Genomic DNA, 130,022 nt, shown 5'->3' with positions numbered 1-130,022 from the left:
ATATCATTCGATGCCTTATGCTTTCCGAAGTTGGGGAATATCCATCCATTTTTTCACACTGAATACCACTGGGCCCAGTTTCACGAACATTCCTTAACTTCAATTTCCACATAGAAAAAAAATATATAAAAAATTAAGGAGCCTTCCTTAAAATCTGTATCTGTATTTTAAGTTAAGGAATTCCTTAACTTTAAGGAATGTTCATTAAACTGGGCCAAGAGCAATTTCGAATACTTTATCGGTTACACACGCAATCAGCCTACATTACGTTGCGGTCTGAAAACGGAGCATAGTTAAGAATGGGTTTCCGAGGGGGTTAGAATACGGCGACTGATACATTTTTCACGGAAAATACATATTTTGACATAATTTGTTCGGGACGGACAAATCACTTTGCTTTAAGCCAAGTTTTCAGTTTGCCTCGTTCATATAAACGGAGTTCCTTCAAATTTGGCTCTGTGCACGTAGTAGCCAAAAGAAGTTTATTGTATATAGGTAAAAATTATTTTCCGGAGTATACATCGCGACTTTTTGCTTGAAAATCGGGAGTGCGACCTATACGCCAGTGCGACTTATACTTATACAACAAGAGGCCCAGAGGGCCTGTATCGCTCACCTGGTTTGTAATGCCAAATAATTTTCTGAATACAGGTTCATTGTTTCTTTTCTGAAGGAATTTCAATATTAACCTCTAAATCCCCTATTGGGCCCCACCCCTCCTGCATCCGGGGGGCCAGAGCCAAAATTTATACAGGTTCTGTTCCCCTTCCCCCAAGGATGTTTCTGGCCAAATTTGGTCACAATCCACGCAGAACTCTACGACTAGTAGCAATTTATAGGATTTACCTCTATTTCCCCTATTGGGCCCCGCCCCTCCTGCCCCCGGGGGGTCAGAGCCAAAATTTATACAAGTTCTGTTCCCCTTCCCCCAAGGATATGTTTGTGGCCAAATTTGGTTACAATCCATGTAGAACTCTATGACAAGTAGCGATTTAAAAGATTTACCTCTATTTCCCCTATTGGGCCCCGCCCCTCCTGCCCCCGGGGGGGGTCAGAGCCAAAATTTATACAAGTTCTGTTCCCCTTCCCCCAAGGATGTTTGTGGCAAAATTTAGTTACAATCCATGTAGAACTCTATGACTAGTAGCGATTTAAAGGATTTACCTCTATTTCCCCTATTGGGCCCCGCCCCTCCTGCCCCCGGGGGGTCAGAGCCAAAATTTATACAAGTTCTGTTCCCCTTCCCCCAAGGATGTTTGTGGCAAAATTTAGTTACAATCCATGTAGAACTCTATGACTAGTAGCGATTTAAAGGATTTACCTCTATTTCCCCTATTGGGCCCCGCCCCTCCTGCCCCCGGGGGGTCAGAGCCAAAATTTATACAAGTTCTGTTCCCCTTCCCCCAAGGATGTTTCTGGCCAAATTTGGTTACAATCCATGCAGAACTCTACGTTTAGTAGCAATTTATAGGATTTACCTCTATTTCCCCTATTGGGCCCGCCCCTCCTGCCCCTGGGGGGTCAGAGCCAAAATTTATACAAGTTCTGTTCCCCTTCCCCCAAGGATGTTTGTGGCCAAATTTGGTTACAATCCATGCAGAACTCTATGACAAGTAGCGATTTAAAGGATTTACCTCTATTTCCCCTATTGGGCCCCGCCCCTCCTGCCCCCGGGGGGTCAGAGCCAAAATTTATACAAGTTCTGTTCCCCTTCCCCCAAGGATGTTTCTGGCCAAATTTGGTTACAATCCATGCAGAACTCTACGACTAGTAGCAATTTATAGGATTTACCTCTATTTCCCCTATTGGGCCCCGCCCCTCCTGCCCCCGGGGGGGTCAGAGCCAAAATTTATACAAGTTCTGTTCCCCTTCCCCCAAGGATGTTTGTGGCAAAATTTAGTTACAATCCATGTAGAACTCTATGACTAGTAGCGATTTAAAGGATTTACCTCTATTTCCCCTATTGGGCCCCGCCCCTCCTGCCCCCGGGGGGTCAGAGCCAAAATTTATACAAGTTCTGTTCCCCTTCCCCCAAGGATGTTTCTGGCCAAATTTGGTTACAATCCATGCAGAACTCTACGTTTAGTAGCAATTTATAGGATTTACCTCTATTTCCCCTATTTGGGCCCGCCCCTCCTGCCCCTGGGGGGTCAGAGCCAAAATTTATACAAGTTCTGTTCCCCTTCCCCCAAGGATGTTTGTGGCCAAATTTGGTTACAATCCATGTAGAACTCTATGACAAGTAGCGATTTAAAGGATTTACCTCTATTTCCCCTATTGGGCCCCGCCCCTCCTGCCCCCGGGGGGGTCAGAGCCAAAATTTATACAAGTTCTGTTCCCCTTCCCCCAAGGATGTTTCTGGCCAAATTTGGTTACAATCCATGCAGAACTCTACGACTAGTAGCAATTTATAGGATTTACCTCTATTTCCCCTATTGGGCCCCGCCCCTCCTGCCCCCGGGGGGTCAGAGCCAAAATTTATACAAGTTCTGTTCCCCTTCCCCCAAGGATGTTTGTGGCAAAATTTAGTTACAATCCATGTAGAACTCTATGACTAGTAGCGATTTAAAGGATTTACCTCTATTTCCCCTATTGGGCCCCGCCCCTCCTGCCCCCGGGGGGTCAGAGCCAAAATTTATACAAGTTCTGTTCCCCTTCCCCCAAGGATGTTTGTGGCCAAATTTGGTTACAATCCATGCAGAACTCTATGACTAGTAGCGATTTAAAGGAAATGTTGACGGACAGACGGACGGACGGACGACGGACGGCACGGACGGACGACGGACGGACGACGGACGACGGACGCCGCGCCATGGACATAAGCTCACCGGCCCTTCGGGCCAGGTGAGCTAAAAATCAAACTATGTTTTTGCATAATTACGTCGTGATTCACAAGTGTTTAAGTCAGGTCTATAAAGTTTAAAGAATTATCATACCCGATACCCGAGACCTCTTCTTAAATGTCAATGAATTTCTGGTGCGCATTGTAGAGAGAGAGAGAGAATTTTCGGTGATGGAGTTACACAGCCAACATCCGACAAATTGTCCCAAAACTGTTTCTGAGTTGCATCGCAATATCACAGCCCATTAAAAATAAACAAGAAAACACTGAGGAGTTGATTATAAGAATTTTTACTTTCTTTATAAACTAGGTCCAGGAGAAGCCTTCAGATGCTATTCTGCAATAAATCATTAACTATAACTTGGTTTAAAATATGTACATCATTGGTTGCGATCCAGGGAGACAACAGGGCGATAAGGGCTTCTCAAACAGTCTCGCCTTAGTGCATAAAATGTGAACATGTTCACAAACATTTGTGATGCCTTTGTTTTAAAAAAAAGAAACATGATACATACAAGCAATATATAAATATTCATAAGGCTCTCAAATCGTCACAGACACACCAAAGTCACAAAGGTCACATGATCTAGTCACATGACACCGACATTTCACCACATACACACATCACATGATTAAAAGTTTTATCACATCTGCGCGTATAACAACATTACCGGTTCATCATAACACGACACAGTGTAGAATGTGATATGTAGGATTCCTGTAAGGAAATTCACATCTTTGTGTAAGTTTTACGGCAATCAAATTAAACTATAACTGATTACAATCTGTAGATTAACAAACATGGTGCCATTTTAATATTTTTATGACAGCATAAAATCAATAATATTGTTTGGGTATCAATGTTTCATAACTGAATCTGTAATTTACATTTACAGAAATCAAAATGAATTTGACAGTATTTCATATGCAAACTTAATGAATTACATATAAGTGTAGGCTTTTTTTCCTTTTCCATTTCATTTGATATCTAAATTTCATTACCTTAAATTTACTTAAATGAATCATTGATTCATTAAATGACTAATTACGATCCAATAAATTTTCTTTTCCATTTCATACCTCAACAAGTCAAGAAATAAATGTTCTCCATGTACGAGTCTAGTTATGAACAAACAATTTTCTGTATGTAGTAATGGTCTTAGAAAATGTTTCAAATGGCAACATGAATATCCAATATAATATGTGCTGTACAGTAGAAGTACCCGCTTCAACATGTGGCACTTATGTACATACCCTTATATCTATGTACAGTAAAAAAGTTAGCGATGTTATAAAATGTATCATTCCTCCATAAAACAAGAAGGTCTGAAAAATATTCAAAATATCACTTGTCAAATATACTGCAAGTGTGCAAGATTGTAATTATTGACAATTCAACAATTTACATTAGGTAAGAACAACCTATATGCCCTGAATTTATTTCCATGAAACATTTGAACTTGCACACTTGAAGGAATTCAAAATTCTTGAATAAGTTACAATGGATTTTTTGAAATAGAGAAAATGCTAAATAAATAATGCATTTCACTCGACAAAACATAGTAAATAAAATTGTATTTCCACATGCACTTTTAATTCTGCATGAACCATAAAAGTTTCAGATCAGATCACTATGGAATGAAAATATTTGCACAAGTAAAAACTGCAAATCTGTAAATGATTTTTTCCTCATTTAAACCTTTTCTTGAAAAAATCAATTTTATCTTAAATATGAATTCTTATTACACTCATCAACAGGATTAAATATACAATTTTTCTCATATTTCCTCATCAAAATAAATACCTCTAGAGCTATGTTAATTGCACATGCCGGGCATTACAGGTAAAAGAAAACACAAAAAAGACTTGTCTTTGACGAAATGTAAATATAACATGATGGCAAAAATTATGGAAACTGAATGCTTGAGAAACAACAATATCATTGCAATTTTCTTCCAATTATATTAGGTCTGAAATAAGTGTTTTAGTTAACTCCCTTCATACTTTCAACAATAGCATCATAAGAGTTGATCAATTTCATCAGTTCTAGCACTTCATTTCTGTGAAAGTGGAAAATTTTGAGTGTCAAATTTCTGCTAAGTTTGCCTAGCAATTTGCACTACCACCTTCTACAATTGGAATTTGTTTTATAGTCAGAGCTTACAATTACACTTAGTAATACATGTATTAGTTCAGCTCTTATACATATTGTATATCTACATAGGGTTACCAGGTCATTGGGTTCTGTAGTGTTTCTCTACTAATTATACAACTGTTGTTGAACATTTCCCACAAGCACCATTTTAATAATCTTCGTTCTAATGGAATGAAAATTCCCCAACAAAGATTCCACGTTTGAAACAGTTTCCTGAAGGTTTCCCACCATAAGTTTCTCATTTCACTACAGGGAAAAAAATATTGAATTTTGCTTATTATTCGCTTTTTTACTGATTGAAGTTTTAATCAATTGTTTATTAAGTATCTAACACTATGTAATGGTCTTTAGGAAATTTGTGACAAGTGGTCGCTTTATATGTCTTCATTCTCATTCTCTCTATAAGACAGCGACTTTGCGTCATATCTGGTAAAAGAAGAAGATGAAAATTATAAAGTGTATAATTGTCTTTTTTTTTTTAAATTTACATTGACGTGCCCAGCTTTGTTTTTTAATGATTCAATTATTCACAAGAATTGCATACCAATATAACAATGTAATCATTGTCCATTTTTTACCCCAAAATAACGCAAAATGAACACAAATAGAAACCCATAATTATAATACCTGTAGGCCGAAGATACAATTCATGATTTCATCTCAAAATTAATTTTTTAATTTTACAAAAGCATGTTGTTTACTTTCATTGACATTAATTGCTTCTTTGGTAGATTTTTAAAGAATCCCAAGGAACCTTCCTATACACATAAATTTCTGATAAAAAAAGAATTTCCATTGCATGTATAATCTTTAATTGTAAAAGTACTGTATACAAATCTTTGGTGACTACTCACCTACCTATACAACTACTTGTGGTACAAACTACAGGATTTCTATTCAAGTACAAGGATTTCAACCTTAATTTAGTCATTCTGGTTGATTCATTATGAACTGTTTCAACCTTTGAATTAGAAGAATTCAAATGTATCTGAAGGGTTGGGAAATGCTAGTCAAGGGTACATAACTCTGACTTAATTTACACCTACCAACTACTAAGCAATTTAGTTACATATATATAAATGAGAAGTTCTACAAATTTTGGGACATGCTAATGTGCTCAAAATTTTCTCTGTTTAAAATCAATATAACACTATACTAATTTATACTATATATGTAAATATATTATGGAATATTCGATGCTGAGGTAGCACAATTATTTCGATAACTTTACTTCTGAAGAATGACTAGTCATCTACAAAATATGAAGTCTTTTCCTCTTGATAGTCAAATATAATATCCTTCCCTAAGCCATAGAAGAAAAGCCTACAAATAGGCTTTACTTTTTTTTCAAAATATTTACGAAGAAAGCACTACATCTTCACCAACATTGGTACCAACAATACACAGCATTCAATCAGTAAAAAACAATTTTTTCATAACTTTGTGTGTGATTCTTGAGAAGTGATTAATTAAATATCTAAATATAGAAAAATCTTAACAGAATCCTTCTTAACAAGTCAAAAATGAAAGTATGAATTAATAGTAATTACATAAATGAAATAATTTCAATGATATGATTATTGTGTCAGGTGTCGAGATGAGGAAATATTAATCGGACCTGGTTGTATACAAAAACAACATATTGCTAGTGGAGGAAGCCACCAAAAAAAACATTCAACACAATTAGCACTAGATATATACACCACATACATGCCTTTATCAACAATATAACAATAACTTATTACACATTACTAATTCACTGACTTACCACTCGGTCACTAAAAAAATTAACAACCACACATTATTCTTCATTCGTTACAATAAAAATCACAGTAAAATGACAGGGTATTTAACACATTATACCACATCTTAGCTGTACAAAAACGAGGGAGATCTTCGGCGAAGGTCTCTGTAATTGCATCTGATCAGAGCAAACTATCACAGACACTGTTAAAAACACTGTTGTTGTTGATCAATTATTTTATACTTGTTGCTTGTGAAGAGTTACCTCCCCCTGGGAGAAATCTTTTGATCATGTTGGCCATTAAATGAAATTAAAGGCAGCAACACAAAACACATTACAATAATTGTCATAAATGCCACTGATAGAGTTACTTCCCCTTCTTATCTAGAAGTGAACCACTTCGGAGAAAGAAGCAAGTGCTTTCAAGCTTAATTTATCATTGGCTGAAACATGATAAAATAATTTATACCATTATCACAAGATTATAAAATGACCAAAGACTGATCAATAATCATGCATCTGCATGAAGTTGATTCTCCATTGCAAAACTAAGAATTTAAAAATTACCCTACATCAATTTAATGACTTTGATGATATTGATGAATTATATAAAGACTAAATATAAATACATTGCAGATCTTTTTCTTGTTTAAACTGTAGCCCCTTTTACAATTTTTTTAAATAATTATGTTACTTAAAAATTATTATGGGAAAGATACTTTCAACTGGAGAATTTCTAAAATCTCCCAATACTGGTAATGCTTTAGGATGGAAATGAAAATGTATTTGTAATTCTTTACATGTTACTCTAATTAAAGTTACCCACGGCAATACCTAAAGATTAAATGTTTTTAATTGATCAAACCTTTAATCTGTCTTCACAGAATCCTCAATTTGTGATATTTTGAAGAATATATTAATCAGGTGCTTAAATCTGTGCTTTTTTTATAACCTATTTTTTCAGATTTAGGTGTAAAGTATATAGATCTTGATCATTTATAAAATTGAACAACAATATGTCTAGAATTGTCTTTAAACAGAAACTAGAAGAATGTTTGTCATTTACACTATAAATCTTAAAGGTTATTGTCTCTATTGTTACATCATATTGTCAAAGTTAAAAAAAAAGTTTTAAAAAACCAGTTTTAATAATTCTTTGGCCAAATTTGGAACTACATCTGTATTGAACTGAAATAAACAGATAAATCAAAGAACGAGCGAGGAGTAAATGTCAGTCATTTATTCGTTATTTTCCCCATTGTCTGTTCGTTTATTTGTTTGTTTATTCATTCGTCAATTAATATCGATTAATTGATCCAATTATTTGACTTCGTTCGTTATTCCTCCGTCCGTTAGTTTGTCACTAGTTGATCTATTTGTACATTATTATACAATTAAAAGTACAGTCAAAGCTGTACATATGAATAATAAGTGAATGATGCAGCTATAATCTAATACACCCATCGCAAGTTTGATATTGTACATGTTATTGATTGATTGACTTAAAAAAGGAAAAAAAACATTATATTTTCCCATTTAATTCATTTTTTTTGTTGATATTTTGCATATACCCATTATTTCGTATTCGTTGTAAGCCTAGATATTGTCTGACGTAATTTTCGTCTCATTTTAGTCAAACTAATTTGGCTTCTATAATTAGTCAGCTACATACATCGGTAGATCATGAAACTATAAACAACATCACTTTGTCATTTTCCCTAGTGTAAAGTCCATCTGTGTAATATTGCTATCATTTGTACTTTATAATTACTTTATCCAAATGTGGGCGGAGCGTCAAGTGTTAAGTGAGTGACGTCATAACGCCGCATACACTTGTATTATACTCAATGTCAGTGTTATTTATAGACGCTGTATAATACGGGCCTGTGACACTACTGATTCACATTGTACTAGAAGCAGACGACATCGACGGACGTACTTGTAAATTTTACGAAAAGCATAAAAATGGTGACTAAACGTGGAGAAGAGATCGACAGTTTTACTGCAAGAGATGGGGAGGTGAAATGTGTGGTTGTCGGTGACGGAGGGGTCGGGAAAACCAGTATGGTTCTTAGTTATAGTACCGGGAAAATTCTTACGGAATATCAACCAACCTGCTTTGATAGTTATACAGGTAAGTTTTTTTAAACATGTAATTTCTTAATTGATGGTTTACTATCTTTCATGGGAAAAAAGAAGAAAGAAAAATATACCGCGGAATATGTATATAATCACAGATATTATTTTTCTAAGTCATATTTTTATTCAATAATCTTTATGGAAAGATAGATGAAACAATAATCTAAAATGTTCAAATTAGATTGACGATTGTATTCAAGACTGAAAAAAATAGAAATACAAAAACTAAAGATACTTTGTTTCCTGGCGAGGAGTTTGATTTCCGTATTAGTGATGTTTCATTATTAATTGTTCGTGGCGCCATATAAAAAATAACAAAGAGAACGGTAAACCATTCGGTACTAAAACTACTGCCGAGGGTAGGTCCTAACTGGTAAACATATAATGTAAATCGTTGTAATGCAACATTCATTTACACCGAAAAACTGCCGAGGTGTTTGTCCTATGCTGTAGTAAACAATAGTGACAAATTTCATGTAATGATTATGCATTTAAAATCGTTGTATACATGCAAATTCAGTACCCTTACGACCGAAAACGCAAAATTCTAGATGAAAATAAGACAATTATCTTTATACAGAGTAAGGGTTCGGCTCCAAGAGGAACATTTCACATACATTTTCAATGGGTCGACATTCAAAGAAAAGAAAAGTACAATTTCATTAGAACGTTTGTTTTTACTGCGTTTTAATGTTTCGTCCCTTTAATTCAAAGGGCTCAAGACTACAAGTACAAAAATCTAATACCATTACACTACAGCCATAAAGATATATTTGAAACCGGCATATATATTGCCCGAAATAAAGTATTGGTGGGATTTCTTTTCTCTTGGCAGAATTAGTGATTTGGTTCTTTAAATATGCACCTTACTCACTTCTATGCCACAGGTGGAGTCCTACAATCAATTAAAAAATGGATGTTGTACATATCATTTTTTTTTGTATTATGGTTTGATGGACTGATGAGTAATATTTGGGGGATCAGCGGGGCCAGGTGGGTGTTTTATTTGTGGTATTTTCGAGGTAGTGTACTCTCAGAGTACGAGATTTAGATCAAGATTATTACGAAAAACGTGATCATTTACTTCATTATAAGTTTTAACAAGGAAAATACTCCCGATTTCATTAATAATACTGAATTCCCAAATCTCGTATTTTTTTTGGCTCGAAAAATAATCGTACAATAGTCTACTGTCTTATGTTACACTCATTAGTCGCATCCATCAAATACAACTAAATAATGTATTACAACATCCTTTTTCATTGAGTTGTGGTCCCTCTGTGCCGCCACATCCCTTACACGATTTTTCCGCCATAAAAAAAGATTTGAACAGTCGATGCTTATATAACTTCGCCTTTGATGTGACTCTGTCTATGGCGAATTATTTTGTAAGTGTACCTAAAAATCAAAATACTTATGATCTCTCTCGATCTCTATAACTAGAAAATAACAAATGCATTTTCTTCTAACAGCTTTGCTTATGTTAAGTCGTTGTCCATTGTTTGATCAGATAGTCAGAAAATCTATTTAATATTAAGCCTCCCCATCCTACGATCCTTTAGCACACTGTAACAAGATATAGGAAATTTACTGGTAACCTCACCCGCCCCCCGCTCTAAATCATCCTCTATCCCCCCAGTCGATTTTTCTAACCCGTTTCCTCCCTAGCTCCCCCACCATCACGAATCCTTTTTCACATTATGGGATAATTAAAGCTAATTGCTTTTTCAATCAAATACGGTATCACTCGTATATACCACCACTTCGATCATAATTCACCACCCAAGTTGTATCCCTTCTCCACTTCACTACCTATGAAGCTGCCTACTTCCATGGTCTTATTATATTTTTTCTCAAGATTTCTTGCTGCTCAGCACAAGGAAAAATTTCTTGACTCCTTATCTAACTAATTACTCCTATGCAATATATATTAGCAATCATAATCTCAAAGGGCGGTGTTCGTTTCGCTCCGTCAATACTTGCACCCGGGCTTCTTGTCGAGAAGTTTGGCATCTTGGGGCCCATTGCCGATTCTTCGTGCTTATATCACGTGCATCTTTGATTAATTCCCTCACACTCGTGTTCACGCGACCTTTTTCCTTTTTTATCTGTAGGGATTTTACTAGGCAACTAATCACAGAACTTAGGTACAACCAATCTCTACTCTCAGAGCTTCCATTTTTCATAATCCTCGCCATCAATGGTCTTCGGGGATCATTATTGTACAGACAGATTCGCAAGATCACGTCCTTGATCAACTTAGAGTATTTATTTTATACTAATCTAAGCAAAATAATTAACAGAAATTCTCCACAAACAAATAACCACATTAGGAAGTATTCTCCGAATCTCATTACATAAAACCTACGGGATAGTACCTCGAGGTTTTTTAGAGGACTTCACGATATACGCGCATACTAAGCTCAACCGTTAATAGTTTATGTTGAATGACTAGTAACGTATTCATTGTACGATTCATCTGCCTCCATGAATAATAAAGACTGAAATTGCATTACGGAGCGCATGTTTGATTTAGTTACTTTTAATTTATATAATTAATCAAGTTTCCAATCAATTACGAATTTTGTTATTTATTATTTATCTAATTAAATTAGCATATGTCATTTTATTAATCATACTTATATTATCCATGCAACAATTGACACAGGTATTTAAAACTATTATCTCTCTCCACTCACCACAAAGACAGATACCTGTTTCGTAATATCATTATCTGTGTGAGCATATTCTATATGACTATTTGCCCATCCAGTCTGTTGACAACCGCAGACGACATAGCTTTTAGACGGTGCACAGTGACTACTGAATTAGTTTGTAGGCGGGCAGGGTAGACAGACCGTAAAATGACTACCCGAATTCGGACACCATCATAACTTATGTGTCCACTAGCTACGTTATACAGTCTGAAAAAAACTACATAAATACAGAATGTAGAAACATATCAAAAGAAAACTAAAGATCGTGGTCTCGCGTTCATCGATCAGTAAGGCGATTCCTCCATTAGGACAGTCGAGTAGAGATAGCGCGAAAATGTCAAAACGTTGAAGTTGTTTTATCGGGACTAACTTACAGTAAAATGAAAAAAAATCCCATCTGATATATTATACAATTGCACGAAATAGGATGGTTCTCTGTTCATGGTGATAACGGATCGGATAGGCCTATTGCGACATGTATATTATCAGGTTTCCCAACACCACCGTAACCAACTCCCCGCCCAAATCAAAACAATCATTATTTCCTTGTACCGAAAGATAATAGAATATGATTGCTTTCTTATTAGAGAATTTATGAAACTTAAACATCAGTTTTAATATCTTACAATAACTAGATAATAAACACAATTGGGACTCGACACATCAGTATACACAACATATCTAGACTTATGCCGAATCATTCTGCTGATCTATCACCACTTTGAACATTCCTCTCAATGTGGACAGGATCGCTCAAAGAGGAAGGCGATGGTGGCCCGTCATAGAGATAATGGACTACTTAACGGCCGTCAACTGGAAGGTTTGTTTTATTTATCTTAATCATTATTAGCGATATATCTATACTATACACGTCAGATTATCAAATCTGATAATAATAAATAGAATAGAGTCAAAATTTAAAAGAAAAAAACAACTCCATTTAATTTACAAAAATGGGTAACTCTCGTTCTTAAATCGAGAAAAAGTCTAATTCAAATTCATGATTTGAAGTGAGCAAATAAAATATTTTAGAAATTTTCCTTTTTTAGGCCAATCTAGTCGTTTTAAAAACCGATCCTACCAGAGAAGTAATTTCATTGCTTAAACACACATGTTTTCAGGATACTCTATACGACCTGTTTGAGGAACGGGACTGTCTTACTTCGACACAACAAACATATTTCCCTCGTCTGTATTGCCGAGTAGGATAAGACAAGCGATTCCACTGGATAATCGTTCCGGACCAAGTGGGTATTGCCGGAGATCTTCGATGAGTACCGGCACCCAACACACTCCCCCATTTAATCGTGGTCGGTACCCAGTAAACCGATTTAGCGAGGTCCTCGTCATTTCGACATCTATCCGATTCCTGTGGTGTCTACACAACACAGAGCCGTAAATGATGGCTAAAACAGTCTAGTGCGGACTGTCAAGTATAATGGAAATTAGCTCATTGGATCCGAGTCGGATTAGAGGAAATATTACTCGAATCTGGCTATACGGACAGGGTAAACAACGGATCCCTTGATTTTCAAAAAGATAAAGGAAAATGGAGACATTTCCAGAAGGCCTATTCCGTAGGTTGAAAAGTACTCTTGTTATGAAGAACAAAAAGGGTGTTTACTTTACTCGAAACAAGACCTTTAAACGACTCTCTTCGCGTAAACCAAATTACTGAAACTGGTGACGCTGGTTCCACTCCCATATAATGGACACGCGACTCTGAGAGTTTAGTTCCCTTAGCCCTTACATGTGATCCAGTTGAATAGATTCGCGCCAAGCGAACTGGTACTCGGCAGTACACCAACCATCCTCTGCGTTAAGTCATTGATTACTTCCTTGTGGTTTTTGGATATTTTTTATTTCTAATCTCCCTCAATGGGAAGGCATTCGTATTCAGCAAAATCGGATCATCCATATCCAAAAAAAAATGATCCTATTTTTGACATCTAGGTTTTCGTTCCCTAAGAATACATCTGTTTCATTAAAATACAAACCATCTGTCCTTCGAGTGTTAGTCACCCCAATACAACAATCGCGTGTGTCGAACTTTTGAGAGGTTTAGCACTGGATAACATCTTCCATAATTATTGAGCTGGTAATTAACACTTTATCGGGCGTTGATTAAAATGGACTAGTATGGTGCTCTCTCTAAGTATATACCGGCACTCCGCGCTGAATGCACAACTCAGGCGACTGAGATGGCTTAGTGGTTGTGATTGTAGAGAGTATGAATTAACTTCGTTATATATATGACCTAAGTTAGTTTTTGTTACTCGATAAAACATTCCTTATCATGGTGATAGTTATTTTTTTCCTACTGTTTTTGTGTTTACCATATATGTATTTTGGGGGGGGGTTTATTTATATTAAAAATAGTTTAGTTCTAAAAAACATTGTTATGATTATATCATGTTCAATGCTTAGCTCAAATTGGGAGACCTTGGCCAACGACCGGTCATTCTAGTGACAGTGTATTGGTCTGGGTTTGAACTCTTCATATAGCGACATAATATTCGGTTTCGAATGTGCGATAACTGGCCGATTTTTGTTGAGTAACATTTGATGCCGAATAATATACTCGGTCTTAAAACAACGGCACATATACCAGTGGAGTACTGTTAGTCAATCCACAGGCGTTTGATACATATAGAAATGTATATAGAGCCAAACGGTCCGTGATCAATATTTCCATTGTGGAAGGTTATTAGCGCTTTAGCACTAAAAACTAAAACATTGTAGCTGCAAATTAATGAGAAGTTTGAGGATATAACCCCAGTTGTTATCTATTTATCTTTTGCATGTTGTTAAGTTTCTACATCCATTTGAACATACTGGTATCACATTTCCAGTTTTCCATTAATAGGTCTGTTCTCTGTGGGACTATTGTAGTTCTATATTCTAGAAGCTGCTTCTTCATAGGTTCTCGATTCTCGATCTACAACCCTTTACTTCGACTCCCATAATAAGGCTTCAGATGACTTTCGGGATATTTAACAGCACTGTAGTCAATTTTCTATTTTCACACATGGACAGAGAACTTATCAATAAAAGGCAAAGAAACACATGAACTCTTAATACAAAGCTTGCCAACATTTTATCCAATGAGAAATCGCAATCTTATTAACCGAGAACTTCTGATTTACAGCTACTGTTAGTAAAGATGCTCCACGACTGACAGAACATAAACTTTTCAATGGTGATAATAGAGTAAAGTAAGTAACTTTGTAACTGAAGAAAATACTACATTTTCATCTGCTTAAATAGATAAAATGTTACTATTCATCGACGCTTTAGTCACTAAGTATCTGACTGGGAGTCAAATATTGATGAAGCTTTCAAGAACTTTGCAGTGACAATTAGGCGTAAGATACACACTAAATGAATGTTTACTCCAGCTTCTCAATTTACTATAAGCGTGGACCAAAAGTCTTAATTCTTAAAATAATTGGGTCAATGCTTGTCCACTTGTTGCATTTGTGGCATACTGGGATAAAGTGCTTACAAGTTTGTTCAAACAAATGACACCTTGGCCTTCAATCAAGTTCACAGCTGTCAAATATAACGGAAACTTACGGCTACTGGAAAAATTCGAGTATACAATGCTTTAATAGCAAGTTGAAGAGAAGGTGAACATTTTGCGTCTATTTGAATCTTTTGTATTGATGTAAAATTGTTTTGCCCTACTGTGCTTTATTTTGACAAATATTTAGATCCGTTTAGGCTCATGCTCTTTTTTATTCATATACATGTAGATCTAGTACAATTTCGGAAAACAAATTATCTTTTACATTATAGACATTTATAGATACCATGTCAAATACACTGTGCTTCAATAACGTACACGATAAAGTCATTATTTCGTTAATATCTCTTTAATTATTAAAAATCTTTAAAATTCCATATCCACGAGGATATATTACTGGAGGTAATGATGCTATCAATATTGTTCGGTAGATGTAATAAATTAACGATATGACGCAGAGAAAACGACGTATTATTTAATCTCGACAGGTTTATTAAGAACTAAAGAACGTAAACCGTTGATCCCCGTCTGACACTGACCCCAGCGTCGTTTGTCAGTGCCAAGGTTTATATGTTGATTATTAAAAGTTATAAATACACAATAGAAGTTGTATAACTAGTTACGATGGTGTCGAAATCTCTCTTATGTTAACAATCTAAGCGTTATAATGCAATTTATTAGATCATAAACGATACGCACCCACATTTATTATGTTACATGTATATATGTCATGCGGTGTTAGTTTCTTTTGAAATGCAAAAGGGCATTTGGGTACTGTATTAGGAATATACGGAATACATTTTTGCTATTCTCCAATTGTATGTATCATATGAATTTAAAGCGGATAACGTTAGTCAAATGATGTTTTGACCTTTTAGTTAGAAACCATGATGTAGCTTTCATACTTGTTTATCATGCACAGAAATATCATTCGATGCCTTATGCTTTCCGAAGTTGGGGAATATCCATCCATTTTTTCACACTGAATACCACTGGGCCCAGTTTCACGAACATTCCTTAACTTCAATTTCCACATAGAAAAAAAATATATAAAAAATTAAGGAGCCTTCCTTAAAATCTGTATCTGTATTTTAAGTTAAGGAATTCCTTAACTTTAAGGAATGTTCATTAAACTGGGCCAAGAGCAATTTCGAATACTTTATCGGTTACACACGCAATCAGCCTACATTACGTTGCGGTCTGAAAACGGAGCATAGTTAAGAATGGGTTTCCGAGGGGGTTAGAATACGGCGACTGATACATTTTTCACGGAAAATACATATTTTGACATAATTTGTTCGGGACGGACAAATCACTTTGCTTTAAGCCAAGTTTTCAGTTTGCCTCGTTCATATAAACGGAGTTCCTTCAAATTTGGCTCTGTGCACGTAGTAGCCAAAAGAAGTTTATTGTATATAGGTAAAAATTATTTTCCGGAGTATACATCGCGACTTTTTGCTTGAAAATCGGGAGTGCGACCTATACGCCAGTGCGACTTATACTTATACAACAAGAGGCCCAGAGGGCCTGTATCGCTCACCTGGTTTGTAATGCCAAATAATTTTCTGAATACAGGTTCATTGTTTCTTTTCTGAAGGAATTTCAATATTAACCTCTAAATCCCCTATTGGGCCCCACCCCTCCTGCATCCGGGGGGCCAGAGCCAAAATTTATACAGGTTCTGTTCCCCTTCCCCCAAGGATGTTTCTGGCCAAATTTGGTCACAATCCACGCAGAACTCTACGACTAGTAGCAATTTATAGGATTTACCTCTATTTCCCCTATTGGGCCCCGCCCCTCCAGCCCCCGGGGGTCAGAGCCAAAATTTATACAAGTTCTGTTCCCCTTCCCCCAAGGATATGTTTGTGGCCAAATTTGGTTACAATCCATGTAGAACTCTATGACAAGTAGCGATTTAAAAAGATTTACCTCTATTTCCCCTATTGGGCCCCGCCCCTCCTGCCCCCGTGGGGGGGTCAGAGCCAAAATTTATACAAGTTCTGTTCCCCTTCCCCCAAGGATGTTTGTGGCAAAATTTAGTTACAATCCATGTAGAACTCTATGACTAGTAGCGATTTATAGGATTTACCTCTATTTCCCCTATTGGGCCCCGCCCCTCCTGCCACCGGGGGTCAGAGCCAAAATTTATACAAGTTCTGTTCCCCTTCCCCCAAGGATGTTTGTGGCAAAATTTGGTTACAATCCATGTAGAACTCTATGACTAGTAGCGATTTAAAGGATTTACCTCTATTTCCCCTATTGGGCCCCGCCCCTCCTGCCCCCGGGGGGTCAGAGCCAAAATTTATACAAGTTCTGTTCCCCTTCCCCCAAGGATGTTTCTGGCCAAATTTGGTTACAATCCATGCAGAACTCTACGTTTAGTAGCAATTTATAGGATTTACCTCTATTTCCCCTATTGGGCCCGCCCCTCCTGCCCCTGGGGGGTCAGAGCCAAAATTTATACAAGTTCTGTTCCCCTTCCCCCAAGGATGTTTGTGGCCAAATTTGGTTACAATCCATGCAGAACTCTATGACAAGTAGCGATTTAAAGGATTTACCTCTATTTCCCCTATTGGGCCCCGCCCCTCCTGCCCCCGGGGGGGTCAGAGCCAAAATTTATACAAGTTCTGTTCCCCTTCCCCCAAGGATGTTTCTGGCCAAATTTGGTTACAATCCATGCAGAACTCTACGACTAGTAGCAATTTATAGGATTTACCTCTATTTCCCCTATTGGGCCCCGCCCCTCCTGCCCCCGGGGGGGTCAGAGCCAAAATTTATACAAGTTCTGTTCCCCTTCCCCCAAGGATGTTTGTGGCAAAATTTAGTTACAATCCATGTAGAACTCTATGACTAGTAGCGATTTAAAGGATTTACCTCTATTTCCCCTATTGGGCCCCGCCCCTCCTGCCCCCGGGGGGTCAGAGCCAAAATTTATACAAGTTCTGTTCCCCTTCCCCCAAGGATGTTTCTGGCCAAATTTGGTTACAATCCATGCAGAACTCTACGTTTAGTAGCAATTTAAAGGATTTACCTCTATTTCCCCTATTGGGCCCCGCCCCTCCTGCCCTCGGGGGGTCAGAGCCAAAATTTATACAAGTTCTGTTCCCCTTCCCCCAAGGATGTTTGTGGCCAAATTTGGTTACAATCCATGCAGAACTCTATGACAAGTAGCGATTTAAAGGATTTACCTCTATTTCCCCTATTGGGCCCCGCCCCTCCTGCCCCCGGGGGGGTCAGAGCCAAAATTTATACAAGTTCTGTTCCCCTTCCCCCAAGGATGTTTCTGGCCAAATTTGGTTACAATCCATGCAGAACTCTACGACTAGTAGCAATTTATAGGATTTACCTCTATTTCCCCTATTGGGCCCCGCCCCTCCTGCCCCCGGGGGGGTCAGAGCCAAAATTTATACAAGTTCTGTTCCCCTTCCCCCAAGGATGTTTGTGGCAAAATTTAGTTACAATCCATGTAGAACTCTATGACTAGTAGCGATTTAAAGGATTTACCTCTATTTCCCCTATTGGGCCCCGCCCCTCCTGCCCCCGGGGGGTCAGAGCCAAAATTTATACAAGTTCTGTTCCCCTTCCCCCAAGGATGTTTGTGGCAAAATTTGGTTACAATCCATGCAGAACTCTATGACTAGTAGCGATTTAAAGGAAATGTTGACGGACAGACGGACGGACGGACGGACGACGGACGGACGGACGACGGACGGACGACGGACGACGGACGCCGCGCCATGACATAAGCTCACCGGCCCTTCGGGCCAGGTGAGCTTATACAAAAATCAAACTATGTTTTTGCATAATTACGTCGTGATTCACAAGTGTTTAAGTCAGGTCTATAAAGTTTAAAGAATTATCATACCCGATACCCGAGACCTCTTCTTAAATGTCAATGAATTCTGGTGCGCATTGTAGAGAGAGAGAGAATTTTCGGTGATGGAGTCACACAGCCAACATCCGACAATTGTCCCAAAACTGTTTCTGAGTTGCATCGCAATATCACAGCCCATTAAAATAAACAAGAAAACACTGAGGAGTTGATTATAAGAATTTTTACTTTCTTTATAAACTAGGTCCAGGAGAAGCCTTCAGATGCTATTCTGCAATAAATCATTAACTATAACTTGGTTTAAAATATGTACATCATTGGTTGCGATCCAGGGAGACAACAGGGCGATAAGGGCTTCTCAAACAGTCTCGCCTTAGTGCATAAAATGTGAACATGTTCACAAACATTTGTGATGCCTTTGTTTTAAAAAAAGAAACATGATACATACAAGCAATATATAAATATTCATAAGGCTCTCAAATCGTCACAGACACACCAAAGTCACAAAGGTCACATGATCTAGTCACATGACACCGACATTTCACCACATACACACATCACATGATTAAAAGTTTTATCACATCTGCGCGTATAACAACATTACCGGTTCATCATAACACGACACAGTGTAGAATGTGATATGTAGGATTCCTGTAAGGAAATTCACATCTTTGTGTAAGTTTTACGGCAATCAAATTAAACTATAACTGATTACAATCTGTAGATTAACAAACATGGTGCCATTTTAATATTTTTATGACAGCATAAAATCAATAATATTGTTTGGGTATCAATGTTTCATAACTGAATCTGTAATTTACATTTACAGAAATCAAAATGAATTTGACAGTATTTCATATGCAAACTTAATGAATTACATATAAGTGTAGGCTTTTTTTCCTTTTTCCATTTCATTTGATATCTAAATTTCATTACCTTAAATTTACTTAAATGAATCATTGATTCATTAAATGACTAATTACGATCCAATAAATTTTCTTTTCCATTTCATACCTCAACAAGTCAAGAAATAAATGTTCTCCATGTACGAGTCTAGTTATGAACAAACAATTTTCTGTATGTAGTAATGGTCTTAGAAAATGTTTCAAATGGCAACATGAATATCCAATATAATATGTGCTGTACAGTAGAAGTACCCGCTTCAACATGTGGCACTTATGTACATACCCTTATATCTATGTACAGTAAAAAAGTTAGCGATGTTATAAAATGTATCATTCCTCCATAAAACAAGAAGGTCTGAAAAATATTCAAAATATCACTTGTCAAATATACTGCAAGTGTGCAAGATTGTAATTATTGACAATTCAACAATTTACATTAGGTAAGAACAACCTATATGCCCTGAATTTATTTCCATGAAACATTTGAACTTGCACACTTGAAGGAATTCAAAATTCTTGAATAAGTTACAATGGATTTTTTGAAATAGAGAAAATGCTAAATAAATAATGCATTTCACTTGACAAAACATAGTAAATAAAATTGTATTTCCACATGCACTTTTAATTCTGCATGAACCATAAAAGTTTCAGATCAGATCACTATGGAATGAAAATATTTGCACAAGTAAAAACTGCAAATCTGTAAATGATTTTTTCCTCATTTAAACCTTTTCTTGAAAAAATCAATTTTATCTTAAATATGAATTCTTATTACACTCATCAACAGGATTAAATATACAATTTTTCTCATATTTCCTCATCAAAATAAATACCTCTAGAGCTATGTTAATTGCACATGCCGGGCATTACAGGTAAAAGAAAACACAAAAAAGACTTGTCTTTGACGAAATGTAAATATAACATGATGGCAAAAATTATGGAAACTGAATGCTTGAGAAACAACAATATCATTGCAATTTTCTTCCAATTATATTAGGTCTGAAATAAGTGTTTTAGTTAACTCCCTTCATACTTTCAACAATAGCATCATAAGAGTTGATCAATATCATCAGTTCTAGCACTTCATTTCTGTGAAAGTGGAAAATTTTGAGTGTCAAATTTCTGCTAAGTTTGCCTAGCAATTTGCACTACCACCTTCTACAATTGGAATTTGTTTTATAGTCAGAGCTTACAATTACACTTAGTAATACATGTATTAGTTCAGCTCTTATACATATTGTATATCTACATAGGGTACCAGTCATTGGGTTTGTAGTGTTTCTCTACTAATTATACAACTGTTGTAGACATTTCCAAAGTTTTAATAATTTCGTAATGAATGAAAATTCCCCAACAAATTCCACTTGAACAGTACCTAAGGTTCCCCATATGTTTCATTTCACTACAGGAAAAATATTGAATTTTGCTTATTATTCTTTTTTACTGATGAAGTATAATCATTGTTATAAGTATCCTACAGTAATGGTCTTTAGGAATTGTTCACAAGTGTCTTAATATGTCATATTTCATTCTCTATAAGACAGCGACTTTGTCATATCTGGTAAAGAAAGAGAAAATATAAAGTGATTCTTTTTTAAAAATTTACATTGACGTGCCCAGCTTTGTTTTTTAATGATTCAATTATTCACAAGAATTGCATACCAATATAACAATGTAATCATTGTCCATTTTTACCCCAAAATAACGCAAAATGAACACAAATAGAAACCATAATTATAATACCTGTAGGCCGAAGATACAATTCATGATTTCATCTCAAAATTAATTTTTTAATTTTACAAAAGCATGTTGTTTACTTTCATTGACATTAATTGCTTCTTTGGTAGATTTTTAAAGAATCCCAAGGAACCTTCCTATACACATAAATTTCTGATAAAAAAGAATTTCCATTGCATGTATAATCTTTAATTGTAAAAGTACTGTATACAAATCTTTGGTGACTACTCACTACCTATACAACTACTTGTGGTACAAACTACAGGATTTCTATTCAAGTACAAGGATTTCAACCTTAATTTAGTCATTCTGGTTGATTCATTATGAACTGTTTCAACCTTTGAATTAGAAGAATTCAAATGTATCTGAAGGGTTGGGAAATGCTAGTCAAGGGTACATAACTCTGACTTAATTTACACCTACCAACTACTAAGCAATTTAGTTACATATATAAATGAGAAGTTCTACAAATTTTGGACATGCTAATGTGCTCAAAATTTTCTCTGTTTAAAATCAATATAACACTATACTAATTTATACTATATATGTAAATATATTATGGAATATTCGATGCTGAGGTAGCACAATTATTTCGATAACTTTACTTCTGAAGAATGACTAGTCATCTACAAAATATGAAGTCTTTTCCTCTTGATAGTCAAATATAATATCCTTCCCTAAGCCATAGAAGAAAAGCCTACAAATAGGCTTTACTTTTTTTCAAAATATTTACGAAGAAAGCACTACATCTTCACCAACATTGGTACCAACAATACACAGCATTCAATCAGTAAAAAACAATTTTTTCATAACTTTGTGTGTGATTCTTGAGAAGTGATTAATTAAATATCTAAATATAGAAAAATCTTAACAGAATCCTTCTTAACAAGTCAAAAATGAAAGTATGAATTAATAGTAATTACATAAATGAAATAATTTCAATGATATGATTATTGTGTCAGGTGTCGAGATGAGGAAATATTAATCGGACCTGGTTGTATACAAAAACAACATATTGCTAGTGGAGGAAGCCACCAAAAAAAACATTCAACACAATTAGCACTAGATATATACACCACATACATGCCTTTATCAACAATATAACAATAACTTATTACACATTACTAATTCACTGACTTACCACTCGGTCACTAAAAAAATTAACAACCACACATTATTCTTCATTCGTTACAATAAAAATCACAGTAAAATGACAGGGTATTTAACACATTATACCACATCTTAGCTGTACAAAAACGAGGGAGATCTTCGGCGAAGGTCTCTGTAATTGCATCTGATCAGAGCAAACTATCACAGACACTGTTAAAAACACTGTTGTTGTTGATCAATTATTTTATACTTGTTGCTTGTGAAGAGTTACCTCCCCCTGGGAGAAATCTTTTGATCATGTTGGCCATTAAATGAAATTAAAGGCAGCAACACAAAACACATTACAATAATTGTCATAAATGCCACTGATAGAGTTACTTCCCCTTCTTATCTAGAAGTGAACCACTTCGGAGAAAGAAGCAAGTGCTTTCAAGCTTAATTTATCATTGGCTGAAACATGATAAAATAATTTATACCATTATCACAAGATTATAAAATGACCAAAGACTGATCAATAATCATGCATCTGCATGAAGTTGATTCTCCATTGCAAAACTAAGAATTTAAAAATTACCCTACATCAATTTAATGACTTTGATGATATTGATGAATTATATAAAGACTAAATATAAATACATTGCAGATCTTTTTCTTGTTTAAACTGTAGCCCCTTTTACAATTTTTTTAAATAATTATGTTACTTAAAAATTATTATGGGAAAGATACTTTCAACTGGAGAATTTCTAAAATCTCCCAATACTGGTAATGCTTTAGGATGGAAATGAAAATGTATTTGTAATTCTTTACATGTTACTCTAATTAAAGTTACCCACGGCAATACCTAAAGATTAAATGTTTTTAATTGATCAAACCTTTAATCTGTCTTCACAGAATCCTCAATTTGTGATATTTTGAAGAATATATTAATCAGGTGCTTAAATCTGTGCTTTTTTTATAACCTATTTTTTCAGATTTAGGTGTAAAGTATATAGATCTTGATCATTTATAAAATTGAACAACAATATGTCTAGGATTGTCTTTAAACAGAAACTAGAAGAATGTTTGTCATTTACACTATAAATCTTAAAGGTTATTGTCTCTATTGTTACATCATATTGTCAAAGTTAAAAAAAAGTTTTAATAATTCTTTGGCCACAACATAAGAGTTTTGCCAAATTTTCATCGAACTAGACACTGTGAATTTCAAACAAAGACAACTTTTAAATTGATGATAATTTTTGTATCATGTATTGTTTTTAACTTTGCAAGAGAAAATAACTTTTCAAAACCGATATTCTTGGGTATCAGTACAGATCCTATGAGTTGAATGTTTCATAAGAATAAGTGTTCTTTTTTAACACTATTATTCTAGTTATATAATTAAATATTGTTTATTTAAATAAAAAATATACCATTTATGAATATGAGCAAATGACCCAAAGATACCACACCACAACTTGGCCTTATGAAGTTTGTGAGCAAAAAACTAGTAAGTAAACAAAAGCAGGTCTATATTGATACCCACCAAGATTTTTGTTATAGCATTTGTAGCATTTTCTAACAATTAAATGCCCAATTAATTACAACAAAGGTATATACTGGTTCTGTGAACAGTTGCTTTACTGTCACAGCATTTCGGTGTTAAGTTCAGGGGAGGTAATGCATTGTTTCATTAAGGGTACTCATTAAATTGCCGTCACTGGTAGCCATGTCGGGGATCTTGAGCAGATGATCTAGTTCTTAAGGATTTGTATGTAGCATGGCAGAAATTAGCATGGAAAGACAGTCATCGGTCCGCTCTGCAGAAATTGTCCACTTCATCATAAAGAACCTTCACCTACAATTGACTTCAATGACCTTTACAAAATCCTCATTAAGGCAAGGCTGCAGTGTTTATTAACATTCTTCCAGACTCCAGAGGACGATTGATGAAAATGACCGTTGAACTTTTTCAAGGATATAGTGGCATCAAAGCCACCCAGGTCTCCAACACCAGTGTAGAGTTTATGTGTATCTGGGTGTCTTTTTGTTTCCAAAGGTTGACACATGGAAGTGGCCTGTTTACATGCTAAGCCCTCACCTGTGACAAGTGTATGGATACTTCTTCACTACATTGGATACATTTCTGCAAAATAAATTTAAAAAAAAATGTTATGAATTTCATTTCGAAAAATCTCAAATATTTTGTTAACAATAGATGTAATTACAGGATATATGTAAAGTAAGAAAAGTATATTCTATTTTGCTGTATAAAACAAAATCTAATTATTGAAAGCCTAAAAGTTGAACACGTCCTTAGCAGAGATGTTTGATAAATTAGAGTTCCTCCAGTAAAACCATCAATCTATGAATGAACACAACTATACTTGGACAACCTTACCTCAACTTTTTATATAGCAGGCTCTTTTTTACCATGTGTGTCTTTGTAAGCTTTATATAATGTGTGTACTTAATCACAATTATGTGTGCTATGTAGCTATGACATTAAAATCTTATGTAACAGGTGTACACGTATTCTAGTATGCATATTTTAATAGTTATCACATTTTAATGACTTTTAAGCCAGAAGTTTGCTGAAATATGGTTGTGCTTGATTTTATAAGCATTTTCTGCATGTTGTTATTCATGCATGTGTAGCAATTATTGTGAATGTGTGAATTGGTCACTAAACTGGAATCTACAGGTAGGTGCAAAATGACAGAAATAACTCCAAAATACTCTAAAAGTAGGTGAACAACATTTAAAATTTCACATGATTTTAACAATTAAATATTCATACTTTTACAAGTATGCTACATGTACCAATACCAAAACATTTTATTGACCTGCTTTTGTTTCATGTTAATTTTAAATTGATAAAAGAAACATTGAGCATGCAATTTTATCATGGCAGTTTTTTTTACAGTTGTGAGAGATTTAGCTGTAGGGACGTAACACTATACCTCACAAATCAATATCTACACTATCTAGCTACAGAGGTAACCAAGTCCAGCCCTCAGGGTATCTAGTCGGAATTCAATGAGAAAACTGGCCACATCATGAAAACGACATTAACTGAAGAGGAGAGAACTGACTTTCTCATTTACCCATAAATGAAACATTGTGAGCTTTTAGCCATGGAGTGTCATTTTAGTGTGTGTTATTTTACAGAAGTAATCACTCCCTATTCCCATACAAGATAATATGACAATGATAAAATTATCAATACATGTATGGGTCTCCGTTATGATCCACATTGTAACATTTAATCAGTTGCGATGGAAACGTGGATGTCTCTCAAACTACCTGATTCAATTATGTAATTTTACACTGAGGGAATGAAACGGTACAGACTCCAGGTCTGTTGAGGATATAACTTGCCAGCACCTAGTCCATATTAGCTAGCTTGTTACCCAGGGCCACTTGATCCATGTGTAACACATCAACTGGATATACACAGAATCAGAAGATCAACCACGATTTTTTATTACATTTACAAGTATATCACAATTACATTTTACTCATTAAATGTAAATTAACATGCTCAAATGTAGTATTTTTTTTTTTAACATGGAGAGAATTATACCTACACTTTTACAAAAGAATTTTAATTTCAACACTCCATCCCACTCCCACCCACCAACAAGTTTTTGTGATATTGTTGAACCTTTTACAGCACAGTCAATATTACCATATTGCATTAATCTACACATTGGTTAATGTAAAAATTAGCTTTTGTACCTTCTTAAAACATATTATGTTGCATCTGAATAGAAAACACAGTATTACAAGGACATTAATCTACACATTGGTTAATGTAAAGGTCTATATAGAGTTTGACAATCAGTGGCCAACACAAGCAAAGTTTACTTTGTTGCATAATGTAGTTCACAATTTTAGCAGTTCAGTTTAAATTGTGATAAAAGTCATTGCTGCTGTAATTACATTATTTTGCTAAATGGTTTGCGATTATAATCTGAATGTGTCTATTATAATATAATGATTGAACTGGCCAGCTTACCCTGACTTCTCTACTAAAGGTCACAGGGCATAAATGAAAACTCCGATAGTATTTTTATAGCAGACAGTATTATAGTCAACAATGTGGAATCTCTAAGAGACTTATAGAGTAATTGTACCTACCTCCAACTGATGCCTGGGGGCTCATCACAGTATGCTGAGCTAGACCCTGTGTATTAAAACATATATTAATACATTAACATAATGTATATAGGTATAGATGAAATATGTCATTCAAATCTTAATTAAACTATTTAAGTGATTTAAAACTTTCATTTAATAACGGAAGAACCAATGTTGCTTTAATGTATACATGTACCTGATTTTTAAGACAGTACAGGTATATATAGAATGAAGCCACCAGACGCACAAGAAAAGTTTTAACACAAATTTCTATACATATAAACACTCACAGTATTAAGCATTTAAAACTGCCATATAAGAAAGATTTGTTTGCAATCACAAATTAACTATCCGATAAAATACTGGTACCATTTTCTAGCAACATTAATGAGTATTAAATTGCAAATCATTTTCAGTTATTTTTGGTAAATTGGTCCTATATTTTAATAGAAACTGTAAATTCTTTAATAGTTATGGCACATGCAAGCGTACACGTTGTTTATGATGTCTAAATGGGGTCAGCTCAACCATTCGTTCAGTACAAAATTTAATATAAGCAATACATTCATTCATAACTTCAAGAGAAGTCCTTTACAGCAATATGACCAAATTGATGAATCAAACCTGGCAATAATTCTCTTAAAAGTTTGAATCCCTAATCCCCACATGAAGATGTTACATAGAACAAGAGGCCCATGGGCCTTAACGATCACCTGAGTTTAGATATAGAATGAAACAAAGATATGTAAATTTAAACACTACATACTGGCCCTTGAAGTTGGTCAGTGATTTTATAAATTTGACTTTTTAATCTATGAAGAGTATTTGCTTCTATCAAACCTGAAAACTGAGAAGAAGATTTTTTTTTATATTTAGTCATTTTGACCCTATTTGGCCCCGCCCCTCTGGTCCCCCAAGCAGTCAGAGAGAACCGATATAAAGTTAAACAAGAGATCCCAGAGGGATCTTGGCGCCCACCTAAGAACAATCTTTGTCTGACAAAGGAAAGAGGGATCTTTTCTCTGCTTTTCAAGCTTTTACTACATATTACTACACATGAAATTTCAAAAAGATCCTTTGACTGCTTTCTGAGATATATAACAGTAACAAACTTCAATTATCAAAATCCAAGATGGCGTCCTGTCGGCCATCTTGTTCACTGATCGGTACCAAAATGTAATATGCATAACCAGGGACCTAGGGGAACCTGCACATGAAATTTGAGACAGATCCCTTCAGTACTTTCTAATAAATAGTGGTAACAAGCTTCAACTATCAAAATCCAAGATGGCGTCCTGTCGGCCATCTTGTTCACCGATGGGTCTGAAAATGCAATATGCACAACTAGACCCCTAGGGGAACTTGCACATACAATTTGATACAGATCCCTTGAGTACTTTCTGAGAAATAGTGGTAACAAGCTCTAACTATCAAAATCCAAGATGGCGGCCTGTCGGCCATCTTGTTAATCAATCGGTCCCAAAATGCAATATGCACAACTAGACCACTAGGGGAATCTGCACATGCAATTTGAGACAGATCCCTTCAGCACTTTCTGAGAAATAGCTGTAACAATGTTCAATTGTCAAAATCCAAGATGGCGGCCTGTCGGCCATCTTGTTCATTGATTGGTCCCAAAATGCAATATGCACAACAAGGTCCCTAGGGGAACCTGCACATGCAATTTGAAACAGATCCCTTCAGTACTTTCTGAGAAATAGCGGTAACAAACTTCAATTGTCAAAATCCAAGATGGCTGCCTGTCGGCCATCTTGTTAACCGATTGGTCCCAAAATGCAATATGCACAACTAGGCCCCTGGGGAACTTACATGTGAAATTTGAGAAAGATCCCTTTAATACATTCTGAAAAATAGCGGTAACAAACTTTAACAATCAAAATCCAAGATGGCTGCCTGGCGGCCATTTTGTTGACCGATTGGTCCCAAAATACGATATGCACAACTAGGGCCCTAGGGGAACCTACATATAAATTTTGAGAAACATCCCTTCAGTACTTTTTGAAAAATAGCGGTAACAAGAATTGTTAACGGATGGAAGGACGGAAGGATGGAAGGACGGACGGATGGACGGAAGGACGGACGACGGACCACGGACAAAAAGCGATTTGAATAGCCCACCATCTGTAGATGGTGGGCTAAAAGCTATCTCAGGCTAATAATTAAAAAATGAAGGACATAAAAATAGCACTTTGTACTCTAGTCTCTCTTCTATCAGAATCCAATAAAGTATGATATATGCAGTTCTTATTTAAGACTAAGATTTAGTTTTATTTTTTCTACCAAAAACCAACTTTTTACCAACCATCAAACTGTATAAACATACTAACCACTTTGCCAGGTCTCGCCCATGTATTCACCACACCTTCTTGGCACGCTGTTACAATACAATCGTCCCTAAACTCCAGTGCAGTTAAACGATCCGACGCCACCTTTTTACACACTAGTGGCTCCAGTATAGGCACTTCATCCAACCGAGGGCATGAGCAAGTGCCTAAAAGTTTCATGGCATCATCAACAGGCCGAACATGATTGGATTTCAGTATACTAGATTTATCACTGCGACTAGCTAGACTGAAGTTTCTTTTGTGCTCTTTTTTATCCTGGGACTCCTTCCGACTATCACTCACTGATAACGTTGCAAACTTTGTTGTAGCATTAACTGTTGAATTTGCGAACAGATGTGCATGGCCATCAGCAGCCACATCATTACTTCCTACGGAGTTCATTTTTTGAGAATGTTGTAGGCTAGTACACCTGGGTAACGTATTGGCTGACAATGGGGTGGAGTTACTTGTAATTAGTACACTTGTCCGTGATCTACCTATTGGTTGTTTAACTACGTCCTCTGTTAGGTCCCACAGACAGAGCATCGTGTCCTGACCTATAGAGCCAAACCGATACGTTGTTATAGACGAGCTCGGGCTATTAGGTAATGATGGTGCCTTACTAGAGTCTAAAGAGTTCCGATTAGAACCCTGCGTACCCCCATTAGCCACTCCTTCATGCAAGTCCCATTTAGGATTGTGGCTTGTTACATTATGAATATCTTCATCCATGGATGTGAATTCACTGCCTTCTACACCACACACAACTGATGTGTGAGGATCAAAGGCCACAACACTTACCCATGACCTATGGCCTTGACCCCTACATATGACCCTTTTCTCTTGAAATGACCATACCGTCACTAAGTCATCTTCTCCACCAATCACAATGAACTTGCTGTCTGGAGACCAACACACACACAGGAGTCCACCAAAGTAACTCTTCATCGAGCCTAACAACTCCATGGAATCAAAATTAAACACTCGGAGGTAGCCATCCTGGCTAACTACAGCCAGGTATTTACAACATGGTGAGAAGGCGAATTCGTTGATCGCTCCTTGTCCTACTACCCACCGATACAGAGGGTTACGGGTGCTTTTTGTTTTACATGTATACACAGCAAATCCATCACCCTGCTTGAAGAGTTGATAGTGTGGCGGCGTTGGACCACACGGTAACTCTTCGTTATAAACGTACATTTGACCACTTGCGTGTGACACTAAAAACTGATTTGGGGATCCAGGGATCCATCGAATAGAGGTCACTTTAGTTTTGTCAATCAACCGCTGAAAAATAGGGAAATTAAACTGAGAAATCATGGAAATAGAAACACACTGAGAATAATATGGATAGTGTTTGTTTTTCTTAACTTTTAGAATTACAGGTAAAATATGTAGTAATATTAAGAGTATATTTAATCCAAATTATTACTTAAAAGAAAACAACAATCAAAAATCAAATCAATAATTAATACCCAATATTTTAGAGTTTTTGAACAAACTAATTTTAAGGAAAAATTGAAAGGCTAGCTAGGGGGAGCTAGAATATTAGATAAAGTCTGAATCTGAAGCCAGTGCTGTATCATTAACAAAATAATAGAAAATGGAGGGGATATCTATATTCTGTCAATTACCTTTCCCTGTCTTTCCGTCTATCAGCAGTACAAAAATAGATATACAACATTCATATCAACATGAATATAGAAATATAACTATACTACTCTATACATGTCATAATTCTCTCTAATATACTATACATGTCATAATTATTGCCAAGGTTTGTGTGAAAGGTTTGGGGGTGCAGAACCAAAGTAAGGGAAAGCACTGATGTTTGGAGATAACCCTCAACCCTTTTAACCTTTTACTTTGATACCCAATAACAAAAGAGAATTACTTGAACCAATATCCCTTTACCAAACCAGAAAATCGTACCTCAAAATCTGTACTGGAAACCTAGGCAAATCAATAGATTTGTTTTTATTATAATTCACGAAATCACTTTTCCAACAGGTAGTAATGTGAAAGGTCGATTCCTAACAGACAATTTATCTTGGTCAAAATGAAGGTCACAGATGATAGAATCAACTGAATTAGCCGTAATTGTCCGGTCTACTGGGTTCTCCAGTACAAGACACAGAAGTAGCCTAGTTATACACCAGCTCAAGTCTTCAATGACTTATTTCTATTAACTCTATTGAATATCCTTCATAGGACATCACTTTGTAAAAGATTCTAGCTATCTACTCCTGGGAGAATGTGTTGGTATACGTATATATGTCATTGCATTAGGAGAGAAATTTATGTTACCTGAAAAATTTAAGACCTTTTCCTCACATGCAAATGATTTTATATTAAGTCATAAATTTGGTTAACAAGCAAATTCGTGGAATTTCCATCGACTGCTTTCAGGTCATATTGTAGGTAAACATTATTGAGGTTAGGTTTAACCTTTGTTGAAACATCAAAAATGAACTGAAGTCTTATTCGGAAGTAAGACATGTAAAATAATGTCTGCTGAAAGTGACTATTAATTATAAACTTGGCTGAGCACTTAAGGCATTTAACTTTGATACTAACTTTTAAGAAGATCGGTTTACATATGTTACATTTATTGCACAGGGAATGGCATAAAATGACGCTTTTAGTACATCAAAGGACCATAACTCCACTACATGATCGATGTCAGCCAAAATTGGCAATAGAACTTGGTCAAGCCCTTAAGGCATTTGACCTTGTTACCAAGTTTGAAAAAAATCGGTTAATATTTATTACAGTTATTGCAGGGGAATGGCAGGAAGTCATAAATTTGGTTAACAATCACTACCTACCACAGGGGCAAATAACTCTTCAAGATGGATATGTCACCTATGGAATCTGTACATAAGCTACACTGGCATACGTAACTAATTTTAACCATCTAATCATAGTACATAATTTCCTAAACCTTTCAATGAACGTATTTTTTTTTTACTCCTTATTACATCTTCAAATAATTTTCAAAGCTACTTACCACCTTCTTATGTTATTACTTACCTCTTCATTATATAATTTTCCTAACTCCTTTTTGATGGGGTCAATCAGCTGGACTTGACCAGCTGTAAATCCGACCAGTAGTCGAACACTGTCCGGTGATACCAACAGACTGTTAAAGTCGTGACACGTGGGGAATGTTCCCTTATATATCCTTTTATCTATAGGTTTTGTTAAATCAGCAGCCTGCAACACAAATATGTACACATGTTATAGTAATTACTGGATACCAAACAAAACAAACATGTATTAATGTGTGAATATGAATGCTTATATATGATGGTTCAGATCCATAAAAGCATCAATATACAATTGACATAGTGGCAATTGTGTCATGAAGTATCACACGTTTTGAAAGAACCACCACAGTGAACACCATGTTTTAAACTTATCAGAAAACCAAGTTGTATCACATGACCAACATCGACAATACTATTATAGATCAAACCCTCACGAGTCGTATCACATGACCAACATTGGCAATACCAGTACCGATCGGAATTGATCGGAACAGTTTCCGAGCTATTTTAAACATGTACATGTGGAAAATCAATCTTTAGATTGAATTCTTCAATAACTTTGCAAATACAAAACTTTACAAACTGGGTAAATATGGGAAGTTTTAAAACTTAAAGAGGCAAAGAAAAATATGAAGAACATTTTAGATGCTTTTTCTATGACTAAATGGGAAAAAGTTATAGACTATACAACTTTAAAGGAGAGGATTCTCTGACATAGCCTGATAATCACACAGTTGCAGTCTGTGGTGATGATGCTGATATTTTTCTAACAAAAATCTTGGTAATATACATGTTGTACACAAATCAATCTCAATACAGAAATGTTTACTGTATAGCCAGTATTAGCCACTGGTAATCTGTAAATCTGATAAATATTGATCCCAGAGAGCAAGTAGTCAGTAGGCTATGGTCATTTTAACATACTATAGATAATGCATTACATAATGCATGTACCCATTTCCGTAGGTGTCTAGCTATGGTTCAGATATGAAGTCTACAACTATTAGCACCAGACGGGAAGTTCTCAGGTGCACTAATAGCATGGCCAATGCATAGCATGATCGATTGTTCTTTTGGACTATTTGTTAGAATCAAAGAGCAATTAGGCTAAAGTGCATGTAATAAATATTTGATTTACTAAGTCATTACATAAGTGTATTTACATTATTTTACACTTCTATGTTAGCCTAATAGGAACCCAATAATTCACTGAGCTATTGCATTTACATTGATCAGATAGATTACCTTGAGAAAATATTTGATTGACCCTCTTTGTATTTACAGTCTGAAATTTTAACTCCCAAACATGTCTCTAGTTCGAGGATAATAATATTTCAACCTGCTCCTATTCAATGGAAACAGCTGAAACTCTAATTTTACCAATATACATGTACATGTATATCTAAGTTTGTTCATATGTGAAAATCTTTCTGAGTCACATTTGTGGACAACGGACTTGTTTGTGCAAAGCTGGCTTGTATAAACTTTGAGTGAAGACAGATTCTAATGTCAAAATTTATATGAGAACTTGATTGAGGTACGCATAAAAATCAACAAATTTTACTCATAGATTTACAAATGTTTTAAATAAGAGTTGGATTAATACATGTAATTATTTTTAGTGCAGTTTCAGCCCTGGCTGGTTTGTTAATTAAAACACAATAGTATAATCAGTTTACACTTATTGCAATGAAATATCTGAAAATGATATTTTGAGTTTTTTCAGGCGCTTTAACTCTATCAAACAAGAGGCCCATGGGTCTTAACGGTCATCTGACTCATGGCACAAAACAACAAAGTCACAGTATAAAGAAGTGGTTAACAATTAATATAAACAATACAAGGAACTCCTTAGTTGAATATGTAAGTTTCTGAAATAGGTAAAGGTCATTTGTTGAACAAACTTGGTAGCCCTTCATCCATATATGGTTGTAACCCATTCAAGGATGAAGGAGGAGTCAGATTGTAAAGTCAAATTTCAGCAAAGCTCCCATTTTGGACCTCTGCCATTCTATCCCCATGGGTCTTACCTCGTCCTTTATAAAATATGTTCCCCCTTCTGAGCCACGCCCCTCTGTCCCCTAGGGTCTGACCTAACTCGTTTATATTAAATATGATTGTCCTTTCCCAGTGATGTCTCACACAAAATATGGATGCATTAATCCACTCAAAATTCCCCCTTCTGAGCCCCATCCCTCTGTCCCCAGGGGTCGGACCTAATTTGTTTAAATAAAATATGACAGCCCTTCCTCTACAATGTTTCACACAAAATATGGATGAAATCCACTTAAGGGTTAAGGAGGAGTAGGATTTTAAAGCTAAAACAAGTACATGTACTCATTGTAATGGACACTAATACATAATCCCCCAAATGACCCTCTCCCTCCCCCTCCCCATCTCCACCTGCAACAAATTAAGAATGCAGTTGCACAGTGTATGAACATTTGGTTAAGATGTCCCGACATATTACCACAAGCCCCCCTCTGGGATGCGGGTTCAAATCCGAAAGTACTGACCACTGTTGAGGTACTTTTTCCTCCACCAACAAACCTGGCACGTCCTTACATGAAATAGGACGTAAAAATAAACAAACCAAAAGCAGTGTACGAAAATTTGAGGTACTTTTACATTCAATGAATTGCATACGAAAATTTGAAAACCCAGCAAAAATCTTTCAAAATTTAAGCATCCCTTTATAACCCTTTATACTAAATTTCATTGAAATCAGAGACCGAAATATAAAAACAGGAAGTTGGCCCAGCAGCCATCTTGGAATACCAAAATCTTTACCAAAATGTTTGCATGTTGTTCGCCATCCCTTAAAACCTCTACAGACTAATTTTTGTTGAGATCAGAGACCGAAACCTGAAAACAGGACGTGGGCTCGCAGCCATCTTGGAATACCAAAACCTTTTCAAAAATGTTTGTATGTTGTTTGTGCCATTCCTTAAAACCCCTATAGACCAATTTTCATTTGAGTTCGAGAACTGAAACCTGAAAACAGGACGTGGGCTCCCAGCCATCTTGGAATACCAAAATATTTATGAAAATGTTTGCATGTTGTTCGCCATCCCTTAAAACCCCTATAGACCAATTTTCATTTGAGATCAGGAACCGAAACCTGAAAACAGGAAGTTGGCCAGCGGCCACCTTGGAATACCCAAATCTTTATATAAAATATGATTGTCCTTCCCTAATGATGTTTCACACCAAATATGGATGAAATCCACTCAAGAGTTGAGGAGGAGTAAGATTTAAAAGCTAAAATTAAGAAAATTTGCCCATTTGGGGCCCCACCCCTCAGCCCCTAGGGGTCGGACCTTTCTCATTTATATAAAATTTGATTGTCGTTCCCCAATGATGTTTCACACCAAATATGGATGTAATCCACTCAAGGGTTAAGGAGGAGTAGGCTTTTGTATAAATATCTTACGCACGACCCATGGCGGACGGCGCACGACGACGGACGAAACACAATGACAATAGGTCATCTGACAAGAGTAAATGGAAGTCAAGATGAGCGATAATTATAATGATAATTTTTATAAGAATCAAATAAATATTGAACGTTGCTATGTGGGTCCCATATTAGTCCTACAAATCGAAGTTAGCCAGCATTGTAAAGTCGTTGCTGAGAACGTCATGTGACTACCGTAACGTCTGTCCAAACTGTTTGAGATCAAGTCATGAACTTTCCGAATTCCGTTCGGCAATAATCGTAACTTCTATTGCGACCAGTTTAAAATGTTTTATAAATTAAGATCAAAGAAAGAGTTACAATTCCAGAAATTTTGTGCAACATCATTCTAAAATTCTAAAATTTCTAAAACCAGGCCTTGTACATTTGATACTTGTAATTCAAACAACATCTTGATGCTCATCTTCGATACTCCAGGATTTACTATCACTGTCATTTTATCTACCCGTGGACTATGTCATAGTTAACCTGAAGTCAGTTCAGAAGAAAAAACTGACCAATCACAGGCCTGGAAAGACTTAAGCTTCCTTTGAAGATTTACAGAGATTGAGAATGTGATTCATCAAAGCACCAAACTACATTGGTCATCTGCTGTCACCGACAGAGCCTTCAGATTTGCTATGGCATATTCCAGGGACATATAACTACATTTAAAGGTCGATTTAGCAAGGGTGAGGCCTTAACAACAGACTTCAGTTTTTTAGTTGGAGTGGGAGTAGTACAAAGCTAACCCCATATATCACCCTAAACACCTACATTGTACTTACATTTAGGTATATGAAGATTATAGAAGTCTGAGATGAGTACCTGACTAAAGTTTATTGGAAAGATTTATTTTTATATTGTACTACTTTACATCCAATTAACTATAAAATATATTATAAAGAAACATGGAATTAAACTTCATTTTCAGTTTATGAACTACATTAAATTGTGCATTAAGAAGTTTGAAATTTCAGCCTAAATAAAAATAATTTGACACAGACTTTAATTATTTCTGTGAAAACTGCCTTCCACAGTTGCCATCACATACAACTTGAGATGACAGTGACCTGACATTTGGAGTGTATTTACCTTAGCTAGGTCAACGTTCTAACATGTACATATACACCTTAACACAGATCCTCCTCCACATAACTACCTTTAATAACTCAGAGTTCAGTTACTGATTAATGCAAGTTGACTCCCAGTACTTGACTTCAGAAATTATATAGGTTTATAATGATGAGTAAGCTGTAGTTCTAGAGTCTAGCAAATTGTCCAGAAGACCATATTTACTGAGAGACGAGAGATTTGGAATTGTGACCTAAGTACATGTAATTCTTTCTATAAGTACTTTTCCAACATATTTTTGATTAAACATTCTTGTTTTTTTTTTCCAAGCTTTGAAAACCAGCAGATAAATAACAAAAACACAGATCATATATGCGTTGCTTTACGATGAGTGTATCTACAGCGCATTGCTTTACATCGAGTGAATCCATAAGGATTTTCTTACAAATGTTACAGCAGTTGTATTTTGAAAAGGATTTGAATCTTTAAGATTAAAGGACCCTCAAAAATTGAGTGACAGGTTAATGTAATTATACAGGTCCTTTCACTCAACTAACTGTACTCTAGAGATCAGAAATGTACTCCGAATATATGTACACATAATCCTTGACACGATGACATAGTTTACTTTCACAGCAGACAAGCAATGTGCTCTATATATTGGTTTGTTATACAATATGGAAAAACATAATCATGATCAACACAAAATCTCTACAACCAGCTAAGAAAGTTATCTATTTGTCAATGGGGTGGGCTTATTCCTTAACACTTCTTTCAATCATTTGAATGGAATTTCATACTGTTAAATATATACACTAGCTACCAGATACATGCTAAATGTATATTTACTAATTAACCCAAATCTGTATTTAATTTGTATCCAAACAAACTAAAACTAAACAATAAGTAGAAAGAAGTTAACTGTTAATTTCAAGTACATGTAACTTCAGCAACAGATATGGGAAACACTAAAAGTAACTGTTTGAATAATAACTTTACCGTAGATATGCATGTAACTAGATTCTGTCCAGGGTCTAATTGTAAAAGGTGCTAGTGATTTTATAAATTCTTATTTCTGTATGATTGTCAAATGCAAGGTTTAGGTCTTGCCAAAGAACCAAACTATGTTAGTAATAGAGCAGAAGTTCTATCTAACTTGCTACATTCAGGTTTAGATAAAAATGAATACAAAGAGGGAACATAACTATAACTTGAACTTATAATTATGCCTAAACTTGACTAGGAATAAAATCTGTAACATCATATAGTTCCCCAATACACAAAACAGAGCCATATATAAACTCTGTTTATCGTCCTATATAATATATAGGATGTTTTACCAGTACACTGAAGCTCGGCTGTTTTGCTGTGCAACCTACCAGAGACTGAGTACAGTCAATTACTGAGCATAAAACAATGATTATATAATTACAGGTATCAAACTCACACCATGCTCCCTAGTAAACAGACACACAGAATGTCACAGGGGAATCAAATTCTACCACTAGCCTCAACACAACCAAGGTCAGGGCCATAACAGACAGAACAAAATGAGGACAGATCCTCACAACAACCAGGCTCATATGAGGACAGATCTTCTCAACAGCCAAGGTCATATATGAGATCATAGAAGAGATCCTCACAACAGCCAGGCTCATTATTAGGACAGATCTTCACCATAGCCAGGTTCATATGAGGACAGATCTTCACAACAGTCAAGATCACATGAGGACAGAACTTCACCATAGTCAGGGTCATATGAGGACAGATCTTCACATCAGTCAAGGTCACATGAGGACAATCTTCACCATAGCCAGGGTCAACCTCACAACAGCCAAGGTAATATGAGGAGACAGTTCTTCACAACAGTCAAGGTCATATGTATGAGGACAGATCTTCACAACAGCCAAGGACAGATCTTATATGAGGACAGATCTTCATAACAGCAAAGGTCATATGACGACAGATCTTCATATAGCTAAGGTCATATGATGAAGACAGATCTTCACACAGCCAAGGTAATGTTAGGACATATCTTCACAACAGACAAGGTAATATGAGGACATATCTTCACAACAGCCAAGGTAATATGTCAGGACAGATCTTCACAACAGCAAGGTAATGTCAGGGTATGTCAGGACAGATCTTCACAACAGCCAAGGTAATGTCAGGACAGATCTTCACAACAGCCAAGGTAATGTCAGGGACAGATCTTCACAACAGCCAAGGTATGTTAACAACTCAAGGTAATGAATTTCACAACAGCAGGTACAAATCTTCACAACAGACAAGGTAATTTCACAACAGACAAGGTATATAGGACATATCTTCACAACACAAGCCAAGGTATGTCAGGACAATCTTCACAACAGCCAAGGTAGGAAATGTCAGGACAGATCTTCACAACAGCCAAGGTAATATGAGGACAGATCTCCACAACAGCAAGGTAATAAGAGGACAGATCTTCACAATAGCTTAGGTCATATGAGGACAGATCTTCATAATAGCCAAGGTCATAAGAGGACATCCTCACAACAGTCATGGTAATATGAGGAGAGATCCTCACAACAGTTAAGGTCATATGAGGACAGATCATCACATCAACTAAGGTCATATGAGGACATCCTCACAACAGTCAAGATCATATAACGACAGATATATACAACAAGAGATCCCAGAGGGATCTTGGCGCCCACCAAAGAATGATCTATATCTGACAATGGAAAGATGGATCTTTTCTCTACTTTTTAAACTTTTTCAAACATACTACTCATAAAATTTGAGACAGATCGCTTCAGTACCTGTTGAGAAATAGCAGTAACAAACTTCAGCTATCAAAATCCAAGATGGCTCCTTGGTGGCCATCTTGTTGATCAATCGGTCCCAAATCACAATATGCACAACTAGGGCCCTAGGGGAACCTACATGTGAAATTTGAGAAAGATCCATTCAATACTTTCTGAGAAATAGCAATAACAAAACTTTGAATATCAAAATCCAAGATGGCTGCCTGGCAGCAATCTTGTTGACCGATCGGTTCCAAATCATGATATGCAAAACTAGGGCCCTAGGGGAACCTGCATATGAAATTTGAGACAGATCCCTTCTGTACTATCTGAGAAATAGAGATAACAAACTTTAACTATCAAAATCCAAGATGGCGGCCATCTTGTTCACCGATTGGTCCAAAAATGCAATATGCACAACTAGGGCCCTACAGGAACCTACATATTAAATTATAGAAAGATCCCTTCAGCACTTTTTGAGAAATAGTTATATCAAACCTTAACTATCAAAATCAAAAAAAATGTTTTTCCGATCAGCCTCAAAATCTGTATGGCACAACTAGGGACTAAGGGTACCCTCCATGTGAAGTTTGAACAAAATCCCTTCAGTAGTTCTCAAGAAATATCGATAACAAACTTCAACTGCCAAAATCAAAGATGGCTGCCTGGCGGCCATCTTGTTTTTCCGATCAGCCACAAAATCTGTATGGCACAACTATGGACCAAGGGGACCCTCCATGTGAAGTTTGACCAAAATCCCTGAAGTAGTTTTTAAGAAATAGTGATAACAAGTATTCTTTACGGACAGACGCCGGACACCGGACGACGGACGACTGATGACGGACCACGGACGCAGGGCGATTTGAATAGCCCACCATCTGATGATGGTGGGCTAAAAACCAAGGTCATATAAGGACATCCTCACAACAGTCAAGGTTATATGAGGAGAGATTCTTACAACAGTCAAGGTCATATGAGGACATCCTCACAACAGTCAAGATCATATAATGACAGATATATACAAAAACCAAGGTCATATAAGGACATCCTCACAACAGTCAAGATCATATAATGACAGATATATACAAAAACCAAGGTCATATAAGGACATCCTCACAACAGTCAAGGTCATAAAATGATATATCTTACAAAAGCCAGGCTCATTACATGAGGAGAGATCCTTACAACAACTAGGATTATATCAGGACAGATTGGGAATCATCCATACAACAACCATGCCCGTATGTGGAAAGAGTAAAATAATAGCTAGAGGCATTTGAGGACAGATCCTCACAAAAACAAAGGTCATTATGAGAACAGATCCTCTGACCTGTATACGTCTTAGCCATGTCACAATGATGTAAGACTTGATAATGCCGGGTGTTACTCTTGATATTTTCATGTTTTGGCATATATAAATATCAATATATTGAACCGAAAAACCTGAACACTGTACCCCATAAAATACGAATATGTGATGAAAGTGTACTGTTTCACTCCTGCAGTAATCCAGATAATTGTTAAAGAGGTGGGTAATTGTACATGGTTTTTTTTAAAGGGAGGGTACAACAGTGACTTCTGTGCAAACCCAAAACTTTAACAGAGACATAAGTCATAAAAAGTTACATAACTTTATACTATAAAATAATCGATGACAAGCTAGCAAATAATTGCAACTGTGCAAATATCTAATTGAAACATATATAGTATGATTGAATGAATCGATACAGACTCTTGAGCTTGACTATAATTCCTCTGATTTCCTTCAACTTATTCTGATTTTATTTCTGAATGGCTCATTATCATTGGATTGTGTAATACATTGTAGGCTTGGTAATAGGTACGCCTTCATAGATAGTTCATACAATTTTTTAGGGTAATTGACATATTTCAATGAGTATTTTACTTGTGTATGCATCTTAAGTGGAATACGGAAGGGTTTATATAGGGTTATATATAGGGTTTGCAGCATTTTTCCTGTTAGGGTTCTTTGGACAGACTGGGCCCAGTTTCATGAACATAGTAAAGGGTGAGCAGTGTATCCTTGAGGACAGGTGGCCTGTCAAAGGAATAAGGATGTATCTTGTGATCTAGTTAGGCATCTTTAGTAGGACAGAATAAAGGTATTCCTCATGAGGGCATGGGTGATCATGATCAAGTATACACAGGTCTCCTACAGGTATAGAAGGGGGATAAATCAAGGAGTGTTATGAAAGGCTTGTAAATTCCTGCATGAAATGAAGATGAAATTGTTTTCCGTATTACAAATTAGGGGATGCATCCCTTTTAGGATAGAGTTGAGTATATGTCTCACCTAGGACCTACTAAACAGCCCACATCTAACCCCAATTGAACAGGTGGACAAATACTTATATCCTGTAGAACATGGTAAGGTGCATTTATACAATCACAGTTTCATATCTGTAAAATTCAACAGAGGGTTTCCTGAAGGACAGGCCGGGCAAGTGCTAAACATCCTTATTCACCCAGTATTAAACTATTTCTGAGAAAGACACAATATTTTCTAGTATTACAGGAAATATTATATGTTTAAATGTACAATAACTTGGAAGAGTAATAAATTATGTACCAAACCAGACAAGTTCATAATGCTATAATTAGCTACAATAATACACATGCATATTTATAATTAACATCAGTCTGACTCACAAAATATGGAAGACGATTGAGTAACATTGGAGATATGTGTATTTAAATACAACAATTTAGATAAAAGATGCCTTTACATACGAAATTCATTAAAGTAAACGTATATGAATATGATGTCATGGAAATTTAGATGCACATGTGTAAAGTACAGGTGCGAGATGTTTGTTTACATATCGGGTTTGGACTAAATTTGCGGAATTCGTTGTATCTAAGAGTAGATAAGCATTTCGTGTTGTAATGTATATGATAGTTTATACGTGAATATAAATACAATTTAATGAAAGACGACGTTTAGTTTACTTAGACCGGTGACAAGACAGTAGATACACACGTGTGTACACGGTATGTAACTGACGTTTTACGGTGACGACCTTGACAGTTCTATGTACTAGAAGATGCCTTGGGTTCGTACTATCAGATTTGTGGCAGGGGAAGTGGATGGACCGGGATATCATACCTTTTTGACATCCTTGTAAACATAAAAATATAACTCCCTGCCAACATTGAAACAAATCCGATCAGGAGATCCACTTCCGTCGTTTACATTTATGAAAGACACTTTGACAGGAGTATTTGCTTGTCCATTGTACGGCACCCTTGTCGGCTTAGAATACTCAGATAGTGGCATTAATTTATAAGTCCCTTCTCGCGTTACGAAGTGTGTTTTTATCTCATCCTTTCCTCCACCCTCGCCCTGAGACGCCATGTTGGTTTTGGAGAGTTGACAGATGCCCGGATATGTTGTCCAGTGCGCATGCCTACAGGATATTTTCCGCTGTAAACCAAAACAAACACACGTGGTTCAAAGTGGTCACGATGACATTGATCAAGTTTGTTGTCATTTCATTCATAAATATGCGCTTTTATATGAACTGATACATGTATCTTTTTATCACTAGTACTTCTGAAAGAGGTCTGCATTATTTTCGTCAATTAAGATAAAAAGCCACTACAAAAATTTCGCAATAACGCGTATGTAAACAAACAGGCCTAGTCATAATCTCGTGAGGTGTTAGGCCTTAAGTTGGTGATGACAATTAAACGTATCGAGCGACAACATCTTTATCATAGGACTATAGTTTGGTATCTAAATCGACTTATTATTTAGAAAATGTGATTCCTCATGAAAGAAATCAATATTAAATCATTCATTCATTCTTTATCTTAGAGAGATACAATAAATGGTTTATAAAATTCAAAGAGAGGCTGAAAAAGGTTAAGTTAACACGTCCCGTTGTCATGAAAGAAAAACGGAACCATTTACTTATGTACATAGTCATCTTCATCAGATGCCAGGGATTTATAAGGCAGATCTACGTCTTGTCTGATGCATTATCTAGCATTAGAAAGGGACCAATACCACAGGTGTCAAGTGTTTCCACCATTTGCATGATAATGTCAAAAAGAAATCGATGTATACCTTTGTAAAGTTGAACCCTGTCAAACAAGCATTCCTTGTACCATGCAGCTATACTATAGAAAACAGTGACACGTGGACTTGGTTCGCTAAAATGTACATGTTTCGCATATTTGCCAAAATTGAAAAGCTACACAAAAGCAATTTACGAATCAATAGAAATAACTAACGTTAGCATTGATGCATACACTCTTTATCAACTTAGTTATGTTCAAGTACACAAGAAATACTATATAGGCATACGAAATATCACTAGTTTAATAGAGTCTAAAAACCACTGAAAGATAGGGGGTATCAGTGTAAATAATTTGAAAAGAATTACAGTAACAAAGGCATTTCGTATTGCAAAATTTTAATTGGAGAAACAAATAGAATAACAAGATATGATATGTTGAAAAAAACATACAATGTACTGATGAAATTCGATATCCTCTATATTTCAAGGGTTACTGTCACTAGCTGTCGTGATATAACGACTTTGATAGTAAACCCAGACTATTGAAGGTGTCACTGTTTACATATTCATGAACGGATTATACATGTGCCATACGATATTCGAGTAACACTTCAGCATCAACACCGACAGGCCATTAATACTATAGCAAACCTCTAAATCTACGTGAAGGAAGACCGTGATCGTGACCACCAATATTGATCCTGAACTACTTTGTCACATATTATAATAGGTGCTACTACAGGTATTCATTCACGAATCATAATTAGGCCATATGCGTTATACTGTTATCTACATCGATACATTTTATATTAATTGCACGACTCTAGTGTTCAGAGGTCCTGAATTAGATCCTACACTGGTCGTGCATCTTTCAGGTTTCAGATATTTTTCTTCAGATAAAAAAAAATTAATACATATACACTCAGACATACTACAAAAAAGGGGGGGGGGGGGGCAAAGGTCCTCAACATTTCGTAACACTCCCCCCCTTCGCGCGCCACAGGAGATACTTGATTTTTTCATATATCATTACATATAATCCTTGTACACATCAATTCTATATAGAAAGTGGCGTCGCTAACAGGAAATTAATGAATACGCAAATTAGCGTGGGAATTTGGGGGGTCCGCGGTATCCCCTGGAAACATATTACGATTTAGAATTTTGATGATTTTGCGAGCGCCGAAGGCGCGAGATTTTGGTGTTTTGGGGGGTGCGGGGGTCTACTCCCGGAATTTTTTTTTATGATTTTGAATGGGAGAGATGAGTTTTACAATGCATTTTGTTGAATTTGCGAGCGCCGCAGGCACGTGATTTTGGTGTTTGGGGGGTCCGGGGGTCTCCCCCTGAAAAAAAATACGATTTATAATGGCTGAGATTAGTTTTGATAAATTTGGGAGCGATGAAGGCGCAATGTTTTGTTGTTTGGTGGTCCGTGGATCTCCCCCGAAAAAAAATATTACGATTTTGAATGGCTGAGATTAGTTTTATAATGTATTTTGATGATTTTAAAGCGTTCTTAGCAAGGTAAATTTTCGATTTAAAGGCCCACTACCTTTCCGGAGCAAAATTTAAAGGTTTCTTAAAAACATTAATAACAAAAGAAAATATATATCGATGGCTTAAGATGAGGTTACAACACCAAACATATGCAAGATTTCTGTCTAATGTACTATAAAAAATTACGATTTAGAATTTTGATGATTTTGCGAGCGCCGAAGGCGCGAGATTTTGGTGTTTTGGGGGGTGCGGGGGTCTACTCCCGGAATTTTTTTTTATGATTTTGAATGGGAGAGATGAGTTTTACAATGCATTTTGTTGAATTTGCAAGCGCCGCAGGCACGTGATTTTGGTGTTTGGGGGGTCCGGGGGTCTCCCCCTGAAAAAAAATACGATTTATAATGGCTGAGATTAGTTTAACGATGTATTTTGATGAATTTGGGAGCGATGAAGGCGCAATGTTTTGTTGTTTGGTGGTCCGTGGATCTCCCCCGAAAAAAATATTACGATTTTGAATGGCTGAGATTAGTTTTATAATGTATTTTGATGATTTTAAAGCGTTCTTAGCAAGGTAAATTTTCGATTTAAAGTTACCTGCATTTAGAAATGATAATTGTGAGTGTCGTCATACCATTATGCAACTGAACATACCGGATTCACACCATCGGCAAATTGTTGTGTAACTCAAAATAATAATGAATTGATTGTCTTCCCAAGACATATAAACAAATTAATCTTTTAAGAAGCATTTTTTGAAATAGTATAATCCTTTGATGGACATCTTTAGTCTAGTTCTTGTGTATTGAATTATCATTATCAAAGATTTGAATATTACGTGCTTTAAATTTTTAGGAAACGCGCCGCGCAGCGGAAAATTGTATAAAATGAAGTACAAAAATGAACAGGAGGACCCTTTTTTCATTCAAATGTGCATTTTTAGAACATTTCACTGGGCGAAAATGGGGGGGGGGGGGGGGGGAGCAAAAAGACATGTTTGCCCCCCGTCCTGGGGAACGGGGCAATTGCCCCCCTGCCCCCCCCCCCGCTTCCTACGCCCCTGGATATACATGTATGTAGAATACTTTGTCGAAACACATTAATATCATCATTCGATCACATCATAAACGTGAAATATTCATTAATCTAAGTGATGCACAAAATAATTATTTCCTCTGCGTTTCCCCCTTTTTATCTTTCTTACTGCACAGCCACTGCCATGAGATAAAACGCTACCCTTGTCACATGGAATTTGGTGCAGCTCATGAGACCGCCATCCAATTGATAATTGAATGAATGGTATATGGCAAATAATTGATCCCTGTTGTATACTCGAAAATATGTTTGTATAGGGCAAACCTTCGACGATTCTCTTCAGTTTCTGCACAGGCGAACGCATTTTTATTTTATTATAGATGTCTTGGTTATATTCTCCGAAGTCAGTATTTCACCAAGACATGCTGTCAGATTATTTTCAGTCTGTAGATGCCATTGGTTTCTGTTGGTATTTGAAGTTGTTTTACACAAAGTTATGGTTTAATACACTACTTAACATGTAAAAATACATATCGGTTTATGATAAAAGGGGAAAAATAATGAATTTTATGTCATTTATTATTTATATTAAGTAGCGTCCAGAATTGGATTTCGTTTATGCAATAACGGAAAAGGAATCGTATCTATGTATATAGAGAGTTTGAAATTACAATAAATATAACAATGGGATGTTTAGAAGCCGTTTTTATAAAATTGAATGTCATATTTCAACTTCTTAGATTCACAATGGTGCCACAAGTCAGTGTGAACGTGTTACAATGTAGCTGCAATATTACTAATACTATAGATGTTCCATTATTCTTTTGAATTACCGTGAATTTGACCGTCTTAGGGATCAAATTAAGGCAATACAGTAAAAGAATTTCATTTGCTCGCGACAAAATCTTAAATCTTCATCATACATTAAGATGAATTGCCCAAGTTATTTTGTCATATCATCGAGGTAATAGAATGACAGAGGTTTCATGCTCATTTAAGCATGTTCGAGTTCCAGGGTGGTCATAATCAAGTTGATAGTTAAGGAAATTTTTACTAGGTTCACTTCATCCATACAATATGGTTGATTTTCATATCATGGCCAAAGGTACTATTGCTATTTTTGAAAATCATTGTCGTGATTATAGTGACTTCAATTCGTTTTAATTTTCACCAAACAGAGTATAAACTGTATTTATAAAGAGTTGTCAGGTGAAGGTCACAGTTTTTATTTCCAGAAATCGCTCAGCCAATTCAAATATCTTGAACAAGCTGGAGTTTCAGGGTTGTCAGGTGCCCTTTCTTAATTGTGTTGCATGCTAATAGCTTTATGGAATCATCTGGGTCATGTATCGCAAGAGAAAATCTTAGTAAGCTTGGCTGTCAAGTGACATAGAAAATTGCTTAATTTTTGTTTTTTGGTATTTCCAATCGAAGTCATTTTACGCTGTTCAGACAGGTTTTTAATTACTTGACACTGGACAAACAAAATATTCCACATCATTCAATAAAATTTTCTTGTCCATTATCTGATATGACTTTTTGGTTATTGTGTAAAAATTAGGGCAGACAAGATAACACGAGGTCCATGGGCCTTGACGGTCACCTGATATTCGATACAAATTAGTTGTCATTTACTAGCCAACTGATATCTTTTATGTTCTTTTTGACAAAAAATATATAACAAAATATTAAACAATATCTTGTGAAAGTAAAAGTATTAACATAACACAAGAGGCCCAGAGGGCCTGTATCGCTCACCTGGTTTTTTGTTAGTAATTATCACAAGACTCTGACAATTAGAAAAATAAGCAAAATTGACTCCCAAAGTTTAATTTTGAATCACAACCATACAATGATGCTATTGATACCATACAAATATGCTATCCAATACATAGGTTCAGAGAAAAAGTAATTTATATGAAAATAGTAGCCTAATTGACCTTTTTGACCTCGCATCTATTGCCGTTTAAGGGCCCGGGGTTCAGCCCTATCATTTGTACAATTTCAAATCCCAACCCTATTAGGATGCTACCGTTGCATTATAAGTGCTCTTCCATTCTTAGTTGCAGAGAAGAAGTCGTTTATATGGAAATAGACCAAATTGACCCCTTTTGACCCCACCCTTCAGGCCCCCAGGGGGTCAGCCCCATCATTTGCAAAATTTTGAATCCAAACCCTATAAGGATGTAACCATTGCATTATGAGCGCAATCCCATGTTAAGTTGCAGAGAAAAAAGTCATTTATATGGAAATTGACCACTTTTGACCCCGCCCCTCAAGCCCCCGGGGGTTAGCCCTATCATTTGCTCAATTTGGAATTCCCAGCCTACAAGGATGCTACCATTGCATTATGGGTGCTATACCATGCTTAGTTGCAGAGAAGAAGTCATTTATATGGAAATAGCCAAAATGACCCCTTTTGACCCCGCCCCTCAGGCCCCCTGGGGGTCAGCCCTTTCATTTTCACAATTTTGAATCCCCACACTATAAGGATGCTACCATTGCATTATGGGTGCTACACCATGCTTAGTTTCAGAGAAGAAGTCGTTTATATGGAAATAGCCAAATTGACCCCTTTTGACCCCGCCCCTCAGGGCCCCCGGGGGTCTGCCCCATCATTTGCACAATTTGGAATCCCCACCCTATAAGGATGCTACCATTGCATAATGGGTGCTATACCATGCTTAGTTGCAGAGAAGAAGTCATTTATATGAAAATAGCCAAATTAATCCCTTTTGACCCCGCCCCTCAGGCCCCCGGGGGTCAGCCCTATCATTTGGACAATTTTGAATCCCCACCCTATAAGGATGCTACCATTGCATTATGGGTGCTATACCATGCTTAGTTTCAGAGAAGAAGTCGTTTATATGGAAATAGCCAAATTGGCCCCTTTTGACCCCGCCCCTCAGGCCCCCGGGGGGTCAGCCCTATTATTTGTACAATTTTGAATCCCCACCCTATAAGGATGCTACCATTGCATTATGGGTGCTATACCATGCTTAGTTTCAGAGAAGAAGTCATTTATATGGAAATAGCCAAAATGACCCCATTTGACCCCGCCCCTCAGGCCCCCTGGGGGTCAGCCCTTTCATTTGTACAGTTTTGAATCCCCACCCTATAAGGATGCTACCATTGCATTATGGGTGCTATCCCATACTTGGTTTCAGAGAAGAAGTTGTTTATATGGAAATAGCCAAATTGACCCCTTTTGGCCCCGCCCCTCAGGCCCCCGGGGGGTCAGCCCCATCATTTGTACAATTTTTAGTTAGTAGCCGATAAGGATGCTACCAGTCAAATTTTGTTGAAATCCGACCAGCGGTTATGGAGAAGAAGTCGATTGTTGACGGACGCCGGACGCCGGACGCCGGACGCCGGACGCTGCGGTATCCCATAAGCTCACCTCGGTCCTTTGGACCAGGTGAGCTAATAAAGTAATCAAGAACATCAAAATACAATAAACTTATTAATTCATTATGCGAGGAATTTTTAAGTTCCAATAATGATTATTATTGATTGCAAAGGGCAATAACTCCTTCACTTACAATCAAATCAAGCTACTTTTCATCCTAGCCCAAGATCTTTTGTATTTTAGTGTGCATACAAAATTTCATTAAGTTCTGTGAATATTTACTGAAGTTATCGTGTTCACGAGTTCTAATAATAATCAATAAGTATTATTGTAAAGGGAAATAACTCCATCAAGTTGTGATGGATTAAGAGCATTTTTCATACTTGTTTTTTCCAATGTTAGTCTGCATACAATGTTTCACTAATTTTGGTGAATATTTACACAAATTACCATGTTCACAACGAAGATCCAGTAATAATTATTAATGCAAAGGGCAATAACCCCGTAAGTTACAGTCGAATCAAGATGATTTTCAAACTCGTGCGAGATCTTTTCAATGACAGTCGACAAACATAGTTTCATTAAGCTAATTTACTCAAGTTATTGTGTTCACAAGAAAATTTTAATAGACAACAAACAACGCACGATGACGGACATCGCAATGGTTACCATGACCTATGGTCAGGTGACCTAAAAATGTTTAAACAGTTACTATAAGAAAACAGTCTTTAAAAAAACCCAATACTTGATGTTCAGCAATATATTTAATGTAACAAAAGCTTGATCATTCAATATCAACATACACAAGGCCACAGTACATTATGGTGGTTTCCTTCAGTGAAAGCACATGCATAGCATAATGAATGTATTTATTACACAATGAAGTGCAAAGGCAAGATATGATCACCATGTTGTAGTAAAAATCTTTGTACAAAGACAAAAAACCCTGTCATAAAAAACATTTTTTCTAGTTTCAGAAATACAATCAAATCACCAGTAAAAATATCACAATATTTTGTCTCATTTTACAAATAAGGATAAAAGTCATGATTTACTAGAATGCTGTCTTCTTAATCAAGGTTTTCATCTCATTTGTCTAAAGACTGCCCATCAATTACAGAGCATTCAAATAGTACAGTAAGATTACTGACATTATCAAAAGGAGATAAGGCCTTACCCATTATTCTACGTCATACAGTATACAGAAAAATGTATTTTAATAAAGAAAAAAGTCAATTCTGACTTAACTTAACAGGCATCATCAACAATTGTCTAACACATAAAAGATGCTGTCATGGAAGAAAATACTAATCCCTATGCTCTAGTATCTCAAATCACAAATATTGAATGTACAGAGTTCAAAATATTTGTCAAGATATTAAGAAGAGAAATAATGCTGATTTAGAATAACTTTTGTTCTTTTTTATGTCCTATCTCCTAAAACAATATACAAATTTCTTTCATACCTACACGTGTAATACTGGCTGGTCTAGGGCAATACACTCATGTTGCCTAAGGCTGTATTGCATGGCTACCCATGCAATAAAGCCTCGTGACGTCATAGCGTCAACAAAATCTCTATTTCCTCGGTAAAATTTTAACATTTTTTTCACAAAATTGACTGGTTTTACTATAAAAGATGCAAGCAACGGAATTTGTGTTGAAAATATCACGTAATTTTTCATGTATGGAAATTGACTTCCAGTCGTGGATTTCTTCGAATTTATTTCAAAATGGCGGGATATTATAGTTGTAAAATTGCAGTAAAACGTCGTGGTATGAAAGAAAAATACTCTTTCATAAGTGGATATGAAGGATAGGGATATTCTACCCTCGGGATCACAAAATGTTGCAAAACCCTCGGCAAGCCTCGGGTTTTACTACATTTTGTGACCCTCGGGTAGAATATCCCTATCCTTCATATCCACATATGAAAGAGTCTTATAGTAAGTTAAAACATTTGTAGTAAAATTCATCATTTTGATATGCAGAGTGTTTAATGTGTAATAATCAATTTTTCTTCGATTCATACTAAATAATACTTTCTGATTGGTAGATGTTTTTTCTTTCAAACTTTTATCAAAAAATATCTGATAATTGCAAACAAGAGATCCCAGAGGGATCTTGGCGCCCACCAAAGATTGATCTATGTTTGACAAATGAAAGAGGGATCTTTTCTCTGCTTTTCAAACTTACACTTCTTTTTTCTGCTTTTCAAACTTTAAACTATCAAAATCCAAGATGGTGGTCGCAAAATGCAATAGGCAGAACTAGGGTCCTAGAGGAACCTACATATGATATTTGTGAACAATCCCTTCAATACTTTCTGAGAAATAGTGGTAACAAACTTTAACTATCAAAATCCAAGATGGCTACCGGTCGGCCATTTTGTTGACCGATCAGTCCCAAAATGCAATATGCACAACTAGGGCCCTAGGGGAACCTACATATGAAATTTGAGAAAGATCCCTTCAGTGCTTTCTGAGAAATAGCGGTAACAAACTTTAACTATCAAAATCCAAGATGGCTACCTGGCGGCCATCTTGTTGACTGATCAGTCCCAAAATGCAATATGCACAACTGGGGTCCTAGGGAAACCTACATATGAAATTTGAGAAAGATCCCTTCAGTGCTTTCTGAGAAATAGCGGTAACAAACTTTAACTATCAAAATCCAAGACGGCTACCTGGCGGCCATCTTGTTGACTGATCAGTCCCAAAATGCAATATGCACTACTAGGGTCCTAGGGGAACCTACATATGAAATTTGAGAACAATCCCTTCAATACTTTCTGAGAAATAGCGGTAACAAACTTTAACTATCAAAATCCAAGATGGCCACCGGTCGGCCATCTTGTTGACCGATCAGTCCCAAAATGCAATATGCACAACTGGGGTCCTAGGGGAACCTACATATGAAATTTGAGAAAGATCCCTTCAGTACTTTCTGAGAAATAGCGGTAACAAACTTTAACTATCAAAATCCAAGATGGCTACCTGGCGGCCATCTTGTTGACCGATCAGTCCCAAAATGCAATATGCACTACTAGGGTCCTAGGGGAACCTACATATGAAATTTGAGAAAGATCCCTTCAGTACTTTCTGAGAATTAGCCGTAACAAACTTTAACTATCAAAATCCAAGATGGCGGCTGGTCGGCCATCTTGTTGACCGATCAGTCCCAAAATGCAATATGCACAACTAGGGTCCTAGGGGAACCTACATATGAAATTTGAGAAAGATCCCTTCAGTACTTTCTGAGAAATAGCGGTAACAAACTTTAACTATCAAAATCCAAGATGGCTGTCTGGCGGCCATCTTGTTGACCGATCAGTCCCAAAATACAATATGCACAACTAGGGTCCTAGGGGAACCTACATATGAAATTTGAGAAAGATCCCTTCAGTGCTTTCTGAGAAATAGCGGTAACAAACTTTAACTATCAAAATCCAAGATGGCTGCCTGGCGGCCATCTTGTTGACCGATCAGTCCCAAAATGCAATATGCACTACTAGGGTCCTAGGGGAACCTACATATGAAATTTGAGAAAGATCCCTTCAGTACTTTCTGAGAATTAGCCGTAACAAACTTTAACTATCAAAATCCAAGATGGCGGCTGGTCGGCCATCTTGTTGACCGATCAGTCCCAAAATGCAATATGCACAACTAGGGTCCTAGGGGAACCTACATATGAAATTTGAGAAAGATCCCTTCAGTACTTTCTGAGAAATAGCGGTAACAAACTTTAACTATCAAAATCCAAGATGGCTGCCTGGCGGCCATCTTGTTGACCGATCAGTCCCAAAATACAATATGCACAACTAGGTTCCTAGGGGAACCTACATATGAAATTTGAGAAAGATCCCTTCAGTACTTTTAGAGAAATAGCGGTAACAAGAATTGTTAACGGACGGACGGCGGACGGACGGACGGACGGACGGACGGAAGGACGGACGGACGGAAGGACGGACGGACGGACGACGGACCACGGACGAAAGGCGATTTGAATAGCCCACCATCTGATGATGGTGGGCTAAAAAAAAGGATATTATCGTGATGTCATACTGAAGTTGTTGTGTAAAAAAAAAATCCCTTGATAACCCAACGGAATCTACATTAGAATGTATCTTACTTATTAAAGTTATCTTAAAATTTTGAAGCTATTATTTTAGTACTTTATGTACTTATATGGCAAACATTTGTCTATTACTTTTATGACAGAAACATTGTGTATGGATCTGAATGACTTCTTTAAAACACACTATCAGGAATGTATTTGTTATAAGTAACAATTAGTTGGAATGCCAAAAATATTCTACATAAACAAACCCTAAAAAATACACTCAACGGGAGAATATAAACAAGACAAGTAGGTTGACAACAGTCACACAATGGTGGTAGTGCAAACCATATAGCTTACACAAGTTTTTATTAATGTAGATAAAAGGTCAAAATGTAGGTCTAAGTGACCTACTAATGCTTTTGGTGAATTTGACCAACATTTCAAATTTTAGTAAAAGAAGTGTAGGAGATAGAGGCCTGAGTAAATGAAGTTACAATGCATTAATGGATGGACAGTCACAAAACAAAACTTAACTCCTCAGTGTACAGGCTTGTGACAAATAATATTGGGGCCAAAGGTCATAACTTTCTCCATAATGCTTACTTTATAATAATATAAAATGATTCATATACATGTATATGTGCAACAAGATTGGATTGTGTATCTCAAATGGGTAGACCAAATCATCTGTCTTTTAAAATGAACTCCTTTTCTTTTTTCAATAGACGATAATAAAAAAAAAAGGAGCTCATTTTAAGAGACAGATGATGCGATCTACTCAAACAGGTTGAATTGTTATGACTAATTGCTTATATCATTTGAAATATTCAACTCTGGTTTACTCTGGTTTCAGGGTTGGTTAAAAGATATATGTATCACATTTTCAGAGCTTATGACATAATGCCTTGATATTAGAACATTATTTACAAACAAACATTGTAGTACATAATTCTTATTAAGCTAACCAGGCTTTAGAGCTTAGCACTCAAACCTACATTGCATAGCAAATTCATTAGATATGTACAGCACATTTATCAAAACAAAACAATTAAAACAAGAAAACCAAGAAAATCTTATTTTACTCTAACACACATCTTAAAGATCACTCATTTTATAAAAAAAAATATCTCTATTTTGTTCCTAGCATGTAGATTAATCTAGTAAGCAAGCAGTGTCAAAAATAACACACATAAAACATACATATGTTGTAAATTGTTCTTGGGAGAGTAAAACAGAACATACCTGTATACAGTAGATGGCTACTGGGGAAAATGTTCTTATGGAAATTTTTTGAAAATTTCTGTGGAAAGTAGTCTTTGATAAAAAGATCAAGGAATCAAATCATGACAATCTCACAGAATAGAGGAAAAAGGTGTTCTCAAATATATGGTAAAAATGTGTATTACAAAAAAACCCCACTGTAATCAAATACTCAGTATGGGCCAACCTCATAAATTGAACGTGTATAACTCGACATCATGTTTTATTCAGAGTATTTTGCTGGTTCCAAAAAAAACCAAAACTTTTCACTCTATGTCAAAATAAAAGTAATTAAAGCATTCTGATCATAGGATTTTAATTTTCTAATATACAGACACCTCCATATTTGTTTACTGGGACCAGTACTGTATTACACATATTGAAGATTCTTCTTTATATACAGGAATCAAGTTTTGTGCTCCACAGCTCTGATAATGTACTAGTGTATTTCCTTGGTACTGTCTGTATACTGATTATATGCTCCTGTGAGAGGTTCGGAATTGTTTTCTGTTTTAAGTTGGCATATTCTGTGAATTTCTCAAAAATGTAAGATGTTACATTTATAAAGAAATAAATAAAAGTAAATAAATCAGTATTTGTTCACAAAAACAAAAACTTGTTTTCATGATAAGACAAAATAGTAACTGTCTTAAAAATCAATAAGTCTTTCTTATTTTAGTGCAAAACATTAAAAGCAAAAAAGCAATATATTAGACAATATCTATGATATGTTAATATAGTAATACCATAACATCAACAATGTCAATAACACATACATTGAGGACTAGGAACATGTATATCGTAGTTCATCAAACACCAAATATAAAAACATTGTAATATTACACCATCAGGCATACCAGGTACATAAAATATAATACATAAGCACACCATCACTTGCAGCTTAAATCTATCATTACTTATCAAAATATGGATAAAACATAATTTTTACAAGAACTGAAGCTAGGTACATGTACAAGTTTGCTGTAGTTTAAAACAAAAATTTACACTTTGTTCATTTCAAAATCACAGAGATTAATAATTGCATGTGGTCCCAAGAATTTTCAAAAGCAATTTTCGTTATTTTTTACACATATTATCAATAAATAACATTAAGCATCAATTATATTTTTAGTGGTAAAAGTAGTACATGTATAAGAATCGTGTTTCTTTAAAATCAGGTAATATTTTTTTAATAAAATATACATTCTAAAATCATATTTTATTAAAAAGTACCCAAAGCAAAAGTTAAGCTCTTGAATTAAGTATATTCAAAGCATATTTATAAAAAAAATTCCAAGAATTAGAATTACTACCACACCCCAGGCCCTTTAACTTCTTCAGTAAGGGGCAGATAAGTTAAGCACTACCAATATGGCTGATATCAAACAATTACCACATGTAGTCTATATATTGTTTTTTACATGGTTGTCTCCCTTGTATTATAGCAATACTAAAGCCCAAATTCTGACCTTTATATGTTCAACTGCATTTAATTAAAGTGTAAATTAAAAAAAAAAAACTTTCACAATGCCATAATTTTTTTGATATATATTTTTTTCTCTTCAAAATCCTGTCAATATTAAATCTACCAGTTGCTTCCTCTGAGAAAAAAAATTGACTTAGCATCATCTAAAAAGCAATTAGATACCAGGCAATAAAATATTTTCTTCTTTTATGCTTCGAGATCTTTCAACATTGTGTTGATTGTCTGGATAAATGAAATAATATGCATAAACAAAACAAAAGTATAATATAATGCTTAAAATCTGGTCCCTGTATTTCATATACTGGTACATGTTTAGCTATCCTGAATTGATTTTCTCTGTGCACCCAAAACAAAATAGATAAATAAATTTGGCACTTTCATATTCTAAAATATCAATAATCAAAATTTAAATATCTAAATATTTAAACAATAGCACACACTTCACAATATGGCTAAAGCGTTACACCCGCAAATATATTCACCGATGAACCCACATCATACAGTACACATAACTCAACAAAAACACAAACAATACCATATACCATGTTGGTAAAATCACTCGTCGTTATTGTCTACAGAGTTCTCTTATGTCTGTAGGGCAATTGTCAGGTACTGACTGTAGCTCAGTTGTTTTTCTACCTCTGACTTCCCTCCACCTCTATACCTAGCACCTTCTTAATGACTACAGATATTCAAAAGACAAAGAACATCCAAACTTTAGGCAATTATTTATCTTTAACAGTCAACCTGTTGTTGTAAACTGTATTATTTTTCTCCTTACTTATTGAATTTTTTCTTAATTTTTTTGTTGAATATTTTCTTAATTTTTCTGTTCATATATAGTAATGAAATATATTCATTTGTAAACTTTTGGAGGAATTAAACATGAAAGAATAATTAAAATATTTCTTGTTTCATTAGTCGTGTGAAACTTCCACATTAAGTTTCAAAACAGTGATGTATCACTCATTACAATGTACATGTACATAGTTAGTAACACTGTGTTTAACTGCCAATTAATTTAAAACCTTCAAATTTCAATCGAGTTATAACCTCTACATTACATTAAAATACAACAATTATACAAGTATGCAATGCTTGTCATTTGATGTGTCTATAAATACATTACATTACACTACAACAGGTGTGAGACGTTTGTTGTTTGTCGTCCTGTAGCAGGTTGACGGTGTCTCTTTCACTAACGGGGTTGTCGTAGCCGCTACTATTGTGTCCGTTTGTGTGGTGATACTCCACCTTCTGATCGGGTTTGTATTTGTTGGCGTTACCATCTGTTGGAGTAGTTATCCCTCCTTCATGTATCCTATCACTAAAGCTTATATCTGATAACCTTAGAGTCTTGTTCATTTCTACATCCAGTACTGCTTTACATAAGGTGTACACTGCCTGTCAGAAGAAAATGATACAAATCAAAATAAATAATGACCGGAGGCGACCCGTTTTGTGCTTCCCAGCATATCTTCAAGCTCCTAAACAGAAGAGGTTGAAGTAACTTCTAGAAGCAGAAGAACTACAATTTAAGGGACATTTCAGTGAGGCTAATTCTGTTACATAACGAAACTGGCCACCAGACCTTAAGTTGTTGATAAGATTTTCTCAGCAGTTCTTTACTAGATTATCTCCCCCTAGTTTGAACCTTAGAATCAGGCATGTAATAGAGACAAAAATAGTCAAGCCAAATTTTAGTGATTTTTTCCCAATATTTTAGAGACTGGTGGCCAGTCTAGCTGTACACATACCCGAGCCAAGGTCATGTACGTTAATACAAAACCACTGAAAAGTTGGTGAAATTATATTTAGACAGTAAGTGAGTTTGAACATTTCACATAGGTACATTTTGCCACAGTGAGATTTTCTGTCTTATCACAATAATACAATAGAACTGGTTTGTTTCCGATATATATGCAAATTTTAATGTACTCTTAAATTGAATTGGCCATTTAAGTTGGTATACTTTTCATCAACTTCGCTAGCCAGGGGTATTCAGTACGATACTCTCAATGATACACAGATCTCACATCAAAACTGAAGTTTCTGCTTTCAAATTCTGATTGGATGTGGCTAGGTTCAACTGACCAATGAAAACATGGTTTTTATATGTCGACAAAACTGAAACGAAGTGATGGCAATGACCAATGAGGCATGCCATGTCTGTAAACAACAGTTCCTACCTAGCCAAGTCATATTTGCTGTTTAGTCAATTATTAATTTTTTAGACCAGCTAAATCAAAACACATAGGTTAAGTAAGTATGTGCATGGTTTCTGTTACACAAAGTTAAAAAAATAACGCAAAGATTAAAAAACAAGATCTTGTGATAAAATTAAACACTAAAGCATGAAACACAAAAACTGATGTCCGAAATTAAGAACAAATGACTAACAAAACATGTTAATCTTTGGTATTTTGAATCTGTAAGAAACACATGTGTATTTCAATTTTCAATCCATAAAACAATGATACAAGCTTTTTCATTTGTTGAGTATTATGTAAAAGAAAGGGGAGCAACTGCGGTGATCCAGCAAGTGGCGTAGTGTGGGAACTTCAGTTTTCATATGAGATCTGCCTAGGGTTTCAGGGAAAGTATCATACTGAATACCCATGGCTAGTGAAGTTGACTTTACATTAAATACCTATTGTACATTATAAAATAACATTTACCTCCTCCAGATTTCCTGAAGTTTTGGCACTGGTTTCAAAGAATAGGAGATTGTTTTCTTCAGCATACTGGAAAAAAAATAACAATGAAAGGAAATATAATTTATGGCATTAAAATAATGTAGATACCCATGGCAGGAACTTCTCGTAAAGGTTTAATTTGGTGAGACATACTGTAAACGACTAAATTTTCCTATATAATAAATTTTGCATCTTTGTTTATTTCAACATATTTGTAAATACATGTATTCATCATCAAAGGCTATTTAGTAAATATTACACGAAAATTTGTGTCTCACAAAAAATAAAGAAGTTTTCAGTGTTCTGTCTGGTATTGTAAAATAATACATGTAATTAATGTATGTTCCATAACAAAAATCAGATAAATCTGTTTAATATGGTGACAAAGGAATATATATGTTTAATACACAGGGACATCAACTTTGGGACACAGAAGTCTACTTTAAGTTTGATGAGACCTAGTGATTGGTATACGTATAATTTAACTAGAGGGTAGCTTGATGGCACAGTGCTAAAACACTTGCTTTTCACTACTGTATCTCAGGTTTTATTCCCGCTTTCAGACAGGAAATGGTATACGAGGCCCCTGCATAATTTTTTTTCACAGGAGTGTCATCCAGCAAGTTCAATATATAAAGTAAGGTAAATAAGCTTTGTTGTAATTCTCTCTTACCCTTGATGCTTCTTTTGTTGTTACCATCCGTCTCAATTCCTGGTCGAACTTATTGCCTATCAACATTATTGGGACATCTTCATGTGCAAACTAAGAGGAATAAAATATATTTTAAAAACACAATTTATATGACATTTTCCAATAAGTTTGTATATAAGCACAGCAGTGAATGAAGAGGAATCATCAACATATCTATATAACATTGAATGAATGCACATACATGTATCTAATCACAGCTTTATGTAACATTGAATGAATTTACATACATGTATTTAATCACAGCTTATCTTAACAAAACAAAACAGTAGAATGTCTTTACCTGATGTATATAAGACAACCACTTTGGTATTGCTTCATAAGATCGCCGGCTTGTTATATCATACACCAGGAGAACACCCTGTTAACAGCAAAATTCACATTATACATGTATACCATTGTTAAAGAAAATATGGGGGTTTTGAGATTTCAAAGCAATGTGGGTAAAGTATTATTTACCATCAATTAGTCCCACCTTTTCGATGATTGTAATGCTTATAATCATGTCAAAATATGATGTCAATCACCGGAAGAGAAGCTTAATCAATGGTAGATCGCGTACTTCACCCCATCATATTGGTATCTGGAAACCCCTAATAGTATATCAGTAATGATTATACGATCACCAAAAGTCATCATATCTACCATAGTACAATACCAGTATACAGAAGGACTGGACTGGGTTGATTATCAATGATCCCGTAGCTCATTATGGAAGTTTCGAGATACTAAAATGGCATGAATATAGTATGCTTCACTGTCGATTAGTCTCACTTTCCTGTGATTGTGATGTAACAAAAATTATGTCAAAATAAGATGTCACAACCATCGGAAGGTGGGATAATGGACAGTAAATCATACTTAATTAACACACATATTTTTGGCTATCTTGAATGGATCTTGAAACTGACATTTTAGTAGGGCCTTCATTTTGAATCAAGAAAGTGCAAAGATTATACCCCTGGTTAACTGTTATAATACCTACAGGTGTAATATGTCTGACAGGAGGAAATGTCTCAATTGATAGAGCATTCACTTATCTTCAGAGGATCCTAGATTCAAACCCAGATTTTTGTCACTTCATTTTCTCCTCTCCAGTTTTATAAGAGACTCATTGAAGTATCAATTGCTACATGAATGTTCAAAATATTTGGAATAAAGAAAACCTACTAGGTACATAAAATAACAATTTAATAGAAGTAGTTTTTAGCTGCCATCATCATTGTTCCTGATGTAATAAAATTTCATCCAAAATGAAATTCTCCAGCATTTTCTCACCTGTGCTCGCCTGTAAAACTGTTTTGTAATAGACTCGAACCTTTCCTGACCAGCGGTATCCCTGTTAGAGCAAAATTATAGCTGTAATGACTGAGTTCAATAAGGGGAAGGAACTCTTATAGAAATGAAAGGCCTAATGAGTCGGAATTATCATCAACAATCCTTAGCTTCAGGAGCTTGTAACCGTACATAACTTATTATTACATAAATGAGAGCCTAACAGCAAGAACTTAGGGAAGACTAATAAATTTTTTGTTTCCTTAATTTCCTTGAAGCTGTCCTACAGAAAATTAAAAAGTTAAGGAATATCTGAAGTTATAAGGAACATTGATGAAACTTAAGCTAAGTCAGGAGAAAACAAGGTATTAATGTTCAAATAGATGCAAACAATTTTCCTTTGTTGAGAAATTGTTCCATTGTTTTGGCATATCTTACCATATTTGTACTTTGATGACCTTGTCGCCCACTTCTACCCGCCGTAGTTTGAAATCCACTCCTGTAATTAGAAAACATATGATTATTTCCCAAATTATGTGATTTGGTGGGTTACATTCTTAAGTCATATCAGATTAGGAAATAAATACAGCAAGGTACTTGATGTCATTTTTGCTTTTACACAAGTTCATGTAAGACAAATATTTTTTCTGTACTGTTTCTTATCGTAAATGGAGATTTTAAACTTTTTATACTTTTAGTAATTATACAGAGATACTCATATAACCACCTTATTCAATTTGTTTGACAATGATAAGTATGAACCATGAATATATCAACACAAATTCATCACTACCAGAAAAGAGGGGTAATTTGATATCATAATTAATTATAGACCCATTCAGGGAATACATTTAAGTCCACAACATATGATGAATTTTTTTTTGGTTTTATATTTCCTATGAATATTTCATTTATTATTGATTAATTCACAGTTTGATATTCAATTAAAATTTTGATTGATATTGAAGATATTGTGATGCATATCAAATTTCAAAATGATAATTTAAAAGTTCAGAACAATATAAACAAACCATCTGTTGTTAAGTAATAACATACACCTGATACATTAATCAAGCCACAGGTAAACAGAAGCCAGGTACACCGCCACAGGTGTAATAAGTTCACCTCTATCTCACCTTTACCTTAATCAAATCACCACAAAAGAGAAAGGTGTCTTTGTAATATGGTTTCTGCATCATTTATCATCCCCAAATTAGATTTAGGTGAACATTGATCTCTCAATATACAGTATTGTATGTAATAAACACTAACACTAGTAGGTACCACTGTACACTGGAGTAGGTACCGGTACTTTACCCGCTTTACCTTAAGATGTTAGTAAAGATAGAAAAACTAGTATTTACAACCCTAATCTAACTTTTATATCAAGGCCAATAGTTTTGTTTATGTCTTATCAACAGCTTAGGCTATAACTACAGCGATTGGGATGCTTTCAAGTTAAGAAACCTTTTTTGCAAATATCAAAATAAATTGATCTACTGTTGTTGTAAATATGCATATGTACATACCTACCAACAGTTCTAATTATTCTGCAAATGTTCATCTGCTCAAGACCAGAATTGTTCAGACTTATCTACCAACCTCACTACATCTACAATTGTATGTTATTGGTCAAATACACGTTAAAGAGATAACAGGTTTGTTATACTTGTAATTCATGTCCTACGTAAAAAGCTATGGTCATGAAAGGAGGATAGTCCAAATGTTGGTTGTAGAGGAAAAGTTTAGATAATGGAGTAAACATGGAGTTCCTAGAAAAAAACAACCAACAATCAGTGCATACTAGGTACATAAATGGAAAGTGCCCAAGTAACCTTACGGTCATAACCTAACTTAGAGTCAGAAAGCTACTGAGGCTGTGAAATGTCAGACAGGGATTTAGTGGTTAAGGTGTCCAAAATCCTAATATGAAAACTTAACAAAGGTATACTAGAAAGGTAAACTTTGTAAGCAGTTGACAGTTTCCTTTCCTTTCTTTGTGATGATGCAATCCCCGAGACCATATAAATATAAGGATGGATTTCCACTGAATTCTTTTGACTGCGTTATATATAAACCACAACAATGCACAGAGGATGAGTGGGGATGAGCGTACATGTCCCACATAACATAATCTGGGTCCAGTTACCATTACAATCCTCCCTGTACAGTGTACACCCATGAAAGGTTGAACTTTCACTCGATCCCATTTAAATCCTGACATTCTTTATTAACTCTACCTTAAACATTCCTTTTCAATTTCATATCTCTAAATCAACACTGACAGAAGATAAATGATACATTTATAGTTTTTTTCTGACAAGTCAGATAGGAGTTGGATAAGTATTCTCTAGACTACGGGAGTCTATATAAAGTCTTATAGGTTTTACACACAGTTCATACACAATTCAGAATTAATATAATAACTAGTAATACAAAAGTAAATTATTTGTTTAAAAAAAAAATCCTGAAATTAAATTTCAATTACCTTTTTCCTTACACAAATTTAGAGTGTTAGATTATGGATTTAGATTAATAATTTTGAAAGATGATCTTGGTATATTGTTTATTTTGAACAAGATTTACAGAATTCTAGATAATCAGTAATGAAAGTTTTCAGTTTTTTCTCTCCATTATTTCAATAAAATCTGGTATAAATGATATAAAAGTAATTAAGTCTGACACAGCCTGTCTCTGGAAGTTTTGATATGCTTATTTAGAACATGCATATACATGTTGTCATTTTGTGAAAATGCTTAAGTGCATTACAGTCAGTAACTTGATTATCTGTTATTGGATAATCATTTGAAAATCATGTTTCACACATACCCTCTTTAAAAGACTGTACATGGTATGTATTACAAAACACTTTTCAATATTCTGATGGAATATGAACAATTCCTTTTAAAGAAACAGAATTCCTCAGATAGACAGGAAATCATATTAGTACTTCAAACATGACTCTCTAATAAACACATTACCCCAACAATGGGCTCCAATATAACACAAATGGTTCTGCTTCAACCTCAGAAATAAAGTCTTCAGATCTAATAAAATATCTGTGGTTATCATGCCTAATTGGTAATCTGTCCTAATCTAATTGTTCCTGTGTCTTATCTTAGGGAATCATTTACAAATTTCATTGCTCAAGGCCAAGTTTCAAGGTTTCTAGTGTTTTGCCCAATGTTGCCGTAAAGAAGGACAAACTTCTTACAGCTACCATTAATTAGATGATTCACCACTTCAGGACTGGTATGATATAATTCTATTGAAATATTCAATAGGACTGAAAATTTCTACTCCACTCCTAGGTATTCAGTTACATCCTATCAAAATACACTTTGTATTACCTTATTTGTCATTATAAACCCACTATATTTACTCTCTATCTAACCCTTAAATCTTTAAAGCACATTTCCTCTGATTAGCACCCCTCTCCATACAAGTTGAAGGCACCCCCCCCCCTTTCAATATCAGCACCATTTCCCCTGATTAGCACCCCTCTCCATACAAGTTGAAGGCACCCTCCCCTATCAATATCAGCACCATTTCCCCTGATTAGCACCCCTCTCCATACAAGTTGAAGGCACCACCCCCCTATCAATATCAGCACCATTTCCCTTATTAGCACCCCACTCCATACAAGTTGAAGGCACCCTCCCCTATCAATATCAGCACCATTTCCCCTGATTAGCACTCCTCTCCATACAAGTTGAAGGCACCCCCCCCTATCAATATCAGCACCATTTCCCCTGATTAGCACCCCTCTCCATACAAGTTGAAGGCACCACCCCCCTATCAATATCAGCACCATTTCCCTTATTAGCACCCCTCTCCATACAAGTTGAAGGCACCCCCCATCAATATCAGCACCATTTCCCCTGATTAGCACTCCTCTCCATACAAATTGAAGGCACCCCCCCCCTATCAATATCAGCACCATTTCCCTTATAAACAACCCACACCATACAAAGTAAAAAGATCCCCTCTCCCTAAAAATACATTTCTCCTTAATAGCACCCTTCTCCATACGAAGTATAAGCCCCCCCTCCCCCTAAAAGCACTATTTCCCTTATAAGTAAACCTTCCCATATAAAGTTCCCTCCCCAACCAAAGGTCTAGTGTATAACTGTAGCAGGCCTGGTGAATGTACCAGATACCAAAATGACACAAACCGTTTCTCTAATAATTGTGTTAGACAACTGTTAATATAGCCAAAATAATTATTATCTCTTGCAATTCAAGCCAATACGGATATTTGTAAACTTATGCACACTGTGGTATTTGCAACAATAAAAATATTTACATAGCTAACACATTTTATTCCCAGCAATATTTACTGGCATTTACCATAACAAAAACAAAGGCTAATTAACTGATTCGCTTGCATGTTGTGTATATTTTGTTGAAATGTAAACTATGAACACACTGATAAACTACATACTTCACTGATATAGTGTGTACACATTATACCAAATTAAACAGTATTGTCCACATCCAAAACACACAAATCCTTTGTAGCCAGTTTATTTGCACCTAAAAAGCTTATTTCTGGCACTGATTCAATTTTTTTTTTATTTTACAGTTTTGATCATTTAGGCAGATAAAACATGTGCTATTTCTATACAGTAAGAATTTGTTTACCTTTGAAATATTTCAATCTAAACTTAAAATTTTATTATAAATCACTAACTGTACTTTTAGAGGTTTGAGAGCTCAAGAATAGGAACCAGGAATAAAAACTCAAACTAAATGTTTACGTATGATAAAGAACAAGTATCAATATTTTATTTATATATATAGCCCCGTCCAATCAATACAGTTTTATTATGCCTCAAGGTGAAAACTTGTTCTCAATCCCAGGTGAAAACCACATGAATACTTATCAAATGTAAGTCTTATGTTTATGAATAGAAAACTGAATTAAGATTCAAAATGAGTATATATTAGTTATTAATGAGAAGTCATTTCCTGAACCTGAGAACCCCTTATCAGTTATAAATAATCATCAAATAAAATTGGTAAAACTTCTATCTCGTGACAACTTCTCCTATTTAGGTAGACTGGCCAATGATAATATCATGCAGCTACATGTACATAGTTAAGTTTTTTGCAAGCAATGCTGTAGTTCCAGGTACTAATTCAATAAGATAGTGGAGGCATTTATACCTGTATTTCTACAATCTAACACAAAACAATTATTGTTTAGTACCCATACTTGATTATTTGGAAGTATTAAATTAGTATTAGTAAATCTAGTCCAAACTTTACGCAAAACATTCAAAATTCTTAATTTTACTGTTGGTATGTATAACTAATGTCAACTCTCAAAATGTCAGTATTTTCAAGTGATGATTACTAATTGGTAGTACCTGTAATTGAAAATGAGCCAACTAATTCTACCCTAATTAACTGGTCACTGACACAACAGTGAATCATTATGATGTAAGACGGTCTGCGAGGTCAGCCTACAGCTATATCTTGTCTGGGACGGTGTTACAGGTGTATCTGGGGCCACTGAACCTAAGGTGGACACCAGATCACCGTCTATTATCTCAGTCATGGGTCAGACAGTCATGGGTGATGTAGCTAATCAAGCAGATAGGTATATACAGCATAGACACTGCTAACGGCAAAAATAGATAGGGCAAGACATATTCAACGTGTCAAAACCTCAGGATTATCAGTCAAGAGTCCTACTCAGCAAATCTAACAACCAAGTCTCTTTTAGTGGAGGGCCCTAGAACCAAGATCTATTGATTTATACCATCTGTTTCAACAAATTTTAAAAAGACCTTAGTCAGCTTCATTTAAATTGAACTAGTAAATTTCAAAATTTAAAGAATTTTCAGAAGATCCATAAACTTCTTTTCTGTTCAATTTTTTTCCAAATAGATTTCTTTTTGTTACACAAAAATTTAATACCATATTTTGCTAAAATATATATGTATTCTAAATTGTGATAAGCTAACAATACCATATTAAAGTAAGTGGCCTGCCCTAAACTGCTTTTAAATCAAACAAAAATATTATGATTAAGACTAAAACATCAACAATGAAAGTGTGGTCTTGTCCGCTTTCACTGATTCATGGACTGACCATGCCAGTGGCTAAGATGACCACACCTGAAAGTGACCCAAAAATGACCTAGTATGTCAATCCATCTTCTCAAATGCTTCCAGCATAATTCCTTCACCATGCCCTTCTATACACCAATACTAGCAAGGCACAGGGACCTGTGGTCCGAGACATCAGCACTGATGAGTCATAGGGATATGGCAATATGAATCAAGATTATTAAGTCTGATAAAGGGATTTGAGATTTCTTGAGCAGAACACAGGGCCCTACGTGATACTGTTCAATCATGACAAACAATGGAGCATGGTCTCATGGCTTTCTGAAGATATACAGGGGTCTGAAAATTTGATTCGAAATAATGAACTTTGGCTCATGGAAGTGAACAAAACTGTATATATCACAGGGACTTGAAAAGCTTTGTAGAGATGTGTACAATGTATATTATGCACCATCCTTGATACTCTAGGGGTTACTATCACTGATGTTATATCCAATCCTGGGCTATCTCATTAGTACAAGAATTCCATGGAAGTGGATGTGTCGCCTGCACAGCATCACAAAAAATAGTTATTTACAGTTGAAAATATTGTTAATAATTTAGGTGAAATAATCAAGTTCCATATCTCTTGCAAATATTGATGGATTTTGAAAAGTATCGAACCCATCTAAGATCTCATTAATATAAAGCAACATAACAAATTTGGTTGAAATCGAACGATAAATATTTAAGTTATTAAGCGGAAACCATGGATTTTTTTTGTTTTGATGATTTTAAAGTCCTGTAACTCAGAAGTTATCGAGCAGAAACCATGGATTTTCTGTTTTGATGATTTTAAAGTCACGCAACTCTTGCAAATATTGACGGATTTTGACCATTATTGAACTCATCCAAGATCTCATTGATATACATGTAAAACAATTTATGAAATTTGGTTGAAATTGGATGATGAATTTTAAGTTATCGAGCGGAAACCATGGATTTTTCTGTTTTGATGATTTTAAAGTCCCGTAACTCTTGCAAATATTGAGGGATTTTGATCATTTTCGAACTCATCCGAGAACTCATTGATATAAAGCTATATACCAAATTTGGTTGAAATCGGACAATAAATACTTCAGTTATCGCACGGAAGCCGTTTCCCGGACGCCAACGCTGACGCCAACATAGTGATACCTAAGTGTCGCCCTTGCGTTGCAGGCGACACAAAAACTGGAAGCAGTTCAGTAGAAAAAATCTGACCAATCGCATGCCTGTAGAGACTTCTTTTGATGATTACAGAGAGAGCAGCGCTCGACTTCAAATCAAAAGTCACCACAATGTACAATTATAGAATTCCTTTAATGCACATCAAAGGATCAAATTACCTGTGTCTCAGTTTCACTATGAGATAGTCCTGGGGTGGATATATTATAACATCAGTGATAGTAATCCCTGCATTATTGATGATGATCATGCACCTACAATTCTAGGATAGAAATTGTCAATGGTGATAAAAGTCCAAAGTACTGACATTAATGGAGGAAATAAAAACCAAGACTAAGGTCTGATGATCGGATTCAAAAACAAGAGCTGTTGGAGAACAGCAAAGCTCGCCTATTCAGAAGAAGTTGATGTTCAAGTATTTACTATTTAAAAATATCAACAGAAACAGAAACTTGCTCAAAAAACTTTAACGTGAAATGGGACGCCAACGCTTACGCCGAGGCCGGGGTGACAACATTAGCTCCCTCTATTCTTCGAATAGGCGAGCTAATTAATGAGAGTCAACTGGGTACCAGCTAATACTGTTTGACTGATCATTCCAGTGTCTAAATATCTACTGGATTTGACCCAATATGTACCCATGTCCATATAAGCGCCCCCTCCCACTGTCAGTTTCAATTACCGGGCATAAGACCAAAACTATCAAAACTGTATAGGTTTACAATAAATTCATCTTATTAAGCACCTTTGCATTTTTTCAATTTTTTTTTAAATGTCCTGGGTTCTTATTGGGTCGAAGACAGTATATACTATACAGATGTACTAAAGAATCCTATTAGTTTAAGATGTACTACCACATGGACCCTATCTGTAATGACACCTAATATCTTAATTAACTTTATCATTCCATTTCATTGACAGCTAGTTCCTAATATGCTATTGACAGGTAAATCAATTAAAAATCTACAACATCACGGGTGTGACAAAAAATGTCAATCAAAAGAAATAAATTTATTACTTGGCATTTCAGTGATAATTTATATATATACAAACAAACAAAAATTCACATTTTAACTACATTTACAATATTGTACAACCACCTACCAGGTAATGAATGCTTGTTAGATTTTGATGTGCTGATTTATGACCACATACCGTAATGTTAATTAATGTAAGGTAATTAGATGTATCAGATACACATTATCATTGTAAGAGGTTTTACATCATACATACCAATAGTAGTAATATGTGTGTCCATAAACTCGTTGTTGGCATATCGACACATAAGACAGGTTTTACCAACTCCAGTCTCCCCCACTACCAACAGTCTCTGGAGTAAATCATAGCGTTTAGACAAGGACCGACTCACTCCTTTCCCTTCCATCTTCTTTCTTTTCAAATTGTAAATGTCCCTGAATCAATTTGCTAACAGTCTTAAAATACACCAGAAAATGAATTAAAATTTCACATTATGCAAGTTTCATTCCTCTGAAAGCTGAAATGGGTGCTTTAAATAAATTGATAAAAATCCAAGTAGCTTTGATTGACAAAGAAACAATCCCCGATCAGCTGTCGTGTGTTTTCATCCTAAGCCTTTGTGGAAGTAGCCCATCATTGTCAGTACTATCCGTTTAAATAACACAAGTTGTGTTTAACACGGCTCGGGTTTGAATAGAAATGATCACAACAGGAGACTTGTGTTTGGTGTAAACAAACGGCCCTTCAATACATTACACAGTCAGGTGACGGTTCATTGTGTCACTTCTGATCGCCATTTCAGGGTTGACAGACGACAGTGTTCACAGTGTACTGATGTGGACAGGAAGGAAGCGATACGTATCTCGGCTGATTTACCGACACACTTATCCAGATTCCACACGTCATGCCCTGTTACCTTCCCCAACACTAAAGTCCGGAAGCCCCAGTCACTCATTAGCAGGGGAGACAATTCTAGTTTCGGTTTGACCTATAACTCTTTGTTGAACGAAACTAGTAAAGGTATCAACAAAGAATCAAATACAATAAGTATACAGATTGTATAGTGAGTGTTCGTCCAAATAAGCACAGAAGATGCTCCTACAACCCAGCATGTAAAAAATAATCTCAAAATCACATTGATAAATTACTGTTACCGAGAAAAAATATTTAGCCCCTGATAAATGACTTATATGAAGATCATAGTGCTTTAGTTCCATATAGTAATGAAGAGAGATCCTGTAGAAGCTTTAAAAAGGTCAAAATATATGGTCAGTGACCTGGTTTTGTCACTTAGATGAACTCATATAGCATAGGAGATAGAGCCTTGCATGTTATTTCTTCCTCGGTATTATGACGTCAAAGGATAGAGTATAGGTCACAGTGACCTGTTTATGGTATGACTAGTATGAAGCTTTATAATACAGGAGATAAAGTCCCAACAAACTATGTTTTAATCTGAGGCCACAATGACCTGATTTTGTTACACTGCCTTATTAATAGAAACAAAAGTATTTTAATTTTAACACTGGTTGCTTTGGTAACCAATGAAAAATGATTATTTGATGTCCTTATCCCCCCCACCCCCTCCAAAAAAGATACTTTGGCAAATTATTCTCTTACAGATTTCAAATTAACAGCATGACATGATTTATATAATTTTCCTAAAGTAAGCAAAATAAGATTAAAAAATGATGTATACGACCATAATCTGAAATTTAAATGCAAACAAAATTGAAGTTAACTTATCATTAAATTCAAGTAGCAAGTTTGTTTCATTAAATTCAAGTAGCAAGTTTGTAAGAGACAGATGTAGAAAAACAGTAAATTTTACCAGGTAACAACTGTCTGGTTTGGAGGAGTAAATCGAAGGCCTTGACAAGTGTCCCACAATCATCTTAACTAGAGATATCAAAGTCATCTTAATTAATACAAGAGGCCCATGGGCCTTAACAGTCACCTGAGTTCGGGTAGAGAATGAAACAAAGACATATAAACATTAATATACTGGCCCTTGAAGTCGATCAGTGATTTTATAAATTTGACTTTTTAATCTATGAAGAGTATATGCTACCATCAAAACTGTGATCTCAGAAGATTTTTTGAAATTTTAAGTCATTTAAAAAAATATTTTGTCCCTGTTTGGCCCCGCGCCTCTGGTCCCCAAGGAGGTCAGCAAGGACCGATATGGATGTTAAAATGCTATATCTCAGGCTAATAATTCTAATCAAGTTTGACTCATTTCCTATGAAAATTGAGCAAATAATGTTCATAAATGTGTTTTTCCAATATATAAATTATAGTAAACATGACCCCCTCCCCAGGGGGAAACGAGAAACCTCAGGGTTTGATTCTACCACATCTATCAGTAGAGAAGAAGATTTTTTTTAGTCAATTTTACCCCTTATTTAGCCTTATGCTTTAGAATGTTTGTGCAAAATTTCATTGAAATTGCTTCAACAGTTTTGGAGAAGAAATCAAAAATGTAAATTGTTTATCATCACATGACAGACGACGATGGAGAATAGGCAATTAGAACAGGTCACCTTGAAACTAAGCCTCAGGTGTCCTAGAATCTGGGCATTTTCTTGTTAAAATGCATAGCCTTTCCTTGGTGACACAAGAACATGTGGTCACATTTAACAATGTTTCTACCCTTTGCTAAAATTGTTATATTGATAACTGTAATAATGACATTGAATTGGACAAGTATTAACGCTAAAACAACTATTTCCTTACACTCCTGTCATCATAGATATCCCAGCCCAAAGTCTTCTAACATCGATATAGTAACAAAACAGACATACAAATCTCAAATGGTGAAGAAACAATGACTGCAGAAATAGCACTGTACAAATACTAGAAGTAGGACCAGGATTTGTCAAAAACTGTTGCAGAAAAAGAACATTCAATTCAATTATTTAATAATTCAATAAACTATATATCTATTGTTTTACGCCTATAAACAGGCAGAGTCAATAAAATAAAAATTAAAAATATAATATTTGTAACAGGATTTTTTATTTTACTCCAAAACCATCATACACAAAATATCTGACACATAAAGAGAAGTTTTCAATGAGAGAGAGAAATTATAGAAGTAGAAATATTGATAATAGATGTTTTATATGTAAGAAAAATAATAACAAAAATTATTAAAATTCATGATGGGGTTATAACCTGACATGTCTTTTTTTATCCATGAGTAATCACCAATAATCAGTCTTTGTTATGCAGTTGCCTGGTAATGTAAGCAGGTATTTACTATTACATGATCAGTAAGTGGCAGCAATGTCATATGATAAATCAACTATGAGGGACTATTTGAGGAAAAAAGCAATAAAAGTAACTAAATTTCAAAATTTGTACCACTGTTGCATTCACAGTAATTAGTGCCCAGGGCACTTAAAAATAATGATAAAGGGGGCACATAACAAAAATGTAAGATGTGAATGAAAACCCTTGAAAAATAGTGAGCCATATTTTAACTCTTTCCTTACCCATGGCACATTATTCTGTCACAGTAATCATGCATATGCCTTCTTTCCTTTAAGAAGCATTATTACATCATTATTCACATGTGAAAGACTTGCAAGTTCATGTAATATGTGATACAATGCCAATGTTATAAATAAACATCACAAAGTTGTAAAACTCTGTTAAATCCATAATGTGTTATATAACTTCAACTCCCTCAGAAGAGAGGAGGGGCGCTGATCATTGAGAATAAGGTATATATTAATCTATTCAAGTAGTCCAGAGTGCCTGAAGATACAAGGAATTCATAAATCTTATGTCTATGCATCCAATTTTCCAAAATATTAACTTAATTAAGACAAAATAATCAAACTTGATTCTGCATAACAAAATGACTAAAAAGTATTTTGGCTTATTGAACTAGTACATGTACAGCATCATCACATAATTTCTATAAACAGTAATAGATGTCAAGGAAGTAGAAGAGAATTTATTTTTAAAGTTACTACTGCTGGCCTAGATGCGTTTACATGACAACTTATTGGCATACACAGCTATTTACAAAAGTATATGCGTAATGTACTTTGTTTAATATCAAGGGTACAAATAATGAATGACATTTATATTTCATCATTATGTATAAAATAATATAAATATATATTTAAACTTTATAGATATTGTAAAAACCATATTCCAAAGTAGTGACTTGAATGTCTCGATGAACAAAATGTTTTTAACATATTCTATATTTGTCCATAGGCTTTGATTGTTTAGGTATACTTTATTTACCAGACATTTATCATTTTTGCACACAGGCTGATGACATTATTATCAATATTTTTCATATTTTCAAGAGATATCAAAGTCTGTAAATATGTAAGGACGAAATAACTTTAACAAATTACAAATGTATGATATACAACTACTGTAAGAAAAAGGGAGATAATTGTATAATAAAAATTTAAGGTGGTTAAAATTGTTCAATTTTTTTAATTTTTTGTTTTTGTTTTTCAAAATGAAAGTTCAATGACTTCTTTTTCATTCTATAAGTTTTTTTTACAATCTATATTCACAATTAACCATTAAAAAAAAAAAAAATGACTTATTGCTAGTGGGTACACACTTGGAACTATTTAAATTTCCAGTATGTTTGAGAATCAGAATGTGATAGCTATATAGCTTCACATCAAATGTTTAAGTATTCAAGCAACCATATCAAAACTGTCAACTGAAAATTCATCTTCACAATTTACCACAGTCCAAATTTATGTGCGTGAAGGCAATTTTTAACACATTTTCACAATGAACACAAATTGACATCCATTACAACATGTAAGCGACTTCCCTCCGTAGAGTGCGAGACTACTATACTATTTTAACCTTATTTACACTTTTTACATGGTCTTGTCATGTCAATGTCAAGGTTTTTAATTGACACATAAAGAGAGTCAAAATAACATCCCTATTAATATTATACAACATGTAAATACAAATGGTAATCAAATGTTCAAAACGAATCTACAGTATTTCCAACCTTCTACTTCACAATACAAAGTTTTAAATGATGTATTTGATTATTTCAAGGCATCCAGTTGACCCTGACTTTGAGCAGATTAAGGAGTCAAATAAATCACAATATCTCAGAAATCTGTAGAGTCAAAACATATGACAAATAGACACATGCTTCAAACTTAAAGAGTCGAATATGATTTTTGGGAATCAAAAACATACTCTCAGAAGTGTACTGGATGTCCTGTTATGTACTTAACATTTCCATTATTAACCCAACTGTAGTTGACTGATAGATGTAAATAAATATATATTTTACATAAAAGTCTTCAAATTTCATTTAATTTTGTTCTTCTTTATATGACATTTGGATTTAAATATAATATAAATGTTCACTTTAAAGAAAAAAAATTCCTACTAAGTATGTTATCTTAAAGTAAAATACATTGTAACCCATTCTTAGGTCAACAAACCTAGGATAAAATTTGAATGGGTAAAATTTTCAAAATTAATAAAATTTTAGAGCACCATAGCTAGGAAAGGATATTTATGGGAAAAATTTAAACACTAATCACATGTATTCGTTTTGTGACAAAAAATGTAAAAACTTTCAGACATAATTGAGCTGCTGTACAATATAATACACTAATTGCATATGCATCAAGATATGTAAAGTTGGTGCAAACAAATTGCTTTAGATGTTTTTATGAAAAATCTCATGTTTGTCTCCATTAGCCTGGACTACACAACAAATTGCATGAGTAAGGGAATAAATAGACAGATGATGAAGACTTGGCTACATATCCTCAATGCTCAGTTCAAACTTCTCAATTTCATCAAATTCTGTGTTGAACTTTTCTGCCATATTGTCTGCCTTTGATTTCTGAAAAACATAAATTGGACCAGTTTTAAGTGACCGTGGGATAAGGTTAAACAACATGCCTTATTATCATATCTGATGTTTATAACAGTGTCTGTAATTAAGAAAAAAAAAATTAAGAAAATTTGCCCTTTTGGGGCCCCACCCCTCAGCCCCTAGGGGTCGGACAAGGCTCATTTATATAAAATATGATTGTCCTTCCCCAATGATGTTTCACACCAAATATGGATGAAATCCATCCAAGGATGAAGGAGGAGTAGGATTTTAAAGCTAAAATTAAGACAAGAGATCCCAGAGGGATCTTGGCGCCCACCAAAGAATGATCTATGTCTGACAATGGAAAGAGGGATCTTTTCTCTGCTTTTCAAACTTTTGCAAACATACTATATATAAAATTTGAGACAGATCGCTTCAGTACTTCCTGAGAAACAGCAGTAACAAACTTCAACTATCAAAATCCAAGATGGCTCCTTGGCGGCCATCTTGATGATTGATCGGTCCCAAATCGAAATATGCACAACTAGGGCCCTAGGGGAACCTATATATGAAATTTGAGACAGATTCATTCAATACTTTCTGAGAAATAGCGATAACAATCTTAACTATCAAAATCCAAGATGGCAGCCTGGCGGCCATTTTGTTGACCGATCGATCCAAAAACGCATTATGTACAACTAGAGCCCTAGGGGCACCTACATATGAAATTTGAGAAAGATCCCTTCAGTACTTTGTGAGATATAGCGATAACAATCTTTAACTATCAAAATCCAAGATGGCTGCCTGGCGGCCATCCTGTTGACCGATCGGTCCCAAAACGCAACATGCACAACTAGGACCCTAGGGGAACCTATATATAAAATTTGAGACAGATCCCTTCAGTACTTTCTGAGAAATAGCGACAACAAACTTTAACTATCAAAATCCAAGATGGCTGCCTGGCGGCCATCTTGTTGACCGATCGGTCCCAAAACGCAACATGCACAACTAGGACCCTAGGGGAACCTATATATGAAATTTGAGACAGATCCCGTCAGTACTTTCTGAGAAATAGCGATAACAAACTTTAACTATCAAAATCCAAGATGGCTGCCTGGCGGCCATCTTGTTGACCGATTGGTCCCAATATTCAATATGCACAACTAGGGCCCTAGGGGAACCTACATATGAAATACGAGACAGATCCCTTCAGTACTTTCTGAGAAATAGCGATAACAAGAATTGTTAACGGACGGACGGACGGACGGACAGACGGAAGGACGGACGGACGGACGGACGGACGGACGGACGGACGGACGACGGACCACGGACAAAAAGCGATTTGAATAGCCCACCATCTGATGATGGTGGGCTAAAAATTTGCCCTTTTGGGGCCCCACCCCTCAGCCACAAGGGGTCGGACCACGCTCATTTATGTAAAATATAATTGTCCTTCCCCAATGATGTTTCACACCAAATATGGATGTAATCCGCTCAAGGGTTAAGGAGGAGTAGGCTTTTGTATAAATAGTCTTACGCACAACGCACGGCGCACGACGACGGACGAAACACGATGACAATAGGTCATCCTGACCTTCGGTCAGATGACCTAGAAAATGATGGTCTTTCCCTAAAGATGTTTCACACCAAATATGGATAAAATCCACTCAAGGATTAAGGAGGAGTAGGATTTTAAAGCTAAAATTAAGAAAATTTGCCCTTTTGGGGCCCTGCCCCTCTGACCCTAGGGGTCGGACCAGGCTCATTTATATAAAATATGATTGTCCTTCCCTAATGATGTTTCACACCAAATATGGATGAAATCAACCCAAGGATGAAGGAGGAGTAGGATTTTAAAGCTTAAAATAAGAAAATTTGCCCTTTTGGTGCCCCACCCCTCAGCCCCTAGGGGTCGGACCAAGCTCATTTATATAAAAAAATGATTGTTTTTCCCCAATGATGTTTCACACCAAATATGGATGAAATCTGCTTTGCGGTTAAGGAGGAGTAGGGTTTTAAAGGGAAAAGTTTACGCCGAATCACAATGACTATAGGTCATCCTGACCCTTTGGGTTTTATTGATCCACCAGGTCATAAAAATATTTTTCCTTTGCTTTGACTGTATATAAGAAAACATTCCTTGTAAAGTTAAGATAATTTGGCAGTAAAAAATCTAATAATAATGTTGTAAATTATAGGGAATTATATATTACCAAATCCATTGCTTTAGTGAAATTTAAACAAATGGAATAGAAAAAATCACTGCAGAAATGAAATTTAATGTCAACAAAATGTAATGATAAAATTACTAGAAACATTGAAGCCCCAAACAAGACAACCAAAACAACTGTACCTTCATCACTGCTGGTTTACTTAAGGTTGTCGACACAGCTTTCTTTGGCCGTCTCTTTGATGATGTGGATTTGTAAGACTTTGTAGTACTTCTGTTGAGTGAAAAATCTGAAAGGATAAAATGAATGTCATATATGCATGCTCACAATAACATTTTCAAATGAAATATTGATGCAATTATGTCCCGACATATTCAGCTGCAAGGAGTAGTATTCGGATATATACCAGTATTTATCGTATTCTAACCAATAAGCGCTCATGATCATGTCCCAATAAGGGCCCCTCCCTCTTTATAGGCATCAATTTCAATTGCCCAGGCAAAAATAAAGGCCAAAGCAGTATATATAGATTTGCAATAATTTTATCTTATTTAGCACCTTTTAATTTTTTTTTTTTATCTTTTAAACACCTGGCGCTTATTGGGTTGAATACCTTAAAGAAAGAAAAAAATAAATGGATTAAAATGTAAAAATTCAAAAACATTTGTTTGCAAGGAAACAATATTTGGTACAAACCATCCTGCTCCATGGAGAACAACTCTGGAACATCTGCGTCATTTTCGACTGATTGTCGTCTGATTATATCATCGCAAGAGATCTGCATTGAATCCATGGAGACATAGTCGGAGAGAGGCGTTAAGGGTGGTAATACCTTCGTTTTTACTGGAGACATCTGCAATGATGAATCTGCTGCAAATGATACAGAATCAAAGCCAAAGCAGGATTCATTTAAAAGACTAGGTTCTGCCTGCTTTGGCCTTCCTCGGGGAGCTCTCATATTACTAGGTGTTGAGGTGTCCTTTGTCGCTGGTGGAGGTATCTTGTGTAGGGATGGAGGAGATAAGAGTACCCCACTGTCCCTTTTTCTTGATTGACGCTTGCCAGATGTAGTGGCATTTTTGACACTTGGCGACGGTTTCAGTATCTTTGGTATATTTGGGATTGCTTGATCTTTTGGAGTTTCACATTTCCTTTTTCGTAACCGTCGCTGGAAGGACTCATAACCATCTACATTAGACAGGTCAAGTCTTTGTATGTTCACCACTGGTGTTTTACTGAAAATTGGGGATTCCCTACTTAAATGCATCATACTGATGTCAACAGATTTATTCTGAGTTTTTACATTGATTGGAGTATTCTCTTGGTTTTGTTTACTGGTTTTCTTCATCACATTTGTTTTAGTCTTTGGTATTTTCACTTCAGTTTTTTTATTCTCTGCAGATAAGATCTTAGTGCTTTTATTTCCTGTAGCTGTGGTTTTTCCTTTCCTGACATTCGTTTCCGCTTTATTTTGTTTCTTGTCTGCGGACACACTTTTTGCACGGGTAGTACTAGCTTTTTTTGCCTTAGCTTTTTTGCCTTTCAATGGCATTGGTGAGATCTGCATTTCAGAGTCTGACTCATCAAAGTCATACAGACTAGAATCAGCAGGGGCAGGAGACTGAGTACTCATGTCAGATGTACCAGTGGTCGAAGCCTCTTCATCAGCCTCGTATCCAACCTCAGGTGTCTGTAACATAAGATATTCAAATGAATATTCCAATTTCTCTGTATTATCTGTAATACAGTAAGCATTTTAAGTCATCTTTCAACTTTGTCAATAGATAATTATACAAAAGCATTGTGTGTAATATTTCTAAAAGAATAAAGAAGCATCTACAATCCAATTTTCTGAGTTGTTAAAAATCATTCAAAATTTCTTTTCGTGAAATTAAATAAAAACATACTATAAAAGATTTTGGCTCATCCCATTAATACCTCGGTACTTAAAAATTTAATTAACTTATATTTCTAACATTTCAAAGTCAAAATGTGGATTGAAACAAGAGGTCAATATGACTTATATTGCACATGTGGAGATTTCCAATAGGCAACTATACTAACTACAGGACATTCTCATCCATCAGAGTTACTGCCCTTCCTTTCACTCTGAGGTAAAGCGATAGCTTGACAGCCGATGGGGGCCGAGAATGACTACAGGAATACACATCTTTCTCTCTCTTCCTCTCTCTCTCTCTTTTTGACCCTATCCCTTTGGTCACAAATATTTCTAGTTATTAAAAAATTAGATGATAACTTACCAATTGTTTTCTTTGTCCATTCTTTTTATGGAGTGGACCCTAAAATGTTGCACAAAAGGACTAAATAACACTGATGTTCAAACAGTGATAATTATTTTTTTCAAACAAGACTTTAATACAGTATTACTGTTTACATTATACAATTTTTATGAATTAACCCATAGATTTATAGATCAGTTTTTATTTTAGCTCAAGAAATTTCTTCCTGTTTTTAGTTTCATCTTATATTTAGTATGCATTTGCTGATCAAAATAGATATTCCACAGGGTGCATTTTTCCACAATGAAAACAAAAATGGCTAAAAACATTTTACTGCAGTCATCATCTTCCCAGTCTGTGACAGTAATTTTTTTCCGCTGCAGCTGCTAGTCATTTGGACTAGAAAACCCAAAAATTTTACTACTAGTCTCACTATTAGTCTCACTATTGAATCACTTAGCTAGTCCAAATCAAATATAGAGCTGTTTTGCTTCAGCACTTCAAATTCAGTCACAAGTTTACAATTTTTTTACCTAAATTGCAGTCTGGATCCTTTTGTGAACACCAATTCACAAAATGATGATCTTGACTGAAATAATCGCATAAAAAATGCACTCTAAATGTGTTTAAAAAATGCAGTTGACCACCACTCTTGTAATTGTAGCATTCAACAATTTTAATTGAATAGGGAGATACTAGTCCAGACAGAATAGTTCATCAAAATTGGCTTAAGTCTGGCTGTAATTTAAAACTACTAGTCATGGGTATTGGACTAGTGCTTAAAGTCGCAGACTGTCTTCGACAGTTCGTTATATTCCATTTTCTTTATATACATGCATGTATAATGATTATTAGACTGACCACCAGTCTCATGAATATTGAAAAAAAAAGGCTCGATTTTTTTTGTCTCTACTACATGTCTGATTCCAAGTTTCAAACTAGAGGAGTTAATCTTGGTATCTTATCTGGGGTTCTGCAGTTTCTTTGTAATTTATATTGGGATTATCCATTTTCAAGACAAGTGAACCCTGTAGTTAACAACATGTGTATAATCATGATAAGTTATATAGTTTATAAATAGCTATTATCAACAATGGTCCCAAGTAATGATTCTTTTTTAGCCACTATCACTTTTAAATTTAATGAAATGCCAATGAACTTTTATTAAACATATTAGCTGCATATATCAATAATAATTTTTCTATTAAAGGCACCTCCTCTATAAGATGGCTACCCATATGCAATACAACCTTTTGACATCACCGTCAACAAAATCCTATTATTAGCTATCTAGAGACCTCGAGCTCCCATGTATATATATCTATAATGTGTTGTATTGCATAAAATCCTACCATATATTTCTGTGAAATTTTGTTGGGAATTTCCAATGTCTTTGAGCTTTCTGAGTCACTGGAGGCAGCAGAGGAGTTTCCTGTGAATAATATGGTATAAGTACATATAACAAAGCAATTAACTCATATAACTTATTATTGTCTTAAACATGTTAACTATCAAGTGGAAATCAGGATTTAGGATTAATATCTAACGTCACCGTACCACATTTGGTACAAATTTGACATATTTTTTGCGATATTTTTAATATGCATTCCTTGTGATTCAATGTTTGTCAGTTTCTGACAAGGACTGCCTCTGGGGTGTACGTCCACAATAAAAAAAATTATCGTCGTAACTGCAAGCTAAAAATAGACCGGTTTTATTCCTCACTACGTCACTTCCGGTTTTGATACAGCGAGCGGACCCCTTTTGGTACACGGGACGTTTTGCTTTGAGATTCTCGATTTATATGCTGAAATTTTAATTTATGCACTTTGATGGAAAGGTATGGTATTCATTCATCATTCTGTGTGACTGTCTTTGATATTTTACCGACGATTATTTAAAAAGTACCGCCATTCAAAACACTACCTAATCTGGCGAGTCATTTCCCGTATTTTTCAGTGAAATTGAAAGACGGTTTGGTGTTACAATTGAAATATGAGGAATATCCACTACACTTCTTCATATAAACTGATTTAAAATAGAACATACCTGTTTCAGAATATTCTGCAATCTATAATCCCGGTAAATACCAATTTTCAAAACTTTTTAAAATATGTTATCAAAACGAAACAAGCACCTGCTCATTTGCATATAAAATTTGAAATAACATGCCTAAACAGTCCATATTATAACTAGGCCTATACTATAGATCTATCCAGTATCCATTCTCCAAATGAAGCATTAGAAATAAAGCAAATATAACATAATTATAAGATATGGTATCTGGTTTTATAAGATTTTATTAATTGTACCATGTAGTGTACATTACATATTGTGAAAAAAGAGCTTGTTCAGAACTGTTTGTATGTAAAATGTATATAACCTTATAATGTGCATGTATTTAATTTGATAAGACTTCATTTAGCCCTCAATACACAGCTAATGCATAATAGTACATACTTGCTGAAAATCTTGTTATGCAACTGTATCATGAGGTTGAGAACTTGTTAATAAATGTTATTTATATGAAAAATTAAACAAAATCATAGATAGATACATGTAGGTATATTGGGTAATTAAAAATGTTTTTATGTATTATGTATGTATGATATTTAGAAATAATTTTATAAATTACAATACAAAATGAATTTATACACTCTTCTGTTTTAATTTTTTACAACTCAATTTTGTTATAATCTTCCATTTTTTATTTTAAAAGGTTTGCATTACAAAACATTACATATTTAAATTTTCCCATATTAATTTATTAAGAGGATTCAAATACATGTGATTCATGTATAATTATTTTATAGCATATATAGATATTTTTATGGTAAAACAAATACCATTCTATTCAATTACTGGGTATATAAATCACCAATGACTAGATATCCTTCCTTCTGTTAACTTATTATATGTAATTAATTATCTACATGTAAATCATTTTTACCTGGGAGTTTATCTGTAAAATGGTAAAATTATACAGGGAATGATATATATAAATATATCCTGTCCATTTTTACTGGAAGACCACAAATAAGAGGTTAAGAAAAGTCCTCATAATGGTCATGTCAATGCAATAATATTGTATTTTTACCTGTACATGGTGCATTTTGTTCCCTATAGAACAAAGATACCCTATAATCAATAGCTCTGTACCTGGTATAATTTTTCATGTCTAATTTTCTATTTTGTTTATGTTGCAGGTATGGAAACCCCCATAATATAAGAAGAATTTCTTGAGGCTACACATACCTTTTCTATATGTAAAAACCAGACAGTATTAAATGCATGGAAACCATAATATTTTTTTTTATTTCCTGAGTTTATCATCTGTTACAAAATTTCTTTTGTTCATTGGAAAACTGCAGCATTCAGCATTTAGCACAATAATTTTGGAACATATTGCCATATGCAAATCTATATGAAGACGTGAATGTCTCAGAAAATGGTTTTACTGTGAAATTAAGTATGATTTTTAAGAAAAAAGATCTAGTTTATAACTGGAATTGCCTTAATTATGCTTGTTAATTTTCAGTAAATACATTACAGCACTCATTAATATATCAATTTGTTCTTAAAGTTATAATACTGGGAATCACAATATAGAGTATGCATGGTAATAGTATAGGTACAGGCAATATATACCTGGTACATGTACAGTTATACTTGTAGGTACTAGGTAATACATGCAGGTACACTGTATAATTGCATATTAAGTTCATTAGTGGATAAAAACGGATGCAATAGGGCCTAAGGAGGTAGTACAGTTTCATTTAAACACAACAATACTGAACACACAATTACAATTCTTACAATATCTTCTTACAAGTTACAGATGAAAATAAATGATCCACGTTTGTTCAATTCAGGATCACTTGCAATTGGAATATGAATTATCTATACATGTATGTGTATACATGGCCTCACATTGATATTAGTTTTGATGCTATGCACTGACCATATTTTGGTTGGTATATCAATATTGATTCCTAAACACAGTTTTCAGAAATGCAGAATTTGTCATACCTGTTTAAGAATTTTTATATCTATATATTATATTTTATAACATTGCAACTTTAAATCAAGAATACAACTACCTTTTTAATGTAAATAGAATTTTTTAAAAGATGGAGAGAGAGAATAAATGAAATATTTGTGAGCAATGTCTTCTATATAATGAGAGATCTAGGATGTACATGTAAGTTTAATGTTATATTTTTTCCATGACTGCATGTGACATTAAATCCCCATGGTGATTCTCAACACTGATCCAGTTTATTGCTGTTTTTGTGTAATGAACTCTATTAACAATGAAATAGTATTTGCCTGCAAATCTGGATTAAGTCATTTTATAATTTTGAGGAACCACTTTAAAAAAATCTACTGAGATACTGCTTACATTAAGTTACATGTATCTGTACTGAGTACATTTGTATGTCATTGTCTTGGGGAAATGTCAATGGTCTGTTTGTTTGATTATCTCATTTTATTTAAGACAAAAATTAATATGGTGTACATGTAGGTTATCTTACAATCTTAATGATTAATAGACAGAAAGTAATAATTGACACCAACACATAATACATATCCTTGCTATAAATCCGGATCTCATTAAACCCCCAACTGAGCACCTGGCCTGGTAGATCGTTTTAGTCAGCAACGTTGAGGCATGCGCATTGGTAGTAAAAACAAAAATGGCAAAGCGGGATTTTTGAATTGCGGTGTTACACTAAGAAAAGTGGCGTATCTGCGCTAAAAAAAGAGGTATCGTTATGAAAATGATATCCGAAGAATTTTAGTGATATAGAGATTTATTTAATGCGTTTACTTTAGATGAAAACGGATAACAATGTAGCATAAATTAGCCGTCGAATGGCTCAACGGCACCCACTGCTAACATTTACGGCCATTTCGCCCATTTCGATGTAGGCGTATAGGAATATAATCTAGACGATCGAAGTCAAATTTGAGCTTAAATTGTCATTTTATACTTGTATTTTCATATCACAATAGTATAAATAACAAAACACAGTAACTAGGATTTTAGAGGGGAAAACCCTAATTTTGTACCAAAAGGGGTCGTGTACCAAATGGGGTACGGTGACGTTAACTGTTAGTCATACTTTTAGCAGAAACATATAGCCTATACGTTTCTGCTTTTACATTGCTTTGACACTAGTTAGCTTAAGACTTTTAATACTTTAAAATATATCTTATGATGATCAGTGTCAATTTTCAGTTTTCACATTGCATGCTTATTTGTATTTTTTGAGGAAATGCATGGTAGGCTAGTGTGAGAAAATCACTCGAGCTCCGGATCCCCATAACTCTTTTTTCGGGGTACTGCGTTTTTTCGTGTGCATTTACAACTTCTGGACTAGTTTAGAAATTGGCATTTAATTTCACCATTTCCCTGTATGCTCGTGTGTTATTATATCTCCCGTTCAACCGTAACTGCACAGTGCATATTAGCTGTACTAACATGTTAGTTTGTTACACAGTAGCTTGTTTATAAAATTGTATCCGATATTTTCACAAACCATTGTGAATGGCTGCACACGATGCAGCTTACTCTCAAAACAGCAAAGAACAAACAAATAAATGAAAGTTACAGTTATTATTATTTACCATTCGTATTCTTCCCCTTTGGCGTCGTCTTCTTCTTTCTTTTTGCCGGCATTTTCTCACGAAATGCTCGTCTTCTCAAATCAACACAACCTTTCAAAACTTCCGCGCTCTCTGAAATGAGCATGCGTCGTCACAACATCCGTCAGACAAGAACGACAACTCTGTAATTATTCTATTGGGAGTATTGCCTAAAATAACAAAATAATTCAGCTCGTGTTATTTTTAGTTATGTTATTCATTATTTTATGAAAGCGTAACGTCAAACGATTTTGAATGGAAAAGGAAGAGAGAAAGACTTATTTAGGAATAATACATAGATTCTACTGCCTGTTCATTGCTAACAAATCTTGGAACATTTCAAGCTAGCTATCCTCCGCTGTCATTGATATCGAATGTCATTGATGCTTGAAATTTCATGAAATCATCATTCGTTACATAATTTAAGCAACAATGCAATTTTTCGTTAAGCCCCGAGAGCTCTTATCAATATGTTTTATCACATTTGAAGAAAGTTCCATTCATTCTTACTACCTGTAATTATGTATAGATTCTATCAGTATTTCTGTAAACAAGGACGTATATACTTATAAATCCTTGCTGTAAACCACGTGAGTAAAACCTTTGTCTCATAATTGGTCAATAAGTATCTGTTTCTGTTCATACGGAGGTTGTTCAATGGCCATTAGCTTAATCAATTACATCGTGATTTAATTTTCTTCCCACGTTTTTTTTTTTTTCAAAATCAAGGACGTTTATACATATTCATATCACTTACAATCCTTGTTAAAAATCATCTCTAAAATTGACAATGTAAAGAGATAGAGCAACTTAATTTATTATCGACCGCCTACAGTTAATCTACTTTAGTATACCAAGTATTGTAATTTTGCATTACTTTTAACCTACACCTTACACGACAATATTTTTTAAGCCCAGAATGAACGTCCTCGGTTTATCCAACCATTCAAATTAACCTTACCACGGACAAAAAAATAGATTTGAAAAGTCATTACTTTTAGTTTTACCAATACCCATTTAAAAACCCACTACCTTTCCGTAACATTTTTTTTTAAAACAATAATAACGTAAAAAAATGTTTATCAATGGCCTAAGATGAGGTTGTAACATCATACAAATGCTAGAATTCTTGCGTAGTCTAAGTTGCCGTTTAGTGATTGTCAACTTAGGACGATGGCGGGTAGAACGAATAACGTACCCGGTCTAAAGACGGAAACATTATCTGTCAAAAAGTCTTTAAACTCCGATTACATGCTATCTAATTATTGATATTTTTAAAGTTTTAAATATCACACAATGTCAATAATTTGCCGTCAGTTTACCGCAAATGTATTTGTTCCAAGTTGTATAGGTCATGAGTTTGTGTTCAAATAATATACGCGTAATTAGCTTTTATATCAATAATATACCTTTAGTTTTTGTTTATTATGGGATTGAAATAAACGATATATTAAAGATGCTCCACCGCTGACAAATGGTATTTTTCACTATAAAAAACAGGAGCAGACGATTTAGTATTTTTCTTCAGTTACAAAAGTTACTTACTTTACACCATTACCACAATTGAAAAGTTTGAGCTTCTAATTTTACTTAAAGTTAAAAATATGAAAAATAATTAATTGCATTCCGAAAATATTCGGTGACACTATATCCTATATGGAATGAAGTACTGATTGCGCATGCACTAAAGGCGAAACAAATTATCTTATATCATTTTTTGTGTTAATTAGGCATATATATACACGATTAAACACCAATTATTGTTCAAATGATTAATATCATTTATGCTCTGTCGGCGGTGGAGCATCTGTAATGTAATAATAACATCAACAACAGAATATTGTTTTTCTAAAATAACAGTCTTGGTACGTGTGCTTATTTGAACAATCCAATCCATTTATCGTAAGACACTTTGTACGCACACCGTCGTTTAGAATATTCCACGATAAAGAATAAGACCGTTTAAACACTTTCTACCAGTATGTTTTATTTTGTGTAGAACATCTTCAATGGCAAACATTTTACAATCTTCAATAGCAAACATTTTACAATCTTCAATAGCAAACATTTTACAATCACATTGCTCACCACATCCAGCAATAACATTGTACCTGTACAAAATACACATCCACTCACTCAAGATTTCTATTATACACGTCCATACATTTATACAAAATATTAATCAATTGTTAAACACTTGACTTATATACTTGACAATTATACCTACATGTACCAGCAAGAGGAGTAAACTGTGTAAGTAATAAGCAAATATAGAATGTGGCTCAATCAGGGCATGAGAACGTGTTTCAGGGAGTATCATTATCATTACAATTTATTTCTATTCCTGTGGAACCTAACTGAAAATTTTGCAAGCTTGAAAAAAACATAAATTTTACCAGTAATCCAATTTCATTTTTAAAGATGCTCCACCACTGACAAAACATTTTTTTTCTCTATCAAAGACAGGAGCAAACAAATTAGTATTTTTCTTAGTTAAAATAGTTACTTACTTTGCACCATTCCACCATTACACATTTGTTGGATTTACTCTGAAATTTATCAGAATACATAGTGCAGGGACCTGTCATGAAAATTTTAACCAACAGTATACATATATATATTATAGTATCTATAATATATATGTATACTGTAATGTTGGTTAAAACTTGTTGTGCCAGGTCCCTGTGATACATAGTACACGTATTTCGTCAAAGTTTTCTTTTAAATTGCTTGTGATTATGTTCTTTGTATATACACTTCACATCACAGTGTAGAATGTGACATTGATAACTGTAATACTACAGACATTAATGTTTTACTGAGGCATAACTTAGGAAAATCATGAAATCCACCAATATGTACTGTTGAAAATTGTGTGTTGATAATTCAACAAACTAAACTCTGTCTGAAATATTACACTGATATCAGGACATCTATACAATGTATTTACAATGAAACATGCCCAATATTTCAGATCACGTTGACATCTAGCAACAATAACTATGATGTGTGGATAAAAAGTGTGCTTTTCTCTATTTTTTCATGTCATCACAATTTCTGTACAATATTTCTGTCCCTGTTCATACAATCACACTGATGTCTGGCGATAGTTCTTAGTCTCTATGATTTTCTTTCCACACATTGCACAGATACCTGTAAGATGAGACAACTAGTTTTGTAAAAAGTTCAGGTGTGGTAAAATTTGGAACTATATCACATGATCTTTTTTTGATAATGAAAGATTTGTTTTTCACTTTTCAAAAACTGCAAGAAAACGTATATTTAGTCAGGACAATGTGTAAGCTGAACTTTAAATTTTGTATCCATACACAATATCAATAAAATAAAATCAATCTTATGAATGACTTCTTGAAATATCTTAAAAGTAATGAAATTATTACATGTGTCTTATTTACCAAATTATGTTTTCAACTTACCTTTCTTATAAGCACAAGCTGCAATGATAAAACATACATTTTACTTTGTAAGACAAACCACTCTCCATTTGAATTCAATAATCTGCGATATCTACATCAACACAGCATTATTATATCAAAAAGGAACAATAGTAAATCATCCACTGTTGCAATTGGTTTCCTTTGACTTTGTTATTTAGAAATATTTCTGTGTATGCAGTAGCAGAGGAAGACAATTACTACAATCTCAGCCGGTACTGAATATTTCAAACTGCAAGAGCTACAAAATCTATTTTTGAATCATGAAACAATTGACAAAAGTAAAGTGTGCAAACGTATTAATTTTGACTTAATTGCAATAAAAATAGTATTATCCTTGTATTGTAGCTCAAAAGACTTTTAGACAGATAATGGTGTCGTCTTTAAAGCTACAACTGGTGCCTTTTTCTGCTAACGGAGCAAAGTAATGATTTTGCAAACCATTTAAAATTAAAACGTTTTTATGCATTTTATCGTACTTATCTTATATTGATAACCTACAAGGCAATAAAACTGAATCGTATGAAATATAAAGTCACAGCAAGGAATTTTTTTTCACAGAATCTGAGATAAGCATGATAGTTTTTTTGAAGGAAATTTATACAGCAAGTGTTCAAATTATGAATTTGACGTCTTAATGAGAGGTAAATTTGATATTAAGAATAGTTGTTAGGTTTCTTTTGGACAAAAATAATATATAAATGCATGTATATGCTTGAAATAATTGGAAATATAGAAAATTGTGCCAGAGTGATTTTCTGATGCAGTGCTCCACAACGATATATAGGAACCATTTCGTACCCAGCCGAAAGGTATATTAGGTCGGTATGTATATTCGTTGTAGCATTATCCCCCCTTGGCATGTACCAATTTGTAATAATAAGGTGGGGAAAGTCATGGAAATTTCTATCTAACACATGTTACCATGCACAATGAAAGAATCAGTTTACCTTGACAGTAGTGAGATCCAGACTGATGAACAGAAGATTTACAGATGCGACATTTCTCAAATGTAGCATAAGGTGAAAATCTAAAAATAAAAGAAACAAGGATTTACAAGATTTTGGCGCCCACCAAAGAATGATCTATGTCTGACAATAGAAAGATGGATTTTCCCCTGCTTTTCAAATTTTTTCAAACACACTACATACAATGTATATATATATATATTTGAGACAGATCGCATTAGTACTAATCCAATATGGCGGCCGGATGGCCAACTTGTTGACCAAACAGTCCCAAAAGGCATTATGCACAACTAGGGCGTAAGGGGAACTTACGTATGGAATTTGAGAGAGATCTCTTCAGTAATTTCTGAGAAATAGCGGTAACTATCAAAATTCAAGATGGGGGCCGGTCGGCCATCTTGTTGACCGATCTGTGACAGTTACAAAATGTAAAATGTCTCAAATTGCAATATGTACAACTAAGGTCCTAGGGGAACCTACATGTGAAATTTCTACAGTATTTCTAGATTCCTACAGTACTTTCTGAGAAATTGAGATAACAAACTTTAGGCATCAAAATCCAAGATGGCTGCCTGGCCGAAATGACAGAAGGACGGACCATGGACAAAAAGCCATTTGAATAGCCCACCATTTGATGATGGTGGGCTAAAAAGATAATGTGGTTTTTATCTGATGTGAATACATGTTAAAGCTTTTTTTAGGTTTTTTTAATTCTTTTACAAACATTGATGCTTTCTTCTAGTGGTGAAAAATCTTGATGATAAAATTGAGACTTACCTGTTTTTCTTTGCTGTTAGTGCTTTATTTTCACCCACTTTACGGCCACCTCCCTCTGTAAATAGACATATACATTAAAATTGCATATATAAAATGTACTTATAACGACTAAATGCATTTAACAATCCTTTTATTGTTATATTTATTATTTACTTTCTAGTTCAAAGTAAAACATAATTTTGAAGCAAAGAAACATTTGAATTTCCCGCTTCAGCCATTTAACCTCAACAGCCAAGTTCAATGTGATAAAAAACAGTCCCTATTAAAAATTGAAAAGATCACAAAATTTCAATGTTTTTCGATAGCTTTTCGGTTTATTTTCAATTATCCAGACATTTAAAAGATTTTTTAGAAGTTTCAGAACCAAACTGGTTCATTCAACTACAATGTCAATTTTCCCGCACGGACTAACATAGTGTCAGTCAACAAGACTCACATCCATTTATGTAGATATTACTACACCAACTTCAAGTATAGGCTGCATTTATTGGCTCATAATGCAGATCACGATTATCATTAGAGTAATAGGGAGTCGCTGTGACAAAAAGGTAAAAACACTGGTATATACATGTAAGCCTATTCATTTCATACATATCTATATGAAGAAATTGATTACTGTACTGTTTGCATCAAAAACTTGTGACACTGGTATAAAAAAATCAAACATTGTCAAAAAAAGCAAAACTAGAGGTAGTGTACATGTGCAATGGTCCTTACACACCTATGGTCCTTACACACAGGGCTCTATTCCAGCTTACCAGTATCTAAAATGTAGACTACAGTATGAGTGTTACCTGTTGTATTTCTTGCCCCACTTTTCCATGGATCCGGAGTGATAACTTTTCCAAGTTTCTTCTGACCTTTTGATATAAATTATTCAAAAATGTTAAACTATCAAAATATATCTACATGTATTTGTATGTAATTAATTAATTAATATAATATAGACGTTAAATTTAATTAAGAATAGGAATATTTCAAACTTATAAATATTAAACTTAATATTTCACTCAGTAGACAAATGTATAATTTTGTACCATTTATACAGAAACATATGTACATCAAGATTGGAAACTCCTTCTTTGTATTTGTTGACAGGAAGCATGAGACCTCCAGTTTATAGGCATTTTCCCTTGGCTAACTACATATGTACTTACTACACTGTAGTTTTATGTGCATTAGATAAACATGATATTTTTGCATCAATACAAACAATGACTTATAAGTGAGAAGGATTTGTCACTTGGTGTTTTGGATAAACACGTTGCAAGCACTTTTATGTTTTGTGTATTGACCATGAGGTTGAGCAACAACTGATTTTCCTGTGATATCCGCTACTCCAATCTTTGATGCAACGTTAGCTTGCGGGTGCCAGGCTTATATAATTACCATCTCACTTTCTGAAGCAGGCCATCATTTCATAAGCTGTCATATTTTTTAAATGAAAATTTAAGGCATTTCTTCTAAATCTTCTGTTCTTAAAATAAGGACAAGACATCTTAAAATTAATAAAGCTTTACTTTGGTGTTTCTTTTGAATCGATAAGACAAGTATTTGTTAAGAAAAAATTGTTTTTATTCCCATTTCATAGGCGTCTATCTTGAAGATTAACTAGTAGTGTAAAGAGAGAGTATGTATATATGTTTCTGCTCAAATTATCTGAAGATTACTGAACCTTTGTAACATATCGAAGTTATTTTCCTGTATTAAACTATTTAAGAGTACTTGTATATTTAAAACCCCTATCAAAACCCCTAAGCACATACAAAGGTACATCTGCCGATTGTAAAATTGGCGGAGTTGCCAATCTCTCTAATAAGAGCGCAGCTCTCTGCGCGACCAAAGGCCGCGTAGAGCAAAGCTCTACTAACCATAACACGAGTGTGAGCATATAGGATCCAATACATTCCAGTACCGTTTGGACTTTGAAATCGTGTCCTGCGGGAAAAGTCTCATGCCTCCATGCAGGCAGCCATGTTTTAATTCTCGTTATCATCAGCATACGCTTTAAAATTACTGTAAGTAGTTTTAATTTACACCTATACAAGAACAACCCAATGAATGTACTATTCCAATATATACTGTGTATGTTCTCAACTACACGGCACCGTCAGCAGTGACGTCACAAAACACCAAAGATGATGGCACAGATCCGCGCGTATTTTATGATAACATGGCATATTGCCAAGTTTTCTATGCATCTGATAAAAACAAGATTTAAGTATATTCAACTATTTCGAATTCTTTCTAAATATTGATATTATGTGCATGTCAATGAAATATATTTTATTGTTAATCTCGTAGAGTTAATCTCGTAGAGAAATCTGACAATATAAAGTTATTGTCGAGGCTTTGTTATATTCTTTTACATGGAGCTAAAAATACGCCATAGGAGGAAAATATGCCATAGATACGCCATAGGAGTTTTTGCACGCCATAGCAAAATTTAAAAAACAATTTTTTAAACAATGAAACTTCACCAAAACTTGTATAAGACCTGTTTTAAAGTATACAACTAGTTATTACCTAATAAATCCTGTTAAATTTTGCTCTGGCGTGTCGAAGCACGTATGGCGTATATTAGTGTATTTTGCCTCAGAATGGCCCGTTTTCAAGATCGATTTTCTTGCAAAGTACGATTTTTTTTTCATGAAACTGAACCAGATGGTGTATAATGGGTATAACAATGGAAAAAACAAACTATTTTGTAAATATATTCCATAGATTTTGCTATGGCGTGCAAAAACTCCTATGGCGTACCTATGGCGTATTTTCCTCCTATGGCGTATTTTAGTGTGACCCTCTGATACATAGGCCCTATATATATTTTACCAGCTGCTGTACATATGATACAGTATAACATACATGGTGATGTTGTGAAATAGTGACGCCTATAAATTGACGAGACCATTAAACATTGTTTTAAACATTACAAGATATTCCGTTATATTTAATTAAAACAACGAAAACAACAACATCGTTCGAAACAGCGAAGTTCGTCACCAAAACGTTTACGTAGGCAGGGCCTTTAGTTCTAACGTTATATGTCTTGGTGAACCGTAGTTTATTGCTTAGTTATCAATAGCTGTTGAGTAATGTAACAAGATAGAATTATTTGATACAGATTATCACAAAAATACTCACATTTCTCACAGACCATCTTTGTTATTTTTCTCAGCTTGACAGGAAATGTTTTCTGGAAACTAATGTACAAAGCTGATGGCTATTAAATCCGGATACTATATGTAAAGTTCCGAGAGTAGCCTCCCTTTATGTTGCATAGAACTAAATAATTTTTGTAACCTGATTAAAATCAAAAGTCTAATTCTAATTAGATATGTATTTTTGGCGATTATCAGAAGTGATACTGTACAGTCAAAAGTTGCATTAGACCAAAGTATATTCGTAAAAAGCTATTTTTCACGAATCATAGACGTCTCGGCACTTGGAGACCTCGGCACTTGGTAATCTCGGCACTTTTATTCTTAGTTTTTTGAAATATTATAAAGTCTATCGCTGTACGAGAAATATTTACTTTCCTTCCTATAATTTTCTCCGAATTTATGAAACTGTTTGTGTCAGATGCACAGCAGTGACGACCGATTAAAGTTGTTAAAAAGTTGTTATATTTATATTTCAGTCATGATACAATAATTGTGGAACAAACATATTTTCTAATTTATTAGCATTTAAACGTTTTAATATATTATTGATATTTTACTTATATATAATATTTAATGCATTTTGACTATTTTTCGATCGAATTTCACGGTTCGTTTTTCAAGAATTTTCCATAAATTCCGCGGTTATATAAGTGCCCTTGTGTCTCAACAGATTTTTCAATATGTGGTAAGCATTCTTCTAGGGGTTTGTGAGCTACAAGTGTTCTATTACAAATACAAGAATAAGTATTTTTCTGATTCATGGTATGAAACATAATTGAATGAATGAGAAATTTTGGCTTGGAATCTTGGTTCCCATAATAGACTACTACTAATTCGTTGGAAAATCTTTTCTATTGTTGCTTTATAACATTCTTTAAAGATGCTCCACCGCCGTCATAGCATAAATGATATTCATCATTTGAACAATAATTGGTGTTTACTCGTGTATATATATGTCTAATTAACACAAAAAATAAAATGAAATAATTTATTTTGCCTTTGGTGCATGCGCAATCAGTACTCTATTCCGTATAGGATATAGTGACACGGAATTTTTTCGGGATGCAATTAATTATTTTTCATATTTTTAACTTGAAGTAAAATTAGAAGCTTAAACTTTTCAATGGTGGTAATGGTGTAAAGTAAGTAACTTTTGTAACTGAAGAAAAATACTAAATCGTTTGCTCCTGTTTTTGATAGTGAAAAAATACCATTTAGAGCGGTGGAGCATCTTTAAACAATTTGGAATATGGTCATATTTTGTACACATCACACCCTTTCAGCGAACCTAAGCACATCTTGCATTAAACACGAAAGCTGAAAACCCCGACGCTAACAGAAGACGAGAGTGTAATAGAAGAAAAATATTTTCAACAGGAATTGTAGTTCCTCTGCATGCACGGGCTTGTTGTCACGTTTTGTATTATAACCAACCCCCCCCCTTTTTTTTTTTTAAAGAATACCTATATTAAAAAGTATATTTGGACCTAGTGATTTGGATTTGTGCGGGATGTTGGAACGGATAAAATATTAACTATATCCTGATTCAATAAGAACAAACAAAGAATCATTTACTGTGCAAGGAATTTATTTTGGTGCGTACAGATGATAATCGTTTTAGTTCTGTCTCCACTTTGAGCCGAACTCATTTTTGGCTAATGAATCGGTACTATTTTGTAAAAATAAATCAAAGAGGCCAACAGTATGGTCCCCATGGTATCCGAAAATATACCAAATAAATAATATCACTGCTTTTGAGTAACATACCAGATATAGTTTGCATTGTATGGTGATATTCTGAATATGTCAATTTCACAGGGGCTTGGCACGAATTTCTCTCCCGTGGCCTGTAATTAAATACCGGCATATAGTATATAAATTATTTAGCTCAATGAGTAAAAAATCGTGCCAAGACCCAGTGGACATATACATGTATGCTCAACATATACGATATACAGTTTATAAATTGATGAAAATGAACTTTGGTAGCATATTCTATCGCCTCTAAACACAGCATATACTTTACACTATAAAATCAACAAGTAAACAGCTTTAAATTTAAAGTAATGACATGTAAACACATTCAGATACAGCAGCACTGCTCATACCATCTAATAGCTCTACCACATAGACTTCCACAGCTTATAAATACAAAGTCTACAAAAAATCACATCAACTGTATGTGTATTTGGGTCGATTCTAGTGCGTGTAGAATGTTTACACGTATCTAAGAGTCAATCTGACTAAAATACAGATACTTATGATCTCCCTGTTTATCAAATGAAGTGATAAAAGGATCTGTATTTTAATCGGATTGTAAGGAAGAGGATGATGACGAGTCATATGTCCATTTTAATCAACTCTGAGAGTACTGAAGGATGTAATTCTCATCACACTCTAGCCCCCTTGATATATAAAACGTTCGACATAGAGTAGGAAAGACTCAAATATACATAAATATATACTAATGGCCATAATGTATTGTAGTACACTAATAACAATCGACTATGGCTCAAAACACATTAACACCACGAGTAAAATAAACATTACAAGATTCCAACAACAATGCGACTTAAAATTTGGCAGTAAAAAAGAAAATTTATAACAGTATCGATTCCTCTCATAGGCATTCTGGGAACGCTCATATATATCATTGGTAAATATGTATCATTCGAGTATTAATAATATGTATGTCATTTCTCAGCGGATATCTATCAACAATTTATTAAACATCCCATCATAAGCTATTGCGTCACCATGGCTATACCGAATTGCTAAGAAATATTGTTTGCAAAACGGTTCAGCGGAACTATTTGCTAGCACTTTGGCTCGGAATAACACTACAAAAATCAGTTGTTTTGACGTCAAAATTGTAACAGCTCTGTTGCACCATAAAACAATCCATTTATTATGACCCAATTCTTCCATCAACTCAAGAACCACCTCATTACACAAGCTGACACTTCATAGCATGTAATGAAAAAGTTTCATTTGCAACTCACTTCGCCCGATACTTTCCGCCATTTTCTGCGAAAATTCAGTCGCGATGAGTATGTTCCTAATGCCTGCAAATCAAGCATTCATGTATTGCTTATCGGAGACAAGAAATAACACGACATCTTCCCTTCCTTGACAGAACATTTGTATCTGACCACTGAACGATCCATTTGACAACAAAACCTGAATGCACTCTTTGCGTTTTCCCCATGTATACATAAAAAATGAATTTGTAATATAATTATCAGGCATTGTGCAGTTCTGTGCATTTAAATCAAAGTTAGCACTTTGGCACTCACAAATTTCTGATGGACATGCGTTAACACTGATTGTATAACTCTTTATTTACAGAGATGACCTCGACCTTTGTTAGTGTAACAAGGGCGCGTGGTGGTGGATTTGAGCCACAAAGTCTCTAGCGGCAGTCAGTGGCATTTCTGGGTGAATATATACGACCACATTGGTCTCTGTATGCCAAGGCGGCATGCTAATTCCCATACGGATGGTCCGTGTGTTGACTGGAACAGGCATTGGACGGGACGATCGCCATGTCGCGGAGCACCGATCAATCTGGAAAGAAAGGTACAAGTCATGTATCAAACGCTTAACAAAGAATCCATTGTTCTTTGGCAATATAAACTTCTTCGGAAATTTCAATTAACATTTCACATATTATCAATTTTAGTACAGGATGATGTTCTCTGGCTCTGAAACAAGACTTATTATTCTCTTCTTACAGTGACTCTTGTCTGATCTTGGAAAATAACCGATTCTGGTTTCAAATCCAAACTTCTATGAAATGTGACCAAGTCTGGCATCAAAGTTGGAAGGAACTTTCAGAATGGCGAATTCTAATAGCAAGTTAATTATAACCACACTTAATATTGGCGGGTGTGTGTGAGTATCTGTTGTTAATTTTGAGCTTACAAACATCGCTAACCTCACGACGAGAAGAGTATAACAAAATACTGCAAAATGTTGTTAACAATGAAATGAAGAATAGAGCCACTGAAATAGGTCGCAATCATTTAGCTATTTCTAGCTTTTGTTGTTGTTAAAATATATATAGCACACCGTCTTCATTATATTATATTCTATCTGTGCTATTGTTCTCGAATTCAGAACCCGCCACATCAAAGTTATGAGACAAGGAGTTGCATGACGTACCCAACAAAGCATATATTATCAGGAACTTTATCAAGTCATCCAAAAACACAACCAATTAATCCTGGACTACCTTTTATAATGAATGTCACTTGGTATAAAATCAGGAAATGAAGATCATATGACCCGCCAAAACAAAGGACCATGCAGTAGATTAGCCGTTTGCTAAGCATGCCCATCCTCAGTAAATAAGGTTTATTATAACAAAGGGTCTGGAGCCCGGAGAATGGTCAAGAACGCCCCTTTATTATGATTACGGGTATGAAACCTAAACAAAGAATATATGCCTCCCAGAGTCAGGACACAAATTCATAAGGGAATCGGGACACAAGGCTATATTAAGCCTCGAATTAGGACAGTTGCACGAGCAAACTCATAAAATAAAGATAATTTGGCATAAAAACATATTATCCGCCACAGCAAAGGTTGTTAAGTCCGGAATCTGGAAACGAACGTCTCACCAAAACAAATGTTAGCGAGACCCTATAGACAATCGTTACTGGCGCCCCGGTGCGCCACACCAATCGGAGACAGACTGTACTAAGCGCCTACATCTCGTAATATGTGTTAATGAACACAGTAGCTGACGATTTAAATACATTAAGATGCAATACAACCAGGAATCGTTCGTCTTAACCGTAATCTTCATCAAATAAATGTCGGGAGTGCGTTTCGTCGTCAGCCGAGTCTATTGATCAAGTCCCGACACAAACCATCGCTTCTCTGGATTATAACCAGTTTTCTATTTTTATTTGCAGGTTTTTATGTAAATAAAAGAAACGCCGAAAGCACAGAGTGTGTGTATTAGATATGAACCGGCTTTCAAACGATATTTATGGTTTTTATCTCGTAACCAATGATAAATTTGAGATAAACAACACAAACATGCGCCAAATGTTCTTGCAGTTATTGGCAAGCACGCACCAATGAAATTACATTGACAATATGTATATATACATTGTAGATAGTATGCAGGATCAATACTCAAAACCATTGCGGCTGATATAATATGCAGCTAATATACTCTGCCTAGAGATATTCAGCGCATTTTTACAAAAGATGATAGTCGGTTGTGAATTATAAGGCGAACAATCCAAATCTCGCATCTGAATCCTATGATCCACCACAAATCCAGCCGCTGTTATCGTTTCTACATCACATGGTGGCCGAGATATCATAATGGCGGACTTATTTCTATGACTAGAATAATCAACATGTCATCTCCTTTAACAATTCAAACTTGTATTCGTTATATATCGGTTTTTTATAAATATTCGGGTCTTAACGGCGTCTACAACTTGTCCGCGAAGGCTGAGTAGTTCAGATGTCTGCCATTTAACCACTAAACCCTACCTATGTGTTAGGATGGCTGAGTGGTTAAGGTGTCTGATATTCTACCAGTGTATGCTATTTTATCACTAAACCCTTTCTCTGTGACGCGGTGTCTGACAGTTACCACTGGTACCTATATTAACTAAAGACTAATGTATGTTGTTTTACATCCAGAAACAATCACGCAGTAAATACAAAGAAACATCAATCAAGAAATAGTTCATTGGTCATATTACAACTTATGTAGTTATAGAAGATCACGATCGTGCTAATGTTTACTTTGAAGATAAGAATAAATGATACATGTCATAAAATCATCTATGTATCTACAACTTAATCTATTTGTAGTCCGAGTCATTTTACAAAAAATACTTATTAACGTAGGAAATGAATACCGCAAATAAAAGCAATTTACGATAATTTGAGCTTACAAATAATAGTTAGTTACCATTAAATTAACCTACAAATAAAAGTAATTTACTGTTATTTGTGCTCGCCAAGTATCTGTAAACAACTTACTCCTAAACACGAACAGAGCCCACAACACAGCGGTTTCTGTTCGGTGAGGCGACTCTCCAGGGAGCTTCCGACGCTCGCCGACAGTTCCACGCCGAGGAAACAGCCGAGTGGCACGTTCTGGTAAAATGTACTGTTGTATTTAGAAAGCTCCAGCTTGTACCCGCTCGGTGAAGCGGAGCTCTCGCCTCCAAACTCCGACAATGTTGCATCTGTAATGACACAAAATTGCATTTTCGTAAAATAAAGTCTCAGTTTGCCGGAAAAGAGCCCTCCTTGTATCTCATTTTCTCCATACGATATGAATTTAATTAGACATGGGCAAAGAATCAATTTGTTGTCCCAAGATATAATGAATTGTCTCCGTCGCCACTGGGAGTTGAACCATGGGCTACAAGCAATCAAGGACTAAATACTTTAACGGACATACACCATGACCAAAACAAAGGATGACGGAATTGTCTCGAACGTCAGTGGCGAATTTACAATTGCATTGTGCCATCTGTGCAGCTACGCATCTGATGAACGGGAAATGTCTGCCAGAACTTAACTTTATGAAAATTGTCCCATTAATTTTACTCTGTTAAAATAGAGACAAGACAATTGTTATTTTCAGATGATTTTTGTATATTGTATAAGTCAATAGACTATTAAAGTTTGAAGCAATCAAGACAATTGCCGCCTTGGAGCAAATGTTCATGAATGCGACTCACAAGATGTTTTACTTGTGAACTGTAACTGGTGGAAATTCATTTTATGAGCAAAAGGTGCGCCATCTTGGAGAAAGTTTCTACTCTAGCTTAATTAAATCGACCCGTACGACTGCGATTTTTCAGGTTTATGGTGTATGTACCATAACGAAAATAAACCTCCTAATTAACGGAACACCTGGCTTACAAATTACAACTACGTACAACCATAAATCTAATATTATTATCAAATTATTGACAATTTACCAAAGGATGATTTAAACCAGTATTTGACCATAATGTCCACAATAAATAAAGGATTTATTATCTAGAAACAGGAGTTAATTGGCCACCATTGCCATACCTTCGTCGGCTTCCGCTGATAAGATGAGCAGCTTCCGGTCCGTCAGACATATCCGCCCCTTCCCTATGGAGGGTTTGACTTTACATTTGCCTTCCTTGTCCAGGAAGTCTAGGTGTGTGAAATAGAGCCAGGCCCCTCCAAGGACCAGCACCTCCCCTTCCTCCAACATACCTGGTATAAAGAGGTCAAAGGTTACTCTTTGTCCTACCTTGTATGTTAGTACCGTAAATGAAGAACTGGTGTGATACAAAAATTCCATAAATTTTAACACAAAATAAGACTAAAATGCAGATTCAAATTATCTCAATGTTAGTGCTAGTTTAATTTATTGTAGTGTCATCAATTGTTCTGCTCTAAATAGTTCAGCTATCTAATGGTTGTGATATCAATGTTTGTGTAATTTAAGATAGTGTTTTAATGGTTGTGTAAAGGTAGTGTAATTAATAGTCGTAGATGATTGTATCTGTTATGGTTGTACATGTAGTTATGGTTTTACATGTAGTTGCATGTGTGTGTTATGGTTGTACATGTAGTTGCATGTCTTTATTATGGCTGTATATGTAGTTGTATTCCGAATTTGAATATTACAGAGTTATCTGCACTTGCAGGTAGGTATTGATTGTGACGTCATGTGTTTGGGAGCGTAACGTCATACGTTTCGGGGAAAACGACGTGAACTGCGCTCACAAAATAATGACGTAACAATCGATACCCCCCTCACAAGGGAGCTAAGTCTGTAACATGCAAAGACGGAATATAGATGTTATCGTTGTACATTAAGTTGTATGTATGTGTGATATGGTTGTATATGTCTTTATATCCTAGTGTTATGGTTGTATATGTAGTTGCATGCGTGTGTTATGGTTTTAAATGCAGTTTTATGTGTGTGCTATGGTTGTACACCAAGTTGCATGTGGGTGTTATGGTTGTATATGTAGTTGTTGTATGTGTTTTATGGTTTTAAATGCAGTTGTTTGTGTGTGCTATGGTTTCACATGTATTTGTATGTGTGTGCTATGGTTGCACATGTAGTTGTTTGTGTGCTTTAGGGTTGCACATGTAGTTGTATGTGTATGATATAGTTTTTGGTAAATGTATATGCAGTTGTATGTGTGTGTATGGCTTTATATGTAGTTGTATCTGAGTGTTATGGTTGTATATGTAGTGGTATCTGGGTGTTATGTTTGTATATGTAGTTGTATCTGGGTGTTATGGTTGTATATGTAGTTGTATCTGTAGTGTTATGGTTGTATATGTAGTTGTATCTGGGTGTTATGGTTGTATATGTAGTTGTATCTGGGTGTTATGGTTGTATGTAGTTGTTGGTGTGTTTAGGGTTCTGTAGTTGTATTGTATCTGAGGTGTTTATATGGTATGTATATGTAGTAGTTGTATCTGATGTTTATGGTATTGTACTTGTATATGTAGTTGTATCTGAGTGTTATGGTTGTATATGTAGTTGTATCTGAGTGTTATGGTTGTATATGTAGTTGTATCTGGGTGTTATGGTTGTATATGTAGTTGTATCTGGGTGTTATGGTTGTATATGTAGTTGTATCTGAGTGTTATGGTTGTATATGTAGTTGTATCTTAGTGTTTTGGTTGTGTATGTAGTTGTATCTGAGTGTTATGGTTGTAAATGATGCGTGTGTTATAGTTTTAAATGCTGTTGTATGGGTGTATCATGGTTGTATATGAAGTTGTATCCGAGTGTCATGGTTTTATATATGTAGTTGTATATGGGTATCATGGATGCACATGAAGTTGTGTTACCACCTTGTAGAAGTTGCTCGTAAGTGAGTAGTTCCCCCGGACGACCTTTGCCCTGCCACACCTCCTGTCTCATGTCCTCTCCCTGTGTTAGGAGACAGTCGTTTAGTCGGTAGAACTTGGGCTGTTTGGTGTATGCCTCCTCCAACACCTGTTGAGAAGCGGGATTCAGATCTAGACGTGTGAAGTCCTGGTTGAAGGGCCTCGGCTCATCCACGATCACAAAGCCTATCTTTCCATTGCTGTCCATGGTTGTCGGAGGGATGATCGTAGACGGCGCCGTAGTCACCGCCGTTGATGACGTCGTCTTCGCACCGAACGGTACCAATGTATGTGTCTCAGACGTGGTGGCGGGCAAGGAGGTGCTGATGGTGTTGAGTGAAGATGGCGGCCGACTCACCTGATTAGAGTTGACAAGCGTTACCCCTTTGTTTACCGTGATCTCTGTTTCCTGCAACGATGATAGATGTAGAACATAAGACTAGCAGATGTATAAGTATAGTGAGTTCTAAGTGGTAGACATGATCCCATATCATTGTCGCTATAGACGAAAGTAAACGGTTGGCGGAGGCTCAACACACGTCTATCAAGTGGGGTGATACAACTAGTACAGACTTCCGCATTCCTCCAATCTACCGACAACTAATGGCTTATTTAAATGCTTTTTGAAACTTCAGAAAATAAGGATATTCTAATGCAAATACTCTATAACACTTAAAATGCACATTTTACGTCGAGCTTACACTGAAAGCATGTACCTAAATACAAATAGAGCGAGTTCATAGCAGGTCCTCATATTAGACTTCACCGTTCTGACAGATATGGGTGTATGATGTGGTACCCGATCATTTTCTAGACCAGGCACCATACTTTAACATTCTGACAGATACATCAGACAACTACTTCATGTCTTTCATAGTCTAAATTTGGTGCAAGGGAATGAGGAAACTTCGTCTCCAATTAAAAAGCCAAAAAAGCCCTGTTATATATATGAAAACTACATCATGTCTGCTGACGTCACAAAATTAATTAAATCATCAGACGGGGTACAGGATCAAGTTAATTTTACAGCGGGAGATTTTATTATTACTGCTGTCGATCTTATTGACTTGGCCTTGAGGCAAATTAAACGAATACTTGCGGTTTACCATATTCATAACATGGAACTCGTTATAAATACAGACTCAGATTGACACTGGTGAAAGTCAATTCTTATGACGTTATATTAGGTTTTCAGTTTTAGCTAAATGTGATTTACTAGCATATGCTTCGAAAATTAAGCCGTCAGACAGTTAATGCATCAAATGTCGGTTGCAGTTACCGGTAATTTCATTCAACTGGTCGGGTTTTGCAAAGCCGTCACCACAACCCGAATTTCACCTTCAACTCTCGCAAACTTTTCTAACCGTGATGTCACCAAGATGTCGAATGTATTTTTACATAAATATTTAGATTAAATGATGTGATTCTCTGCTGCTCTGAGCGACATTGAACTCATGTTAAGGAAATAAATCTGACTGAAGGCGGGGGCGTGTGTGTTGTTACTCTAGTAAGATTTAGACTTGAGATACAAATGAAGATAAACACAATTCATGCCAACTGTCCCACACGGTCCCATTACTTGCATAAATGTCCATCATGATCTAGGTATAGGTCTTCTTTTATGGATAACTATTTTTGGAAAAGACCACATAATCATATCAAAGGTCAATGAACTAATCAATACCAGCAACATTGGGACTTGGGATTATATACACATTGTCATCCTTTATGAAATGTTAATGAATTCGTATGTACTCAATGAAAGTTTCTTTACTAACGAAGCAGAATTATCACTATAAACACTTAGTTAATAGAACTATAACGTAAGTGTACATATCTGTATATGTCATAATGCAAAATATTGTAGTTTATGTATAAATGTGAAAGAGACTATAGTTTGAAGGAAAGTCGGGACATGATGATTGTCCGAAACTATGCAATCCTCGACCATCGCGGTTCCAATGTAACATCACTGCGTTTGATCTCTTTTCTTTAGCTTTAATTGTTTTTTATTTATAAATAACCTTAGTAAAGCAATACATTTTTCAAATGTATTAGTCCCGAACTGACGACGTTTCATATATGACCAAGTCTTCTAGTTTACAATTCCATTTGAATCACCATACAGCCAGGTGCAGGCTTGTATAGTTTAGTAACTTCCTTGTTTCATTAATAATGTCAGATACGTTTCCGAGATATGACAATGGCCACTTATATGAAAATATTTTGACTAGTGTGTGGTTGTTTACATTCATAATAGTTCTCTATCATCATTACGCCGGCTTCTGTCCGTCAATATTAATTTGAATCACATGGGTAAAAAGCTATTTGTTTTAGGATTCTACGTAAAACACTGTTCCGTTCTAGAGTAATTAGTCAAAGATGTGGCTTTGTTACGAAGCACATTCCCAGTCTCCACATACCAGAAGATGTAGTGACTGCCAAAACATCTGTATGACAGTTAAAGGCCCACTACCTTTCCGGAGCAAAATTTAAAGGTTTCTTAAAAACATTAATAACAAAAGAAAATATATATTGATGGCTTAAGATGAGATTACAACACCAAACATATGCAAGATTTCCTGTCTAATATACGATAACAGTGGAGATTCATTTGCCGTCTGGCGCAGTGATAGTCAACTACCGCGCGGCATTTAGGACGACGGCGGGAAACATAAAACGACCCGCGTTATGAAAATTAACATTTTATTTATTCTAATTAAACAGTTCTGAAGGTGATGATAAGTGTGCTAGTAAACGTTTAGTTAATAACTTCTGCGACTCTACAAAATTATTGATCTCGTTTTACATTCCTATTTTAACAATTAAAAGCCGTTTCGGAGAGGTAGTGACTGCCAAAACATCTGCCCTTTAAGAAAGAAATGATTTTTATCATTTACAATTAGCGAAACATATTTGTTTATTATGCATTGGTTTTCTGCCACAATAAATTCCAGACTGGTAATAATTACCATAGGCTTTACAACATATGAGACACAATTAAAACCCTAAGAGTTTTTTTTTTTTTATTTCCAGAGACCAAGGGATATATATTTCAACAATTGTGTCAACAATTAAAATAGTTACTTAGGCTTAAATATTAAGTACCAGAGAATGCTCAACATCTGAGACACAATAAAAGCATGCAAGTGTTCTTTGTAAGTAATTGTCTAGTTCGAAAGGCCAAGGTGATGGTATTTTAGTTTCTTGGCATAACATCAAGACGTAACGCATAATGCATATTGATAAAGTGAAGCTTCGAAAGAAACTAGATAATTTCAAGTTCAAAACACGAGATTTTCATTCCAAGTATGGACAAAATTACGTTCGTTTTGGTTTATTCTTTTTTTCCCAAAACCTTTTTATTTCTCTTTGATGAAGGTCAAGGTCATTTACCTGAACAAATTTTGGATCCTAAGTCTTATGCACGTGCTTAATCCTATAGAAACATAATCATCAGACCATGGATTCAAAATTCTATATTTGTTTATCCAAATTCCGAAATATCCATGTAACGCCAGTTACTTTTAGTAAGTTGTTACGTAAAGCATGTGCATGACAATATATCTATTATGTGTATAGAGGTAATAACCTGGTATGTTAGACTAAATGACACAGCTGCACAGAAAATCGTCATATTTAGCACATATCGACAGCAGAAGTGCTGTCAGGAAACAATTCTTAATGGCCATATCGGTTTTGTGTCGCTTCTACTGATTCAATTAAGCAACAAAATTTGTTTATTGATGACAGAGTTATGCGTCATTCTGTCACCTTCAGCACGTGGCTATTATTAGGATTGGCATGATAGCAATGACATTTACAGTCTGATAAATGTCACTACTGTCTGGTATAGGTTTGTAGAGGATAAAATAAGTGCAAATGTCAAAAAGCATGGATTGGATTATAGTTAGAAATACAAATATAATATAGAAATGCAATCTTTGATTGACATAATGTGTTCGTGTCACTGCATGACGTCACAGTCTCGATGATCATTGGTTATAATTACTCCTCTAATAAGATGCCATCTTTGTTTATGTCTTCCCTTTCTGTGTTATTATTCAATGAATGATCTTCAATAATTTTTCCTTGAAAATAAATTATAGAAAAAATCTATCCTCGCATTCATAACTCAATGTCTTAATTGAATTTATTATGGAAGTTTGTACCTTAGAGAAAGTCTTGTTACTTGGGGCCTCCCCGATACGATAGTAATAACCTCCCGCGAATACAGTGTGGGGAGATTCCAACATCTGTCAGTGCTTTGTAGAAAATCCCCTAGTATATCTTATAATTAGTGCAAGGCGACGAACGTGTGTTTGTGTTTCCCCTACAGCTTGTCGACCTCAACTATTTGATTGTTTAGTCTGTTCCCTTAAGCACATGCATAGTTTACATGTCTCTCAAAGAATACATGCACGTTTATGCTGCTTGCTTCTGAAGTTCAAAGAAATAAATACATATTGTCTTCAATGCCAAACAAAATTCAGAACTATGACGATACTTTTCGCATAAAGATTTTGAGTAGCCATTTACATCTATGATGCTACATAGTGACGAAACAAAATTCAGAAATAATGTCACTCTTGCAAGCTATGAGAGGTTTATTTTTTTTAAAGTTAATGCAAGGAGAAAAATCAAAGATATTGATACACATTGTGTATGGTTGTAAGCTTGTTTAAGCTAACCTGACGATACAACACATTCCAATAGTTATAAGTTGGCTCAAAGCTAACAGAGCTTCATAAAAAAGAGAACATATGTTTAAATCTTAACCGGGAACATCTTCACAAGAGAGAAAGCTGTCACAATCCATATGTTTCCTCTGTGTAGATGGCTACACAGGATACTGTACATTAATAAATCTACCTATACGTTACAGTAAATAGTAGAACAGGTTCTCCCCCTCAGGCCTAACGAGTCCCCCCCCCCCCCCTCTAACCTACATAATCTAGACAACCCTTGTCAGCTTAATTCAGTCTATACTTTATGTGGAACGATGAACTGTGCTAAGACATGGACATTAGTACAATTTGTCAGAATAATTACAGAACCTCTATGGTCCCTATGTCGTCGTAACTTCCCTGGAATGGCGTGTGGAGTAGGTAAGATACTTCTTTATAATCAGAATACAATTTGCATATATAGTGGATTTCTTATTAAATGCCGTTGAAAAAAAAAATAAAAAGAAATTAGCGATTCTAAAATGTTAAATATATGTAGTCCTTAAAAGCCCACTAGAAACCTGGTTTTTTTCGGGGAACATAGACGGGGAAGCAATTTCGTCATTATAAATGTCTATACTGGCATAAAATCCCAGAGCGATCTTGGCGCCCACCTTAGAATGCTCTTTGGCAGTCAAGGGAAAGTTTTATTCTCTCTTGCCCTCTTCCTTAAAAAATTGATACAAACAGTGACACCGTGAAACTACACACAAATTCTACTCAGTAGCAAAACACTTCGATCGTCACAATTGAATGTCGCCGTTTTTTAATAAATAAATATGCTAAACTATTGACCAAACAGACCTAGAACTATTCAATTTGAGAAAGATATCTTTGGTACTTTCTGATGAATAGTGAAAACAAACTTTAAGTGTCAAAATACAAGACGGCTGCCTGTCCGCCATCTTGTGTGTTTGGATCAGTCACCTGCCAGCCATTTTATTTTCTGACTAGACCAGAACTACAATAGGCACAGCTAGGAACAATGAGGAACATGAACTTTCAGGAAGATCGCCTTAGTACTTTGTGATAAATAGTGATAGCAAAACACATAATAATAATCTCACAATGATAGGTCCGAGTAAGCTAAGAAGTTTTAATACTACTTCTCATGATGTCCTGAAACAAATAAATCAGGCAATTTGCGTAATGAAATCACAGTTTGTGCAGTGCATCATTGATCAAGCAACGTTTTTCTTTCTTTTATATACTCCAATATAACATATCTCAGAATTGTGACAGGATAAATTATGGTTTCGTTTAAAGCGTTCAACTGAAATGTTACATATTGTCCCTCCCTTATAGACTTTTCTTTATTTTACGGTACATTTGTAAGCAACATCATTTCAGTCCAACTGCAAACATCAGCAAACCCTAACGCCCATACAAAGCATCAATCTGTCACAAACAGGCAATATAAATGAAAACGAAGATGGAAAAAGCATGAGACTGTTGCATTAAATACACTGCTGTGTAGATCATTTGATCCCTCCATCCCTGGCGGCTAAGAGTTTACAGTTGGGTGTCAGCTTCCTTGTCCATCACCGACACGTCTCAAACATCCATCTCTGACGATCGTCCATCCTTGTGCGTCCGTTTTATATCATTTCGTGTCTGTTTATCATATCATCTCCATGTATCCTTACTGCTTCACCCCCTTCCATTAGGATTACCCCGGACGATTACTTATATCTGGAGTAGTTCCGAATGCCATTCGTTAAATAAAAGTGCTATTCAATACTTTAACTTTTATTTGTTTAGTGGTCCCATAGAACATCCTTCAGTATTATCGACATGAACAAGGCTATGATTTAAAGTTTATTTAAGTTAATATATACAGGCAAGTATGTTATGACTACTCCAACTATTTTTATGAGGGAAATAAAATCCATGTGTTACAAGAGACAGGCCTTATCGTCATCGTGAGAAGGAATTCAGCCGTCCGAACAGCAGCGTCGCACACTGAAAGGTTATCTCTGCTCCAACATACCAACATCACACTCCGGCTTTATCGATACCGTGGGATGGAAGATTGCAGAAGAGTCGTAAGATCTGGCACATTTCCATGTAAATCACGTTTTTCGTGGTCGTCATATTCCACCGACCAATGTCTATAGTCTATAAACGTACCGAGAACTCCCTACATATGTCCCCGGTGAGAGACCCCTTGGGTATTCATCCTCGAAATTCAGACATCAAACTGTTATGTTAATCGCAATACATGTATGTAAAAAGGCATTGTAGTTGAAGTAAAGACAGACATCAACCGAGAAAGGCGATCAATGTATTTCTTGCTTACAAGCCAATCCCAGTTTTTTTCGCTATCAATAGGCTTTTTGTTTAGCGGTTCCATGGCCGCTCATCAAACGAATTGGAACCATTATTCCCATCGGCAATACAAATAATAGTCTGCAGAAAGTTCCACAGATGGAAGTGATGTCTTTACACGTAAACAAATACGTCACAGACTACAGCGGCATCCACTGATCAATTATATACACGTATATCATATATATATGAATATAGAGTTCCATACATCGCGATTCTCAATTTTCAAAACGTATATTGATTTGTCAAATACAATTTCACGACTTTAAACGTAAAATTAAACGAGTTTTGCCATAAAATTAATGTGGTTCAACACCAATGATGTTGTTGTGAGACTGAAGTAAAATACCACCATGCATACTGACCACGAGAAGGCAGCAAGTTATACGAACACCATTCCAAGAAAAATCAAACTGTATCCTGTTTTCCAACTGAACGCAGATAATTTAATTAAGCTAATTAAGTTATAACTGCTTTGATAATTCCATTGACGACAGAACACGACCTTATGTCATGTCATGATTCATGACACTTTGGAAACGTAAGAGCAACATGTGACTTGTTTGCACATGCTAGTGGTTTAGGGTACGACAATTCAGTACGATGACACTACACAAACGTCAGAGATAACTTAACGATGTGGTACCCTTCAGCTCACGCAAATAAGTGACTAAACAAGATGTGGAATTCGTATCGTCGGATAAAAATGTCATTTCACGCCACAAAGAAGCAAGCACCACAAACGGTCAGGGAAAGAATTTTATGTCAATTCACTGTACAAAGAATGCAGTACCACAAATAGTCCGCTAAACCTGCCTATATTATTAGGCTTTTTTAATTAATTTTTTTTGCCTAATATATAGACTATATATTAGGCAAAAAAAAAAAAATTAAAAAAAAAGCCTAATAATATAGGCAGGTTTAGCGGACTATACCACAAACAGTCAGGGAAAGATTCTATGTCAATTAGTGTACAAAGAATGCAGTACCACAAACAGTCAGGGAAAGCAATTCTATGTCAATTAGTGTACAAAGAATAAAAGTACCACAAACGGTCAGGGAAACAAATCTATGTCAATTTAGTGTACAAAGAATAAAGTACCACAAACGGTCAGGGAAACAAATCTATGTCAATTTAGTGTACAAAGAATAAAGTACCACAAACGGTCAGGGAAACAATCTATGTCATTTAGTGTACAAAGAATAAAGTACCACAAACGGTCAGGGAAACAATTCTATGTCAATTTAGTGTACAAAGAATAAAGTACCACAAACGGTCAGGGAAACAAATCTATGTCAATTTAGTGTACAAAGAATAAAGTACCACAAACGGTCAGGGAAACAATTCTATGTCAATTTAGTGTACAAAGAATAAAGTACCACAAACGGTCAGGGAAAGAATTCTATGTCAATTTAGTGTACAAAGAATACAGTACCACAAACGGTCAGGGAAACAATTCTATGTCAATTTAGTGTACAAAGAATAAAGTACCACAAACGGTCAGGGAAAGAATTCTATGTCATTTTAGTGTCACAAACGGTCAGGGAAACAATTCTATGTCAATTTAGTGTACAAAGAATAAAGTACCACAAACGGTCAGGGAAACAAATCTATGTCAATTTAGTGTACAAAGAATAAAGTACCACAAACGGTCAGGGAAACAAATCTATGACAATTTAGTGTACAAAGAATAAAGTACCACAAACGATCAGGGAAAGAATTCTATGTCAATTTAGTGTACAAAGAATAAAGTACCACAAACGGTCAGGGAAACAATTCTATGTCAATTTAGTGTACAAAGAATAAAGTACCACAAACGGTCAGGGAAACAATTCTATGTCAATTTAGTGTACAAAGAATAAAGTACCACAAACGGTCAGGGAAACAAATCTATGTCAATTTAGTGTACAAAGAATAAAGTACCACAAACGGTCAGGGAAACAAATTCTATGTCAATTTAGTGTACAAAGAATAAAGTACCACAAACGGTCAGGGAAACAAATCTATGTCAATTTAGTGTACAAAGAATAAAGTACCACAAACGGTCAGGGAAACAAATCTATGTCATTTTAGTGTACAAAGAATAAAGTACCACAAACGGTCAGGGAAACAATTCTATGTCATTTTAGTGTACAAAGAATAAAGTACCACAAACGGTCAGGGAAACAATTCTATGTCAATTTAGTGTACAAAGAATAAAGTACCACAAACGGTCAGGGAAACAAATCTATGTCATTTTAGTGTACAAAGAATAAAGTACCACAAACGGTCAGGGAAACAAATCTATGTCAATTTAGTGTACAAAGAATAAAGTACCACAAACGGTCAGGGAAACAAATCTATGTCATTTTAGTGTACAAAGAATAAAGTACCACAAACGGTCAGGGAAACAAATCTATGTCAATTTAGTGTACAAAGAATAAAGTACCACAAACGGTCAGGGAAACAAATCTATGACAATTTAGTGTACAAAGAATGCAGTACCACAAACGGTCAGGGAAACAATTCTATTGTCATTTAGTGTACAAAGAATAAAGTACCACAAACGGTCAGGGAAACAAATCTATGTCAATTTAGTGTACAAAGAATAAAGTACCACAAACGTCAGGGAAACAATCTATGATTTAGTGTACAAAGATCACAAACGGTCAGGGAAACAAATCTATGTCAATTTAGTGTACAAAGAATAAAGTACCACAAACGGTCAGGGAAACAAATCTATGTCAATTTTAGTGTACAAAGAATAAAGTACCACAAACGGTCAGGGAAACAAATCTATGTCAATTTAGTGTACAAAGAATAAGTACCACAAACGGTCAGGGAAACAATCTATGTCAATTTAGTGTACAAAGAATAAAGTACCACAAACGGTCAGGGAAACAAATCTATGTCAATTTAGTGTACAAAGAATAAAGTACCACAAACGGTCAGGGAAACAATCTATGCAATTTAGTGTACAAAGAATAAAGTACCACAAACGGTCAGGGAAACAAATCTATGTCAATTTAGTGTACAAAGAATAAAGTACCACAAAACGGTCAGGGAAACAAATCTATGTCAATTTAGTGTACAAAGAATAAAGTACCACAAACGGTCAGGGAAACAATTCTATGTCAATTTAGTGTACAAAGAATAAAGTACCACAAACGGTCAGGGAAACAAATCTATGTCAATTTAGTGTACAAAGAATAAAGTACCACAAACGGTCAGGGAAACAAATCTATGTCATTTTAGTGTACAAAGAATAAAGTACCACAAACGGTCAGGGAAACAATTCTATGTCAATTTAGTGTACAAAGAATAAAGTACCACAAACGGTCAGGGAAACAAATCTATGTCAATTTAGTGTACAAAGAATAAAGTACCACAAACGGTCAGGGAAACAATTCTATGTCAATTTAGTGTACAAAGAATAAAGTACCACAAACGGTCAGGGAAACAATTCTATGTCAATTTAGTGTACAAAGAATAAAGTACCACAAACGGTCAGGGAAACAAATCTATGTCAATTTAGTGTACAAAGAATAAAGTACCACAAACGGTCAGGGAAACAAATCTATGTCAATTTAGTGTACAAAGAATAAAGTACCACAAACGGTCAGGGAAACAAATCTATGTCATTTTAGTCAATTTAGTGTACAAAGAATAAAGTACCACAAACGGTCAGGGAAACAATTCTATGACAATTTAGTGTACAAAGAATAAAGTACCACAAACGGTCAGGGAAACAAATCTATGTCAATTTAGTGTACAAAGAATAAAGTACCACAAACGGTCAGGGAAACAAATCAAAGAATAAAGTACCACAAACGGTCAGGGAAACAATTCTATGTCAATTTAGTGTACAAAGAATAAAGTACCACAAACGGTCAGGGAAACAAATCTATGTCAATTTAGTGTACAAAGAATAAAGTACCACAAACGGTCAGGGAAACAAATCTATGACAATTTAGTGTACAAAGAATAAAGTACCACAAACGGTCAGGGAAACAAATCTATGTCAATTTAGTGTACAAAGAATAAAGTACCACAAACGGTCAGGGAAACAAATCTATGTCAATTTAGTGTACAAAGAATAAAGTACCACAAACGGTCAGGGAAACAAATCTATGTCAATTTAGTGTACAAAGAATAAAGTACCACAAACGGTCAGGGAAACAAATCTATGTCAATTTAGTGTACAAAGAATAAAGTACCACAAACGGTCAGGGAAACAAATCTATGTCAATTTAGTGTACAAAGAATAAAGTACCACAAACGGTCAGGGAAACAAATCTATGTCAATTTAGTGTACAAAGAATAAAGTACCACAAACGGTCAGGGAAACAAATCTATGTCAATTTAGTGTACAAAGAATAAAGTACCACAAACGGTCAGGGAAAAATCTATGCATTATGAAGAATAGTACACAAACGTCAGGAACAATCTATGCATTAGTGTACAAAGAATAAAGTACCACAAACGGTCAGGGAAACAAATCTATGTCAATTTAGTGTACAAAGAATAAAGTACCACAAACGGTCAGGGAAACAAATCTATGTCAATTTAGTGTACAAAGAATAAAGTACCACAAACGGTCAGGGAAACAAATCTATGTCAATTTTAGTGTACAAAGAATAAAGTACCACAAACGGTCAGGGAAACAAATCTATGTCAATTTAGTGTACAAAGAATAAAGTACCACAAACGGTCAGGGAAACAAATCTATGTCAATTTAGTGTACAAAGAATAAAGTACCACAAACGGTCAGGGAAACAAAATCTATGTCAATTTAGTGTACAAAGAATAAAGTACCACAAACGGTCAGGGAAACAAATCTATGACATTTTAGTGTACAAAGAATAAAGTACCACAAACGGTCAGGGAAACAAATCTATGACAATTTAGTGTACAAAGAATAAAGTACCACAAACGGTCAGGGAAACAAATCTATGTCAATTTAGTGTACAAAGAATAAAGTACCACAAACGGTCAGGGAAACAAATCTATGTCAATTTAGTGTACAAAGAATACAGTACCACAAACGGTCAGGGAAACAATTCTATGTCAATTTAGTGTACAAAGAATAAAGTACCACAAACGGTCAGGGAAACAAATCTATGTCATTTTAGTGTACAAAGAATAAAGTACCACAAACGGTCAGGGAAACAAATCTATGTCAATTTAGTGTACAAAGAATAAAGTACCACAAACGGTCAGGGAAACAAATCTATGACAATTTAGTGTACAAAGAATAAAGTACCACAAACGGTCAGGGAAACAATTCTATGTCAATTTAGTGTACAAAGAATAAAGTACCACAAACGGTCAGGGAAACAAATCTATGTCAATTTAGTGTACAAAGAATAAAGTACCACAAACGGTCAGGGAAACAAATTCTATGTCAATTTAGTGTACAAAGAATAAAGTACCACAAACGGTCAGGGAAACAAATTCTATGTCAATTTAGTGTACAAAGAATAAAGTACCACAAACGGTCAGGGAAACAATTCTATGTCAATTTAGTGTACAAAGAATAAAGTACCACAAACGGTCAGGGAAACAATTCTATGTCAATTTAGTGTACAAAGAATAAAGTACCACAAACGATCAGGGAAACAAATCTATGTCAATTTAGTGTACAAAGAATAAAGTACCACAAACGGTCAGGGAAACAAATCTATGTCAATTTAGTGTACAAAGAATAAAGTACCACAAACAGGAAACGTCAGGGAAAAAAAATATGAATTCTATGTCATTAGTGTACAAAGAATAAAGTACCACAAACGGTCAGGGAAACAAATCTATGTCAATTTAGTGTACAAAGAATAAAGTACCACAAACGGTCAGGGAAACAAATCTATGTCAATTTAGTGTACAAAGAATAAAGTACCACAAACGGTCAGGGAAACAAATCTATGTCAATTTAGTGTACAAAGAATAAAGTACCACAAACGGTCAGGGAAACAAATCTATGTCAATTTAGTGTACAAAGAATAAAGTACCACAAACGGTCAGGGAAACAAATCTATGTCAATTTAGTGTACAAAGAATAAAGTACCACAAACGGTCAGGGAAACAAATCTATGTCAATTTAGTGTACAAAGAATAAAGTACCACAAACGGTCAGGGAAACAAATCTATGTCATTTAGTGTACAAAGAATAAAGTACCACAAACGGTCAGGGAAACAAATCTATGTCAATTTAGTGTACAAAGAATAAAGTACCACAAACGGTCAGGGAAACAAATCTATGTCAATTTAGTGTACAAAGAATAAAGTACCACAAACGGTCAGGGAAACAAATCTATGTCAATTTAGTGTACAAAGAATAAAGTACCACAAACGGTCAGGGAAACAAATCTATGTCAATTTAGTGTACAAAGAATAAGTACACAAACGTCAGGGAAAAATCTATGCATTAGTGTACAAAGATAGTACCACAAACGGTCAGGGAAACAAATCTATGTCAATTTAGTGTACAAAGAATAAAGTACCACAAACGTCAGGGAAACAAATCTATGTCAATTTAGTGTACAAAGAATAAAGTACACAAAGTCAGGGAAACAAATCTATGTCATTTAGTGTAAAGAATAGTACCACAAACTCAGAAAAATTCTATGCATTAGTGTTACAAAGAATAAAGTACCACAAACGGTCAGGGAAACAAATCTATGTCAATTTAGTGTACAAAGAATAAAGTACCACAAACGGTCAGGGAAACAAATCTATGTCATTTTAGTGTACAAAGAATAAAGTACCACAAACGGTCAGGGAAACAATTCTATGTCAATTTAGTGTACAAAGAATAAAGTACCACAAACGGTCAGGGAAACAAATCTATGTCAATTTAGTGTACAAAGAATAAAGTACCACAAACGGTCAGGGAAACAATTCTATGTCATTTTAGTGTACAAAGAATAAAGTACCACAAACGGTCAGGGAAACAATTCTATGTCATTTTAGTGTACAAAGAATACAGTACCACAAACGGTCAGGGAAACAATTCTATGTCATTTTAGTGTACAAAGAATACAGTACCACAAACGGTCAGGGAAACAATTCTATGTCATTTTAGTGTACAAAGAATACAGTACCACAAACGGTCAGGGAAACAAATCTATGTCAATTTAGTGTACAAAGAATAAAGTACCACAAACGGTCAGGGAAACAAATCTATGTCAATTTAGTGTACAAAGAATAAAGTACCACAAACGGTCAGGGAAACAAATCTATGTCAATTTAGTGTACAAAGAATAAAGTACCACAAACGGTCAGGGAAACAAATCTATGTCAATTTAGTGTACAAAGAATAAAGTACCACAAACGGTCAGGGAAACAAATCTATGTCAATTTAGTGTACAAAGAATAAAGTACCACAAACGGTCAGGGAAACAATTCTATGTCATTTTAGTGTACAAAGAATAAAGTACCACAAACGGTCAGGGAAACAAATCTATGTCAATTTAGTGTACAAAGAATAAAGTACCACAAACGGTCAGGGAAACAAATCTATGTCAATTTAGTGTACAAAGAATAAAGTACCACAAACGGTCAGGGAAACAAATCTATGTCAATTTAGTGTACAAAGAATAAAGTACCACAAACGGTCAGGGAAACAAATCTATGTCAATTTAGTGTACAAAGAATAAAGTACCTATGTCATTTAAACGGTCAGGGAAACAATTCTATGTCAATTTAGTGTACGAAGAATATAGTATTTTGTGAAATGATATCACACAAATCAAATGTAATGCGTAAGGTCATAACTTTGCCTCGAGTTTTGGTTTCATAACTTTCTTCCCCATCAAAACATATCAAGAAAGCAAATTGGTGACGTAATGTAATGGTATTCACAAAGATGGTCCGGGTATGATTCCGATCAAATGTAAGGAAGTAGATGGTCACGTGTCCGACCACATGGGGTTTTCCTTGGATGCTCAAGTTTCCCCTCAATTTAAAGCTCCTCGCCTCGCGTGCTTCAATTGATACATAACAATCTACCGAATTTGATCCCGTTTATCACCACTCCCAGCTAACCACGAAACAATATAGATTGACCTTAGTTATATATGTCACTTTGATGGTTCATGAGTTAATATATCATTATCTGTAGACAATTGTTTTCATCGTTTTAAAGAATGACTTTTGACTCTTACTCTTCTTCATTTACAGATTTACTGCTCTTTATCTAAACTCGTTGTCTTACATGACCAGAGTTTGGATGTAGTTAGATAAATCTTATCATGAAAAAATATAAAAATATGCATTGAATTATAAATTCACTCCTAAACATAACAAATTGCTGAATACTACTTAGTGCATGTATCTCTGTTCACATGGAGGAATCCCCATACATTTGTCCTTGTTAGCTCACGTGGAAGTATGCTACTGCTTTAGAATCACCAAAACGTAACAGAGAGAAACAAAAGCGTCTTTCTTAAGAATCTCGGTTTTAACTCGAATCGACACCTCGACTGATTGCGAGGACTGCACCAAACAGTTTATATATCGATGTACGGGGATGTCGTCGCTTGCTGCGTCGGATAGATATTAATGGTAGCACACTATGCACCTCCCTAACGATGTGATAATGCACATGATTTACACGTCAACGACATATCTACACTTGTAGCATCCCCGTCTTGTCGGCGCACGGAACAATTATAGGTAACAGAGGGGGTAATTAGACTGTGCTACCACATGACATAACACTGGAACCCCAAGAGAGGCTCAAAGTAACGCAAAACACGCGAGAGCGGAACAAGTTCATTATGATGTAACGTAGAATTACGTTCATTGTCCAATTGCGTTCATTAGCCTACGGACGTTGATAAATAATGTGAAAGCTATCAACCTGTTTCATTCATCACATCTTCATGTTATATACTCTCTGACTTATTATCAAGGATTGTACTATTTATACAACCGATCTTGATTATTTATAGTTATATACAATGGGAATCCATTGGTTCTTACTCCAATGATATCAAAATGTCCAAATGTCAATAAGGATAGTTAAAATCTAGAGCAGATTTATTTTGTTATTTTGCACATGAAGTGGACTAAAATGTTCAACGCACATTGCATAGATTGAATTATAAATATTATCTTAGTATCCATGTGTGAGATAGTGAGTGGGGGAAACAATTCAAGTCATGATTCATGTACAGGGTGTCCCAAAAACATGTCCCGTCTTTGACAGGTAATAACCTTTGCAAAACGAAACCTTTTTTGAAAATTCAAATGATTTTGAGAGCAGGATTATCCTTATTACACGTGTTCTGATTACATCATCATTACATAATTATGACGACATAATAAAAGTTATGGCGTCATCTATGTTGTCAGGATTCAGTGATTTTTCATCAACATAAAAATTCAGGCTAAAATTATTGAACTCTACTATTATTGTTCTCTTGATTTAATCTTTAAAAAATGTCACCCAATATGCATCATCCATCTTCACGGAGCAAATTTAAAGAATTATATCAAAAATTGAGTTTTAGGGACAGAATTCAGAATGCCATCGAAAATAAGGGTGGACACCTCAAACACATCCTTGAGTGAAAGTTATCATTTTTCTGAACAAATCGCAAAATTAGCGAAATGGGACTTTCTCATTACTTTTTTATGGTATATACATCAAATTCCTCCGTCTATTGAAACACTTTTTAAAAAGTGTCAAACTCGGGACATATTTTTTGGACACCCTATATATATCTCCTGTTTATACACATGTATCTATGTTTATGAGAATAAAATCATTGCCATTACATGTGGAATTGTATTGCATTTGTCGTACCGATATGAGACCTTTTACGGTTTACAATGAATGCACTTTTGGCAATTTTAGCGAGAGAGCTACTTTAACGCAACCGAATTAGAAGAACACAAATCAATTAATAATCCTTAAATACATATCAGTTACAAAGATATACCCGTATAACAACTTATTTATAAATCGATTTTCTACAAACCAAATGATTTAGCTCGTCGGAACGTAATGCCTCGATAATGAGCTTGTCACATCCGAATGTATAAGGGTGAGGCAAAGCAAGGCATACTGCAAATTACAATCTGTACTCACTTTAATTTCCAATTCCAGAACAGAATTCAGATTTCGATTTCTGTACATTCCTTCTTAGCTACAGTATGACGCTTATAAGCTTTCCTCACAGCCACGACAAGTTATTGATGTACAACTAACCAGATCAATGTTTGAAGATTGTGTTCATTGTAGTGAACATGTTTTGCTTGCAAACTTTCAGAAATTATAAAGTTAAACAAAAAGATGAATTTGCTTAAAACAGATTGAATCAGACTCAAACCGAAATCTACCAACATTTTTTGTTATTTCAAATGTATCTGATAAATCCAGTTTTGATACCCACCATCATCAGATGGTGGGCATTTCAATTCGCCTTTCGTCCGTGGTCCGTCCATCCATTAACAATTCTTGTTACCGCTATTTCTCAGAAAGAACTAAAGGTATCTTTTTCTAATTAATAAGTAGGTTCCCCTAGGGCACTAGTTGTGCATATTGCATTTTAGGACCGATCGGTCAACAAGATGGCCGCCAAGCAGCCATCTTGAATTTCGATAGTTGAAGTTTGTAACCACTATTTCTCAAAAAGTACTGAAGGGATCTTTCTCAAATTCCATAATCATGTAGGTTCCCCTAGGACCCTAGTTGTGCATATTGCATTTTGGGGCCGATCGGTTAACAAGACGGCCGACTGGCCGCCAACTTAGATTTTGGTAGTTGAAGTTTCTTACCGCTATTTCTCAGAAAGTATTGAAGATATTTTTCTCAAATTTCATCTGTAGGTTCCTCTAGGGCCCTAGTTGTGCATATTGCATTTTGGGACCGATCGGTTAACAAGATGGCCGACCGGCTGCCATCTTGGATTTTGATAGTTAAAGTTTGAAAAGCAGAGAAAAGATCTATGTTGTCTGTTTCGGTTTCGTGACAAATTCACCCATCGAACCGTCGAGCGTGCAACCCACGTATTTCAAGTAAATACCGTCGTTTGTATTGCTTATGACATTTCACAACACAAACGATAGTTCAGTGTCGTGAATTTCCGACAATAAAATATTACCACGATGGTTCGTTTTACATGTCGGTTGTTGTTCAGCTAACACAGCCAGTATGTGATTATGTGGACTGTCATGTGTCCGTGTCTATTTCCTGATTGTGGTACCAATATGTTAACCACTTCTTGACCACTTCCATATATAGAGTTAACTCTTCAATAAGTATTACATTCAGCAGCATGCAGATGGCAAATGCTAAAACTTCAGTCCACTTCATTGTGCTACAGGAACTCTGAATAGTTTCAACTTCGCAAAATATCAATTTTAATATTCAATGATATCTCCGTCTTCATCATTAGTATTCACGAAAACCTATGGAGACATAATACCTATCAGTAGACAGTCACGCCAAGCTATCAACAGACGAACATGTAGTCGTCCAACTCCCAATGACCTGGATTGTCATGATAAGGTGAAAGAACTGAAAATTTCCTCTCAGATCGAGAGCTCAACTAAAAACTGAAAGTATGGTGGTGTCAAAGATATTGAATGAAGACTATGAAAGAGCATTCGATACGGGAAACAGGTTTAACTGACACATTTGCCTTCAATATTAGCCAGGAATATTGCCATACAAAGTTACCACATTGAACCCCTTTTTACTGCAACATAGGTCCTACATGTATGTAATAGTAAAAAAAACCATCGTCGATGTCAGACACCATTGTGAACGTAAAGCAATATTTCACTGTTTGGTACGTGTTCTATACTAAAAGTTTATTTACTAAGATAGGTGTTTATAATATAATGTAATGTGTATATAATATAATGTAATGTGTAGCTTTATTGAACCTTGGTACGGATAAGGAAACTAATCCTAGAGCTTAATTGATAAACATGGAAAACATTAATAATTTGATCGAGATATCAAATGTATAGCCAAGACATTATATTATAAAAGAAGTGTAGCGTTATTTTCTCTAACAGAAACTCCTTTTATACAAAGATAACTGTGTAATTATTTTCGGTAAATCCCCGCGCCTCATTCCCTCCACACGGTATCCCCTAAACCATACACCCACGGCATGTCGTGGCTTTAATGGAATTTACAAGTGTTGTAACTCCAGCGCGGACATCCGCAGGCTTACAGTAGCCTTCTGCTGGCAAATGTATATAACATTGCATTCTTGTGAAAACGATTTACCAGAAATAAGCCCCCTCTCCTTCTAGGAGGAATGAAAAAACTTATCAACCAGATCGCATCCACTCGCATGCCGCGTTATTATAAATCCCTAGTCTGAGTACAGAATATACACTGGGTTGTGGATCTCTCACACGTATACACATATCTTGCAATGCAAATGCAGCATTTTCAACGATACCACGAATGAAAAGTGAAGATGTATTTAAATATTTCAAACAATCAATAGGTAACAAGTTCCTACAAGTCTTGCATGTTATAGTATAAATCCATCCTAGGTTTCGGATTACTACATTTTGAACAATCATACACCCCTAAAATGGCACTAGAACCTGCTAGCCACAATCTTCCTCGAGTCCGTTTAATTTGTTTTTGTTTAACGTCCTCGCAACAGCCAGTGTCATTTAGGCTCGTACTACTGGTTGAAGACAAGTGTCGAGAGAACCTCGCAATTACCTCATGTGCGTTTTGAACTCCAGAGGTAGAATGTTAGAGGTTTATTGACCACTAGGCCACCGTGACTATCGAACAAAAAGAGGCAAGTCAATGTCACTCAAACTATATCTGCATACATATGCACGACAATGCAACTCGCGAAGTCACTCGTACTAACTCCACGTGTGCGAGCCATGGTGGAACTCACAGTATCTCCGTGTTGCATTCTATTGATCATCTCTATCCCTTTGTATAACTTCCCAAGAGAGATGGGTAGCGAGATATTGCATTCAGCTGGAATTTTTCATTTGTTACGCGACAACTCCAGAAAAGATTGGTTACTTATTTTGTCATTTAGTATCTCATTCGTAATTCCACGCACTGCAAACCATTCAGCTTCTCGTTGAAGCTGGTAATCGAAAGAAACAATTGGAGACTCGGGTTGGCACTAGTGGAAGTGCTATACAGGTAACGGTGTTATCAGTAAACAAATAGTGTAAAATCACACTTATTGTTAAATATCAATTAAAGTGCCAATCGATTTTGTGTGATTGCACAACTACTAGCCTAGTTGGGTGAACCACGATGTGGAACATATCGAACCAGGGCATTTTAATTTCACATGCGACTGTTAGTGTTTTTCATCAAAGTCAATCGATTCGTTTCATACCCGTATGTAAAATAAATAACAAAATACTGGAACCTAATCCATTGAGACGATACCCATACAAATCGATATAGTCGTTGTTTAGGTATTCACACAAAAGTATTGTTCCAAGAAAGTAATTCGGCTTTATGTCTAGAAACAGCCTCGTGTATTGATTTGATTTTCCATTTCTTTCCATCGAGAGAAGAATATTCAAGACAATTTAAAGGCTTCTGAATCGAGATGAGGAGTCACATACTTTTGTTTATAACAGAGTTTTCAGAGTTTCTTATTTTAAAGAACAAATTGTTATTATACCCTGTATCTTTGTAACTTTGACAGTGATTGTATTGGCATACAAACAGGAATAGATTGGGCCACGTGTAGGCGGGTAATTTAAGCCTTGTACCTTATAATTACATAATCATATCCATGTGTGTATGATGTCAATAATGAGATTCTTCTATATCCAGCATGAAGGAATATTTAGAAAGAATCTTGGCCTTGACTGTAATCACCCTGATGGGAACGTGTTACTACTGACATTGTCATTGTCCATTAAAATAGACATAAATTTTAGCTTTAATATGTCCGTCTCCAGGAAGTGTCAAAAGACACCAGATAAAAGCCGGGGGATTAAGCTGGTAAATCTTCCCAAGTAGTAAAGGCTGATAGCCGGTTTAGTACGGACAATACCATTGAGAAAGTACTCACAATAGTTATCAGATAATACAGTACTACTACGCCAAAGAGGAGGCAAGGGTTAAACACAGGGATTTGGCACATAAGGCCTAGCTCATATACATGAACAGGTATATAAGGTAGTGGGCACATCAGTTTATGATATTTATGGACCATGGGCCTGGGTCGAGTGTAGCTACTGTTTTAGCGGAAAAGAAATTGCACTAACGGCGACTTTTCTAGCCACTAATAATGGTTTTTAGCCACTAATGACGAATTTTCAGCGGAGAAGTCATCAGAGGTGTAGTATCTTTTCCGTCTACAACAGAAGCTAGGTCCTGTGTAAAACGTCCAGTGTATAAACGATTGACCAGTCCCATGCCCGAGAGCAACTACTAATTCGTGTTGCTATGCTTTAATTATGCAGTAGTAATTCGGGATAAATATGTTCCATAGTTGCCCAGCACCAGTACAACATTGATTGGCCATGCAGCTAAACCTTCTAGTCCGAACAATTTCACGAGCGTCATTTCAGCACACCGCGTCGACGCCCGATAGGCCACGCGGTCTAATATAATAGTTATGTAAGAGATTGATTTTCAAAAGCAATTAACAGAGAAAATTTCTATATTGACTTACAACTCGATGGAGAAAGCTCGGTGCCCGTCGGCAGACGTGCTTATAGCGTGTTTACTTTTGATACATCTAAACAGCATATGGATAGAACGGTTAACAGCAGGATTATAGATCCAGGGCACAAAGCATTGTCAGCTTAACGGGACCTGAATCTTTCACAGATAGGGGAATTTCTAAAATGTCCAGGCAACAAAAATATCCGTAAAGAGTATGCATAAGGGAAAATAAACCACCAAGGGATTATAAATATTTCGATCATTTTCAAATACATTGAAATGCGTTGATGTTTAAGTGATCCTAAGATAACAAGTCATCGAATCGAAAAAGCAATGTCTCCAATAACCAATATTGGTTTTATATGATAACGAAGCATTGATTTCTTATATAATTAGGATACCAGATATCTCGATCATGTCTGTTTACATTCACACAGAGACACATTAAATACGTGCTGTTGTTTTTCATTCGGCAATAAACATTACCACAAAACACTCTCGAGGCCGATCAGCTTCATTACAATCTTAATTGCTGAACTTTTCCGTGACATTGACACCTATACGCCCCGTATAACTTCTAACCCCTTCCATTAATAATACCAGTAGGACCTCCTTTGGACCTATACATAGGTGACCTTTCCTGATCATGTTCCCTTTGGTGTTGAGCCCCGGTATTTATAACACCTATATCCACCATTAAACTGACACTGGCTCCTACCAATTGGCCCTTGGAGATAACCAACATGCAATCCTATTTGTCATTTTAATCTCATCCCACTTCACTCCCTCCGTAGAACATAATTCACCCTTCCCTAAGATATTTAAAACTCTACCCTCCGTAAGATTGCTCAATTTCTAACACTAACTACCAATAAACCCAACTCATGTACCCCTTATCTTAGGCATCCTCAATCCTGTAAATCTCACCTCCATCACCCCTCTGACGGTTTTGTCAACAATCCCTCTCACCAATATGCATGCACCTCCAACCCCCTCTACTACCTATTGTTACCTCCCCCAATGGTACACACCTTTTTGCCGGACAGATTGGTCATTTGTGCCAGCTTGCGTTGGTCCTGCACGGAAGGTAGCTCAGCTTGTTCCTCAACAAATTCATTTCCATCGCCCTCCAGAACGGGTGACAGTTTTGACTCCGTTTTAGGTTTGGTTGGTTTCGGAGTGGGGGACTTAATGGACATGATGACATGATCGGACCCGGGCCACGTGGCGGGAGTAGCGTGGGGCCTGCGGATCGGGAATTCCACGTTATCATATGGAGCAGCATCCATCACGACGCCGGGCCTTGATGGTATCGGTCACGTCGTGACAAGAATGTAACAAATTACCACCAGTCACTACGCTCAAAGGCAATACACCTTTAACACTGGCTAGGTTCTCATCTTCTTTACACAATTAGTAGTATCCTAATAGAACACTGGGACTCTCCGGTCGGTACACCCCGCCTAGACAGAGGTGTACCCTCCCCAAAGGTCTTTCTGTACTAACTACGACCGCTTATGTGATGTGTAATCCATTCCATAAACTCGGCAATCTCGGTATAAGTGAATCACTCTGATACTGACGGTACACAACACAAATATTCCTCTGATAAATTGAAATATATCCGATTATGAAACACCCATTAAGTTCCATTTCACAGTTGTGGTTGAAAATCCGTCAAGCGGTATTTACGTGTACAGGCACATGGAATTTGGTCTCGCCAGTTTTTTTCTCGCTTTTTGAACATTTTCTGTAAGTTTTCATCCAGGATGTTAGCTACAGAGCTCTGCTCCCGTGTAACATATACACAGCCTCTCGCAACACGTGCAATAAACATAGAGAGTGACTTCGGGGCTCACAATGCACGTTGGTTACAAAAGGAACCCCCATTCATCATTCTTTGACCTTTGACCTTGGGCGTATTCCCTCACAATACCGGAGCGAGTGGACGTTGGGTTTCATTCGACGTTCACCTTTGACCTTTTTGTCACTTGTCCAAAATGACTTTATATTCCCCCTGGTGCAGGGAAATCAATTAGATGCTTCGCTGTTTATGTGCTTCTCTTCCAACAATGTACAAAGCGATTGTCCAAACAACAGAACACCGATTGGTCCTTTCCAGAAACGTAAACACAGTCCTGTTTTGACGTAACAGTCGTTAAGCCCCGAGAAAGACGTATCCAGAAAAGTTGAGTATACCTGTTGCTGGCTGTGTCGGACTAGTGTACCGATACGTTTGGTTGTGAATGTCCCTCTGCAGTACCGTATCGATCCAGCCAGGAGAATAGCGGTTTCGCTATGACGAGAGTTTCATGAACTATGCCTTACAGTTTGTCCCTGTAGACAGGAAATCATTCCAAAAATATGTCATGTCGGAGTTAATAAAACGCTCTCCTTCAATCATTTGCTTGAACAAAATAGGTACAATGATACGGAATGGCTGTGGTTATTTTCCAATCGTTGGGAAATTTGATGGAAAGGGACGTGAAATTATTACATAGTTCTCTACGAATATACTGTTTTGTGAAAGCTTTGTTAAGTTAGTGTTACAAATCCCAGTATATCCAGCTTTAACGATGCAGAGTTCCTGGTAGAAAAAAATAATATTGGCATATGGCCAGTACATAAGAACTGTCCCCCGTGGACATCAGACTCGTGGCGACTGTGTTAATAACGCACACATTAACCAATCGGTTACCTTTTATAAATTCTAATTATATGGTTTGAGCCAGGTTATACGTCTATATGGAAATATATCTTGGTTTTCATTGGGAAATAATAAGCAATCGATTCATAGCATGAATAAATATGTACGCGATTTGTAACGTCACCATTGATTGGGTAATGAAAGGAGTAATACATATATATATTTCTCAATAAACGTGAATTTCCCTAGGGATTTGTATTTATATGCAATTATGTGGGTTAGATATGAACATGTTATTATACGGACCATCACAAACATCTGCTCGGAAGGTACGTTTTATCATATCAGCAGGACCACACGACTGTGACACCTATAGCATTGGAAGGTTGTAGGGGTTTGAATGCATGCTAAAACTGTTAGAATATGGAAGTGAATGTTTGGATGGAGTGGGAAATGCATTATTTATGATAGTAGTAGGGTATTTGTGGCAGTTAGGGGATTTATATAATTTGACTGCAATTAATGTTATCAAATGTAAATTATGTGATAAATTAAAGCAATAATGTTAAAGAAAAAGTCTTCAAAGTGTTCACTGTACAAGTTTATTGGTTAAAAATTCTGTTTACAACCTTATTTAACAAAACCAATTAATGTCATGAATTTAAAAGAAATAACTAAAATAAGATTGTCATCTCACAAATTAAAATTGAAACAGCCAGGTTTAACAATTAAGAACGATATGAAAGAACATGCAGATATTGTGACAGTGAGGATATTAAAGATGATAATTTTATTTCAAAATGTAAATGTTATTTAGATTCTACAAAATGTTTTATTAAGAAACATCTTTGTATTAGATCTAGTATTTACAAATTAATGTTTAACTTTCAGAAACAGATACCAAAAAAGATTTGTCAAATTCAGCAAAATACATTTAAATGATTAATAGAAAAAACCCAAATAATAATCTGTTTTAGCGACAAGGGTTGTATGTAATTGTGTGTTTGTGTATGGTGAAAATGTGTTGTTACAAATATGTAAGTACTTTTGCGTTAAATGTATTGCATATGTATATGTGTGTCTGTTTTAAACCGATGAGCCGAAAGGCTCAAGGTAATAAAAGAATTAAATTAAGGGGAAGATGGAGTTTTATTAAGATCTGATCAAAATGAAACTGAACCTCTGTAACGAAATGCATCAAGACAAGCTATTTAGGTAATTAATTAGGTAGCATGTGAAATATATATACATACGCGGTGTATAAAATACGTAAAGGATTCATGTAAGACGTGCCATAAAAAGAAATATGGATGGCAATTGAATTTTCATAAACGAATAAACCCATTTTAAAGGCAAATCGCTAATGGAATGGAATCCATTCGGAGTAGAATGCCGTTAGTATAGTATGGAAATGGTAAAATTATACAAACTCAGGTCATATAATGCATTTAAGTGACTCCGGTCCTCAATTCTAGTTAGTTTAACTAGATACTATTACTGGTTCTTATTATCTATGACAATACCATTGATCACCAGAAGGTACTGAAGAATACATCTATTTATATGCAATAAACACTTAAAATACCCGTCTAAATCAAATACTATTTATTCGTTTTTTATTCAAAGATTATAACAAACATGACAATGGTACTTAATTGTGGTAAGATGCTGTCTCGCAACAGTATTAAAATAAGTCCGTTCCAAGCTATTCTAGACACAGCAAATGCGTATAAACCCGTATGAAATGACGTCTCTTAAGGATCTATATTTAGTATACCTGATCTAGACAAGTTGTGTTAATAATCCTCCCGAGGTAAAACGCATTAAGTTAACCCCATGCCCATCTCCGGCATGCCACACTTGAGATGCTTCTGTCCTGTGAGAGACTGGCTAACTCTCTATTGATATCATATAGAGTGGCATATTGATGACCCTACAGAGAAGCCGCACTGTGCAGACAAATCACCGCTACAACGGTATTCCTCGTCAATTCTTCATTTTTAAAACAAGTACCAAGTCATAAAATATTACATCATGAGGATATGAATTTTACTGATCGTTTAAATCAACTTTTTTTTAATTTTCCTCCCTCGGGTTATAAAGCGAGAAAGAATTAATTAATATATATTTAATCCGGTGAACGGAATAGTAAGAACATATATCAGCCATAGCAATGACATTGAACGTGTCTTTTAAACGAAATAGTGGTGTAGCGTAAGGAATCTTCTAACTATGTGACTGATTGTGTAGATTGCTTCAAAGACGACAACCAGCAGTTAAATGGTCACGTGAAAATATTCCATATAAGCTAGACACACTCGTCAATTTAACCAATACATTTGAACCTAATAAATATTCTTTATAGGATATGTATAGGAGGAAGGCGAAGGAGTGTCTCTGATCAAATTAACGACTAGTTGTAATTCTGGAAAGACCAAACGACATACTCAGATGCTCTCACTGTGTAGCTTTAATTGCAAAATTTCGCCAGGAGCGTGAAAGCTAAACCACGCCAATTGTGTTGTAGAATAAAATCATCGGAATTCTTAGATTCTCTGGAATCTTTGAGGTCACCAGAGTGATACCATTGCAGTGGCAAGAAGGATGTATACAAGGTCTTGGTGGTGGATGAAATCTGGAGTATCCGTAACAAATACATTGACCTAAGTCTAGTACCAGCCTCATGCTAACATCAAATTCACTTCCCAGAGCTGGCGGGGCGAGGCATTTGATTGATTAAAAATAAACCGCCTAATTTCCAAAAACATTCAGTATAGAGTCTGAAAGTATGACTTTATTGTGATGACAAAAGCTGCACTAAACACATCCTCGTTTTCAGATTCTCATAACTTTCTACCAACATAGTCAGATGGGAGACATTTTATCAGATTTGGCAATCGTATATATCGTATTTCACAGAACGATCAAACGTACCAATGAAGAAGATATCACGCGCACGTGTTCGTGCCTTACGAGCAATTCCTACGTTAAAATCAGTCCAAAACCACTGAGGAAAGTTGATAAAGTTCGTGGTGACGGCATTGATAATAAACAAATGAATATACAAATATTTGAAGTGGTGCGTGTCTGCTTTCAAAGGACATTTTTTTCTGTGATCTGGTTAAGTTCATAGCAACATTCTGTTAGATTCGATAGGGTTTCTTGTAATACACGTGTTTTATTCGTTCTATACCGATTTCGTGTACCCGGATGTTGCATGTTCTCCGATGTCCTATTTCTTTTGTGAGTAAAGAGCCTTGAATGACTTACGAAGGTCAACATAGAACCGAAGTCCAGATTATTTATGTTTTATTTCCAGAGAGGGCAATAGTCTAGAGATTCATAAGTAATGTC

General features: G+C 35.4%; 5 protein-coding genes and 1 long non-coding RNA gene across 7 annotated transcripts; 1 reads left to right on the top strand and 5 right to left on the bottom strand.

Moving 5' to 3' along the window:
• Positions 1 to 19,162: 19,162 nt before the first annotated feature.
• On the bottom strand, positions 19,163 to 42,946 carry LOC138318591 (WD repeat-containing protein 20-like). Its single transcript, XM_069261094.1, has 5 exons — positions 42,669 to 42,946; positions 32,208 to 32,390; positions 29,178 to 30,461; positions 26,830 to 26,875; positions 19,163 to 24,832 (listed from the first exon to the last, which is right to left on the bottom strand). Exons 1-5 carry the CDS (start codon positions 42,915 to 42,917, stop codon positions 24,816 to 24,818), a joined length of 1,779 nt encoding a protein of 592 aa, XP_069117195.1. The 5' UTR covers positions 42,918 to 42,946; the 3' UTR covers positions 19,163 to 24,815.
• A 7,270-nt stretch (positions 42,947 to 50,216) lies between these two features.
• Positions 50,217 to 70,913, bottom strand: LOC138318597 (ras-related protein Rab-13-like). Its single transcript, XM_069261101.1, has 7 exons — positions 69,470 to 70,913; positions 61,392 to 61,452; positions 60,957 to 61,017; positions 59,962 to 60,039; positions 59,643 to 59,732; positions 58,952 to 59,017; positions 50,217 to 57,677 (listed from the first exon to the last, which is right to left on the bottom strand). Exons 1-7 carry the CDS (start codon positions 69,618 to 69,620, stop codon positions 57,399 to 57,401), a joined length of 786 nt encoding a protein of 261 aa, XP_069117202.1. The 5' UTR covers positions 69,621 to 70,913; the 3' UTR covers positions 50,217 to 57,398.
• A 1,290-nt stretch (positions 70,914 to 72,203) lies between these two features.
• On the bottom strand, positions 72,204 to 86,940 carry LOC138318592 (nucleolar and coiled-body phosphoprotein 1-like). Its single transcript, XM_069261095.1, has 6 exons — positions 85,096 to 86,940; positions 80,817 to 80,896; positions 79,486 to 79,524; positions 77,921 to 78,914; positions 77,407 to 77,513; positions 72,204 to 75,080 (listed from the first exon to the last, which is right to left on the bottom strand). Exons 1-6 carry the CDS (start codon positions 85,217 to 85,219, stop codon positions 74,994 to 74,996), a joined length of 1,431 nt encoding a protein of 476 aa, XP_069117196.1. The 5' UTR covers positions 85,220 to 86,940; the 3' UTR covers positions 72,204 to 74,993.
• LOC138318603 (uncharacterized) lies at positions 80,986 to 82,780 on the top strand. Its single transcript, XR_011207891.1, has 2 exons — positions 80,986 to 81,304; positions 81,424 to 82,780. It is a non-coding gene; the product is annotated as an uncharacterized lncRNA (long non-coding RNA).
• Positions 86,941 to 87,080: 140 nt separating the features above from the next.
• On the bottom strand, positions 87,081 to 93,569 carry LOC138318600 (cysteine-rich PDZ-binding protein-like). Its single transcript, XM_069261104.1, has 6 exons — positions 93,458 to 93,569; positions 91,108 to 91,173; positions 90,314 to 90,368; positions 89,519 to 89,598; positions 88,551 to 88,568; positions 87,081 to 88,266 (listed from the first exon to the last, which is right to left on the bottom strand). The coding sequence occupies exons 1-6, from the start codon at positions 93,471 to 93,473 to the stop codon at positions 88,202 to 88,204; spliced, it is 300 nt and encodes a 99-aa protein (XP_069117205.1). The 5' UTR covers positions 93,474 to 93,569; the 3' UTR covers positions 87,081 to 88,201.
• A 1,478-nt stretch (positions 93,570 to 95,047) lies between these two features.
• On the bottom strand, positions 95,048 to 126,296 carry LOC138318594 (uncharacterized). 2 transcript variants are annotated; one of them, XM_069261096.1, is made up of 5 exons: positions 125,053 to 126,296; positions 102,316 to 102,760; positions 100,540 to 100,710; positions 99,490 to 99,698; positions 95,048 to 97,044 (listed from the first exon to the last, which is right to left on the bottom strand). In XM_069261096.1, the coding sequence occupies exons 1-5, from the start codon at positions 125,308 to 125,310 to the stop codon at positions 96,844 to 96,846; spliced, it is 1,284 nt and encodes a 427-aa protein (XP_069117197.1). In that variant the 5' UTR covers positions 125,311 to 126,296; the 3' UTR covers positions 95,048 to 96,843. The 2 variants fall into 2 exon arrangements, with proteins under 2 accessions (XP_069117197.1, XP_069117198.1); XM_069261097.1 differs by lacking the exon at positions 125,053 to 126,296 and adding an exon at positions 108,544 to 109,341.
• Positions 126,297 to 130,022: the final 3,726 nt, after the last annotated feature.

Source organism: Argopecten irradians, chromosome 3 (assembly GCF_041381155.1).
Source record: "Argopecten irradians isolate NY chromosome 3, Ai_NY, whole genome shotgun sequence".
In the NCBI taxonomy this organism is placed as follows: Eukaryota; Metazoa; Mollusca; class Bivalvia; order Pectinida; family Pectinidae; genus Argopecten; species Argopecten irradians.
This window is presented reverse-complemented; position numbering and strand designations above follow the sequence as displayed.

Excerpts from the sequence above, each read along its gene's own strand:
- LOC138318591 (XM_069261094.1), bottom strand. The coding sequence starts at position 42,917 with ATGGCGTCTCAGGGCGAGGGTGGAGGAAAGGATGAGATAAAAACACAC. Across the intron at positions 32,391-42,668 it reads TTTACAAGGATGTCAAAAAG|GCTGCTGATTTAACAAAACC; the intron begins GTATGATATCCC and ends TTTGTGTTGCAG. Across the intron at positions 30,462-32,207 it reads GAAAATTATATAATGAAGAG|CGGTTGATTGACAAAACTAA; the intron begins GTAAGTAATAAC and ends CCTATTTTTCAG.
- LOC138318594 (XM_069261096.1), bottom strand. The coding sequence starts at position 125,310 with ATGGATGCTGCTCCATATGATAACGTGGAATTCCCGATCCGCAGGCCC. Across the intron at positions 102,761-125,052 it reads CCAATCTGTCCGGCAAAAAG|GAAACAGAGATCACGGTAAA; the intron begins GTGTGTACCATT and ends TCATCGTTGCAG. Across the intron at positions 99,699-100,539 it reads ATCAGCGGAAGCCGACGAAG|ATGCAACATTGTCGGAGTTT; the intron begins GTATGGCAATGG and ends GTGTCATTACAG.
- LOC138318592 (XM_069261095.1), bottom strand. The coding sequence starts at position 85,219 with ATGCTCATTTCAGAGAGCGCGGAAGTTTTGAAAGGTTGTGTTGATTTG. Across the intron at positions 80,897-85,095 it reads AAAGGGGAAGAATACGAATG|GAAACTCCTCTGCTGCCTCC; the intron begins GTAAATAATAAT and ends TATTATTCACAG. Across the intron at positions 75,081-77,406 it reads GTAAACCAGCAGTGATGAAG|AAATCAAAGGCAGACAATAT; the intron begins GTACAGTTGTTT and ends TATGTTTTTCAG.
- LOC138318597 (XM_069261101.1), bottom strand. The coding sequence starts at position 69,620 with ATGGAAGGGAAAGGAGTGAGTCGGTCCTTGTCTAAACGCTATGATTTA. Across the intron at positions 61,018-61,391 it reads GTCATCAAAGTACAAATATG|GGATACCGCTGGTCAGGAAA; the intron begins GTAAGATATGCC and ends TTGCTCTAACAG. Across the intron at positions 57,678-58,951 it reads CTTCAGGAAATCTGGAGGAG|GCAGTGTACACCTTATGTAA; the intron begins GTAAATGTTATT and ends TTCTTCTGACAG.
- LOC138318600 (XM_069261104.1), bottom strand. Across the intron at positions 90,369-91,107 it reads TGGGGCAAGAAATACAACAG|AGGGAGGTGGCCGTAAAGTG; the intron begins GTAACACTCATA and ends GTCTATTTACAG. Across the intron at positions 89,599-90,313 it reads CTAACAGCAAAGAAAAACAG|ATTTTCACCTTATGCTACAT; the intron begins GTAAGTCTCAAT and ends TTTTATTTTTAG.